General features: G+C 40.2%; 16 protein-coding genes and 2 pseudogenes across 21 annotated transcripts; 9 read left to right on the top strand and 9 right to left on the bottom strand.

The window, feature by feature from the left end:
* Positions 1-42,769: 42,769 nt before the first annotated feature.
* On the top strand, positions 42,770-48,265 carry LOC143552073 (pyrophosphate-energized membrane proton pump 3-like). The gene is made up of 14 exons (XM_077042377.1): positions 42,770-42,951; positions 43,037-43,164; positions 43,295-43,498; positions 43,593-43,735; positions 43,826-43,973; positions 44,043-44,175; positions 45,013-45,185; positions 45,888-46,020; positions 46,432-46,619; positions 46,696-47,298; positions 47,359-47,514; positions 47,598-47,709; positions 47,796-47,991; positions 48,064-48,265. The coding sequence occupies exons 2-14, from the start codon at positions 43,069-43,071 to the stop codon at positions 48,161-48,163; spliced, it is 2,385 nt and encodes a 794-aa protein (XP_076898492.1). The 5' UTR covers positions 42,770-42,951; positions 43,037-43,068; the 3' UTR covers positions 48,164-48,265.
* A 13,101-nt stretch (positions 48,266-61,366) lies between these two features.
* LOC143552071 (uncharacterized protein At3g52155, chloroplastic-like) lies at positions 61,367-63,203 on the top strand. The gene is made up of 4 exons (XM_077042375.1): positions 61,367-61,574; positions 61,654-61,936; positions 62,263-62,380; positions 62,455-63,203. Exons 1-4 carry the CDS (start codon positions 61,370-61,372, stop codon positions 62,518-62,520), a joined length of 672 nt encoding a protein of 223 aa, XP_076898490.1. The 5' UTR covers positions 61,367-61,369; the 3' UTR covers positions 62,521-63,203.
* A 67-nt stretch (positions 63,204-63,270) lies between these two features.
* LOC143552039 (uncharacterized) lies at positions 63,271-64,314 on the bottom strand. 2 transcript variants are annotated; one of them, XM_077042344.1, is made up of 3 exons: positions 64,182-64,314; positions 63,996-64,092; positions 63,271-63,903 (listed from the first exon to the last, which is right to left on the bottom strand). In XM_077042344.1, exons 1-3 carry the CDS (start codon positions 64,194-64,196, stop codon positions 63,275-63,277), a joined length of 741 nt encoding a protein of 246 aa, XP_076898459.1. In that variant the 5' UTR covers positions 64,197-64,314; the 3' UTR covers positions 63,271-63,274. The 2 variants fall into 2 exon arrangements, with proteins under 2 accessions (XP_076898459.1, XP_076898460.1); XM_077042345.1 differs by having other exon boundaries at positions 63,996-64,089.
* Positions 64,315-65,567: 1,253 nt separating this feature from the next.
* On the top strand, positions 65,568-71,906 carry LOC143552070 (uncharacterized). 2 transcript variants are annotated; one of them, XM_077042374.1, is made up of 6 exons: positions 65,568-65,586; positions 70,257-70,315; positions 70,399-70,506; positions 70,583-71,143; positions 71,228-71,444; positions 71,529-71,905. In XM_077042374.1, the coding sequence occupies exons 2-6, from the start codon at positions 70,313-70,315 to the stop codon at positions 71,663-71,665; spliced, it is 1,026 nt and encodes a 341-aa protein (XP_076898489.1). In that variant the 5' UTR covers positions 65,568-65,586; positions 70,257-70,312; the 3' UTR covers positions 71,666-71,905. The 2 variants fall into 2 exon arrangements, with proteins under 2 accessions (XP_076898489.1, XP_076898488.1); XM_077042373.1 differs by lacking the exon at positions 65,568-65,586 and having other exon boundaries at positions 68,835-70,315; positions 71,529-71,906.
* A 128-nt stretch (positions 71,907-72,034) lies between these two features.
* LOC143552072 (CASP-like protein 2B1) lies at positions 72,035-73,008 on the bottom strand. Its single transcript, XM_077042376.1, has 3 exons — positions 72,548-73,008; positions 72,347-72,473; positions 72,035-72,282 (listed from the first exon to the last, which is right to left on the bottom strand). Exons 1-3 carry the CDS (start codon positions 72,709-72,711, stop codon positions 72,055-72,057), a joined length of 519 nt encoding a protein of 172 aa, XP_076898491.1. The 5' UTR covers positions 72,712-73,008; the 3' UTR covers positions 72,035-72,054.
* Positions 73,009-73,161: 153 nt separating this feature from the next.
* LOC143552069 (putative MO25-like protein At5g47540) lies at positions 73,162-76,122 on the bottom strand. 2 transcript variants are annotated; one of them, XM_077042371.1, is made up of 12 exons: positions 76,104-76,122; positions 75,878-76,066; positions 75,541-75,702; positions 75,328-75,446; positions 74,886-74,960; positions 74,544-74,637; positions 74,221-74,280; positions 73,956-74,024; positions 73,752-73,850; positions 73,633-73,677; positions 73,461-73,563; positions 73,162-73,393 (listed from the first exon to the last, which is right to left on the bottom strand). In XM_077042371.1, the coding sequence occupies exons 2-12, from the start codon at positions 75,998-76,000 to the stop codon at positions 73,320-73,322; spliced, it is 1,023 nt and encodes a 340-aa protein (XP_076898486.1). In that variant the 5' UTR covers positions 76,001-76,066; positions 76,104-76,122; the 3' UTR covers positions 73,162-73,319. The 2 variants fall into 2 exon arrangements, with proteins under 2 accessions (XP_076898486.1, XP_076898487.1); XM_077042372.1 differs by lacking the exon at positions 76,104-76,122 and having other exon boundaries at positions 75,878-76,073.
* A 1,858-nt stretch (positions 76,123-77,980) lies between these two features.
* LOC143552068 (tonoplast dicarboxylate transporter-like) lies at positions 77,981-79,466 on the bottom strand. Its single transcript, XM_077042369.1, has 3 exons — positions 78,943-79,466; positions 78,235-78,844; positions 77,981-78,143 (listed from the first exon to the last, which is right to left on the bottom strand). The coding sequence occupies exons 1-3, from the start codon at positions 79,369-79,371 to the stop codon at positions 78,103-78,105; spliced, it is 1,080 nt and encodes a 359-aa protein (XP_076898484.1). The 5' UTR covers positions 79,372-79,466; the 3' UTR covers positions 77,981-78,102.
* Positions 79,467-86,204: 6,738 nt separating this feature from the next.
* On the top strand, positions 86,205-91,797 carry LOC143552067 (pyrophosphate-energized membrane proton pump 3-like). Its single transcript, XM_077042368.1, has 15 exons — positions 86,205-86,324; positions 86,471-86,522; positions 86,608-86,735; positions 86,851-87,054; positions 87,149-87,291; positions 87,382-87,529; positions 87,599-87,731; positions 88,545-88,717; positions 89,420-89,552; positions 89,964-90,151; positions 90,228-90,830; positions 90,891-91,046; positions 91,130-91,241; positions 91,328-91,523; positions 91,596-91,797. Exons 3-15 carry the CDS (start codon positions 86,640-86,642, stop codon positions 91,693-91,695), a joined length of 2,385 nt encoding a protein of 794 aa, XP_076898483.1. The 5' UTR covers positions 86,205-86,324; positions 86,471-86,522; positions 86,608-86,639; the 3' UTR covers positions 91,696-91,797.
* A 3,951-nt stretch (positions 91,798-95,748) lies between these two features.
* LOC143552064 (uncharacterized protein At3g52155, chloroplastic-like) lies at positions 95,749-97,154 on the top strand. The gene is made up of 4 exons (XM_077042366.1): positions 95,749-95,988; positions 96,068-96,350; positions 96,680-96,797; positions 96,874-97,154. Exons 1-4 carry the CDS (start codon positions 95,778-95,780, stop codon positions 96,937-96,939), a joined length of 678 nt encoding a protein of 225 aa, XP_076898481.1. The 5' UTR covers positions 95,749-95,777; the 3' UTR covers positions 96,940-97,154.
* Positions 97,155-97,279: 125 nt separating this feature from the next.
* Positions 97,280-99,709, top strand: LOC143552063 (uncharacterized). Its single transcript, XM_077042365.1, has 5 exons — positions 97,280-98,119; positions 98,203-98,310; positions 98,387-98,947; positions 99,032-99,248; positions 99,333-99,709. The coding sequence occupies exons 1-5, from the start codon at positions 97,985-97,987 to the stop codon at positions 99,467-99,469; spliced, it is 1,158 nt and encodes a 385-aa protein (XP_076898480.1). The 5' UTR covers positions 97,280-97,984; the 3' UTR covers positions 99,470-99,709.
* A 129-nt stretch (positions 99,710-99,838) lies between these two features.
* On the bottom strand, positions 99,839-100,812 carry LOC143552066 (CASP-like protein 2B1). Its single transcript, XM_077042367.1, has 3 exons — positions 100,352-100,812; positions 100,151-100,277; positions 99,839-100,086 (listed from the first exon to the last, which is right to left on the bottom strand). The coding sequence occupies exons 1-3, from the start codon at positions 100,513-100,515 to the stop codon at positions 99,859-99,861; spliced, it is 519 nt and encodes a 172-aa protein (XP_076898482.1). The 5' UTR covers positions 100,516-100,812; the 3' UTR covers positions 99,839-99,858.
* Positions 100,813-100,965: 153 nt separating this feature from the next.
* LOC143552062 (putative MO25-like protein At5g47540) lies at positions 100,966-103,917 on the bottom strand. The gene is made up of 12 exons (XM_077042364.1): positions 103,899-103,917; positions 103,673-103,861; positions 103,336-103,497; positions 103,123-103,241; positions 102,681-102,755; positions 102,339-102,432; positions 102,016-102,075; positions 101,751-101,819; positions 101,556-101,654; positions 101,437-101,481; positions 101,265-101,367; positions 100,966-101,197 (listed from the first exon to the last, which is right to left on the bottom strand). The coding sequence occupies exons 2-12, from the start codon at positions 103,793-103,795 to the stop codon at positions 101,124-101,126; spliced, it is 1,023 nt and encodes a 340-aa protein (XP_076898479.1). The 5' UTR covers positions 103,796-103,861; positions 103,899-103,917; the 3' UTR covers positions 100,966-101,123.
* A 1,858-nt stretch (positions 103,918-105,775) lies between these two features.
* Positions 105,776-108,635, bottom strand: LOC143552061 (tonoplast dicarboxylate transporter-like). Its single transcript, XM_077042363.1, has 4 exons — positions 108,184-108,635; positions 106,738-107,247; positions 106,030-106,639; positions 105,776-105,938 (listed from the first exon to the last, which is right to left on the bottom strand). Exons 1-4 carry the CDS (start codon positions 108,589-108,591, stop codon positions 105,898-105,900), a joined length of 1,569 nt encoding a protein of 522 aa, XP_076898478.1. The 5' UTR covers positions 108,592-108,635; the 3' UTR covers positions 105,776-105,897.
* A 4,128-nt stretch (positions 108,636-112,763) lies between these two features.
* Positions 112,764-115,555, top strand: LOC143552038 (phosphatidate cytidylyltransferase 1-like). Of its 2 annotated transcripts, none has more exons than XM_077042343.1 (11): positions 112,764-112,864; positions 113,442-113,526; positions 113,605-113,849; positions 113,922-114,073; positions 114,156-114,454; positions 114,538-114,585; positions 114,669-114,743; positions 114,815-114,943; positions 115,036-115,092; positions 115,220-115,303; positions 115,380-115,555. In XM_077042343.1, exons 1-11 carry the CDS (start codon positions 112,800-112,802, stop codon positions 115,464-115,466), a joined length of 1,326 nt encoding a protein of 441 aa, XP_076898458.1. In that variant the 5' UTR covers positions 112,764-112,799; the 3' UTR covers positions 115,467-115,555. The 2 variants fall into 2 exon arrangements, with proteins under 2 accessions (XP_076898458.1, XP_076898457.1); XM_077042342.1 differs by having other exon boundaries at positions 113,602-113,849.
* A 5,674-nt stretch (positions 115,556-121,229) lies between these two features.
* Positions 121,230-121,898, top strand: LOC143552037 (mediator of RNA polymerase II transcription subunit 11-like; annotated as a pseudogene). Its single transcript, XR_013138581.1, has 2 exons — positions 121,230-121,456; positions 121,704-121,898. The product of XR_013138581.1 is annotated as a mediator of RNA polymerase II transcription subunit 11-like (transcript).
* A 1,183-nt stretch (positions 121,899-123,081) lies between these two features.
* LOC143552036 (serine/threonine/tyrosine-protein kinase HT1-like) lies at positions 123,082-125,288 on the top strand. Its single transcript, XM_077042341.1, has 3 exons — positions 123,082-123,940; positions 124,091-124,546; positions 125,037-125,288. The coding sequence occupies exons 1-3, from the start codon at positions 123,512-123,514 to the stop codon at positions 125,286-125,288; spliced, it is 1,137 nt and encodes a 378-aa protein (XP_076898456.1). The 5' UTR covers positions 123,082-123,511.
* Positions 125,289-126,450: 1,162 nt separating this feature from the next.
* On the bottom strand, positions 126,451-129,167 carry LOC143552035 (ubiquinol oxidase 4, chloroplastic/chromoplastic-like). Its single transcript, XM_077042339.1, has 8 exons — positions 129,086-129,167; positions 128,842-128,935; positions 128,361-128,476; positions 127,792-127,900; positions 127,650-127,718; positions 127,052-127,123; positions 126,935-126,982; positions 126,451-126,854 (listed from the first exon to the last, which is right to left on the bottom strand). The coding sequence occupies exons 3-8, from the start codon at positions 128,454-128,456 to the stop codon at positions 126,640-126,642; spliced, it is 609 nt and encodes a 202-aa protein (XP_076898454.1). The 5' UTR covers positions 128,457-128,476; positions 128,842-128,935; positions 129,086-129,167; the 3' UTR covers positions 126,451-126,639.
* A 2,328-nt stretch (positions 129,168-131,495) lies between these two features.
* LOC143552049 (inositol diphosphatase DSP4 pseudogene) lies at positions 131,496-133,543 on the bottom strand (annotated as a pseudogene).
* Between the last annotated feature and the right edge of the window lie 4,673 nt (positions 133,544-138,216).

Below are 138,216 nucleotides of genomic sequence, written 5' to 3'. Positions count from 1 at the left end.
TTGTTTAACTCTTTATGAAACTTTCAAATGTTAATTGCAAAATGTTCAAACTTAAAGGGTTGATTTTGAAATTATAGGCGAAGTTGTTGAATCAGGCGAACTTGTGCTTAAGTTCGCCTAGGCGAAGTTATCCGTAACTTCGCCTGAACTACACTGACCCTATATAAGGCTTTTCAAACAGTAAATATCATTATTTTCAAAATTCTCAGCGAACTTGAGCTCCGATTTTCCGGCGAACTTGATTTCTTTTCGATTTCGATATTTGCTTCTAGTTTCTATTATCATTGAGGGTATGTGTTGTCGATATCTCTCACAAACTTGTTCGTTCTTGATCGTTTTTACCCGGTTCGAGACCTCGGGTAGTCGGACCTTCAAAACCGAAATCATCAAAACTTGTGTTAACGTGTGCATGGACATGCTTCTCATCTAAACATCCTTAATATCATGTGTTTTGATGTCCTTGATTGTCGATCTTAGTCGAAAACACCGGATTTCCGGTGTTGGAATCCTAACAGTCGCCGACTAAGTTCAGGCGAAGTTAGGGTTTAGGCGAAGTTATCTACAACTTCGCCTGGGGCTTAATTTCGCCTAAGGCGAAGTTATCCACAACTTCGCCTGAAGCTTAATTTCGCCTAACACTTATCTTCGCCTGAGGCGATGTTGTGATAAGGCGAAGTTATCTTCAACTTCGCCTAAACCAATTTGTTTAACAGTTATTTAGACGAACTTACAGATGAAGCGAAGTTGTTCCCAACTTCGCCTCACCTTTAAGTTCGCCTATACAGTTTTAATCACAACTTCGCTCATGGTATAACGCGAACTTGTGAGTTGCTTAACAGTTATCTAACTTGGTTCGTTTAGTGCAGATATGGCTGCTGTTGGCGGTGCTGGTGGTGATGACGGTAATGATCAAAGACAGTTCTTTCCAGCGCATAACCAGTACATCATGTTAGACCCAGACGCAAGTGGCGTGGAGGACTACAGGGAAATAATCACATTTCTCCTGCGCTCAAGGATCTTCCATGCGATCACGAATACCCTGCCTATTTCACTACCTAACATTGAAGACTTTTGGCAGTCGGTAGAGTATGATTGCCGGGTTGATCCCCCGGTGATGCGAGCAACCGTAAATGGTCATGTTGTGCAGTTCTCTTCAGAAGATATACGGTTGGCTTTGCAATTTGGAGAAGAAACGAGGGATGACCCAACGGAGTTCGTCGCTCCTTTTCGTGATGGGGCATATCTCAGGATGGGTTATTCAGGTCCGTTGGGGGACACGCAGAGGAGAAAAGGATTTTTGTTAGATCAGTGGCGCTTCCTAATGCACGTCTTGATCGTGTGCATGTCTGGGAGGAAGGCAGGAACTGATGGAATGGGCGCGACGATGCAGTCTGCCATGACTGCCCTGACTTACAACAGAAGATATTCATTTAGTCAGCTGATATTTTACGAGATTGATCGTCAGAGGAGGGCTGTGGCGCGTGAGCGATTTATTATGTATCCTCGATTCTTACAAATGATTCTCAATCATGTGGCTCCATTGCTACCTCAGAGACGCCCTATTAGATACGTTGAATGTGTGACGAAGCGTACCTTTGCTCAGTGTCGCACTTCTAGCGCACGAAGCAAGCCTGAGCTGCGTCCCAGGCATACTCCACTGTTCGGGTATCTTGTCAACCCGGAGTATGTTCCTGCTGGTGGGGACGAGTTCAGAGACCCAAGACCACAACAGGCGGCAGCACCTCATGCTGTATCAGCTGCGCCTGCTGTGCCTACTGCTGAAGACGTCGACCTTGATGCTGCTTTTAGCGGCCAAGGATTGTTTGATATGGATGTCTCGGGTTCTCAGGCCATGGATGTTACTAGAGCAGTTACTTCGGTAGCTGACTCCGATCTTGATGAGACATTTGCTGAAGCTAGACGATTGATGGTGTCTAGGGAGAGAACGATTGGGAAGAGGATGAGAACGGTTGACGACGATGACGAGGAAGATGATGAAGAAGAAGCAGTTCAGCTAGTGCTCAGACGTTCAAGAAGAGAACGGACAGGTATGGGTTCGGGAGCTGGAGAAACTTCAAGGCTGGTACGTTTTGCTCCACCTGCCTTGTCTGGTATGTCTCTTATTCCTTCTACAGCACAGGTTACTGCCGTCCAGACGTCGACTCCAACAATTGTGTCTCAACCACCTCAATCGCTTACTCCATCGGTGGTAGTAGCACGATTTGTTGAGTCTACAGTCAATACTACTGCAGGGTTACCAAGTGTACCACCTGCGGTCACTTCTGCTGCTGATGTCCCGCCAACTCCAACGCCTACTTCAGACTCCGAAAGGATAGCTTCACTAGAGCGGATCGTAGCTGAGCAGTCCAAGACTATTCAAAGCCTAGTGGAAGCAAACCATCTACAGGCCTCCCTCCTGGTCGAGCATGGGAAGATCATAGACGCTATGAAAGCGTTCTTGGCATCTCAGGGGGAGATGAGCTGTAGGGGAGATGAGTTGAGGACAAAACGGAGAGAAGATCATGACGATGATCCCAATGCACCGGAAGGTGCAGGTGGTGAGCTGCCAAGAACTTCTATAGCTCTTGGTACTTCCACAGCTGAGGGGGAGTCTACAAGCGCAGCTGGTGATGATGTGGTAGATATTGGTGATGATGATGATGTTGATGATGTAATCGACGCGTTGAAAGAGCTAGATGATGATGATGATTTTATGCTTGAAGAAGATGTGCTGCCGAGTGATGAGATTGAGAAGATCGGTGAGCAAATTATTGTTGAAAATGTGATAGAGGAAGGGGAGATAGTAGATGAAGATATTGAACACGAGATTCCAGAGGTTGAGATGCCCGATATGGGTGATGAGACAGTGGTGGAAGATACTGAATGGGAAGAGCAGCCGAATTGGAAGGAAGGTTGTGCTCAATGGTTCGTAAAGACGAAGAAACCGGCGGTCCCTAAAATGTTCAAAAAGAGTTACAATATTAAGGGATACGCTGAAGCAAAGAAAGGTATTATCTGCTGGATATATGATGAGCAGCTGCGGCTCTTCGTGATCAAAAGATATGACGGGATTCAGTACTTCAGGAGAACTTTGAGATCATTAAACACACTGCCTGAATGTGAGGTTAAAGACTTAGCCAGATTGGGGTTGATAAATCGAAGTGACAATAACATGGCTAGAGTCATCGGAAAGATCGTATGGAAAGAGAGCATTAAGGAGAAGAAGTTTGAGCTGCTGAAACCACAAAAGGGGAAACTTGTCGAAGACAAGGATAGAGGTTTGAGAGCTGATGGAAAGCCTTGGATGGTTATGAAGTATAAACCGATCCGGTGCCTTAAAGAAGTACCGATGAAGCTTATGCCCAAGGACGTGCTCAAAGACCTAAAATGGTGGTTCGTGGATTGTGAAACAGCGGAGGCGGTAATGGAAGATGAGGATGAACAAGAAGTGCTTAGGGTTTACGACCCGATGCATCTTGTTAATCTATCGCAAGCTGATCTGAAGATGCTCAACGAAAAAGAAGATCTTCTACATTCCAGCTTGGAAGGATCAAGCAAGGAAATATCAAAGGGTGGTGTCGGTATGTGTTAGAGAAGGAGCGCACGCGTAAAGATACAAGATTACAAGACTCAAGCTTTGAAGATCAAGATATGAAGCTACTGCCAAGGTGGAGTCTGTTGGTACATGTATGTCAGTAGTTCATAGTCTAACGTTTGTAATCGAGTCTGTAATGTAATTATGTTTTTGATTATGTTTATGTTTATGTAACGAGCGAAGTTGTCAACAAGTTCGCTTAGGCGAACTTGTTGAACAAGCGAAGTTGTTAACAAGTTCGCTCAGGCGAACTTGTTGAACAAGCGAAGTTATGGACAACTTCGCCTGAGGCGAAGTTGTCGTGTTTATATATACTGTTCACCGTAACAGTTGAAGGTGTTCGCGAGTTTGGTTAGGTTTCGTTTCAGTGAGAGTTACGTGTTTACAAGTCAGAGTCTGTAATAGTGACCTTGTGTCACGTGTTCGGGTTATCAATATAACGTGTTTCGGTTATTGCTCGTGTGTTTGTTTTATAAGTGTTCTACGCTCGTATCTACCTACGCAGGGATTCCGCACCTGCGCAGATAGCGACATCCCGTGTACGATCCGTCCAGGAACCTACAGTTCTACGCTCGTAACAACCTACGCAGGGATTCCGCACCTGTGTAGATCGAGATATCCCGTGCAGATCCATCCTGGGAACCTACAATTGGTATCAGAGCATTTGCTCAATTGTGTGGTTCGGGATATTCACGCGGGTGTAGAAATCGTCCCGTTTCGACTATTCGCGGGACGTGTTTTCTGTGTTTTTGTGTCATTCTTACCTCCTACCATCGTATTCAACCCTTTACACCATCAAAAACCTCGAAAAACCCAGAAATCAGATCTGTAGAAACTTCGTGTTAATCAGGCGAAGTTGCCGTCACTGTTCGTAGGGTTTCGGCGAAGATTTAAGGTTAAGCGAAGTTATCCACAACTTCGCCTACCTTCTCAAGTTCGCCTAACTCAAGCGAAGTTCTCTACAACTCCGCCTACCTCCTAAGTTCGCTTACCTCAAGCGAAGTTAAGAATCAACGAAGTTCTTCAGCGAAGTTAAGACTTAAGCGAAGTTATCCGTAACTTCGCCTACAGTACTTTTCAGAAGAAATTTTTTTTGTTTTTCGGGTTTCTTAGTTTTTGAGAAAGATGTCGTCAATTAACATCTCAGAGTTAGTTAAGATGGAAGTAGAAGCAGGGTCAGCTACTAAGGCCCCAAAGTTGCTTAAAGGAACCGACTTCGTTGCTTGGAAGGATCGGTTCGAACAATATGTCAAGTACCAGGATGCGAAAATGTGGGTATGCATCCAGGATGGTTATATTCCACCAACTATGGAGTACGAAGGTCGTGATCAGATCAAAACGTACAGCAAAATGGAAGAAGAAGAGAAAAAGATGTATGAGGCCGAGAGCAAGGCTCATGCTGCTATCACTATGGCTCTTCCACAAGAGATCCTTCATACTTTTAGAAAGTACAAGACAGCAAGAGAGCTTTGGGAAGCTCTTGAGAACCGGTTTGAAGGAAATGTGGGAATCCTTGCTTCGAAGATCAAATTGCTCAAAACTCAATTCTCGGTCTTCAAGTATCTGAAAAACGAATCACTTGATGATATCATCACCAGATATTATCATCTGATGACTGAACTCAGCAACTATTCAATTGCATACAAAGAAGATGAGATTGTTGAGAAGCTTCTTGATGCTCTCCCACCAAAATGGGAGATGTATACTGTGTTGATGAGAGAAGATAAAGACTTTGCTGACTATGACCTTGAGACAGCAGTTAACAAGCTCCGAACCTTTGAGCTTAACATGGTTAGAAAGGAGACACCTACGGATCAGGTTCAAGATCCAGGTATGTATGGTGCTAAAGTCAACTCTAGTTCAGGTTCGAAGACTGAATCAGCTGCCTACTACTCGAAGGGAGAGTCGGGCGCCAAGTCATCACATGAGGGGCATGTGTCAGTCAACACGAATGGTGATGTTTGCTTTGTAGCAGGTGGATCTAGTGCATTTAAACCGCAAGCAAGCAAGAGTAGTTGCTCTCCAAGTATTCCTAGCAACAACTACTCTAAGATGCCTATGAGTGTCAAATCTGCTGAAGAGCAGTTTTCTCTCTATGCTTCTTTTATTGCTTCCTATGAGAACTACATTCAGGGGAAGATTGTTGATCCAGCTATGTTGGATGAAGACTATGACCAGATTGATGCTGATGATCTGGAAGAAATGGATCTGCAATGGCAGATGGCTATTATCGTGAGAAGAGTGAAACGGTTTATGAAAAAGACCGGAAGAAAGTTTGTCGGTGGAAGGCCAGGGTTTGACAAGACGAAGGTAAGATGCTACAACTGTCAGCAAAACGGCCACTTTGCTAAGGAGTGCAGAAATGAGCGTGTAGAACGTGGTCAAGGCAAGTCTACACAGCATAATGGGGGTAGTAAAGATTATAGTGCCATGATTTCCAGAGAAGATGGTGAATATAACTGGAACCTGCATTCTGAAGAAATCTTTGAACAGGCAAATTTGGCGAATGTGGAAAATGAAGAAGGTAAGAAAGCTACTGGAGAAGAAAAAGCTTTCATGGCTGATGCTAAAGACCAGCTCTCCGAGGTATGTTCTAAACCTACTTGTTCTAAATGTGAAAACTTGTCTGAGCAATTAGCAACTATAACTGATCAGTATGTTAGTTTGGATGCTGAGTTTAAAACTCTAAAAGAAGATCATCATTTTACAAAAGCAAGAGAAAATAGCTATAAAGTTAAAATAAAAGCTTGTGAAAAAGATATTAAAAGTCTAAAAGCAAAACTTGCTGAAAAAATTCAAGTGATTGATCTAAGCTATGAAGTTTTGGAAGAAAAAACCAAACTAATAGCTGAAAGAGAAAAACAGATTGCTGATCACCAGGTGAAAGTGGTGGAACTGAATAGAAAACTTGAGCAGTTCAGAAATTCCTCTACTATTCTTGATCACCTTGTTAGTGATCAAGGTTCCTCAGTTAAGAGGGGAGGAATTGGTTATCTTGAGGTTCCACCACCTTATAATCACAATTACACTTTTAATCCTAGTAATCAGAAATCTGTTGACTTTGAGGTTGTGCAGACAGTTCCAATTAAGGTAACTAGTAAAGAACCAAATGTTAGTAGAGGCGAAACAAGTCCGCCTGTGTCAAGTGTTAAAATTTCTGTTCCGAGTCCAGTCTCATCAGATTCGGATAAGTCATTCGAGTCGGGTAAGACAAAGGAGGAGGTTGTATTAGCAAATAGTGGAGAGAAAGATAAAACAACTAAAAAGAGTTCTCCGCTAAACCCTTATGTCCCACCATATGTGAGACGAACGGGCGGTAGTACAGCCTCGACATCCAAAACAACTATTGAAAAGAAAGTTGAGCATAGGTGTTGTTTTAGGTGTAATCAATTAGGGCACCTAGTTGCAGATTGCCCTCTGAAGCAGCGATTCAGAGGTGCGAGGCATACCAAAACTGAGACTAAGCCTAATGGTAATTATAATACTGGTAAAAGTGAAAACCATTCAAAATTCAGAAATCAGACTAATTCAGGTTTTCAAAGAAACCAATCTCAGTTTCACACTGCTGATAACCAAACAGTAAGTTATAACTCTTTCAATTCACAAAGGTTTGGAAGGCCTCACAATCAATCTACAAGGAGGTATACTAATAGGACTTACAGGAATTATACAGAGACTAACTTTGGAAAGCCAAAGTTCGGAATGTATAGATCCAAGACCAATTGGTCTTGGGTCCCTAGATTCTAATCTTTTGCTTTAATCGTGTAGGAACAGTTGAACAGGGCTGCCAATAATCTTTGGGTTGTGGATAGCGGCTGTTCCTGGCACATGACGGGTAACAAAATCTTGTTACACGATTTGAAACCTGTTCAAGGAGGGAGAGTGAGCTTTGCTGGAGAAAGTGGAGGCAAGATTACAGGAATGGGAAAGGTGTCAAATGGAAAGATGACTCTAGAGAAAGTAAACTTTGTCGAAGAATTGAAGCACAATCTGCTGAGTGTGTCGCAGATCTGTGATAAGGAGTACACCGTACATTTTACAAAGAATGAGGCGATTGTGTTGCATCCTGGTTTTCAAATACCAGAGGAGTGGATTGTGATGAAGGCTCCACGTGAGAGGAATACATATATTATGGATATGAGGTCGACTGAAATGGCCACGGAAGAATCATGCCTTATGACAAAAGCGAGCGAATCGGAGTCCGAATTGTGGCATAGGAGAATGGGGCACATTCATCTTCGGAAAATGAACCACATTGTCAAGAATGGACTTGTGCTGGGCGTTCCCTTGAAAAGTTTCAACTTTGAAGACAAATGTCTAGCGTGCAAGAAGGGAAAGCAGCACAAGAAATCCCATCACACCAAGAAGGTCAATTCTATTGTCAGTACTCTAGAATTGCTTCACATGGATCTCTTCGGTCCCGCGAATGCAAAAAGTCTAGGAGGTACTTCTTATTGCTTGGTGATCACTGATGATTACTCACGATATTCGTGGGTATATTTTCTGAAATCAAAAGATGAAACGGCTCAGATGGTGAAGAATTTGATTACCAAAGTTGAGAACGTTATGGATAAAAGGGTTAAGTTCATCAGGAGTGACAATGGAACGGAGTTTAAGAATTATGAAATGGAGATCTTCTGCCTTCAGAAAGGGATTGAGCACCAGTACAGCGCTCCGTATACTCCGCAACAGAATGGAGTGGCTGAGAGGAAGAATAGAACGTTAATTGAAGGAGCCAGAACTATGCTAGCTGATTCGAAGCTTCCTGTGGTGTTCTGGGCTGAAGCTGTTGCTACAGCCTGTTATATCCTGAATAGAGTCTTGACTGTTAAAAGACTTAATAAAACGTGTTATGAGCTTATGCATGAGAGGAAGCCCAACTTGAGTGGTCTTGAACCATTCGGGTCCCCTTGTTCGATTTTAAAGACAAATTCTAAATTTGGTGAAGTAGCCGATGAAGGAATCTTAGTCGGTTATGTTGTTGGGACTCCCAACAGACGTGTCTTTAATACATCGACCGGCAAGGTTGAGGTGGTGTGTAACACCGATATCACAAATTACAAACCGCCAAAACCAAGCAACGGACCTGCTGAGTTTTTCGACTATGATAGACTTTTTAAGTCTTTTAACATACCTTATTTGGATAGTGCAGAAGTAGAAGAAAGAGTTGCTACGAAGATGATCCTTGATGAGGAAGAAAATCTAGTGCAAAGACAGCTGTTTGATAAATGTCAACCTTCCTCATCAAATGCTATCGATACCCCTGCTGCCTCTCCTGAAGAAGAATTTTTCAATCCGTTTCACTCTCAGCAAGGAACAACCATTGACGAGCTCTCTTCTAACTTGGAAGACAATTTGCATGTCGGTTCGGTTCCGACCACGAGAATTCATAAAGATCACCCTTTGGAGAATGTGATTGGTGATGTGTCCTCCGGTGTACAAACAAGACGTAGCTTGAATGAGCACACCTGTGTTTACACAATGTCACACCCAGCCCTGAACGGCGGAAACAGCCGGGCGCGCGCGAGTGGGGATTGATAATTAAGCACGGGCCATTGCAAAACATTCAAAGATAGATTTTCATTGCGCATGAAATGTTTAATACAAATACATTACATTGTTTAAAGATTACATAAAAACATCCAAGTATAAAAACTGTTGAAGATTTCCACGCCATATCCCCTTACGCGGCGGGAACAACCACGCGCATCAAAGGGATAGAACCAAAATCTTCCAAAAAGCTAGTTTTAGATGTTCAGCGTGAGGTGCTCTAAGTGTGACTCCATGCGCTACCTAGTTATCTCCTGAAAGACACGTAAAACAGTTGAATCAGTATAAACTGAGTGAGTTCACAAGTTTTAGTAACTTGATAAATCGTATTGCATCATAGTCTTGATAAAAATCATTCTGTAACATAATTCTGTTAGCATCATTGAAACACATGCTTAGTAAAACATAGTTCTGAACATATTCTGATAAAATCGTTCCGCGGGTTACACGCGAACATTTCTGGGAACTGTGCTCGTCTGTGTAAGTGGCGCAGCCACTACGAGCGAAATAAGTAATATCGTCCCGCGGGTTACGCGCGGACATTTCTGAAAAACCGTGCTCGTCTGTGTAAGTGGCGCAGCCACTACGAGCGAATAATACCGTCCCGCGGGTTACGCGCGGACGTTGTGCCGGAAAACAAGGCGCTCGTCTGCGTAAGGGGAGCGACCTCTACGAGCGGGCTCAATCCCATAGTACTGCCCCGTGACATGCTAGGCACTCGTCTGTGTAAGAGGAGCGACCCCTACGAGTGGGCGGATCAAACCAGCAGTCCCTACCCTTAGAGTTCCAATGGTAAAGTGATCACTTACTCGAATCGCACTCTTATTGAAAACCATAGATAACCGTTTGCATTGCTCGTAAATATACCATAATAAAACATAATTTAAGTACGTGTCCCTCGCCCCGAAAACAGTTTAAAAGTAGTGAAAACAGTGAAAATAGGGGCTGTGAAACTCACCTGTGGTTCTTGTCAAGGGATTAATCGAGATTCGGGTTTTCTTGGTGTTGGCCTCGGATTTGAAGGTCTAGAATACGATTAAATAACAAGGAGTATATATATTAAGATCAAGAAAATAGGAGAATATAAGGGTTGGAAAGTAGATCTCAAGGTTAAAATCTCGGCTTACCTAGTAACAGGATCGGAAATGAGAACAACGGATGCTTGGGAGATGATTAGTGCAAGTTTGCAGTTCTTAAGAGAGAAGTTTGAAGTGTGTTTGGGTGATAATTTTAGGTCACATTTTTATAGGCAACTCAAAGGAACACAATCCCTTGCTTTAGGGGATTGTAATCTTTTCATATCTAAGTGTAATGATGATAAAGTATGGAAATTATTATTATTTATTTAAAAGTGGAGGAGTGGGTAAGAGATTCTGATTCGATTTGGACAGGACATGCAGGTCTGTGGTTGGTGAGGGTAGGGTGGCTGATAGTTGACTTTTCATGCTACAGTATGCTTTTTCAGGTGCTTTTGTCAGTTGTACAGTAAAAAGTAGAAATCTCTGAAACACGCTACTGTTTCCTTTTGGGCGGGAATAATCTCCTTACAACTGGAGAATAGACTAAGTGTTCTGCGCGTATAACTTTGTGCGCATAGCTTTCTGCGTATAGGACATTTCTTTGCTGCGGGTAGGTACGTAACCTTCTCGCAGTTTGGGACATTTGAGTTTCATTTGTAGATTCTCCAGGTGGTCTTGGTATTTCAACATAGTGATCAGTCATGTTGAAGTCAATTCCATCTTGGAGCTTCAGACAAACTAGCTCTCAATGTTCCCGCCATGCGGGTAGGTTAGTTCCCCTTCCGCACGCGCATAATTGATTTGGGATGCACCCGCCTTAGCATCATGCGTGACGGTCAACCCATTAGACAACATAAAGTTAAGTTACATGAAAACATAAGGCCAAAACGTTCGCGCATGGCGCATATAACATATGCCCACGCTGGTTCTTAACATGGCGCGCTCGCGCAGGGCGCACATAACAAATGCACGCGCTGATTCTAATTTAGCGCGCATAATATTCACAATCACCTAATTATTAGGTTGATTACTTAGTTTATAGGGTTGGGAAATTACCAGGTGTCACATTTTCCCCCTGTTAAGAGAATTTCGTCCCGAAATTTAGGAGACGTCGCTGGCAAAAGCCATGTTCTGAAAGAGGTGTGGGTATTTCTTGCGTATTTGATCTTCTCTTTCCCAAGTGAACTCAGGCCCACGCCTTGAGTTCCATTGAACTTTTACTAACTTGATTCTGCTTCTGCGTAACTTTTGTTCTTTCCAATCGGTTACTGCCATAGGTTCTTCTACGAAGTGCAGTTGTTTGTCGATGTGAATCTCGTCCAACGGTAAAATCAACGTTTCGTCAGATCAGCACTTTTTGAGGTTGGACACATGAAACGTATCATGAACTCTACTGAGTTCGGCGGGTAAACGGAGTTTATAAGCAACCGGACCGATCCTTTCCAGGATCTCAAATGGTCCAATGTAGCGCGGATTCAACTTTCCTCGCTTGCCGAAACGGGGGACTCCTTTCCATGGAGAGACTTTCAAAAGTACTCTATCCCCTACTTGAAACTCCAACGGTTTCCTTCGCACATCTGCGTAGCTCTTCTGTCTGTCGCGCGCTGTCTTAAGGCGATCTCGTATCTGAAAAATCTTGTCCGTTGTTTCTTGGATCAATTCTGGACCAGTCATTTGCTTGTCACCCACTTCAGCCCAACACAGTGGGGATCTACACTTGCGCCCATACAAAGCTTCAAACGGCGCAGCCTTGAGGCTTGTGTGATAACTGTTGTTGTAAGAAAATTCAACCAATGGGAGATGAGTATCCCAGCTACCTTCAAAATAGATTGCGCATGCGCGTAGCATATCTTCCAATGTCTGGATTGTTCGCTCGCTTTGTCCATCCGTTTGAGGATGATATGCCGTACTCATGTCAAGACGAGTACCTAAAGCCCCTTGTAACGATCTCCAAAACCTTGATGTGAACCGACTATCTCTATCAGAAATGATGGACACTGGGACTCCATGTTTTGAAACTACTTCTCGAATATACAATCGGGCTAACTTTTCCATCTTATCGGTTTCCTTGATCGGCAGGAAGTGTGCTGACTTAGTTAGCCGATCTACAATAACCCAAATCGTGTCATAACCCCCAGGTGTCCTTGGCAGTTTGGTGATGAAGTCCATAGAGATTTGTTCCCACTTCCACATGGGAATTTCTGGCTGTTGAAGTAACCCCGACGGCTTCTGGTATTCAGCCTTCACCTTCGAACACGTCAGGCATTTACTGACATACGTCGCGATGGCGCCTTTCAGATTGGGCCACCAGTACAGCGCTTTAACATCTTGGTACATCTTGTCTGCGCCAGGATGTACGGAATATCGCGTCTTGTGAGCTTCGTTTAATACTTGCTCGCGCAATCCTCCCTTGAGAGGGACCCATATGCGGTTGGCAAAATACCGAGTGTCGTTTTCCTTGATCTCCAAATTCTTAATCATACCCCCAAGGGATTCGTTTTTAACAAACTCTGGTTTCAAGGCTTCTTGCTGAGCGTCTCGGATGCGGGTAGAGAGATCTGCGTGAATGGTCAACCTTAGAGCCTTGACTCGTAGCGTTTTTATTCGCTCCTTCCTACTTAGCGCGTCTGCTACCACATTCGCCTTTCCAGGGTGGTACTTAATTTCACAATCATAATCATTCAACAACTCCACCCATCTTCGTTGCCTCATGTTTAAATCCTTTTGATCAAATATATGTTGAAGGCTCTTGTGATCCGTAAAGATTATACACTTTGTACCATAGAGGTAATGGCGCCAAATCTTTAGCGCGAAGATAACCGCCCCAAGTTCCAGATCATGCGTTGTGTAGTTCTTTTCGTTGGTCTTGAGTTGGCGCGAGGTATACGCTATGACTTTGTCTCGCTGCATAAGGACACATCCGAGTCCCTGATGTGAAGCGTCGCAGTAAACGACGATGTCATCCGTCCCCTCGGGCAGAGACAAAATTGGCGCACTACATAACTTCTGTTTCAACAATTGAAATGCCGCTTCCTGATTTTCGCCCCAAACAAACTTCTTGTCTTTCTGAGTTAGCGCGGTCAGAGGTAGAGCTATCTTGGAGAAGTTCTCAATGAAGCGTCGATAGTAGCCAGCTAGCCCTAGGAATTGCCTCACCTCAGTTGGGGTTTTTGGCGCTTCCCAGTTTTCGATGGCCTTGACTTTGGAAGGATCAACGTGTATTCCTTTCTCGTTTACAACGTGACCGAGAAAGTGAACTTCTCTAAGCCAAAACTCACACTTGGAAAACTTCGCATACAACTTTTCTTTCCTCAACAATTCCAAAATCAATCTCAGGTGTTGCCCATGCTCGGCCTTGGTCCGAGAGTAAATCAGAATATCATCTATAAATACAATCACAAACTTGTCCAAGTATGGTTTGCACACGCGGTTCATCAGATCCATGAATACAGCCGGCACATTAGTTAGCCCGAAAGGCATTACTAAGAACTCATAATGGCCATATCTAGTTCGGAAGGCTGTTTTCGGCACATCTTCCTCATGGACCCTAAGTTGGTGGTATCCTGACCGTAGATCTATCTTCGAATAATAACTGGATCCCTGTAACTGGTCAAATAAGTCGTCAATCCTCGGTAAGGGGTACCGATTCTTGACTGTCAGCTTGTTCAGCTCCCTGTAGTCAATACACATTCTGAACGAACCATCCTTCTTCTTAACAAACAGTACTGGAGCTCCCCAAGGTGAAAAGCTTGGGCGTATGAAACCCTTATCCAACAGTTCCTGTAACTGATTGGATAGCTCTTGCATCTCAGATGGAGCTAGTCGATAAGGCGCTCGAGCCACTGGCGCAGCTCCTGGGACTAAATCAATACGAAACTCGACTTGTCGCGGCGGCGGTAATCCGGGCAAATCTTCAGGAAAAACTTCTGGAAATTCGCGCACTACTGGTAAGTCTTCAATTCTTCGCTCATCTCCTTTCTCGACTACATGCGCCAGGAAGGCGTAGCACCCTTTCCTTAGGCACTTACGCGCTTTTAGGCACGAAATCAGTTTCGTCACAACTCCCCTTCTTTCCCCTTGAATCACCAAGGTTTCTTCGTTCAACAGTGGGACCCGAACCTGCTTCTCATGGCAAATAACTTCCGCGTGGTTCTCGACCAGCCAATCCATACCTATTACAATGTCAAAACTTCCCAAGTCTATTGACAACAAGTTAATATTGAACCCATGACTTTCCATGACTATTACACATTGTTCAGTTCTTTCGTTCGCGCATAACTGCCTACCATTGGCTAGTTCTATAGTATAAGGTGTGTCTAGCTTACTGGTTGCTAGGCCTAGGGAGTCTTTAAACTCAGCGGATATAAAACTTAGGTCAGCGCCAGTATCAAACAAGACAGATGCAAAATGGCCGTTAAGCAAAAACGTACCGGTTACCACATTCGGCTCTTCTTTAGCTTCGCCTGCGCCGATCACAAAAGCTCTCCCGCGAGCTTGGTTTCCCTTTTGCGGGCAATCCCGACTGAAATGTCCTGGCTTCCCGCATGCGTAGCAGTTGTCACTGGCTCCAGTTCCCTTAGCACGGCAATTCACCGTCTTGTGCCCTGGCCTGTTACATTTGGCGCATATGACGCTCGCGCATTCACCCTCGTGGTGAAACCTGCATTTGTTGCACCATGGGTAAGGCCCACTGTATCCTTTTCTTGTTGGCTCCGCGGCTTGGATCGCGTAAACCCTTGCACTTTCCTGCTTCTTGAACGGTGGCTGCTTGGAGTCGGACCCTCGGTGGTGAGAGTTCCACTTCCTCTTGGGATCAAAGGTTCGCTGCTCGTTTCCGCGCGTCGTCAACATACCCGCACGGACCGTATCCCTTGTAAGGGTGATGGCCCGCGCTACCGCCTCATCAAAGGTTGGAGGTGCTGCGGCGTTGAGCGGAACCCTAACAACAGGAGGTAACCCAAAGATATACCTCTCGATCTTCTTTTCCTCGGTGTTTGCCATGTCTGGCACCAACTGGCAAAGCTCGTTGAACCGGTTGTTGTAGGCGTCGATATCCGTTCCTACCATGGTGTGGTTCCAGAATTCCTGTTGTAGACTCTGAATTTCTGCGCGAGAGCAGAACTTTCTCAACAACATTTCCTTTAGTTCCTCCCAGGTCTTGTGAAGAGCAACTTCTCGCCCTAAAGTCTTCACTTGAAGCTTCCACCAAGACGAAGCTGCTTCTTGGAACATGCAGGTCGCGTAAAGGACCTTTTGGTTCTCACTACATCCGCTAATGGAGAGGACTGTCTCCATCTTGTCAATCCAGTTGTAGAGCCCAATGGCCCCTTCGGTACCCTTGAATGGCCAAGGCTTACAGGCCATAAATGTCTTGTAGGAGCATCCTTTGTCCAAGGCTCCTGATTCGGGTTCTGGGGTCTCATTCTGACGACCCTGACTAGATTCGGCCTTGCTGGCCTCGTGTGTCGCGATCGCCTGCGCGATTATTTCTGCGAGTTCCTCGGGTGTCATGGTAATTCCCTTGGCTCTGGTTGGAGGCATTCTCGTTCTTAAAAAGAGAAAATATAACAAACTTAGCGCATGTACCAAGAGCACATAATGTTCTTATCTTTAATGTTCACTAGACATTGTGTGACCCGTGTTCCTAAGTGTGTGTATAGTTTCTTTTGAAAATATTTTCTTTGAAAAATACTTCATGCGATTCCCCGACGGTTATAGTCTAGGTTAAAACTTCTTTTCCTAGTTCGCTATAACCAGTGCTCTGATACCAATCTGTCACACCCGGCCCTGAACGGCGGAAACAGCCGGGCGCGCGCGAGTGGGGATTGATAATTAAGCACGGGCCATTGCAAAACATTCAAAGATAGATTTTCATTGCGCATGAAATGTTTAATACAAATACATTACATTGTTTAAAGATTACATAAAAACATCCAAGTATAAAAACTGTTGAAGATTTCCACGCCATATCCCCTTACGCGGCGGGAACAACCACGCGCATCAAAGGGATAGAACCAAAATCTTCCAAAAAGCTAGTTTTAGATGTTCAGCGTGAGGTGCTCTAAGTGTGACTCCATGCGCTACCTAGTTATCTCCTGAAAGACACGTAAAACAGTTGAATCAGTATAAACTGAGTGAGTTCACAAGTTTTAGTAACTTGATAAATCGTATTGCATCATAGTCTTGATAAAAATCATTCTGTAACATAATTCTGTTAGCATCATTGAAACACATGCTTAGTAAAACATAGTTCTGAACATATTCTGATAAAATCGTTCCGCGGGTTACGCGCGAACATTTCTGGGAACTGTGCTCGTCTGTGTAAGTGGCGCAGCCACTACGAGCGAAATAAGTAATATCGTCCCGCGGGTTACGCGCTGACATTTCTGAAAAACCGTGCTCGTCTGTGTAAGTGGCGCAGCCACTACGAGCGAATAATACCGTCCCGCGGGTTACGCGCGGACGTTGTGCCGGAAAACAAGGCGCTCGTCTGCGTAAGGGGAGCGACCTCTACGAGCGGGCTCAATCCCATAGTACTGCCCCGTGACATGCTAGGCACTCGTCTGTGTAAGAGGAGCGACCCCTACGAGTGGGCGGATCAAACCAGCAGTCCCTACCCTTAGAGTTCCAATGGTAAAGTGATCACTTACTCGAATCGCACTCTTATTGAAAACCATAGATAACCGTTTGCATTGCTCGTAAATATACCATAATAAAACATAATTTAAGTACGTGTCCCTCGCCCCGAAAACAGTTTAAAAGTAGTGAAAACAGTGAAAATAGGGGCTGTGAAACTCACCTGTGGTTCTTGTCAAGGGATTAATCGAGATTCGGGTTTTCTTGGTGTTGGCCTCGGATTTGAAGGTCTAGAATACGATTAAATAACAAGGAGTATATATATTAAGATCAAGAAAATAGGAGAATATAAGGGTTGGAAAGTAGATCTCAAGGTTAAAATCTCGGCTTACCTAGTAACAGGATCGGAAATGAAAACAACGGATGCTTGGGAGATGATTAGTGCAAGTTTGCAGTTCTTAAGAGAGAAGTTTAAAGTGTGTTTGGGTGATAATTTTAGGTCACATTTTTATAGGCAACTCAAAGGAACACAATCCCTTGCTTTAGGGGATTGTAATCTTTTCATATCTAAGTGTAATGATGATAAAGTATGGAAATTATTATTATTTATTTAAAAGTGGAGGAGTGGGTAAGAGATTCTGATTCGATTTGGACAGGACATGCAGGTCTGTGGTTGGTGAGGGTAGGGTGGCTGATAGTTGACTTTTCATGCTACAGTATGCTTTTTCAGGTGCTTTTGTCAGTTGTACAGTAAAAAGTAGAAATCTCTGAAACACGCTACTGTTTCCTTTTGGGCGGGAATAATCTCCTTACAACTGGAGAATAGACTAAGTGTTCTGCGCGTATAACTTTGTGCGCATAGCTTTCTGCGTATAGGACATTTCTTTGCTGCGGGTAGGTACGTAACCTTCTCGCAGTTTGGGACATTTGAGTTTCATTTGTAGATTCTCCAGGTGGTCTTGGTATTTCAACATAGTGATCAGTCATGTTGAAGTCAATTCCATCTTGGAGCTTCAGACAAACTAGCTCTCAATGTTCCCGCCATGCGGGTAGGTTAGTTCCCCTTCCGCACGCGCATAATTGATTTGGGATGCACCCGCCTTAGCATCATGCGTGACGGTCAACCCATTAGACAACATAAAGTTAAGTTACATGAAAACATAAAGCCAAAACGTTCGCGCATGGCGCATATAACATATGCCCACGCTGGTTCTTAACATGGCGCGCTCGTGCAGGGCGCACATAACAAATGCACGCGCTGATTCTAATTTAGCGCGCATAATATTCACAATCACCTAATTATTAGGTTGATTACTTAGTTTATAGGGTTGGGAAATTACCAGGTGTCACACACAAGCATTAAGGAGACAGGCATAATCAACGAATGCTTGTACACCTGCTTTATCAGCCAGATTGAACCAAAGAATTATCAAATGGCTCTAAAGGACAGCTCGTGGGTCGAAGCCATGCAAGAAGAGTTGGCTCAATTCAAGAAAATGGAAGTTTGGACTTTGGTTGAAAAACCAAAGAATGTGCATGCGATAGGCACAAAATGGGTCTTTAAGTGCAAGAGAGATGAGAAAGGGATTATTATAAGAAACAAGGCGAGGCTAGTCGTTAAAGGTTTTAATCAACAAGAGGGGATTGATTATAATGAAGTGTTCGCTCCTGTGGCAAGATTGGAAGCCATTAGATTGTTTTTGGCATTTGCTGCTTATAAGAAGATGAAGGTATTTCAGTTAGACATGAAAAGTGCGTTCCTAAATGGGAAAGTTGATGAGGTTGTGTATGTTGAGCAACCTCCGGGTTTTCCTGACCCAGACTTTCCAGACCACGTGTACAAGTTAAGCAAGGCGTTGTATGGACTACATCAGGCACCTCGTGCCTGGTACTCAACCTTATCAGATTACTTGCTTGAAAATGGGTTTGAAAGAGGGAAGATAGATAGCACGTTTTTCTTCAAGAGAGAAGGAAGCGACTTCCTGCTGGTGCAAGTCTACGTGGATGACATTATCTTTGTTGCATCAAAAGTCTCCATGTGTCAGGAGTTTGAGGCCGTCATGAAGAAAAGGTTTGAAATGAGTGCTATGGGTGAACTAACTTTCTTTTTAGGATTGCAGGTTGATCAGAAGAAGGATGGGATGTTCATTCATCAGACCAAGTATGTCCATGATGTGCTCAAACGCTTCAAGATGGAGGACAGCACTCCATTCGATACTCCAATCTGCGTCAACCATAAATTGGGTGCTGAGACAGACAATGACGCAGATGTGGACCCAACTCAGTATCGGGCTATTATAGGTTCTTTAATGTACTTAACTGCTTCTAGGCCAGATATTATGTTTGCAGTTTGTCTTTGTGCTCGTTTTCAGGCAAACCCAAAGGAATCTCACATGAAGGGTGTGAAGAGGATCTTGCGATATCTCAAAGGCAAACCTAAGCTGGGGTTGTGGTACGCGAAGGGAGGAGACTTGGAGTTGGTAGCTTACACAGATTCTGATTATGGAGGGTGCAATCAGAGTCGGAAGTCAACTACTGGAGGATGTCAGTTTCTAGGAGGCAGATTAGTGTCCTGGCAATGCAAGAAGCAGACATCAGTCGCCATTTCAACATGTGAGGCAGAATACATGGCAGCATCCAACTGCTGCTCCCAGGTTCTGTGGATTCAACAACAGTTACGCGACTATGGTCTGAATTTCTCACTTACTCCAATTTGTATTGATAACACTGCTGCGATCTCAGTAACTAATAATCCCGTAAAGCACAGTAAAACTAAACATATTGACATACGTCATCATTTTATACGGGATTGTGCTGAGAAGAAACTGATTGTGCTTGAAAAGGTGGATACGCTTGATAATTTCGCTGATTTATATACTAAAGCGTTTGACAAATCAAGATTTCAAAACCTTGTTGAGTTGAATGGGATGATCAATCCCGAGTAACCATGCTTTTTGTGCATATATATATAAAAAAAATGTCACTATCGCTGAAAATTATATCGGTTACCTCAGTTTGAAGGACATATCCTCGGATATGTTTGGTCCTCATTTTCTACTTTTAGAGTTTGAGGGTTGCCATTAACCAGATGACTGAATGTGACCGGGGCGGTTTATGATGTGTTTTTATTCTTTCGCTGAAAATTAGTCGTTCATACTTAGTTAGAAGGACACATACTTGTATGTGGTCGGTCCAGCGGATCCATTGGATCCTCAGGATAACCGTTTACCTGAAGACTTTGAACTGATCGGGGCGATTGAAGTCAAAAAAATTTTTTAGGGAAATGAAATTATTTTTCAAGTCTACTACTTCGTAAGAAGTTCTGTTACTATGTTTTAACAGAAAATTGATCCAACCTTGGAAAATGATAGATTTACTGATTCTGTGTGCTTAACTAGTGAAGTTATTAGGCTTAAAAGGCTTTAGAACAGTCATTGTATGTCATGGTAGCTTTTTATGGTGCGTAAAAGTAGAAGTGATACTAACTAAATCTACTCGATTTTATGTGGAAACTTCTTAAGAGTTCTGCATGTCTTCATATATATCTTTCCGAATGATAGGCAGAAAAGCGATTACCCAGTCATACACGAGCCTGTTAGTGTTCTGATTCCCGTGAAGAAAGCGTGTCAAGAGACTGCAGTGATCCAGATTCGGGACTTGCAGTTATTTTCTACTTGAAGTTGTGTATAGCTATGTTAGATTAAAAAAAAAATTGTGTATTCTAGAGTTCATAAGGTTAATGATTCTCAATCAAGACGCAAGAAGGTGAACGGGAAACAGAGTCTAAGATCGAAGTGTAATCACTAATTAATCAGACACTACGGGTCAAGGTCAATTCGGGGTGACTTGGGGAAAGCCAAATACGCTTTGAGAATAGATAGGAGGCATCATAATCTCTGAATTGTTGCCCACTTAAGTTTTGAGCTTAATTGAACCTAACTCGTATCACAGAAATGATGAAAACCATTTTAAGTAAATTACCTGCTTACAACCTGTTTCTTTATGTCATAATACAGCTGAACACGGATCTGTGTGACAGTCACGAAATTAGTATGATTCATGTTCGGATCTTTTCTAAAACATGGTAGTCCCTGTCGAGACTGAAATTTGATCCCGTGTACCTTTATTTTAAAAGTTTTTTTTTATTTTTGGAGTTGTATGATTTTATACCTGGTTACTTGGTCTTGATCGTTTCATTTAACGCTTTAAAGGATGTTTTCTAACTTAGTTGCAAATTGTTCAAATTATGGGGTTTGTTTTGAAAAATTTTTAATTTCAGCGAAGTTCTGCATAACTTCGCCTGATAGGCGAAGTTATCCACAACTTCGCCGATACATCTGTGACCCTATATAAAGGACTTTAAAGGTCAAACTCTTCATTTATTTCAAAACCCAGCGAACTTATACTCACAGAAACCTCGGCGAACTTATCGATTCTATTATCATCAATCATTCTGTGTTTCTTTCTCGATTTCATTGTCGATTAAAGGTGTGTAGGGTTCCATATTCGTATAATCATTTTCGTTAATGATTATCAAAGGTCGTGGCAGAGCAGTCAAAGATTAATCTTATCCAGACCCAGGCTATTCAACGCCTAGTTGCAGAGAATCAGATGCAGTCGTCCCTGCTGGTAGAACATGGAAAGATCATAGATGCTCTGAAGAAGTTCTTGGCATCTCAGGGGGAGACGAGCTGTAAAGGCGACGAGTTGAGGACCAAGAGAAGGAATGATAGAGACGATGATCCCAATGCGTCGAAAGATGCAGATGGTGAGCTACCAAGAACTACTCAAGCTCTTGGAACTTCCACAACTCAGGGGGAGTCGACATCTGCAGCTGGTGGTGATAATGTGGTGGTGGTGGACGTAGAGGAGATGGATGATGTTTTGGTTGGTGATGATGATGTACTACCAAGTGAAGTGATAGAGAAGATTGGAGAAGATATTGTGATTGATACAGAGATAGAAAATTGATCCAACCTTGGAAAATGATAGATTTACTGATTCTGTGTGCTTAACTAGTGAGGTTATTAGGCTTAAAAGGCTTTAGAACAGTCATTGTATGTCATGGTAGCTTTTTATGGTGCGTAAAAGTAGAAGTGATACTAACTAAATCTACTCGATTTTATGTGGAAACTTCTTAAGAGTTCTGCATGTCTTCATATATATCTTTCCGAATGATAGGCAGAAAAGCGATTACCCAGTCATACACGAGCCTGTTAGTGTTCTGATTCCCGTGAAGAAAGCGTGTCAAGAGACTGCAGTGATCCAGATTCGGGACTTGCAGTTGTTCTCTATGTGTTTGATAAAAAAAAAAATTAAGTCATTGAGACATTCTTTAACTTGAAATGTCAATCATGATGTAAGAAAGAGAACGGGAAGCAGAGTCTAAAGATCGAAGAATACTTACAACTTAATCAGACACTACGGGTCGAAGTCAATTCGAGGTGACTTGGGGAAAGCCAAATACGCTTTGAGAATAGATAGGAGGCATCATAATCTCTGAGTTGTTGCCCACTTAATTTTTGAGCTTAATTGAACTTATCTCGTATCACAGAAACGATGAAAACCATCTTAAGTTATTTACCTGCCTACAACCTGTTTCTTTATGTCATAATACAGCTAAACACGGATCTATGTGACAGTCACGTAATTAGTATGATTTCTGTTCAGATCTTTTCTAAAACGTAGTAGTCCCTGTCAAGACTGAAATTTGATCCCTTGTACTTTAATTTTTAAAAGTTTTTCCTATTTATGTAGTTGTTGATTTTATGCTTGGTTACTTAGTCTTGATTGTGTCATGTAACTCTTTAAGGAAGTTTTAAAACTTAATTGCAAATTGTTCAAATTATAGGGGTTGATTTTGTAAAATTTGATATATCGGCGAACTTGTGAATAACTTCCCCCTAGGCGAAGTTATCCACAACTTCGCCTGTATATCTCCGCTCCTATATAAAGGAATTTTTAAGGTCAAACAGTTTATTATTTTCTGATTTCAGCGAACTTATCCTCACGATTAACCTCGGCGAACTTATCGATAAAATTTTCGAATCCTTCTTCTTTTTTTTTCTTTCTCAGTTTCGATTATCGATTCACGGTATGTGGTGTCGGTACTTCGTGTTATCTGTTCATTCTTGTTTATCGACGGTCGTTTCGATCTCTGTCGTGACCTCGGTCGGTCGGACCTTAAAACCGATTTCAAACATTGTTTTTACGTGGTCATGAACAAACTAATCGTCCAGAGGTTCTTAAAATCTTGCGTTTTTGAGTCCTCGATCTCCAAAATCGCCAACTGCACGTCGTTCGAATCGCCTTACTGTCGCCGATTCAGATTCAGGCGAACTTACAGTTTGGGCGAAGTTATCCGTAACTTCGCCTGAAGTTTAACTTCGCCTGAGGCGATGTTGTGGTGAAGCGAAGTTATCATTAACTTCGCCTGGACCTTTTTACTTATTAGTTATTAGACGAACTTAAAGATGAAGCGAAGTTGTTCCCAACTTCGCCCCACCTTTAACTTCGCCTATACAGAATTGATCACAACTTCGCTCATGGTAACAGGCGAACTTGTGATTCGCTTTTATGTTTATCTAACTTAACCTGTTTGTTGCAGATATGGCTGCTGTTGCTGGAGCAGGTGGTGCAAGCGTTGATGACGGAGGTGATCAACAAAGACAGTTCTTCCCGGGTCACAACATGTATATCACCTTAGACCCGGAAGCGAGTGGAGTTGATGATTTCCGTGAAATCATCACCTTCCTTTTACGCTCGAGGATATTCCACGCCATTACGACAACTCTGCCGATTTCCTTGCCCAACATTGAGGATTTCTGGCAGACGGTGGAATATGACTGCCGCGTCGACCCCCCGGTGATTCGTGCAACGGTAAATGGTCAGGATGTTCAGTTCTCGTCTGAACAAATCCGGGTGGCTTTGCAATTCGGAGAGGAGACGAGGGACGACCCGACAGAGTTTGTTGCTCCGTTCCGTGATGGAGCATTTCTACGAATGGGATATTCTGGTCCCTTGGGGGATACACAAAGAAGGAAAGGTTTCTTGCTCGATCAGTGGCGCTTCCTCATGCACGTAATGATTGTCTGCATGTCAGGGAGGAAGGCGGGCACTGACGGGATGGGTGCGACCTCGCAGTCGGCGATGACTGCTCTGACTTATAACAAGCGTTACAGCTTGAGTCAGATGGTCTTCTATGAGATTGATCGACAGCGAAGGGCGATGGGGCGTGAGAGATTCATCATGTATCCAAGATTTCTCCAAATGATCTTGAATCATGTTGCTCCCACGTTGCCTCAACGTCGCCCTATCAGATACGTGGAGAGTGTGAACAAGCGTATCTTTGCTCAATGTAGAACTTCGAGTGCTAGAAGCAAGCCTGAACTGCGTCCTAGGCATACTCCACTGTTTGGGTATTTAATCAACCCGGAGTATGTTCCTGCTAATGGGGACGAGTTTAGAGATCCTCAAACACAACAGGCGGGAGCACCTCAAGATGTACCTGCTGCGCCTGTTGTGTCAGCTGAAGAAGAGGTAGACCTTGACGCTGCTTTTGGCGGCCAAGGATTTTTTGACATGGACCGAGTTGATCTTCAAGAAAATATACAGGTCTCGGTTCCACAGAGTACGGGATTAAATGTTACTACAGCAGCTACGACGGTGGATGACTCAGATTTTGATGATGTAATGGATGAGGCAAGACGTATGATGGTGACTCAAGAGAGGGCGTATGGGAAGAGAAAGAGGACAGATGACGACAGTGAGTCAGAAGAAGAAGAAGACATTCATAAGTTGATCAGACGTTCAAGAAGGGACAGGACAGGTGCAGGTAGGGGAACTGGTGAGAGCTCTAGAGTCATACGTTTCGCCCCGCCCGCACTGTCCGATATGTCAATTGTCCCTACACCATTACAGGTCACAAGGCCAAGCGCCACGGACGTTCCCATGGTGGCTACTTCATCATCTGTTGGCCTCCCATCCATCACACTCCAGCTGACGACTCCAGATATTGTATCGTTGCCGCCTCCAACGCTTACTCCGTCGGAGGTTGTTGCACAGGTTATTGAGTCGACAGTGGTTCACACTGCAGGGTTGTCGGTCACGATACCACCTGCGGTTACGTCCACAGCTACTTCTGATGTCCCGGTTTCATTCGAAATCCCTCCTCAGTATACTCAAGCCATATCTCACATGAGGTTCGATTTCGATGCAACCCTATCAGACTCGGAAAGAATAGCTGCACTAGAGCGGGTCGTGGCAGAGCAATCTAGGATATATCTTATCCAGACCCAGGCTATTCAGCGCCTAGTAGCAGAAAATCAACTACAGTCGTCCCTCCTGGTTGAACATGGAAAAATTATAGATGCTATGAAGGAGTTCTTGGCATCTCAGGGGGAGACGAGCTGTAAAGGCGACGAGCTCAGGACTAAGAAGAAGAATGACAGAGATGATGATCCCAATGCATCGAAAGGTGCAGGTGGTGAGTTGCCAAGAACTACTCAAGCTCTTGGGACAACCAAAGCTCAGGGAGAGTCTGCAGGTGCAGCTGGCGGTTCTGGTGGTGATGAGGTGGTGATGGTAGATGACGAGGAGATGGGAGATGAAGTGATCGATGCCTTGAAGGAGTTGGATGATGATATGTTAGATGTTGATGATGTGTGTGATGATGATGTGCTGCCATTAGAAGAAATTGAGAAGATTGGTGCACAGATAGTGATAGAAGATGATGTTGAAGAAGGTGAAATTGTAGAGGAGAATGTTGAACACGAGCTTCCAACCGTTGAGAAGTCGAATGTATGTGAAGATACAGTAGTTGATGATACAGAATGGGAGGAACAGCCTAGATGGAAGGAAGGCTATGCTCATTGGTTTATCAAAACGAAGAAGCCAGTGGTACCTACAATGTTCAAGAAAAGTTATAATATTAAAGGGTACGCTGAGTCAAAGAAAGGCATTATCTGTTGGTTATATGATGAACAACTAAAAGTGTTCGTGGTGAAAAGATATGATGGGATCCAATACTTTAAGAGGACGTTGAGATCTCTAAATACCTTACCTGAGTGTGAGGTAAAGGATTTGGCCAGATTGGGGTTGATTAATAGAAGTGATGATAATATGGCCAGAGTTATTGGGAAGATAGTATGGAAAGAAAGTATTAAAGAGAAAAAGTTTGAGTTGTTAAAACCACAGAAAGGGAAATTAGTTGAAGATACTGAAAGAGGAATGAGAGCAGATGGCAAACCTTGGATGTTGATGAAATATAAGCCGATTCGGTGTTTGAAAGAGGTTCCAATGAAGACTATGCCTCAAGATGTGCTGAAAGATCTGAAATGGTGGTATGTGGATTGCCAAACTGCTGAAGCCGTGATGGAAGACGAAGACGAACAAGAAGTGCTAAGAGTGTATGATCCGATGCATCTTGTTAATTTATCTAAAGCTGATCTGCAGGTGTTAAACGAGAAGAAGATATTCTATATTCCTGCTTGGAAAGGCGAAGCGAGGAAATATCAGCGAGTAGTCACGGTCTGTGTAAGAGAGGGAGTGCATGCATGAAGATTACAAGACAAGTGCTTAAAGATAAAGATATGAAGCTACTGCCAAGGGGGAGTCTGTTGGTGCATAATGTCAGTAGTTCATAGTCTAGTGTCTGTAATCCAGTCTGTAATGTTAATTGTGTTTTGTTTATGTTTAAGCGAAGTTACTGACAAGTTCGCTTATCAGGCGAACTTGTTAGTCAAGCGAAGTTAGCAACAACTTCGCCTGAACATATCAGGCGAAGTTGTCGTGTATTTATACGCTAGGTCACGGCTTGTTTGGTGTAGTTGAGGTAATCGTATACAGACGTGTGTGAGTCGAGAGACGTGAGAACCAGAGAGTATTGAGTCTGTATTCAGTGATTATATCACGTGTTTCGGTTATAATATAACGTGTGTTCGTTTATTCGTATCGTGTGTTTGTTTGATTCGTGTTCTACGCTCGTAACAGCCTACGCAGGGATTCCGCACCTGTGTAGATCGAGATATCCCGTGCAGATCCATCCAGGGAACCTACATTTTTTGACACTACGAAAGAATCGTATCGATTTGATGTTCCTAGAGCTTTCCCGTGGCCCGGCCGAAATTTGGCTACTACGGCCAATGGAGTATGTTCACCGTCAACCAGAAAAAACTGAGTATGGGGCTATTCACCCAGAATGACCAGATTTTCCGTCCTGGGGACCTGCATCGAATATGTTATGACCCTACGAAAGAATCAGATCGATTTGATATCCCTAGACCTCCTCCGTGGCCCGTTCAAAATTTTGCTACTACGGCCAAAGGGGTGTGTTCACCGTCAGCCCGAAAAAACTGAGTATGGGGCTATTCACCGAAAATGACCAGATTTTCCGTTCTGGAGACCTGCATCGAATATTTTATGACACTACAAAAGAATCGTATCGATTTGATGTTCCTAGAGCTTTCCCGTGGCCCGGTCGAAATTTGGCTACAACGGCCAACGGAGTGTGTTCACCGTCAACCAGAAAAAACTGAGTATGGGGCTATTCACCCAAAATGACCAGATTTTCCGTCCTGGAGACCTGCTTCGAATATTTTATAACCCTACGAAACATGTTTAATCACAACTTCGCTCGTGGTACAAAGCGAACTTGTGAGTTGCTTAAACGTTGTTTAACTTGTTTCGTTTTGTGCAGATATGGCTGCTGTTGGCGGTGCTGGTGGTGACGACGGTGATGATCAACGACAGTTCTTTCCGGCCCATAACCAGTACATCACGCTAGATCCAGATGCAAGGGGCGTGGAAGACTACAGGGAGATAATCACTTTTCTCCAGCGCTCAAGAATCTTTCATGCGATCACAAATACCCTGCCCATTTCACTGCCTAACATAGAAGACTTTTGGCAGTCGGTATATTATGATTGCAGGCCTGAGCCCCCGGTGATGCGAGCAACCGTAAATGGTCATGCTATACAGTTTTCTTCTGAAGATATACGGTTGGCTTTGCAGTTTGGAGAAGAGACAAGGGATGACCCAACGGAGTTCGTAGCTCCTTTTCGTGATGGAGCGTACCTGAGGATGGGTTATTCAGGTCCGTTGGGGGACACACAGAGGAGGAAAGGTTTTTTACTAGATCAGTGGCGCTTCCTAATGCATGTCTTGATCGTATGCATGTCTGGGAGGAAGGCAGGAACTGATGGGATGGGCGCGACGATGCAGTCTGCCATGATCGCCCTGACTTACAACCGACGATATTCATTTAGTCAGCTGATATTTTACGAGATTGATCGTCAGAGGAGGGCTGTGGCGCGCGAGCGATTTACTATGTATCCTCGGTTCTTACAGATGATCCTCAATCATGTCGCTCCGTCGCTACCGCAGAGACGCCATATAAGATACGTCGAATGTGTGACGAAACGTATCTTCGCTCAGTGTCGGACTTCGAGCACACGTAGCAAGCCTGAGCTGCATCCCAGGCATACTCCACTGTTCGGGTATCTCATCAACCCGGGGTATGTTCCTGCAGGAGGGGACGAGTTCAGAGACCCACAGCCACATCAGGCGGCAGCACCCCATGCTGTACCAGCTGCGCCTGTTGTATCTACGTTTATTTCTGCTGCTGTGCCAGCTTCTGCATCTCCTGCTGTGCCTACTAATGAAGATGTCGATCTTGATGCTGCTTTTAGCGGCCATGGATTGTTTGATATGGATGTCTCAGGTTCTCAGGTCATGGAGGTTACTAGAGCAGTTACTTCGGTAGCTGACTCCGATCTTGACGAAACATTTGCTGAAGCGAGACGACTGATGGTGTCTCGGGAGAGAACGACTGGAAAGAGGCCGAGAACTGTTGACGAGGATAATGAGGAAGTTGATGAAGAAGAAGCAGTTCAACTTGTGCTCAGGCGTTCGAGAAGAGAACGGACAGGTATGGGTTCGGGAGCTGGAGAATCTTCAAGGCTGGTACGTTTTGCTCCACCTGCCTTGTCTGGTATGTCTCTTATTCCTTCTACAGCACAGGTTACTGCCGTCGAGATGTCGGCCCCAGCAGTTGTGTCTCTACCACCCCAATCGCTTACTCCACCGGTGGTAGTTGCACGATTTGTTGAGTCGACCGTCACTACTACTGCAGGGTTACCAAGTGTACCACCTGCGGTCACTTCTGCTGCTGATGTCCCGCCAACTCCAACGCCTACTTCTGACTCCGAAAGGATTGCATCGCTAGAGCGGATTGTTACTGAACAGACAAAGACCATTCAAAGCCTAGTGGAATCCAATCAACTGCAAGCCTCCCTTCTGGTTGAACACGGGAAAGTAATAGATGCCTTCAAGGCATTCTTGGCATCTCAGGGGGAGAAGACTTGTAGGGGAGATGAGTTGAGGACAAAACGGAGAGAAGATCAAGACGATGATCCCAATGCACCGGAAGGTGCAGGTGGTGAGCTGCCAAGAACCTCTCAGGCTCTTGGGGCTTCCACAGCTGAGGGGGAGTCTACAAGCGCAGCTGGTGACGACGTGGTGGATGTTGATGATGATGCTGATGTTGAAGACGTAATCGACGCATTGAAAGAGTTGGATGAGGATGATGATGATTTTATGCTGGAAGAAGATGTGCTGCCGGTTGATGAGATTGAGAAGATCGATGAGCAAATTACTGTTGAGAATTTGATAGAGGAGGGGGAGATTGTAGATGACTTCGTGGAACACGAGATTCCGGAGGTTGAGATGCCAGAGATGGGTGATAAAACTGTTGAGGAAGATACTGAATGGGAGGAACAACCGAATTGGAAGGAGGGTTGTGCTCACTGGTTCATAAAGACGAAGAAGCCGGCGATCCCTAAAATGTTCAAAACAAGTTACAATATTAAGGGATACGCAGAAGCAAAGAAAGGTATTATCTGCTGGATATATGATGAGCAGCTGCGGCTCTTCGTGATCAAAAGATACGATGGAATTCAGTACTTCAGGAGAACGTTGAGATCTTTAAACACACTGCCTGAATGTGAGGTAAAAGATTTAGCCAGATTGGGATTGATAAACCGAAGTGAAGACAACATGGCTAGAATCATCGGGAAGATCGTGTGGAAGGAGTGTATTAAGGAGAAGAAGTTTGAGCTGATGAGACCACAAAAGGGGAAACTTGTCGAAGACAAGGATAGAGGTCTGAGAGCTGATGGAAAGCCTTGGATGATAATGAAGTATAAACCGATCCGGTGCCTTAAAGAAGTACCGATGAAGCTCATGCCCAAGGACGTGCTCAAAGATCTAAAATGGTGGTTCGTGGATTGTGAGACAGCGGAGGCGGTAATGGAAGATGAGGATGAACAAGAAGTGCTTAGGGTTTACGACCCGATGCATCTTGTTAATCTATCGCAGGCTGATCTGAAGGTGCTCAACGAGAAGAAGATCTTCTACATTCCTGCTTGGAAGGATCAAGCTAGGAAATATCAACGGGTGGTGTCGGTGTGTGTTAGAGAGGGAGCGCACGCGTAGAGATGCAAGATTACAAGACTCAAGATTTAAAGATCAAGATATGAAGCTACTGCCAAGGGGGAGTCTGTTGGTACATGTGTGTCAGTAGTTCATAGTCTACCATTTGTAATCGAGTCTGTAATGTAATTATGTTTATGATTATGTTTATGTTTTTGTAACAAGCGAAGTTGTCAACAAGTTCGCTCAGGCGAACTTGTTGAACAAGCGAAGTTGTGGACAACTTCACCTGAGGCGAAGTTGTCGTGTCTATTTAAACTGTTCACTGTAACAGTTTGTAGGTGTTCAACAGGTCGATAGTTCGTGAGTTCGAGGGTTAGCGAGTTACGTGTTTGCAAGTCAGTCTGTAATAGTGACCTCGAGTCACGGGTTCGGTTATCAATATAACGTGTTCGTTCATTGCTCGTGTGTTTGATTTATACATATTCTGCACTTGTATCTACCTACGCAGGGATTCCGCACCTGCGCAGATAGCGACATCCCGTGTACGATCCGTCCAGGAGCCTACACGGATCGATTTGATATCCCTAAAGTTTTCCCGTGGCCCGTTCGAAATTTTGCTACTACGGCCAAAGGGGTGTGTTCACCGTCAGCCCGAAAAAACTGAGTATGGGGCTATTCACCCAAAATGACCAGATTTTCCGTCCAAGAGACCTACTTCGAATATTTTATGACCCTATGAAAGAATCGGATCGATTTTATATCCCTAGAGCTTTCCCGTGGCCCGTTCGAAATTTAGCAACTACGGCCAAAGGGGTATGTTCACCGTCAGCCCGAAAAAACTGAGTATGGGGCTATTAACCCAAAATGACCAGATTTTCAGTCCTGGAGACCTGCTTCGAATATTTTATGACCCTACGAAAGAATCGGATCGATTTGATATCCCTAGAGCTTTCCCGTGGCCCGTTCGAAATTTTGCTACTACGGCCAAAGGGGTGTGTTCACCGTCAGCCCGAAAAAACTGATTATGGGACTATTCACCCAAAATGACCAGAATTTCCGTTCTGGAGACCTGCATCGAATATTTTATGACCCTACGAAAGAATCGTATCGATTTGATGTTCCTAGAGCTTTCCCGTGGCCCGGTCAAAATTTGGCTACTACGGCCAACGGAGTATGTTCACCGTCAGCCCGAAAAAACTGAGTATGGGGCTATTCACCCAAAATGACCAGATTTTCCGTCCTGGTGACCTGCTTCGAATATTTTATGACCAGATGAAAGAATCGGATCGATTTGATATCCCTAGAGCTTTCCCGTGGCCCGTTCGAAATTTTGCTACTACGGCCAAAGGGGTGTGTTCACCGTCAGCCCGAAAAAACTGAGTATGGGGCTATTCACCCAAAATGACCAGATTTTCCGTCCTGGAGACCTGCTTCGAATATTTTATGACCCTACGAAAGAATCGGATCGATTTGATATCCCTAGAGCTTTCCCGTGGCCCGTTCGAAATTTTGTTGGTGCATGTTTTGTAACAGATGATCTTTTGTGTTTGTTAGAATTGAGAGCAACGGTCAAAGGGGAGACTGTTGGTGCATTTTGTGACCGTCGCTATGCAATTCAGACCAGCGGAACGCCACAGGCGAAGTTAGCACAACTTCGCCTTAGGCGAAGTTGTAACAACTTCTGCCTTAGGCGAAGTTATCACAACTTCTGCCTTAGGCGAAGTTATCACAACTTCGCCATAGACGAAGTTATGAACAACTTCTCCTACTGGCCCAAGCCCAGTTTCAGACACGGCTGGTTATGAACAACTTCGCCATAGGCAAAGACCTCAATCGTTATAGTCGGAGAATCTTACACTGAAGGGGAGATCTGATATGGAAGACGCTGGGTGACTGGTAGATTTGTGAAGCTATAGGACAGTTTCAGACACGGCTGGTTGATGAGCAAACAGAAGATCATCAGTTAAGAGGGAGTCTGTTGGTGCATGTTTTGTAACAGATGATCTTTTGGGTTTGTTAGAATTGAGAGCAACGGTCAAAGGGGAGACTGGTTATGAACAACTTCGCCTACTGGCCCAAGCCCAAGCCCGAGAAGATGTTTTGTCTATATATATGTGTGTCTTGTTTAGGTTTTGTATCCAGAAATTAGAGTATTGTGTGTTACAGTTTATTTGTCTAAAGAGAGACCGAGAGTGAGAGTCGTGTGGGACGACCCGAGGTAGAGCTCACCTCGGGTCGGCCGTCATTTGTTTACGAGTTTGGTATGTAATTCGTTTTGATTATTATATAAGAATCTGCAGATTTGTTTATCCCGTTCTTGTATTTGTTCGTGTATTTGTTCGTGTACGTGTTTGTGTTCTTTATCTTTACACCAATAAACGAGTCTAGGAGGATTCCGCACTCCTAGACCTCGTGCGGATCTCGTTTCGATCGGCGACGTCCCCGGGGGGACCTACAACCACTGAATCGGATCAAAAATTCGGTCATTGTGACTTCCATACAATATTTTGTGACCCTATGAAAGAATCAGATCAATAATTATGCCCTAAAGCCACCCCGTGGCCCGTTCGAAATTTTGCCAGTATTGCCAAAGGGGGTCGTACACGAGCCAGAGGAAAACTGAGTATGGTTCGAACCACTGAATCGGATCAAAAATTCGGTAATTGTGACTTCCATACAATATTTTTAGACCCTAAGTAAGAATCAGATCAATAATTATGCCTCGACGCCACCCCGTGGCCCTTTCGAAATTTTACCAGTATTGCCAAAGGGGGTCGTACACGAGCAGGAGGAAAAACTGAGTATGGTTTCGAACCACTGAATCGGATCAAAAATTCGGTCACGGTGACTTCCATACAATATTTTGGGACACTAAGAAAGAATCGGATCAATAATTATATGCCCTAAAGCCACCCCGTGGCCCGTTCGAAATTTTTCCAGTATTGCCAAAGGGGGTAGTACACGAGCCGGAGGAAAAACTGAGTATGGTTCGAACCACTGAATCGGATCAAAAATTCGGTCATGGTGACTTCCATACAATATTTTGTGACCTTAAGAAAGAATCGGATCAATAATTATGCCCTGACGCCACCCCGTGGCCCGTTCGAAATTTTGCCAGTATTGCCAAAGAGGGTAGTACACGAGCCGGAGGAAAAACTGTGTATGGTTTGAACCACTGAATCGGATCAAAAATTCTATCATTGTGACTTCCATTCAATATTTTGTGACCCTAAGAAAGAATCAGATTAATAATTATGCCCAGACGCCACCCCGTGGTCCGTTCGAAATTTTGCCAGAATTGCCAAATGGGGTAGTACACGAGCCGGAGGAAAACTAAGTATGGTTCGAACCACTGAATCGGATCAAAAATTCGGTCATTGTGACTTCCATACAATATTTTGTGACCCTATGAAAGAATCAGATCAATAATTATGCCCTAAAACCACCCCGTGGCCCGTTCGAAATTTTGCCAGTATTGCCAAAGGGGGTCGTACACGAGCCGGAGGAAAACTGAGTATGGTTCGAACCACTGAATCGGATCATAAATTCGGTAATGGAGACTGCCATACAATATTTATTGGCCATAAGAAAGAATCGGATCAATAAATATGCCCTCACGCCACCCCGTGGCCCGTTTGAAATTTTGCCAGTATCGCGAAAGGGGGTAGTACACGAGCCGGAGGAAAAACTGAGTATGGTTTCAAACCACTGAATCGGATCAAAAATTCGGTCATGGTGACTTCCATACAATATTTTGTGACCTTAAGAAAGAATCGGATCAATAATTATGCCCTGACGCCACCCCGTGGCCCGTTCGAAATTTTGTCAGTATTGCCAAAGGGAGTAGTACACGAGCCGGAGGATAAACTGTGTATGGTTTGAACCACTGAATCGGATCAAAAATTCGGTCATTGTGACTTCCATACAATATTTTGTGACCCTAAGAATTAATCAGATTAATAATTATGCCCAGACGCCACCCCGTGGCCCGTTCGAAATTTTGCCAGAATTGCCAAAGGGGGTAGTACACGAGCCGGAGGAAAACTAAGTATGGTTCGAACCACTGAATCGGATCAAAAATTCGGTCATTGTGACTTCCATACAATATTTTGTGACCTTAAGTAAGAATCAGATCAATAATTATGCCTCGACGCCACCCCGTGACCCGTTCGAAATTTTACCAGTATTGCCAAAGGGGGTCGTACACGAGCCGGAGGAAAAACTGAGTATGGTTTCGAACCACTGAATCGGATCAAAAATTCGGTCATGGTGACTTCCATACAATATTTTGTGACCTTAAGAAAGAATCGGATCAAAAATTATGCCCTGACGCCACCCCGTGGCCCGTTCGAAATTTTGCCATTATTGCCAAAGGGGGTAGTACACGAGCCGAAGGAAAAACTGAGTATGGTTCGAACCACTGAATCGGATCATAAATTCGGTCATTGTGACTTCCATACAATATTTTGTGACCCTAAGTAAGAATCAGATCAATAATTATGCCCTAACGCCACCCAGTGGCCCGTTCGAAATTTCGCCAATATTGCCAAAGGGGGTCGTACACGAGCCGGAGGAAACACTGAGTATGGTACGAACCACTGAATCGGATCAAAAATTCGGTCATGGAAACTGTCATTCAATATTTAATGGCGATAAGAAAGAATCGGATCAGTAATTATGCCCTGACTCCACCCCGTTGCCCGTTCGAAATTTTTCCAGTATTGCCAAAATGGGTAGTAGACGAGCCGGAGGAAAAACGGAGTATGGGTGAAACACCTGAATCAGATCATAAATTCGGTCATGGTGACTTCCATACAATATTTTGTGACCCTAAGTAAGAATCAGATCAATAATTATGCCCTAACGCCACCCCGTGGCCCGTTCGAAATTTTGCCAGTATTGCCAAAGGGGGTCGTACACGAGCCGGAGGAAAAACTGAGTATGGTTTTGAACCACTGAATCGGATCAAAAATTCGGTCATGGTGACTTCCATACAATATTTTGTGACCCTAAGAAAGAATCGGATCAATAATTATGCTCTGACGCCACCCCGTGGCCCGTTCGAAATTTTGCCAGTATTGCCAAAGGGGGTAGTACACGAGCCGGAGGAAAAACTGAGTATGGTTCGAACCACTGAATCGGATCAAAAATTCGGTCATTGTGACTTCCATACAATATTTTGTGACCCTAAGAAAGAATCAGATCAATAATTATGCCCTAACGCCACCCCGTGGCCCGTTCAAAATTTTGCCAGTATTGCCAAAGGGGATCGTACACGAGCCGGAGGAAAAACTGAGTATGGTTCGAACCACTGAATCGGATCAAAAATTCGGTCATTGTGACTTCCATACAATATTTTGTGACCCTAAGAAAGAATCAGATCAATAATTATGCCCTAACGCCACCCCGTGGCCCGTTCAAAATTTTGCCAGTATTGCCAAAGGGGTCGTTCACGAGCCGGAAGAAAAACTGAGTATGGTTCGAACCACTGAATCGGATCAAAAATTCGGTCATTGTGACTTCCATACAATATTTTGTGACCCAAAGTAAGAATCAGATGAATAATTATGCCCTAACGACACCCCGTGGCCCGTTCGAAATTTTGCCAGTATTGCCAAAGGGGGTAGTACACGAGCCGGAGGAAAAACTGGGTATGGTTCGAACCACTGAATCGGATCAAAAATTCGGTCATTGTGACTTCCATACAATATTTTGTGACCCTAAGAAAGAATCAGATCAATAATTATGCCCTGACGCCACCCCGTGGCCCATTCGAAATTTTGCCAGAATTGCCAAAGGGGGTAGTACACGAGACGGGGGAAAACTGAGTATGGTTCGAACCACTGAATCGGATCAAAAATTCGGTCATTGTGACTTCCATACAGTATTTTGTTACCCTAATTAAGAATCAGATCAATAATTATGCCCTAAAGCCACCCCGTGGCCCGGTCGAAATTTTGCCAGTATTGCCAAAGGGGGTAGTACACGAGCCGGAGGAAAAACTGAGTATGGTTCAAACCACTGAATCGGATTAAAAATTCGGTCATTGTGACTTCCATACAATATTTTGTGACCCTAAGAAAGAATTAGATCAATAATTATGCCCTGACGCCACCCCGTGGCCCATTCGAAATTTTGCCAGAATTGCCAAAAGGGGTAGTACACGAGCAGGAGGAAAAACTGAGTATGGTTCGAACCACTGAATCGGATCATAAATTCGGTAATGGAGACTGCTATACAATATTTATTTTCCATAAGAAAGAATCGGATCAATAAATATGTCCTCACGATACCCCGTGACCAGTTTGAAATTTTTCCAGTATTGCGATAGGGGGTAGTACACGAGCCGGAGGAAAAACTGAGTATGGTTCGAACCACTGAATCGGATCAAAAATTCGGTCATTGTGACTTCCATACAATATTTTGTGACCCTAAGAAAGAATCAGATCAATAATTATGCCCTAACGCCACCCCGTGGCCCGTTCGAAATTTTGCCAATATTGCCAAAGGGGGGTCGTACACGAGCCGGAGGAAAACTGAGTATGGTTCGAACCCCTGAATCGGATCAAAAATTCGGTAATGGAGACTGCTATACAATATTTGTTGGCCATAAGAAAGAATCGGATCAATAAATATGTCCTCACGACACCCCGTGACCAGTTTGAAATTTTTCCAGTATTGCGAAAGGGGGTAGTACACGAGCCGGAGGAAAAACTGAGTATGGTTCGAACCACTGAATCGGATCAAAAATTCGGTCATTGTGACTTCCATACAATATTTTGTGACCCTAAGAAAGAATCAGATCAATAATTATGCCCTAACGCCACCCCGTGGCCCGTTCGAAATTTTGCCAGTATTGCCAAAGGGGGTCGTACACGAGCCGGAGGAAAACTGAGTATGGTTCGAACCACTGAATCGGACCATAAATTGGGTAATGGAGACTGCCATACAATATTTATTGGCCATAAGAAAGAATCGGATCAATAAATATGCCCTCACGCCACCCCGTGGCCCGTTTGAAATTTTGCCAGTATTGCGAAAGGGGGTAGTACACGAGCCGGAGGAAAAACTGAGTATGGTTCGAACCACTGAATCGGATAAATAATTCGGTCATTGTGACTTCCATACAATATTTTGTGACCCTAAGAAAGAATCAGATCAATAATTATGCCCTAACGCCACCCCGTGGCCCGTTCAAAATTTTGCCAGTATTGCCAAAGGGGTCGTACACGAGCCGGAGGAAAAACTGAGTATGGTTCGAACCACTGAATCGGATCAAAAATTCGGTCATTGTGACTTCCATAAATATATTTTGTGACCCAAAGTAAGAATCAGATGAATAATTATGCCCTAACGCCACCCCGTGGCCCGTTCGAAATTTTTCCAGTATTGCCAAAGGTGTAGTACACGAGCCGGAGGAAAAACTGAGTATGGTTCGAACCACTGAATCGGATCAAAAATTCGGTCATTGTGACTTCCATACAATATTTTGTGACCCTAAGAAAGAATCAGATCAATAATTATGCCCTGACGCCACCCCGTGGCCCATTCGAAATTTTGCCAGAATTGCCAAAGGGGGTAGTACACGAGCCGGAGGAAAAACTGAGTATGGTTCGAACCACTGAATCGGATCATAAATTCGGTAATGGAGACTGCTATACAATATTTATTGGCCATAAGAAAGAATCGGATCAATAAATATGTCCTCACGACACCCCGTGACCAGTTTGAAATTTTTCCAGTATTGCGAAAGGGGGTAGTACACGAGCCGGAGGAAAAACTGAGTATGGTTCGAACCACTGAATCGGATCAAAAATTCGGTCATTGTGACTTCCATACAATATTTTGTGACCCTAAGAAAGAATCAGATGAATAATTATGCCCTAACGCCACCCCGTGGCCCGTTCGAAATTTTGCCAGTATTGCCAAAGGGGGTAGTACACGAGCCGGAGGAAAAACTGAGTATGGTTCGAACCACTGAATCGGATCAAAAATTCGGTCATTGTGACTTCCATACAATATTTTGTGACCCTAAGAAAGAATCAGATCAATAATTATGCCCTGACGCCACCCCGTGGCCCATTCGAAATTTTGCCAAAATTGCCAAAGGGGGTAGTACACGAGCCGGAGGAAAAACTGAGTATGGTTCGAACCACTGAATCGGATCATAAATTCGGTAATGGAGACTGCTATACAATATTTATTGGCCATAAGAAAGAATCGGATCAATAAATATGTCCTCACGACACCCCGTGACCAGTTTGAAATTTTTCCAGTATTGCGAAAGGGGGTGGTACACGAGCCGGAGGAAAAACTGAGTATGGTTCGAACCACTTAATCGGATCAAAAATTCGGTCATTGTGACTTCCATACAATATTTTGTGACCCAAAGTAAGAATCAGATGAATAATTATGCCCTAACGCCACCCCGTGGCCCGTTCGAAATTTTGCCAGTATTGCCAAAGGGGGTAGTACACGAGCCGGAGGAAAAACTGAGTATGGTTCGAACCACTGAATCGGATCAAAAATTCGGTCATTGTGACCTCCATACAATATTTTGTGACCCTAAGAAAGAATCAGATCAATAATTATGCCCTGACGCCACCCCGTGGCCCATTCGAAATTTTGCCAGAATTGCCAAAGTGGGTAGTACACGAGCCGGATGAAAAACTGAGTATGGTTCGAACCACTGAATCGGATCATAAATTCGGTAATGGAGACTACTATACAATATTTATTGGCCATAAGAAAGAATCGGATAAATAAATATGTTCTCACGACACCCCGTGACCAGTTTGAAATTTTTCCAGTATTGCGAAAGGGGGAAGTACACGAGCCGGAGGAAAAACTGAGTATGGTTCGAACCACTGAATCGGATCAAAAATTCGGTCATTGTGACTTCCATACAATATTTTGTGACCCTAAGAAAGAATCAGATGAATAATTATGCCCTAACGCCACCCCGTGGCCCGTTCGAAATTTTGCCAGTATTGCCAAAGGGGGTAGTACACGAGCCGGAGTAAAAACTGAGTATGGTTCGAACCACTGAATCGGATCAAAAATTCGGTCATTGTGACTTCCATACAATATTTTGTGACCCTAAGAAAGAATCAGATCAATAATTATGCCCTGACGCCACCCCGTGGCCCATTCGAAATTTTGCCAAAATTGCCAAAGGGGGTAGTACACGAGCCGGAGGAAAAACTGAGTATGGTTCGAACCACTGAATCGGATCATAAATTCGGTAATGGAGACTGCTATACAATATTTATTGGCCATAAGAAAGAATCGGATCAATAAATATGTCCTCACGACACCCCGTGACCAGTTTGAAATTTTTCCAGTATTGCGAAAGGGGGTAGTACACGAGCCGGAGGAAAAACTGAGTATGGTTCGAACCACTTAATCGGATCAAAAATTCGGTCATTGTGACTTCCATACAATATTTTGTGACCCAAAGTAAGAATCAGATGAATAATTATGCCCTAACGCCACCCCGTGGCCCGTTCGAAATTTTGCCAGTATTGCCAAAGGGGGTAGTACACGAGCCGGAGGAAAAACTGAGTATGGTTCGAACCACTGAATCGGATCAAAAATTCGGTCATTGTGACCTCCATACAATATTTTGTGACCCTAAGAAAGAATCAGATCAATAATTATGCCCTGACGCCACCCCGTGGCCCATTCGAAATTTTGCCAGAATTGCCAAAGTGGGTAGTACACGAGCCGGAGGAAAAACTGAGTATGGTTCGAACCACTGAATCGGATCATAAATTCGGTAATGGAGACTGCTATACAATATTTATTGGCCATAAGAAAGAATCGGATCAATAAATATGTCCTCACGACACCCCGTGACCAGTTTGAAATTTTTCCAGTATTGCGAAAGTGGGCAGTACACGAGCCGGAGGAAAAACTGAGTATGGTTCGAACCACTGAATCGGATCAAAAATTCGGTCATTGTGACTTCCATACAATATTTTGTGACCCTAAGAAAGAATCAGATGAATAATTATGCCCTAACGCCACCCCGTGGCCCGTTCGAAATTTTGCCAGTATTGCCAAAGGGGGTAGTACACGAGCCGGAGGAAAAACTGAGTATGGTTCGAACCACTGAATCGGATCAAAAATTCGGTCATTGTGACTTCCATACAATATTTTGTGACCCTAAGAAAGAATCAGATCAATAATTATGCCCTGACGCCACCCCGTGGCCCATTCGAAATTTTGCCAAAATTGCCAAAGGGGGTAGTACACGAGCCGGAGGAAAAACTGAGTATGGTTCGAACCACTGAATCGGATCATAAATTCGGTAATGGAGACTGCTATACAATATTTATTGGCCATAAGAAAGAATCGGATCAATAAATATGTCCTCACGACACCCCGTGACCAGTTTGAAATTTTTCCAGTATTGCGAAAGGGGGTAGTACACGAGCCGGAGGAAAAACTGAGTATGGTTCGAACCACTTAATCGGATCAAAAATTCGGTCATTGTGACTTCCATACAATATTTTGTGACCCAAAGTAAGAATCAGATGAATAATTATGCCCTAACGCCACCCCGTGGCCCGTTCGAAATTTTGCCAGTATTGCCAAAGGGGGTAGTACACGAGCCGGAGGAAAAACTGAGTATGGTTCGAACCACTGAATCGGATCAAAAATTCGGTCATTGTGACCTCCATACAATATTTTGTGACCCTAAGAAAGAATCAGATCAATAATTATGCCCTGACGCCACCCCGTGGCCCATTCGAAATTTTGCCAGAATTGCCAAAGGGGGTAGTACACGAGCCGGAGGAAAAACTGAGTATGGTTCGAACCACTGAATCGGATCATACATTCGGTAATGGAGACTGCTATACAATATTTATTGGCCATAAGAAAGAATCGAATCAATAAATATGTCCTCACGACACCCCGTGACCAGTTTGAAATTTTTCCAGTATTGCGAAAGGGGGTAGTACACGAGCCGGAGGAAAAACTGAGTATGGTTCGAACCACTGAATCGGATCAAAAATTCGGTCATTGTGACTTCCATACAATATTTTGTGACCCTAAGAAAGAATCAGATGAATAATTATGCCCTAACGCCACCCCGTGGCCCGTTCGAAATTTTGCCAGTATTGCCAAAGGGGGTAGTACACGAGCCGGAGGAAAAACTGAGTATGGTTCGAACCACTGAATCGGATCAAAAATTCGGTCATTGTGACTTCCATACAATATTTTGTGACCCTAAGAAAGAATCAGATCAATAATTATGCCCTTACACCACCCCGTGGCCCGTTTGAAATTTTGCCAGTATTCCGAAAGGGGATAGTACACGAGCCGGAGGAAAAACTGAGTATGGTTCGAACCACTGAATCGGATCAAAAATTCGGTCATTGTGACTTCCATACAATATTTTGTGACCCAAAGTAAGAATCAGATGAATAATTATGCCCTAACGCCACCCCGTGGCCAGTTCGAAAAATGAATCGGATCAGAAATTCGGTCTTGGTGAGCTTCATATAATATATTTTGACCCTACGAAAGAATCCGATCAATAATTGTACCATTATATCATGACCCATGACCCGTTTATCTATCATAACCGATGACCCGTAAGACTTTATAAAATTTTGAAAAATGAATTATTGTGTGATACGGGTTTCGAACCCGAAAAATCATGTTTCAAACCAAATATGCTTATCAACTCCACTAAACTGGTAATCGTGTTAAAATTTTTACTTAAGTTATATAAAAGTAATTGTTTTTAAGTATAAAACCAAAATTATATTTAATTATAAATATTTTCATAATTTATAATATCATATTGTATTCTCATATCTCTTTAATGCAACAATTTAAGATTGTTCATAATTTCTTATTATATTTTAAAATATAATATATATTTTTATATATTTTATTTAATAACAAAACCTTAGTTTTTTTAAATTTAGTTTTTAAATTTGTGACAACATTTTGTTATAAAATAATTTTTATAATGCATAAATGTTTTATTTTTTTAAATAAATCAAACACCAACATTTGATTTTAAACTTAAAATTATAATGTATAATATATCAAAAACTTATTAAAAAGTCATAAATAAACATTATTATATGAAATAGCTGAATTTAAGTATTAAATATAATAATTTTTTTATTTTTAATTTGTTTTTCAATTGTGTAAAAAACAGACTCAAACTTAGTGTATCATATGTAAAGAGAACCAAAAATTATAATGGACATGATAACTGATAACTCAAACCATAAGAAAATGAATCATGGACACCGTCTTCGATATCTCAGAGAAAAAATACCTTGTGATAATATATTCACTTTAAAAGTATGATAGCGTGTGGTAAAACTAGACTAATAACAAAATAATATGTAGATAGAAAATTAGAAATAAAGAGATTTTATTAATATAATTAATTAATTTTTGATATGATTTAAAAAAGCAAAGCGAAAGTCAAAGTCGAATAATAATAATATTAACAAGTCGTTGTTGTTGTTCACCTTGTTCTGAGCCCTATTTATTTATTTGTTGATCAAATACTGACTGCTTCCGATTGCCGATCATCATCATCATCATCATCATCATCAGGTAATCTAATCTAATCGATCTCTGTATTTGTTGATCAACTGAAGAAGCATAAGCATTATTATTATTATTATTGTATACGTTTTCCCCGATCTAGCGACTTGACTGACTGACTGTTTTATGTATAAAACGCAACGCAAGGTTAGGTTAGGTCAGGTCTGCTGCTAAACAGAATTCATGCTAAAACCCTAGGTAGGCTGCCTGGTACTAGTTGCTCTTATTTTGTAATTTTAAGTAATTTGGTCATCATCATTATTCATTTGCTTGTTGGATTTAGTTTAGAGATAGAGTGAGAAGTTACTTGTTGCAATGGATGATTCCATGGAAACTGGCAGTTTGCCTCTTTACCAAGACCGACCCAGAACCACCTTTCCCGACATGCGAACCAAACCTACCATGCCTCTGGTATTATTATTATTATTCCTCTTTATTATACATACATACATACATACATACATACATACGTAATCATTATCATCATCTTTATTATATTATAATAAATAAAATAGTCATCATAAACCTGATGCTGCTGCAGATGTTCCGATTTCTCATGAGAATGAATGTGCGCCTTCTTTTTGTGCTTCTCTTTTTGGGCTTTGGAGCTATTTTTTACGTTGGTGCTAGCACCTCACCCATCATTGTCTTTGTCTTCTCAATTTGCATCATCAGCTTCCTCCTATCTATATATCTCACTAATTGGGTACTTGCCAAGGATGAAGGACCTCCTGAGATGCTTCAGGTACTCCTCTATGCTCAATTATTTAATTTAACATGGATGAATGGATGGATGTTTAGGTACCATAGCCTCCTAAGATGGCATTTTTGTATGTCAGATATCAGATGCAATACATGATGGAGCTGAGGGTTTCTTTAAGACCCAGTATGGATCTATCTCTAAGATGGCTTTTTTGCTAGCATTAGTGATCTTTGGCATATATATGTTTCGTCCTCAACAAGAATCATCAGGCTTAGGGAGGTGATGAGAATGTCAATGCCGATTCTCCTTTATCATGCATGCTTTGTATCTTTCATGTTGAAGTTGTTGACTAGGGCAATGCTGATGCAGGTTAACTTCTGCATCTATCACCGTCTTCTCTTTTCTTTTAGGAGCTGTATGTTCTGGTATGGCTGGCTATGTTGGCATGTGGGTCTCTGTACGTGCTAATGTCCGTGTTTCAAGTGCAGCAAGACGGTCTGCAAGAGAGGCTCTGCAGGTTTCTCTTGTTCCATTTCTGTATAATCCTTTTCTGGTAGTTATTCCACTGACACTTTTTTTTGCTCAGATAGCTGTTCGTGCTGGTGGATTCTCAGCCTTGGTGGTTGTTGGGATGGCTGTAATTGGTGTTGCCATCCTTTATGCTACATTCTATGTTTGGTTGGGAGTGGACTCGCCAGGCTCAATGAAGGTTACTGACTGTGAGTGTCAACTTATTCTAATGGATTAGTATTAGTTGATGCATCTGTGCATTTTATTATGGAGTCCGTGTCTCAAAGTGTTCATTGACTTTTTAACTCATGTAGATGACATGGCATCCCATTGCTATGTTGCACAAATAGGTCTATATCTAAAATAGGTGTGTCATGTGTGAAGTGTTAAGTTTTATAAAGGACATTGTTTATTGCTTAGGGTCAGCCTTTGCATCCCAAGGCTCTCAAATGAAAAAAAGAGTTATTTACACAATAAGTCTTTGTGGTTTGGCTCTAGTCATGGGCCTAAGTTCTTCAAAGAGTTGCATGTTTGAGTTATTTGGTTTTCATTTTGTAACATGTTTGGGTTCTAGCCCTAACTTCCATTAAAGTTTGTGTTAAGTTTGGGAAAAATAACAGGAATATTCTTTTGAGAGACTATTTGTGTAATCACATAACTCAAATATGCAACTTTTTTAAACTTATACCCCAAAGGTGTGACAAGGGCCAACCACAGGGATTGTGATTCTAAAAAATAACTATAAATAGTAAAGATTTTGGCTTAGCTGAGTCTGGTGTCAAGTTTTGCAAGGTGATATATATATATATATATATATATATATATATATATATATATATATATATATATATATATATATATATATATATTTGGTGAGGTGGACTTGGCAGAATCTTGCTGTCAAAAAGTATTCATGCTAAACTTTGCTGCAGTCACTGGTTTTTGTGCATAATTATCAGTTCTTACTAGGAAACCTGTTATTCTTGTCATCTGATCTAAGACTAAATCCTTTAACAATATCACATTTGTAACATATGTGTCTTCAGTGCCTCTTCTTCTTGTGGTATATGGTTTTGGAGCTTCATTCGTAGCCCTTTTTGCTCAGTTGGGTGGTGGAATATACACGAAAGCTGCTGATGTTGGTGCTGATCTTGTTGGAAAAGTAGAGCAGGGAATACCCGAAGATGATCCTCGAAACCCTGCTGTCATTGCTGATCTGGTATACATTTCTTTCTTAGTTTTTTGCTTATTGAATAGTAATACATGTGAATGAAATACCAAACAGATTGAGCTTCAGTTTGCCATATTGATTCTGGTGCAAATTATAATATGGAATCACAAAAATAAGATGGAGTGTTAAAACAAACAAAAAGAAAGAGGCCACCAACACAAACCACTTGACTGCCTCTCACCCCCTTTCTCTACATGTTTATATTTCCACATTGACTGTAAGGTTTTGTCAATGATTTGTGACTAGTAAAGTGTTGCTTAAGTTGCCCTAGAAAGTTATTGAGGAAGGAGACTTCTAGTTTACAGTGTATCTGCTAGTTTGCCAATTGGTTAGATTGCCCTTTATTGTGATGTTCTTTGTTTTATTTATTACCACTTCTTTTGATAGTAAGGGGAGGTTTGGCAGTTTCATTAGGGAGCTCCAAACGCATCCTGGTATGAATCTAAGTTGACCTCATAGTTTGTCTTGAATCAACAAATCTGCGAACGGTGTCTTTTATGCAAGTATTTTTCTGAATTCAATTGCTTGGATCTTAACTGCAGCAATTAGTACCCACTTTCGGTTTCTCATATATTTGATTATCATTATTCGTGTCTGATGTATTAGTCTAGCTTGTGAAAATGCATATTATTTTTCTTATCGTGATGATTATTTTTATCTAACTGATTTATGTTATTTTTGATCATACAGGTTGGAGATAATGTTGGTGATTGTGCAGCTAGAGGAGCTGATCTGTTTGAGAGCATAGCTGCAGAGATAATCAGTGCTATGATACTTGGTGGAACCATGGCTCAGCGCTGCAAAATTGAAGATAAATCATTTGGTTCTCTATAATTGTAGTTGATTCCTAAGTCTCTGAAATTATGCGTTTATAATCAGTTAAAGAGTGTTGTTCATCGTATCTTCTAGACTTGTTCTTTGTCAGCAGCATATTTTCATTAACTCTGTGCAGTTGTTTGTTTGTTAACTAGATTTGTGTTCTACCTCTTATCTCTATGATATTGGAAAACATTTCATATGAGGCAAATTGAGAGTTGAGACACATTAACTTTTCTGATCTGCTACTGCTGATAATTTTTAATGTTATAGCTCATGACAGGGAGCTAAAGTTAGTTGCTTAGTTTGTAGTTATATGATGAATAACTTTAGTATTGTGGTTCTATATTCCAACATATGTATGTTTTTCTTACATTATGTTATGTGGTCAGTCAATCATCTATCTATGAACATGCAGATCCATCCGGCTTCATCTTGTTTCCTCTAGTCATCCATTCGTTTGATCTCATAATATCATCAGTGGGAATGTTTTCAATACGTGGCACACGTGATCCTGGAGTGATTGGTATTATGGAGGATCCTATGACGATACTTCAGAAAGGATATTCTGTTACAATTGTTTTAGCGGTTGTGACTTTCGGTTTGGTAAGTGACTTGAAGCATGCTGCTATTTCTGTTGTTTGCTACAGCTTATAAAATTGTTTGTTGCGTATGCATGCAGTCTACACGGTGGATGCTGTACACAGAACAAGCTCCTTCTGCTTGGTTGAATTTTGCCTTGTGTGGTTTGGTTGGAATCATGACAGCTTACATTTTCGTATGGATTACTCAGTATTACACTGACTATAAACACGAGCCTGTACGCAAGTTAGCTCTTTCCAGCTCAACAGGCCATGGGACTAACGTAATTGCGGGCATTAGCTTGGGTCTAGAGTCTACCGCTCTTCCTGTCCTTGTGATAAGCGTGTCTATTGTTTTGGCTTTCTGGTTGGGGCAAACCTCGGGGTTGGTTGATGATGTTGGGAATCCGACAGGTGGGCTGTTTGGGACGGCAGTTGCAACAATGGGCATGCTTAGCACTGCAGCCTATGTTCTCACTATGGATATGTTTGGCCCAATAGCTGATAATGCTGGTGGAATCGTTGAGATGAGTCAGCAGCCTGAAAGCGTTCGGGAGATCACTGATGTTTTGGATGCAGCTGGGAACACAACGAAAGCAACCACAAAAGGGTTTGCCATTGGATCTGCTGCACTTGCATCTTTTCTTTTATTCAGTGCGTATATGGATGAAGTAGCATCATTTGCTCACTCCTCATTTACACAGGTAGGTAATTTCTGATTGGATTGTTGTGGTGTGGATCAAGTGCTTAATCATCATTTGCAGGTTGACATCGCCATTCCAGAAGTATTTGTTGGTGGATTGTTGGGGTCCATGCTTATATTTCTTTTCAGTGCGTGGGCATGTGCTGCAGTTGGCCGCACCGCCCAAGAGGTTGTTAACGAAGTAAGAAGACAGTTTATTGAGAGGCCAGGCATCATGGTACGTAAACAAATTTTTTTAACGCAGCCAGCTATTACCTTATTATTCTTTTATGAAATTCTCCATGCTTATGTTTATTATAGGACTTCAAAGAGAAACCAGATTATGGGAGATGTGTTGCAATTGTCGCCTCTGCTTCTCTGAGGGAGATGATAAAGCCTGGAGCCTTGGCCATTATATCACCTATATTTGTTGGTATAGTAAATCACATTATTTCAATGACAAGAGATATATATGTTGTTGTTCACGAGGAACATTTTATTTGTTTGTTTTCCAAACAGGCATTCTGTTTCGCATTCTGTTTGTTTTCCAAGTGGTGGCCGCCATGTTGATGTTTGCTACGGTTTCTGGTATTCTGATGGCTCTTTTCCTCAACACTGCTGGTGGTGCCTGGGATAATGCTAAGAAATATATTGAGACGGGGGCTCTTGGAGGCAAAGGAAGTGAGAGCCACAAAGCAGCAGTTACTGGTGATACGTAAGTCTCCATCCAATCGTAAATTATTTCTTGGTTTTTCTTCATTTCTAACCCTTTGTTTACAACAAACAGTGTAGGTGACCCCTTCAAAGACACAGCTGGGCCTTCCCTGCATGTTCTTATCAAGATGCTTGCAACGATAACGCTGGTGATGGCGCCCGTCTTTTTGTGATCAACAGTAATGAGAGTTTATTTATTTATTATTAATACCGACCGATTTTATCTTAACTTGGGAGCAAAATGCATGTGAAAGATGGCTCTTATTTTTCATTTCCTTTTTGTTGTTTACTTACATCTTCTTCTCCTAGTGTCATTTGATTGCTTGTTGTCTATTGATATTAGTTGTGATTTGAATGATAGAAAAAAAATTAATATAATTTTGGATAGAGTGTGAAATGGCAAATAATGAAGGTCGTCGTCTTCCATTCATTTTTATTATGTTATTCACTTGACATGTTTAATTAATTAATGAAAGATAGTGTAAATCATGTATGTATGTATGTATGTATCTCTCGGAGGCGCACCTTCAGGGATCATATAAACCAACACTAGGTTCATAAACTGAAAACAAGTTTAGAATATTGGTGGGTTGGTGGGTAAATTGACGTCATTATTATTATTATTATTATTCTTATTATTATTAAAAAACAAAAGGAGGAGGAGGTGGTCTAGAGAATAAATAAATAAAAATAAATAAATTTGAATGATTAGAAATAAAACAAAGACAAAGGAAGGAAGGAAGGAAGGAATAAAGCCTAATCTAAACCCCTTCCTTCCTTTACAATAGTAATTGAAGAGGTATGTACCCGCCTCAACAACGAACGAGGCGGGTCAACCCACAAGATATAGACAAGAGGCTTGAAATCAAGACATTATGAAGGCACAAAGCCAAAACCTACGCGCATGGCGCATATCACACATGCTCAGGCATCATATGCCCAGGCACCACACATGCTCAGGCACCATATGCCCAGGCACCACACATGCTCAGGCATCATATGCCCAGGCACCACAGATGCCCAGGCATCACATATGCTCACGCATATCACATATGCGCGTGGCGCATCAGCGCGCGGCGCATATCACATGCTCGTGCATATCACATCTGCGCATGAAACATCTGCGCGTGAGAATAAAGAGAATAAAGAGAAGACCTCGCGCATCCTCAGGATTGGCGCATATCACACATGCACATAATCAACCTCGTCCTTATCCAAATCAGGATTAGGGCAACCTTGATTGTGCACGTCAGACAACCTTCCAGAAGGTATCTTTTTAAGGAATAAGAATATGCTGATGTTGACAGCTGCCAAATGAAAGGTGGACAACTCAGCATAACCCATGTGCTACCACGTGATTATAACCAATGAAAAAGCACCAGGTGTCCCCAAGGACACGTGGCGCAAATCAATTGGAGGAGGCCAACAAGGCTGAGCCAAATCAGTGGAAACCCTAGCACTATAAATACAGCATCAACTCCACAAGGAGAGACATCAAATCATATTCAATTACATTTAATCAGACAGTTACAGCCAGTAACACATAATCACATCCAATTACAGAGTATTCAGCTATTAAGCAATACTCTCCAGATTTCCTTACTCTGATATTGTTATCTTCTCCCACAAATACTTATTCTCACACCGGAGGGTTACCCCAAAGAGGACCCCTCTGTCCCTTTCTGAGGGGTAAGTTGACGGTGCTGTTCATTTTGTAGGTTGAAGAACCCAGATCCAAGAAAACCATCGGTGAAATAGTATAATCAAACCCGAGGAAGTAGATCGTCTACCAGTGAGTCGATCCACGCTTCTTCATTGGCGCCATCCACTGTTACAACGGCAATCAGATCTCATCAGATCTATATATAAAAACAAATTTTCACCATGGTTTCTGGTGCTCGTAACGTCGATCAAGTTCTGGAGGATATTGAACGTGAGGATGTTAATGAGGGACAGCAGTTTCTGAGGGGGCCGCATGATTCTACGCGCACCACCAGTAACCGTCCCTTCATCACAACTCCTCACGGCCAGACTGAAACTCCTCCAGACGATCTCACGTTACAAAATCTTGCCGGCGCGAAACAAAAAGGACCAATGGGTCCAGAAGATGAAACAAATGATCCTAAAGAATGGCTCATAAACGAGCAGCGGCGTCTAATGGACAAGTACAATGAGATGGTCAAACAGAAAAAGCTAGCCGACTTAACACAAAGGCAAACGTTTGATAAGCAAACTGTTCATGGAACAAAAAGGCCGCGCTCGCCGGAAGAAGGACATTCTGTTCACACTGCACACACTGAGTTCAGTGATGAAGAAGTGCACAGCATGAGGAAGACGCGAGATACTCATGCAGGAGGCTCACAGCTCCGCGCGCCTGTGAACATGGCGCCTGGAGCCAGAGCCGATCTGGATCTGCACATACCGTACAGCCCACCAGTTAGAGGGCAAGTGGACATAACTACACCGTACAGACCAGCCATCTTGGTGAAACATTCAAAGTTCACTGAGCGCATCGCGAAGGCTCCCATCCAGCACAAAACCAAGATGCCAAGTGGTTTGGGCAAATATGACGGCACAACAGATCCAGACGATTTCTTGCAAGGTTTTTACAACACGGGAAACCTAGAGAGCTGGACGATGCCAACATGGTGTCACATGTTTGCTCGCTGCCTCACGGGCGCGGCGCGTGTCTGGTTCGAGAGCTTGCCGACTGGGCAAATTGATGGGTTCGAGGAACTATTGGAAAAGTTCCAAGCCCACTTCGTACAGCAGCGCAGACACACGCGCGACCCTGATGACATCATGCACTGCGTGCGCAGGAATGATGAAACGATTGAAGACTACATCACTCGTTTCAATCAGGAGTCTCTGGCAATCGGAGGTATCACTGAGAAACTATTGCGCGTGGCCTTTATACAAGGCGCGCGCAGTGATCAACTCCGCCGAGCTCTCATAAGCAGAGATGGCATGCCCACCACGTGGGCCAAGTTAATGGAAGCATCGCGAGTTTTCGCGAGAAATGAAAAACAAATTGCCCAAGATAGGGCAAGAGAAAGAGCGCATCAAGCTGAGTCACCGCGCAGCAAAGAAAAAAGGGGCAAACAGAACTCTGTATGGTCCAGGTTGCAACCAACCAGTTTTTCTTCCGCAGAAAAGCAGGCGCAACCAAGCTCACCCCAGCCCCAAAAAGATGTTCGTAATCGCGGGGAGGGTGACAAGAGGGAGGGCGGCAGAGATCCTAGCAGACCTCTGCCAAGAATATGGACTCCCCTCACTAAAACGCCTTCACAGGTGTTAAGCACTGAGAATGTCCAATTCAAAAGCCCCAAGCCACTACACTACAAGGGACCATCAGACAGTGGCAAGTACTGTGAGTTTCACAAGTCCACAGGACACAACACTGATGCATGCCACCACTTGAAGGATGCAATTGAAAAGGATGTGAAATCAGGCAAGCTGGCTCACCTGGTAAAAAACTCAAGACCAGAAAATGAACAACCAGAAGGAGCCTCTGCCAGCAAAAAGTACAAAAGAATCTGTGTAGCCGAGGGAGGAAGGCAAGGGCAAACATCAAGAAAAAGAAGCGCGCAAATCCAAGGAGATTGGCGCGAGCAACAAGTAATCTTCCCAAGAATCAGGGGAGGCCCTTCAATTAGCAGTCCTCTGGTCATCACTACACACATTGCTCATTACGAAGTGTCAAAAGTCCTGGTGGACACTGGCAGCGAGTCAGACATCATGTATGAGCAATGTTTCAGGAAGCAGGATCCGGCAGACCAAGCAAGGCTTGAAATTGTGAATGCACCAATCTCTGGTGTTTCAAATGAAATCATTCATCCCCTAGGTCAAATACAATTTGAGCTAACTATGGGGGATGAGAAACACAAGCGAGCCGAAGTTGTTAACTTCTTGGTCTTGCCCACCACTTCATGCCACAATATGATCCTGGGTAGGGAAACGATTGCCCAATTCAACGCCATACCGTCGCCAGCGCACGGAGCGTTGGGGTTCCCAACACCAACAGGTGTAACTTTTGTATACCGGGATCATTTGTGTGCAGTGACAAGTACTCCGCGGGAGGGGAGAATGAAACTTCCAATGGCAGACAACGCGCCAGAGGAATGGATTCTCAACCCAAAATTCCCAGAGCAGAAGATCACAATTGGCGCAACGATATCAGACGACACGAGGGTGAGAATGAAAAGATTGCTCACAGCATATATGTCGGTCTTCGCGTGGCAACACTCTGATATGACTGGGGTTCCGCGAGACCTGGCACAACATTCTCTCAACACGTTCAAGTCTGTAGAGCCAATTGCTCAAAAGAAGAGAGTCATAGGGGATGAGAAAGCGAGGGCCATGAATGAGTAGGTTGAGGATTTACTGCGCGCAAACATCATCCGCCCGATACGATACCAGACGTGGGTAGCCAATCCTGTGATGGTAAAGAAAAGTAACGGGTCGTGGAGGATGTGCATTGACTTCAAAGACCTCAACAAAGCGTGCCCAAAAGATTGTTACCCCCTCCCAAACATCGACGCAAAGGTGGACTCCGTGGCGCCATTCAAGCTCAAATGTTTCCTGGATGCCTACAAAGGCTATCACCAGATTCAAATGGCACCACAAGATGAGGACAAGACCGCATTTAGAACCGACAAGGGTGTTTTTTGCTACACAAAAATGCCCTTTGGTTTGAAGAATGCGGGCGCCACCTACCAAAGACTTATGGATGCCGTTTTCAACGAGCAAATTGGAAGAAACCTAGAAGTCTATGTAGATGATTTGGTGATCAAAAACAGAGAGGAAAAACAGATGCTCAAAGACATCGAGGAAACCCTCGAGCGCCTAAAGGAAGTTAACATGAAGCTCAATCCGAGCAAATGCACTTTCGGCGTGCAAGAGGGAAAATTTCTGGGTGTAATGGTCACCAAGGATGGTTTCAAGGTGAACCCTAAGAAGGTGGAGGCCATCCTTGACATGCCCTCGCCATCCACCATGAAAGAAGTTCAGAAGCTGAATGGTAGATTGGTCTCAATCAACAGGTTCCTAGCGAACCATGCAAGCAAATCTACCCCATTTGTCAACACATTGAGGAATTGCTTAAAGAAAAGCCAATTCAAATGGACTCCCGAGGCCGAGCAAGCTTTCAGGGAGATAAAAGAATGTTTGATAAATCTGCCCGCGCTCACAGCTCCACTTCCTGGTGAAACTCTAACATTATACCTATCAGCAGGAGAGCGCGCCATCGGCGCAGTATTATTGGTGGATCGCAAGGGAATCCAAACGCCAATATACTATGTGAGTCGGGTGCTGACAGATCCTGAAACGCGCTACTCCATCATGGAAAAGTTAGTTTTATCACTAACACACGCGTCGCGCAAGCTTCATAGATATTTCAATGGTCATCCCATTGAAGTTCTGACTGGTTACAACATCCAGCAAGTTTTGCGGCGCCCCGCGCTCTCGGGAAGGTTGACAAAGTGGGCGCTGGAATTAGGAGAACACACGATCTCCTATAAGCCTCGTCCAGCAATAAAGGGACAAGTTTTAGCTGATTTCATTGCAGAAGTCCCCGAAGGAAAAATTGAAGAGGCTCAGCGCGAGGTAGACCCTCCGCGAGCCAATGATGAAGAAAATGTTTGGAGATTGTTCACTGACGGAGCTTCAAACAATGAAGGGTCCGGCGCAGGCCTAAAACTGGTGGATCCAGAGAATCATGAATATACTTACGCCATCAGGTTGGACTTCAAAAGCACCAACAATGAGGCCGAGTATGAAGCCCTGCTGGCTGGCCTGCGCATCGCGCAAAAATTCGGAGTTAAAAACCTGGAGGCCCATGTTGATTCATACTTGGTAGCAGCACAGGTCAATGGCCTTTATGATGCCAAGGAGAACACCATGCCTCTATACCTAGAGCAGGCGAAAAAGCTCATCGAGCAATTTGACAGCTTCAGAATCATTCACATTCCGCGCAGTGAAAACAAATCTGCTGACGCGCTGAGCAAGATGGCATCAACCAGCTTCGATCACTTTGGCAAAGATGTCAGAGTAGAAGTAATGAGCAACCCGTCGGTGGGAGCGAAGTCTGTCCTTGTAACTCACACAACCCCTTCATCATGGATAACTCCAATAATGGAATTCTTGAAGGAGGGAAGAGTACCAGACGATCGCGCACAGGCGAGGAAGATAAGACACAAGTCGCAGAACTATGAACTGCTTGATGGTACACTTTATCGACGCTCTTATCTTGGGCCGCTCATGAAATGCCTAGATGCTGAGGAAGCAAGTTATGTGATAAGAGAAATACACGAAGGAATCTGTGGAATACATGCTGGACCACGCATGGTGGTTGCCAAGGCAATGAGCGCAGGTTACTATTGGCCAGGCATGTACTTGGACGCTCTAAAGGAGATCCAAAAATGCAAAGCATGTCAGAGCTATGCGCCAAACACCATGCGGCCAAAGAACAACTTGATTCCAGTGACCTCTGCATGGCCTTTCCACAAATGGGCAATTGACATTGTGGGTCCCCTTCCGCAAGCGCAAGGGCGAGTAAAATTCTTGGTAGTGGCAGTAGACTATTTCACAAAATGGGTTGAAGCCAAGCCACTAGCAAAAATCACAGCCGAAGCGATGAAGCAGTTTATATGGAGCCACATCATATGCCGTTTTGGCTTGCCCATGGAAATTGTGAGCGATAATGGCAAGCAATTCACTGACAAAAAGATATCCAGCTGGCTCAAGGAATTGCGCATCAACCAAATTTTCACTTCAGTTTATCACCCTCAGGGGAATGGCCAAGTGGAACGCGCTAACCAAAGCTTGCTGAATGGGCTGAAGAAAAGGTTAGAGGGAGAATCCCATTCTTGGGTCGAAGAGCTACCTAATGTCCTGTGGGCACACAGGACATTAAGCAAAACCAGCAATGGCGAATCTCCGTTCAGCCTAACCTATGGAACAGAGGCAATGATTCCAGCGGAAATTGGATGCCCATCCCATAGAGTACTCATGATGAGCAAGATTGATAACGAGCGCGAACGAAGGTTGGATCTCAACTTACTTGAAGGGCGCAGAGAGGCGGCTATCATCAGTGAAGCCAAGTACAAGAAAAAACTGGAAAAATATTACAACCAGCGTGTGAAAGAATGCCACTTCAAGAAAAATGATTTTGTCCTTCGAAACAATGAAGCTAGCCGCGCGATACCCCTAGGAAAAATGTCACCCAATTGGGAGGGACCGTATCAAATCTCAGAAGAATTGGGCAAAGGCGCATATGCTTTAAAAGATTTGAATGGAAAGAAGATCCCGCGCGCATGGAACGCGGCACAGCTTAGAAAATGTTTCATGTAAAAAATATCAAGTTTGTAATCAAGGCCTTTTAAGCCATTATGAATAATGATACGCGCTATCTTCTCTTAATGTGGATTCTATTACCTTTTGCATACATGTTTCACACTTCCCTTTATTAATTTTGAGCAATATGACAACATTGTATTGACATCAAAACAAAATAAAACGAAGTAAAACATACATGCGCGAGCAACAAGCTCAAACGCGTTAACGAGTCTTAACTCTAAAACGTCAGGGCCTTAGCCCAATTCTATTACCTTTTGCATACATGTTTCACACTTCCCTTTATTAATTTTGAGCAATATGACAACATCGTATTGACATCAAAACAAAATAAAACGAAGTAAAACATACATGCGCGAGCAACAAGCTCAAACGCGTTAACGAGTCTTAACTCTAAAACGTCAGGGCCTTAGCCCAATAATGTGAGCCTTAGCTCAAATCACTCACAACATCCATCCTACATGCTGCGCAGACTGACCATAAAAATACCTAAGCACAACTAAGGCAAAGCGAATGCCAAAACATAGTTGTTAAGGTCTCAGGTCGAGGTCGCGCATGAAATTGTAATGGATATCTGAGTAACACATATTGACACGTAAAGGCTAAAAAACTCATAATTCCATGCGCGATAACGTCGCGCAAAAGAGGAATAATGAAAACGCCAAGACACGTGTCAACATAATCAAGATATGGCAAAATCACTTACAATACGACAAGGGTTAAGAATAATAAATTCCTTACAACCTTGTTCTTATTCCAACGTGCAAGCATATCTTATATTCAACAAGCAAACATTCAATATAAAGAGATGAATGGGGAATGCGCAAGATGCGAAGAAGGGAAAAACATAATTTCATTCAAAAGCATTGAAATTTACAAGTTTACAAGATGATGAGATACAAATTACAAATAAAAATAAAAAACATGAAGGGCTTCTCAAGTCTCCACGTCGACGTCAGCCTCTTCATAATCCTCATCATCGCCCTCAGCATCTGGCGCAGCCTGCTCCTCATCATCTCCAAACTGACCGTAGTCAAGTTGTTCATCTTGAATGGAGTCTTCTAGCACAACAGTGTCAGGAGCGGATCCTTTGGCCACGCCAGAGCCGCTAGCAACGCCAGCATTCCCCGCGCCATCATCGCCGCCACCAGCCCCTTCGCACTCGTCAAGTAATTTCTTTAGCGCGGCGAGATCGGGCTGGTCAGCAAGCGCGGATATCTGCAAATCATATGGAAAAATATGAGTACAAAAGACTTGGAAAATAAGTTAAGATAATCTCATTAAGGATAAAATACCTGCGCAAGGATGGGAATGGGAGTATTCATATACTTCTCCCCCATCGCGGCCATGTCCGCGCAGGCAACGTCGCTCTGATAAGGGTACTCGGATGGGTTCTTCTTCAACATGCCATATTCATAACCATCCGTGAACCCTTCAGCTCGGCCCACCAAGCGCGCGGCAGCGTTGCAATCCATCACCAGGGCCTGAAACTCGTCTGAGTATTTCATCGCGTAAGCGCAACGAGTCATGCCCTGTGAGATCAGCCATTGGCGATCCTGCGCGAGGCCAGCAACAGACGTCTCGAGGGCAGGAACCTGAGAGTTTAATAACTCAACAGTTTCCTTAGTCTTTTTTAGCTCCTCTTTGTCAGACGCTGCTGCCGGCAAAGCTTCTTCATTTTCAGACCGCGCAGAATCAAGTGCTTCCTGGCTAGACGCTGCCATCGCCAAGGCTTCATCCTTCTCGGCCTGCGCGGACGCCAGTTCCTTCTTCAGGCGCGCAACCTCACTCTCCAGTGATGATTTTTCAGTGATAGACTGGACAAGAGCTTGGTCACGCGCCTCCGCCTCGAGCTCCAACTCGCGCGCTCTACGCGAGTACTTGGCCGCGTCCGCCTCCGCCGCCTGCAGCTTCTCCCGCGCAGCCTGAAGCTCATGACCGCGCTTCACGAAGGCGCTGTTGGCACTGGCTCTGTTCTCACTGAGCTCTGCTTGGAGCTTCTCAGCTCTCTCGCGAGCATCAGAAAGATGCCAAGCAGACACCTTAGCCTCTTGCTTGGCTTCCGCAAGAGCATCACGTACTTTTACGTAATCAGAGCGAAGCTCTTGGGAGGCAGCAAAGAAGGCCGACCCAGCAAACATATGGTCGTTGAGCAAGTCGTCGCGAGCGCGGTCCTCCTGGAACCTCCTTTCAGATGGAGGCACAGCATGAGCCCAGAATTCCGCACACACACCCATGGACTGAAAGGTGCTGTCTTCAGTAATATTCCATCTCGGGCGGTAAATGTGATCGGATTCCTGCAAAAGCAAAGTAATTATCTAAGTTATCAAAACACTAAGATGGAAGTCCGCGCAGCGGAACAAAAATTAACCTATACCTGCGGGGATGAAGCAGAAAAGTCAGCGCCAGCCCCACGAGAAGGCTCCGTCGCGAAACCTCGTGGCGCTGCAGGGCTGGCGCGGGCGCCAGCGGAGTCTTCAACTTCAAACTCCTCACCCTCCTCTGAAATAGGCCTCTTCTCCTGCGACCTAGAATCAAAATCGGTCTCGCAAGGAGGGCTGTGCGCAGGTGGAGGTGAAGGAGGTCTCGACGCCGCCACGTTGGCGCGCAAAACGGCCTCCTGCTCCTTAGTAATCCCGATGAGGGGAGATTCATCGCCTGCAGGAGCAGGAGCAGGAGCAGAGCCAACGGCGCTGGCACCGGCGCCAGGAGTGCCGCCAGAAGCTTGTACGCCAGCTACGGCTTCTATGAAAAAATCAACAAAAAGAAATGGTTCATGACTTGATCTAAAAGAAAGTCAGAAAATAAGAGCGCAATACGTACCTTGGCGCAACTCCGTTCGCGAAGCAAACATCGCCATGAAGTCCATTCTACCCTTCTTTGAGGGTAAAACAGGGGACTTCGAAGCGACCTCCGCGCAGCCTCGGCATCTTGTTGCGCTGTCGCCGGCCCTACAAACATTTGAGTGAGCAAAGATTCATTAGTAATTCTATCAGAATCGCGCTCATAGAGACATAAAGGATAAGCAAAGTATACCTGTCGAAGGCGCAACACCGCTTCCCTTTTCCGCCGCGCGAAGGGAGGAGCTAGTGGCACCATGCCTCAGGTGGACAGGAGGTCTGCCCACTTTTTGAGGCAGGGAAGACAAGGAAACCTTGGTGGTAAACTCCTGGGTTTTCCCAAATCCCCCCGCCTGAGTAGGAGGATCCTGAACAACAGGGGCAACATCTTTCTTCTGTTTCTTACTGGCCCCTGCGCCAGTTTTCCCCTTAGCTTTACGCTTTAGTTGGGGTGCCTCCTCTTCCTCCTTCTCTTCCGCGAGCTCCAGCTCGTAGTTTTCGAGCGCATCTACAATACACGCAACAGAAGTGTTAGCAAAATTTGGTATTATAAAGGAAAATGCATAAGTACAAAGGCTTACCAGGCGCATCGCTGTCGAAGACAAACCCCAGATCATCAGGGATGAACATGTCATCGAAGCGATCGGGGAAAGCAACCTCCCCAGCGCCGACCGCGACGGAGCCACCCTCCATATGCTCATCATATGCGGCGTGGATATACTCCTTGGTGACTGCACAAAACAAGTCGAATGATATCAGCAAAAGGAATTATAATCGCGCAGAAGTAAAGCAATGAGATTAACTTACATAACCCGTCGACTTGGATAACGGGCTCAAGCGCGCTGTCCGCCCACCTCCTGCTCATACCAACCCCGACCAGCGCCTCCTCACAAATGTTCTTGGCGGGGGATGGTTCAGCGGTCAACTTATTAACCCAGGCGCCAGTTGGGTTCTCCGCAGGCGCAGAAGAAATCACGCGCATAGTCATGCGGATGGGGATCACACCAGCCCTTATATAGAAAAACCTCTCAGACCAGTCATGAAGGCTCTTGAATGAAACAGTGGAGCACTTCACCTTCTGACTGCGAGGAATAAAAGAGAACCAAGAGTCTTGGATCTTGGGCTTGTAAAAAAACTGAAAGCGCCGAGGGGTGGGCTCCTCGCGCTGGGATTTGCACATGAACTCAAAGTGAGTCATGCGCACAAGTCCAAACGGATGGACTTGGGATATATGAATCCCATAAAACTGAAGCAGTGCACCCACAAACCTTGTCATCGGGAGACGAAGGTTGCAGTGGGTGAAAAAATGGCTATAAAGGGATATATAGCCGGTAGGCGGGTCCGCCGCCGTTTGCCCGGCCCCAGGCAACATGCAGCCAAACAGAGGGGGAAAACCCTGAGAGGCGATAAGGCTGTCAAGATCAGCCTGCCTCAATTTGCAGGGGATTTCATTCCACCTCTTCACGGCCTTGGTCCTCCCTACCTCCTCCGATGAGACCTCAGCAGCCTTCTTCCCCTTGCCGGTCTTCTTCAATGTAGACATTACTAACGATTTTCTACGACAATGGATGGGGGAGATTGTGTTGTCTGAGCTATCAGACATACAACTGTGACAAAGAACAAAGGATGATCTGAAGAACAGAGACCTGGAAGCAGAACAAAGGTAATCAGAAGACAAGGAAAGAAAGAAAAGCTCAGAATAAACAAGAAGATGAAGGATAAAAAAACTCTAAGGGCTGGCTTTTATAGGCTCAGGAAAGAGAAAAAATGGTGCTGATCGGACTTCACGCGCCCCCACTCGCAGGTGTAAGCCAACGGAAGCGCGACACGTGTCAATCACACTGTGTGAGGGGACACGAAAAGAAATAATACAGCTGTTGCCAGAGTTCACGCGCCACCACTCGCAGGAACGGACCAATGCAAGTGCGACACGTGTTCCTGACACTCTGTGAGGGGACACGAAAGGCAACTGTAGCACCTCGAGCACACGAAAGGTCTGACACGTCTCCATCACGTACATAGACGATTCGTTTTCAACCAAAAGGATAGAATTTCGCGCAATGACGAGTAATAAGAAGAAAAAGACAAACCCCTACTTAAAGAGCAAACTGTTAAGTCTAATATCTATCTTGCCTCGCTCGCGCGAGACAAGACACACATTAGACTGGGGGGGCTTGAAGAGGTATGTACCCGCCTCAACAACGAACGAGGCGGGTCAACCCACAAGATATAGACAAGAGGCTTGAAATCAAGACATTATGAAGGCACAAAGCCAAAACCTACGCGCATGGCGCATATCACACATGCTCAGGCATCATATGCCCAGGCACCACACATGCTCAGGCACCATATGCCCAGGCACCACACATGCTCAGGCATCATATGCCCAGGCACCACAGATGCCCAGGCATCACATATGCTCACGCATATCACATATGCGCGCGGCGCATATCACATGCTCGTGCATATCACATCTGCGCATGAAACATCTGCGCGTGAGAATAAAGAGAATAAAGAGAAGACCTCGCGCATCCTCAGGATTGGCGCATATCACACATGCACATAATCAACCTCGTCCTTATCCAAATCAGGATTAGGGCAACCTTGATTGTGCACGTCAGACAACCTTCCAAAAGGTATCTTTTTAAGGAATAAGAATATGCTGATGTTGACAGCTGCCAAATGAAAGGTGGACAACTCAGCATAACCCATGTGCTACCACGTGATTATAACCAATGAAAAAGCACCAGGTGTCCCCAAGGACACGTGGCGCAAATCAATTGGAGGAGGCCAACAAGGCTGAGCCAAATCAGTGGAAACCCTAGCACTATAAATACAGCATCAACTCCACAAGGAGAGACATCAAATCATATTCAATTACATTCAATCAGACAGTTACAGCCAGTAACACATAATCACATCCAATTACAGAGTATTCAGCTATTAAGCAATACTCTCCAGATTTCCTTACTCTGATATTGTTATCTTCTCCCACAAATACTTATTCTCACACCGGAGGGTTACCCCAAAGAGGACCCCTCTGTCCCTTTCTGAGGGGTAAGTTGACGGTGCTGTTCATTTTGTAGGTGGAAGAACCCAGATCCAAGAAAACCATCGGTGAAATAGTATAATCATACCCGAGGAAGTAGATCGTCTACCAGTGAGTCGATCCACGCTTCTTCAGTAATGGTAATGGTAACTAGCAGCTCCCGGCAGCTGTGGATGGCAGAAGGTTGTTGGTTTAAGAAGCGCAGACCACCACCACCAACGGTGGTGAAGAATAGTAATAGCAATAGTAATAGTGTTTCACTTTCACTTCCACCTCGACGCTTGATTTTACTTCGTCACGCTAAGACTTGTTGGGAGGATTATCGATCTCGATCTATCAAAGGTATCTATATGTATATGTATATGTATATGTATGTTTTAATTAATTAGCCCTACCTAGACTTATTTACTTTGCTGCTTAGACCATGATCGTCCTTTGAGTAAAGATGGAGAAGCTGATGTTATACAACTTACTTACAACCTCCAACGCCTCGGTTGGATTCCTCAACTTATATTATCCAGTGATGCCACACGAACACGCCAGACTCTTCAAATCATGCAGCACCACCTGCGCCCCTTGTTGGATGCTGCTGAGATACACTTTCTCTCTAGCTTTTACTCTGTCGCGGCAATGGATGGCCAGACGGCTCATCACCTCCAACAGGCCATCTGCAAATATGCTACAGACGACATACTTACAGTTATGTGAGTGACTTCTATTTATTTATTAAGTGATGATGATGAATTACAAGTGCCTAGACATCTAGATATAATTCCAGCCTCCAGCAATGATAACTGTTGACATTTATGGATTGGCCAATGGAGCTTGTCAAATTAAAGGGTGGATATAAATGAATTGGACAAAATCCTTCAAACCAAACTTAAGAACAACTATTGTAATGTGTAAAAGTAGGTAGAAAGGTCAAGAAGCCACTACTCTCATATCTCTTAAGGGAATTAAACCACCAAGATCAAAGAAAACGAAGATTTTAAGATGTCGGTTGTTATATTGCGACTTCTTTCTTTCCCAGGTGTATGGGACATAATCGAGGATGGGAAGAGGCAGCCTCAACCTTTTCTGGTGTCTCTGTAGAACTGAAGACTTGCAATGCTGCCTTGCTTGAAGCTGCTGGCAAATCATGGGAAGAGGTTAGCAGTTTCACCTTTATTATGATTGTGCAATGGCTGTGTGTTACTCAACTATTGGTAACATTATATTGTAGGCGTTTCTTTTGGCTGGAGATGGTGGCTGGAAGCTTCACCAAGTAGTCAAGCCAAATGTTACTTAGCCCCTAGCTAGGCTAGGATTAATCTGTAAAGTTAACATACATACATACATACATACATACATACATACGCACTTTTTGAAAGACTGTACCATTAAGGATAAAATCATGAGTTTATTATCATTAAACTCTTTTACATTTGTCCATCCTAAATTTGTATAAAGCTTGTCTGAGTTAAGCAAACACAAAATTGAAGGCCTGGCGGTTGGCTAACCGAATCATAATAACACTGTTCTGTGTAACTGGTAACCAAAAACTGAAAGTTTTCAATAACCAAATCTTCCACCGAGATTAAAACAAATACATATTTTAACGATGCATTAAAATTTACATATGATTTGAATGTGGCCAAGTCTATACATTTGGAAATATGATGTTAGTGGATTGATTGTTTAAATGTTTTGATAATGTTAATAATTTATCAGTGATAGATAGCGATGTGAGTTTTGTGTATATGCAGATGAGACCGATAAAGGCCGGCCTACATTATTATATGCATAATTTATTTGGACATGATAAAGATGAACCAGCTGAAAGAAAGCATACACATACACAAAAAGAAAGCAAGATCATGTATTCATATAGAAGAAACCTTACTCCATAAACAATACATTTTGGAGATGTTTATTATTATTATTATATATCAAACAAACAAAAGAAAGGGCTGTCTCCTCTTTTAGCATGAAAAAGGAGACCAAGTTTTTTTTTATTTATTCTAATATCTTTAATCAATCAGGACTTAAAATATATAATTAATTCACATGATTGAGCATCCTTGTGGGTTTTCTTCACTGAAGTAATCACATCTAGTGACGTAGCAGGGGGGTCTGTAATCATAGCCATAACCAAAACCGTAGTAGCATGGACCTGGCGGTGGTGGTACAGGCCTTCCATACCCATAGTGGCACGGGCCGCCGCCTCGACCTTCATAGCACTCTTGGCAGCACACTGAAACGGGTGGCCACAAAGGATCCATTGGCATGAGTACAGGCTCGGGCTGTGGTTGGGGTATCGGTGGTACAGGCACTGGCACTGGTTCGGGCTTCTTGACAGGCTCGGGTTGGGGTATTGGTTCGGGCTTCTTGACAGGCACGGGTTGGGGTATTGGGTCGGGCTTATTGATCGGCTGGGGTTGTGGAATTGGATCAGGCTTCTTGACAGATGGTGGTGGTTGGGGTTGTGGAACTGGAACTGGGTCAGGGTTTTTGGGTTTGGGTGGTTGTGGTTTAGGGTTGGGTTTGGGTGGTTGTGGTTCAATGATCTCAATGCTCTGAATGGCCTTGCCACCCTTGCAGCAAAGCTTGTCTCTGAGCTTCTCAGGATCACAGCAAACAACTGTGATGATCACCTTGTTTTTGTCCTCATCAAACACCTGATCTCTTATCTCTGCAAATCAAATCATCAATTAATAATGAAAGAAAGAAGAGGAATGGAATATTATTATTATTATTATTTAAGGTGAGAAGAAAGGAGCTCACGAGGGAACTTGCAGAGTAGTTTCCTGACCTTCTTGTAGCAGCAAGAACATTTAAGGTCAACGTAGAGTATCATTACCGTAACCTTTTGCTCATCCTGCTGCACTAGTTATATATATAATCATGATTCAATTCATGTATTATTAATTAAAGGAAGAGGATGAGGATGAGGATGATGATGATGCATACCTTTTCAGGAGACATGGCTGCTGCTGCTGGTATGAATATGAATATGAATATGAATGAGAGAGAAAAAGAAAAAGAAGAAGAAAATTAGAAAGAAAGATGACTTTTTGATGCTTGCAAAATAAAGAAAGAAAGAAAGAAAGAAAGAAAGAGTGAGTCCATGTGAAATCAAATCATCATTTGTCGGTTATAGGTTGATTGCTCAACCTTCCTTCACTCTAAAACAACCATTTGATTCAACTAACCCACCTATAACTTTTATTTAACCACTATTCTATTTTATTTCAATCATTTCTTCTCAACTATAATAAACCTAGTCATTTTAAGTACCACCTCACCCTCTTTATAACTTTTTGGTTTTTAATTGTTGGTTGGAGGGTGTGGGTTTATGGCTAGTTTAACTAAAAACAATTAATTCATATGAAAAATCATCAATTTAAAACCTTATAATTTTCCACACTTTACACTCCAAATTATTCATACTTGAAACTTTTTCCTTGTTAAAAAATGGAAGAAGAGATTTTCATTTCATCATGTCAAATAATAATAATCTTGGCATAAAATGGGAACATTAGGATGCTAAGGGACTTTGGTTGATGAAAAAAATTCATAATTCTAAATGGAGCATGACAAGTAGTAACTATTTTATTTATTTAAGTTTTTTATAAGGTAAAGGGCTTCAAGTAGATAATATAAACCTAAATAATAAACTTTTGATAAAAAGAAAAAAAGAAGTAAAAAGCAAATAGTAAAAAATGTATTGTTTGGCCCCATGAATCAATCAACAAGCAAGGAAGCAGTTTGAGATGAGATGAGAGTTGTTGTTGGCTGGCTTGCTTCCTTCCTTTATTTTATTTTAGGATAGGATTGATTGAGCAAGGAAGGATGGATTTATTTATTTATTTATTTATTTATTTATTTATTTATTGTTGTTGTTCATTCCTCCTAGTAAGAAACAAGAATGCCTGAAATAATAATAATAATAATAATAATAATAATGCTGCGTCTTAGATGGAAGGAAGATGGATAGATCGGATGTAAGTTTATTTATTTATTTTTATTTAGGGTTAAAAGAAATGATAGGGCGTTTACTCATCATCGCCTCAACAAAATGAAATGAAATTGATTTATTCCTCAGATTGCTGCCTGCTTCAGTTGTTTGTACTTGTTTGTTTGGAATACACTCAGTCAGTCAGTCAGTCAGTTTAATTTTATTTGATTTTAGCTTCAAAATGGATGGCTGGCTGGCTGGAGAATCCCCAAAAGCAAAGCAAAGCAAAGGTAGCCTCTTCCCCAAATTAATATGGCCGGGTGGGTTTCATTATAAGCTGCTGCTGCTGCTGCTTCTTTTCCGACAGACGGATGATGATGATGATGATGATGATGAACAAACACAAGCAAGCATAAGGTAGGTATTTCATTTCTAATCAAACTCTGTCTATATTATCTTCTTATTTATTATTTATTTATTTTTGTTACTTCCTTCCTTCTAGTGCACCTAGCTATGACTATTAATTTGATCCGTTTTAGCTTTTCCTTTTAGGAACCAACTGTTGGGTTATGAAGGCCTTTGGGCCGGTTTTATTAGGAGGCCCAGTTTTGGTTCCTAATTATGTTTAACCCTAATATTGTTTATTATATATATCCCATCATGTAATTGTAATCTTTGTTCTGAGCTAATAAGAAAACCTAGTTGCAGCCCGTGGACGTAGGTCCCCTCGCGGGGACCGAACCACGTTAAATTCTTGTGTCGTTTATATTTTCGTTTATGCGTGTTTATCGTTGTGCATGTGTGTGCTGTTTCGCTTCCGCGCGCCGCTTTGTTCCTAACAAGTGGTATCAGAGCCTTGGCTCGTTGAACACACAGGTTGTTGCACTGGTTACGATTTCACATATTAGTTTTGGATTCCGTACGATTTCAGTTTTGTCGAAATAGAGTTTCGGTTTTGGTTTTGGCTGTCGTGTTCGAATCTGAGAAAGTCGTGGGTATCCCTTGATTTCGACTGTGATTTTCTGGTTCATGAAATAAAGGTTGCAGGTGTGACTGTTGCGAGGTGGCCGGCTCATCAGTTTTCCGACGATTCGGCGAAGGAGGAGCAACCGGAGTTGACCAGGTTATGTTAGCCGGATAATGCTTTAAGGTCGCTGAACAGAATCGTGTTAACGATCGCCGGTGACGGAGGCTGTTGGGCAGTTTGCCGAATGCCGAGCCACCGTGGTTCGACGGCAAGTGTGTTAACCAGATATGTGTAACAGAAGTTGCAAGTGCAGGTATCAATATTTTAAACCCTAGGTGGGCCATAGATTATTTTGTTCTTTTCTGGACCATGTTTGAAAAACAAAAAGGAGCTAGTGGAGTTTTTTTTTTGAAACTAGGCCTTTCTTGTTTCACTGTTTGTGCCAAAAAGAACATCAGGACATACAACTTTTAGTTTGTGTTCTTTTTATGGTTTTTGGGTTTTGGTAGTATTTTAAGTTCGTGTTTTGGCGTTATTATCAACCATTATTATTTTAACCCGGTTTTGTGAAGACCATTTAGGTTCGGGTTCAGATTTGTTTGCAAGAGATTAGTCTGAGGTAACTTTATATAGTTTATTTACAGTTAGTTGATTTATCGGTTATTGCAAGAGCAAATCGGTTTATTTGGCAGTGTTCTGTTGAACAATCGTCAAGTTTAGGCCCGTGCCCTTGTTGTGTCTGTTCACTGTTTTCGATTTGTTCTCGTTTGTTATTGTTATAACTGAAGACGAGGTGGTTATGATCGGAATGTTGACGGTTATGGATTTTGGTTGATTGGTTTGTCATGTGAACTTGGATATAGTACTGGTGATGGATAAACTTGGAGAAAATGGAACCAGCGGGTGTGCTGGTGACGGCATAAATGAAAAAAAAAATGAGGTTAGTGGCAAGTCATGTAAACTATTGCTCGTTTGGATGATCTTTCGGTTAGGGTTTGAGTTAACTGATCGTGTGTACGGTCATAGAACCCTTGGTACCGCTTGATTTCATGAAAGTTCTATTGTTGTTATAGCTGTTTGCCTGTTAGCTGGTTCGAAACTGTGATTATTACTTCTTGTTCGTTTGGAATTGTAAAGTTATATCTTGTTTGGTGGTGATCAGTGGTACACCATTTGAGAGGTTCATAATCTCGTGTTGGGTAAAGTTATTTGCCGGGATAGTACGAGTGGGGTTCATCTCATGGAGTGTTGGTGTGGCATGGGTTGGGATAACAGAAACAGTGGGAGCTGGGCATAGTCGACTTGGTAGGTTGCGTAGAGGTGAGACATTTTAAGGGTCGATGTCGAAAGGTTTGGAATTCTGCTTTTGAGAATGTATCTGGGGTTGATGCCTTGGGACTCAGTGAAGGCGGTGACGACTCTTGGGTTCAAGATTATGGTATGCTTTATTTGTTACTCACTTCAATAAAGCATTGTTGAATCTTTTAATTAAAGACTTTTGGAAGATACGAGTTTTTTTTTGTATCGTCGGAAGAAGTGAACCAACTTCCGAGTTATAAGGTCTTGGCTCGCTGAATCGGGTAGAGCTAAGGGGTTTCAGTTTGCAGACATGAAGCCTGGAGCCACAGTGATGTTAGTTTGAGCGTATTCGGAGGAGGTCTGAACATGTTCGGGGTTTTGGTAACAGTGGGAGCACGCAGGTGTGTTCTAGGTTTGTTTCCAAAGGGACGTTGGGTTCGGAGGACCAGGAATCCGAATGTGAAAATCTCTCCTGGTATAGTCTGCTGATTTGGAGAGTGTTTATCCTCTGGAAGTCTTTGAAGCCGGTTGTGTGAGTAAGTGAGGGTCGGTTAAGATTGAGGATGAGTCATTGGCGAGTTTTGTCATGGCTGGGTCTGGGATGACCGGATTGGAGTTCTCGGGAGCTTCAATAGGCCTTTCAGGTAACTGATGAGAAGGGCGGATGCAACCAGGGTGTGGATTGGTAGAAATCTTAGTTTGTTCCTAGAGAACTGGAGGCTTGGAGAACTTCTTTTGTTGAAGTTTTAGCCTGTTCTTGGAACTGGAGGCTTGGTAGATTTCTATTACTGAAGATTACTAGAGTTACTGGATGAATGAGATTGTTATATTTACTTGGATGGCAGGCTGGAATTTATCGCAAAGCCTTCAAGTGGGAGATTGTTGGGTTATGAAGGCCTTTGGGCCGGTTTTATTAGGAGGCCCAGTTTTGGTTCCTAATTATGTTTAACCCTAATATTGTTTATTATATATATCCCATCATGTAATTGTAATCTTTGTTCTGAGCTAATAAGAAAACCTAGTTGCAGCCCGTGGACGTAGGTCCCCTCGCGGGGACCGAACCACGTTAAATTCTTGTGTCGTTTATATTTTCGTTTATGCGTGTTTATCGTTGTGCATGTGTGTGCTGTTTCGCTTCCGCGCGCCGCTTTGTTCCTAACACCAACCTCTCTATTTTGACCACAGTTCATTCTTTCAATTCCACCAACAATTTTCCCAATTACAAACCATCAGCCACTCTTTTTTGGATTCAAAAACAAACAACAATTGGATTTTATCCGTTATCAAATCTATTTTATAACTTTTGACCTAGGCATGAATGACTCTTGGAAACTAATTACGTTTAAGTAGGCCTGCCAATTGGGCACCTGTTTAAGACACGATTAAACATGTTAATCAAACTATGTGATCTTTATTTTTTTAAATAATTGCATCATTTCTCCTTATATAAACATGAGAGATAAAGTAACTAAGCGAGTCATGTTCATGTTTAATACTTGTGTTAAGTGTGTCGTCTATAACCTAGTTAACACGATAAGACCCGTTTTGCCAGTCCTATTTTTAACTGAATAAATTGGAAGGAAATAGTAAAATAATTGTGTCCCTGAGGTTTCACGTAACACCCTAGGCGAATCCCACATCAGCCGTGGAGATGAGAGATTCTTGGTTCATAAGTAAATGTCCCGCCTCTTAAATCACCAATGCGTTTTGAGCTTAGTGCTAGTGGACGAGAGGAGAGCTCCACAGTAAGTGTGCCTAGGTGGAAGTAGTACTAGGATGGGTGACTTCCTAGGAAGTCTTCACCGGGGCAACCAAAAAATATCCGTGGGCTCTTCGTGGACAAAGCGGACGATATTCGTTCATTAAACTTGGGAACACATCGTTAGAGTTTTGCATGTGCCATACTCGCCCGTGATTGCCACTTGGACTTGGTTACTTGTTGGGAACGCAATCGATAAATTGGGGAAAATTTTTCACATTATAAATGCCACCTACTTGTTCTTCTTCTACTCATTTGACTTAATCGGTCGAATTGAAAAACATAAAACCCTAGCTTAATGATGAGCCATTCAGGTGTGTCCCCTTCTCTTTTATACTTTTTAGTTCATCAATTCAATACAAATGAAATTACTTGTTTGCAATGCAACAACGGAAATGGAATTAGGTGTGTAGAAAGGAAACTCGCGAGATCTAACTTTAAGTGATTTCATCAGACATCAAGGCAGGGATATAATTTCTTTGCTAGACCTAATTAATGCCCCATTTGGTTCATAATTGTATCTATTCATCGTGTTTTCACGAGCCCTCTCTAGCAAGAGAATTATGAATTTCCTATTTCTCGTTATCTTAGCGTTAACCTTCACTTTGACGGTCTTCCCCCCTTTTGAAATGTGAACCTCATATGTCATTTAATCAGTTAGCTTATTGTGTTTTAAGAGCATCTGTTTGATTGAAATTAATTCTGGTATTGTTGGATCTTTTGTCATGAAAAGTTTAAGGCTATTACACTTGAGGCTAAGTTTTGCTTCATCAAGACATTTCGTTGGATTTTGTGTGTGAAATTCCAAATTTATGCATATATATTTTTTTGCCAAACACCACTAGATTTTGCTTGCATTTGATTGTTAAATGTTACTTTTTTTGAAATACTGTACACTTTTCCCATTTAGTAAGTTTTATTGAGTTGTAGTTTTTGGAAGAAGGCAGATCTGTTATGTATATGCAGTTGCAGTGTTGAAAGCAAAAATGTTGTTATTTATGATACAAAGTTTACTTTTGGTTTTGCTGGGGATCTTACAATGCCATATGTTTTTACTAACAGGCGCGCAGCAGGACAAATCTTTTGAATTGGAGTTGAATAACAACATTCAGAGCCAGATGGTAGGCTATCTTGGATTTGAATGTTAAATGCTTGTATATATATGTGATTTAAAATCACCCATGTTGATGTCTTTTTGTTTCAGATCCATGGCCAAAATAGTGAGAGGATTTTATGGTTAGGTGATTTTTCCGTTTGCAGTAAGGGGCTGAAGCATTATCCAGCTTTTATCAGGGACGAAACCACAGTAACTGTAAGCATTCTTGTGTTTGTATTTTTTGATAAAATAAATAGAAAATAAACGAATAAAAGGTTTCTGGTGTGTTTAGGTTCATTCGTTTGCATTGATCAAGGGCGAAGATGAAAATGAGCACATTGGTTATGTGGAAGACCTGTACGAGGATTACAGTGGACACAAAATGGTAAAAGTGCGGTGGTTTAACTGCAGTGAAGAACCCCATGAGGTTATGATCACACCTGATGTTGAGGTTGTGAGTGCAGAGTGTATTCCTGGGCTTGCAACCGTTTTGACTCCCAAGCATTATGACCAGAGCTTGGCTGTTGTTTCTGAAGATTTCTCAGATGGGGTTTACATGTGCTCCAGGCAGATCAGAAACAACAGGGTCACATCATTCCCGTTGTCTAAACTGCGTGGTTATGCAAACCAAACAATCTTCTCGATTTTAAATCCACCAGTCATCCCCCAGTCATCCCCACCAGTCATCCCATCACCAGCACTTTCTGATGTTGGTGAGGAGATTGAAGTGCTTCACGATGACAGTGGGTTGCGAGGCAGCTGGTTTAGATGTAGAATCTTGAAGGCCAAAGGGAAGCGTTTGAAAGTTGTGTACGTGGATCTGGAGGAGGCAGAGGGTCATGGAAATACAGAGGCAAGTCTTCTTTGTTGTTATTATTATATTGGAGCAAACATGCAAACTTTGTCTTGTTTTGATTTGATTTGATCTGATATTTAGGAATGGATTGCTGGTGACAGAGTTGCGGAGCCTGATAAGTTGGGGATGAGACACTTGGGACGCGATAGCATCCGCCCATGGCCTCGTGGTTCAACTTCAAATGCATGTTATAGCGTTGGGGATGCAGTAGACGCGTGGTGGTGCGATGCCTGGTGGGAAGGTGTTGTAATAAGCAGCGTCCCTCCTGCAAATGATACTTACCGCGTTTACTTTCCTGGTATATCTGTGTGTGCTATTATTGTTACTTTGATTGACTCTATAACCAAATGATTGAAAGAAAATGATCGGCTTGCTTTTGTAGGTGAGCACAGATTCCTAAACTGTGAAAAGAAGAACCTCAGAAGCTCCAAAGATTGGGTTGGCAACAGGTGGATACAAATTAAGCCAAAGCCTGATATATTGAATGTCCTGGCTTCTTCTCAAAAGGAGAAAAAATGAACTCTTTTTTCTTGCTCTTACAAGTAAGAATGTGTGGATGTTATATAGTGTTTTGGATTTTGTCTTTGTCGTAATATGATGGGGATCTGATACCATGTGTGCGTGTGTGTCCTTTATGGTGATATAAGAGACGTGGTTTATCAATTTAGTGGAAATCAGTGTTTGTGTGAGTCCATTAGTGTGCCTTATTCTGTATTATTACTTGCTATATTATCACCTAATGGTCAATTTCACCAATTTTATTGCCAGCCTAAATCTAACTGTTCCTTTTCTATTAGACTTTAGTTTTGACCATATTAAAGCACCCAAAGACGAATTTAGACCATTTGGATACACAAACAACAATAGCGAGATGCATAACCTTCATTGTTATTTCTCCTAAAAGCGTATTACCAAGGTGTATACAAACGAAAAAGGCTAAATGCAGATATAGCAGAGACAGTGAGCATGCTTCCGCAAACTAACACTGAAGTTGCCATCCCTTGTCCAACTTGATTGCAGAATTTACCATACATATCACATATCGCCATCCATTCAACTTCTGCTTCTCCAACTTTTGCGAACACTGCAGATTGTCCCGCAGCTGCTATTGCCGCCACCATCACATAGCCCATAACCTGCAAATTAACAAATATAAATGAATATGTTACATAACAGAGTCAGATGTCCGGCCTGACCTACCTGATCAGCAGAAAAGATAAGCCATGCCAAGGGTTTGTTTAACACAACACTTCCTCCTGTAACCACACACCTCAATATCTGTACCAGTGAACAGGCTGCAGCTATCCCATTGGCTACCGCCAAAAACCTGTATTATTACTTTTACTATTAATAAAGTTGCGGTTAAAAAGTAACTAAAGAGTTGCCTGGGATGAGACATACACTAGGGATTTCATGTCTGTGAATTTGGCTCTTTTCTGAATGCTAAGGATTTGTTTAACCTGAGTATCGGTCGCTACAAGAAGAGCAGCAGCAAGGCCCAAACCACAAATCACAGTCCTCAATATCAGCTCTGTCACCCTCATCCTCAGATCCACATAACTCATTATTATCTTAAATTACACAAAACAAAACAATGCAGTATCGTATATACATACATCTTTGCCAAAACTCACTTAAATAGGCAACTCACCTTTTTCTAATACACATACACATAACTTTAATTATTGTGACAGAAAAATAATTTTGAAAAAAAGTTAGTTAATATCATCATCATCGTCGTCATCTTTGTTTCAATTCATGTAACGAGTCCTACTAAAAATAGAAACGGATCTTGATATGATATGATGTGAATTCGCAGTTCCCAATTCCTATACCTAGCCAATTGGATTTTTATTTTAAGTTTAATATAACATTAAAAACACTTTATCAATAGTTAAATATACTGGTAACTGAGCTGAGACTCTCATAGGCCAACTTAGCGACGCATATTTAAGTGCAATATAACTTTAATTTATAACTCAAATGTAATTCTATGATTATAAATTATAGGTTGATTTGTTCAAAACATAGTTTTTCACTACAAATTCAAACATAAAATGTCAGTTACTTTACACCCATCTGCAAATTGCCATATTTATTTCACATGCTACTACTTAAGACAAAAGAAGAGCAGTAATAATAAAAACAGTAATGTCATAATTTGCGGCAATTCTCAATTCTCTCTTGGTTCAAGCCCCGCAATTTCTCTAACCACTTGTGCTTTGTCAGCCTCAAATTGTTCATCCTCTGCAATAAAAAACCTCATTAACCACAGTTCATTCATACTTTACTTTTTCTTAATAACTTTGCTCACCTTTGTCCGGCTTAAAATCAGCAAACAGTCGCAGAAGCTTGCTCCTGTTTGCAACAAGTATGCCAATGATGTCAGCTGGCTTATTCTGGTTTGCTGCAAATAACTGCCAACAGGAACACATCTCTTAAAATTTTCCCAACAATAATAATAAAGTTAACTGCAAATAACCTACCTTAAAAACATGAAATGCTTCTATCTGAATGCTCTTGCTTGACTCCTGCACAAAATTTTACAACCTATGAGATATGATGTTTAGCACAGTGTCTTGTAATAAGTAAGAAATGTACGCACTCTCAGAAGGTTCATCAAGATCCTCAGGTTGTCCCTGGAACTTGCATACCGTGTCATCACAGCAGAGTTGGAACGATCTAACAAGATATCTCCCAAAAGCTGCAACGCAAGTAAATAATAAGCTATCAGATCAGCCAGCAATTCCATATGCATATTAATTATTATTATTATTATTATTATTATTATTATTATTATTATTATCACCTTGATAGCTTGTCTTCTGGTTATGTAATTGGGTGACTCCAGAAGCTTTGAGTTGTATTCAGCAAAAAACTGGCAAGAGAAACAAACAAATGCTCAAGAAGTTAAAAATAATAAATCCAGCTTATTGAAAAACCTAGACCAAGCATCATATCACAATATGTTTCTCTTTTCATGTAATCCTCTTCATTCTAATATGAATGTCATTTTGAACACTTGTATCCTTTTTACAAAATATTAAAAATGCGAAAGGATGAGTGTTACCCACCCAGTCATAGTTTTTGGAAAGAAACTCAGCAACTGTTGACTTGTGTCGTGTCAAGAGTTCCTGCAACAAAAATGATAACATTTAAGATTCAAACTTGTGGTGCTGCTTCAGCTAATAATATTGAATTCAAACAACGATCATAGAATAGGAACTCTTATGAATAAGAAGAGTGTTAATCAAAAGTAAAAATCAGCAATGGCAATTTTAATTAGCAGTATTTGTTGATATTCATTTGAAGAATATTGTTTCCATCAATAGACGGATCAAAGGCTAACTTCTAAAAGTAAAGTTTATCCAGAATATAAGTGCTTAGTAGTCTAAACCTTGAATGTTGCTGCTGCGTCAGCGGCAATATCAAAATTCGGAAGTTGAATGTAATCAAAGAACTTCTTCATATGCTCTGACTCCAATACATACCTAAAAACTCAAAGAATGAAGCAAATAAGTGTCACATGCCACAAGAAATGTTGTATCGAAGGAGGATTTGAACCGATGACTTCCAATGCACCCAAAAATAAAAACAAAAATAAAAGAATCACCACTAAAAAAACACATTATGTATATTCTAATGAATTTTGTTATTGACACTTAAACCTTTTTCAAATTTCTGGAAAGATATATGAAGTTTCATTACTCCAAGTATGAGCAAAAATTATGGAACTCACCTAGCAACACTTTGATGGCGTATGCATTCCCTCAGCATTGCACCATAATGTAACGCCATGTCTGGATCCTCGTAACTAGAAAAACAAAATAAATTAAACTTCAAGCATGGGATTTAGGAGCGGGGAGAAGTGGAAACAAGCCTTTCTGCTTCCTTAAAAATCTCCGTCTAGATAAACATGACCCCGATTGCCTATCACTACACAAGACTTTATATAGAAATCGTATGATTGATCACTATTGTTCGGATGAGGGTGGGTGTTTTCCCAATAAATGTGTTCACACGGTACCTTATTAAAATATACGCGCATTTGTGGTAACGGAAAAGCATTCACATAGATATCGTGGTTAATCATATCACATGTTTCCAAATATGAAATCCAAACGAGTATGCACCCACCCTTTAAGTATGTAATTAGTAATTAAAAGAGAAAGTAGTGTTACCCTGATACCAAGATATCCATAAGATCGATATTAGCCTCCAAATAATCGCAGGCGATCAACCTAGATTGAACCTGCTGGCGTTGGAGGTTAGCGACAATTTGAGTAGCATCCTTGCGAGCCTAGCGTAGAAGAAGTTGTTATTGTTATTTTAGCAGTATAGTATAATAAGAATAAGAATGAATAATAATATAGAAGGAAGGAAGGGTTGGTTACTTCTAAGTTGAGTTTGGGGAGACAGACAATGAGCAAGCGGAAAGTGTTGTCTTTGAAGAACTCTTGAGTGAGCTGAGCACAAGCTTCAGAGACGGGCTCGGCTTCACTGTTTCCATAGAGAATTTGCTTGAGCTCACGGAGAAGCTTACTCAAAGTAGCAAACTAAACATCACAATCAGATATATATATATCAGATCAAATGCCCCTCCTAAGTCCTAACTAATAAGATTGAATTGAATAATAATATAACCTAACCTAATTAATTAATTGAATAGAATGAATCACAATAGAATACGATCTATCTATCTATGAATGATAATAATAATAATAATAATACCTTTTCTTCGCGTTTGGTTTTTTCACGAGTATCCGGATTGGAGTCTGCAAAAATGAGAAGATCCCTAGTCTGACGGACGATGTCAACCGGCGTCTTGGGTTTTGACTTGAAAAGTCCTTTCATGCCCGATTGATTAATTGATTGATTGGAGCCTCTATCTTTCTTTCTGTCTGTCTGTGGATAATAATAATAATAATAATAATAATAATAATAATAGATTAGATTAGATTAGATTAGAGACATAGAGTTTGCTCGCTCTCTATCTCTTTCGCTGCTGGATCTTGGGAACTAGATGGATGGATGGATGGATGGATGTTTGTTTTTACCTCTTATTATTATTTTCTCTTTTTTTTGATATATTCTCTCTCTCTCTCTCTCTCTTTTCCGAACGGTATACTTTTATAAACAATCAAAAATGTCAAATTTCACAACCTCTACGAACCGGAGAGAAGCCCCGCCAAAAATAAGATAGAAACTACAAGAATGGAAATTTACGCCACTTCGACTAATCTATGTGTCTATTTTCCAATCTATTCTTGTACCACGGAAACTCATACGGCTTTATATCCCCAATTCTATCTTCAATCTTCAGTTCTTTTACCTTCAAAAATCTTTTCATTTATCGCGTTCCAAATATTTTAACAAGGAATAATTACAATCTCGTGAAAACCACCCTTCTCGGTTTTACCCATTTTACTAGTCTTATGGAGATCTAACATATCTCTCTAATCAAAGATATTTGTTGCAAGTGGTTGTGAGTAAAGAAGAAAAAAATGTATAAAAAATTAATTGAAGAAGAGAGAAAAATGTAGTGATTTCCATTGTATGAGTGAGGGTAAATTAGTAATTTTATGTTCAAAAAGCTAAAAAAAATAAAAAGTCAACTTCTTAGACATAGTTAGTTCAGACACAACCATGGATTTTCACACGTCAACTTTCGTCTATAAGGGCCGTTTAGGGTTATACGGGCCACACATGACATGACTTGTTGAAGATTTATATGTCGTATAGGACTATACAGGTCGTATAGGACCTGAAAAAGCTGCTTTATGTGTCTCCTCCGTACACTTGTCAGTCACGTGTGGCCTATATGACCCGTATAGTTCTATACGGCCCGTACATGCCTACACAATCTCCTTGAGAGTGGTGTATAATAATCACACCCTGTTTTATTATGACTTCTGAAAAATAACTTTTTTTGCCATTTTTAAAAGACCAAATTAAGAAACACTTTATTAATGTCAAACGCTTTTTAACTTTGTTTTTTTTTTATAAATCCAATAAGTCAATAAACTCATTCCCAAACACCCTTCTAAAGTATCACAAAGGAAATTGCAAATTCAAGTAGCAATAATATGCTCTCTCTCTCAAATTTATTTCTTTGGATGATTCTTGTATTGTATGGTCAACGGGTTCTGACATAAAGCCAACATCTATACTACTCGTATAACCTATACGAGTAATATAGGCAGGGCAGGGTGTCTGAATAGAAACTGGGTGTCTGGATAGAGAATGCCTGATTATATTGCCTTCCGTGATATGTGTGAAGACTCACATTGTTTTTAAGCATCGGGTTGTTTTGAAAGAAAAAAAAAATGTTTCATGATATGGCACCATGGTTCTTATATTTTTTTTTCCCGAATTTCAACCATTTTAACCAGTTTGGGATATGGATTTCTCTATACATAGTAACTAAGTTTTAAAATTTTTCTAAGTCGTTCATAAAATATATTGTTCCAATCATGTCATTAAAGTTTCTTTTTGTTTCACGATATTTTAGCGTAAGTTATCTAGGTTTTTTTTTTAATTTTTAAATAAAGTGACATTGCAAAATTATCTTTTTAAAATCTGAAAAACTTACAATCCATGTTCCTGCTTTAACTTTCGTTCACATTCAATCAATTTGTCTGGTGCTACTTTTCTTTTCTTTTTTTGGTCCACATTGTTCTCAATCAATACTAAACAATTCCTATGTGCACCTAATCCAAATGATTAATTTCTAACAGCGAACGCTTAACTTCAATTCCCATTCTTTCAGGTTTGTTGGGACTATAAGAACTGAAAATATATACCAGATAGTATATTACAGAAGTCACCTTGCTATATATATATATATATATATATATAAGGATGATGGATAAAAGAAAAGGTATAAAAATACATAGAAAAAAAGAAAATTAATCTTTTGGACATATATAATTAAGAAAAATGGACGTTGGCTTCATTCAGTGTTGTCCAGTCTCGAGGCTTACAAAGACAAGGGCTCCTGCATATATGCCAATTATATATTATAGTTAATTAAAATGATGCATGAACGAGTGGATTAATTAATTAGATGGATAGCTTTAAGTACGTACCAAGAGTGGGCATCAACATTGACAACACAAGAGTTCCAGCAATTTTAAGAGGGAATCCGGTCTTGAGCATATCGACGACATCGATATGACCAGTGGTGAATCCTATGACATTTGAAGGCGTTGCGGTGGGAAGCAAGAAGGCAAACTGCGCTCCAATGGCTCCAGGAACCATAAGGAGGAGCGGGTGGACATTAATATTCTTAGCGATTTGGATGAGCAGCGGAACCATGATGGTCGTGGTGGCGTTGTTTGATGTAATCAACTCCGTCAGCATCCCGCTTATCACACACACCGCTGGTGCGACCGCCAGGTACGGCGTCTTCCCCAGAAAGTCGAGTGACCTGGATAGCACGTCTGCCACGCCACTTGTTCTCACTCCCTCTGCGATGGCAAGACCTGCACCGAGTAACAAGACGATGTTCCATGGTAACTTCTTGCATTTGTTCCAGTCCATCAGCTTCTCTCCTTGTTGTTTCTTGTTAGGGATTATGAAGAGCAGAGTCGCCATCATTACGCTAACTGTTCCATCCCCAACCCGATCGTTAAATAAGCTTCCCCATCCAGGTATATCGTCGGTTATGCTTCGAGTCATCCATAAAACAATTAACACCTGCATATATATATATATATATTTGCACAAACTTAATCAATCATACATACATACATACAACTAATGTAATGTATTAATTAATATTAATACATACGTACCGAGAAGACAGTCAAGACCATTTTTTCAGCAAAAGCCATTGGACCTAACACATCAAGCTCCCTCCTTATATGAGCCTTATCCAGATATGCCGAAAGAGTGTGACCCGAGCCTTTCGGGCAATAGACAAGACAAAGAATGAGCCACAGAGCAATGAAGAGCAAGAGGGCCATGGGGAAGCCGAAGAAGAACCAAGTGCTGAAGCTCAAGGGCTGGGCTTCTGGGAAATAGCTCTTCCACATGCCGACCAGTATGAGGTTCACACCTGTGCCGGTCAGCGTACTCATTCCGCCGATCGCTGACGTGTATATGACACCAAGGACCACCGCTTTGCAGAACTTGCTTGCCTCGCCACTCGACGGAAGCCGCTGGAGGATCCCAGTGGCCACCGGCATCATCATGACGGTGGTGGGCGTGTTGTGCATCCACATGCTAACAAATGCTGTCGTCGCGCAGATGCCCAAAAGAAGGAGCTGTGGGTTTAGAGGATCTCCACAAAACACTAGTGTTATCTGCAACCCAAAATTTATTTTATTATTATAATAACAAATTGAAAATAATATTTAAACTTTTTTTTAACGGTAAACAAATATAGAATTGAGTACAAGCGACCCAATGGCACAATGCCACGGCAAGCTTGGCCAGCTGTACGGAGCCCACCGGTGGTAAAGTCTAGACACCCTCAGGATTGAATTAGAGATCACAGTCTTTCTGCATTGAACTATTCGTATCCCCTCCGGCCAAAATATTGTTTTTGGGGATTAAACATGGGTCTTAATTGAGAAACTTAGACTTCCTATCACTATAAAGGATAAATAATATTTAAACAAACTAAATAAAAACATTATAAATTAAGACAAACAAATAATCTATGATATATATGTAATTATTTGATTGGCCATAAATCAGTAGCTGAATGAGAAAGATGGTAGTAGACAACGTGTCGAGTCACGCTAGCCAAGTAGCTATCAACTAAAGGGTGTAATCTATTAAAGTGCTTAGGTGTCACTAAGCTAATTGGAATTGGACAAAAGAAACAAAATAATACTATATAATTAATTATATAATACCACACAGAGAAGGAATATTTTTGACGTTAGTAAGTAAACTGATTCAGATATTGATAGACTATGATCGACCGCTTACAAATTAATACGTGGAAAAATTACATGATTTGTTTAGCACAATTATTTGACATGACTTATCCGAAAAAAAGAACGATAATTATGCCCTGACGTCACCCCGTGGCCAGTTTAAAATTTTGCCAGTATTGCCAAAGGGGGTAGTACACGATCCGGAGGAAAAACTGAGTATGGTTCGAACCACTGAATCGGATCATAAATCGGTCAGACTTCCATACAATATTTTGTGACACTAAGAAAGAATCGGATCAATAGATAAGCTCTGACGCCACTCCGTGTCCCGTTTGAAATTTTGCCAGTGTTGCCAAAGGGGGTAGTACATGAGCCGGAGGAAAAACGGAGTATGGGTTGAACCACTTAATCAGATTATAAATTTGGTCATAGTGACTTCCATACAATATTTGGTGACCCTAAGAAATAATCGGATCAATAATTATCTGACGCCACCATGCGGTCCGTTCGAAATATTGCCAGTATTGCTAAAGGGGTATGTTCACTGATCCGGAGAAAAAACTGAGTATAGGTGGAACCGCTGAATCGAATCAGAAATTCGGTATTGATGACCTTCATAGAATATTTTTAACCCTACGACATAACCGAATCAATAATTATGCCCTAACGCCGCCCCGCGGCCCGTTCGAAATTTTGCCAGTATTGCCAAAGGGGTATGTTCCCTTATCCGGAGAAAAACAGAGTATGAGTCGAACCGCTGAATCAGATCAGAAATTCTGTCTTGGTGACCTCCATACAGTATTTGTTGACCCTATGAAAGAATCAGATCACTAATTATGCCCTGACGTCAACCCGCGGCCCGTTCGAAATTTTGCCACTATTGCCAAAGTGATATGTTCACTGAGCCGGAGAAAAAATTAAGTATGGGTCGAACCCCTGAATCGGATCAGAAATTCGGTATTGGTGACCTCCTTACAATATTTTATAACCCTACGAAATAACTGGATCAATAATTATGCCCTGACGCCACCCCGCGGCCCGTTCGAAATATTGTCAGTATTGCCAAAGGGGTATGTTCACTGATCCGGAGAAAAAACTGAGTATGGTTCGAACCACTTAATCGGATCAGAATTTCGGTCCTGGTGACCTCCATACAATATTTTATGACCTTACGAAATAATCGGATCAATAATTATGCCCTGACGCCACCCCGCGGCCCGTTCGAAATATTGCCAGTATTGCCAAAAGGATATGTTCACTGATCCGGAGAAAAAACTGAGCATGGGTCGAACCACTGAATCGGATCAGAAATTCCGTCTTTGTGACCCCCATACAATATTTTATGATCCTACGAAAGAATCGGATCAATAATTATGCCCTATAGCCACCCTACGACCCGTTCAAAATTTTGCCAGTATTGCCAAAGGGGTATGTTCACTGATCTGGAGAAAAAATTGAGTATGAGTCGTACCGCTTAATTGGATCAGAAATTCGGTCTTGGTGACCTCCGTACAATTCTTTATGACCCTATGAAAGAATCAGATCAGTAATTATGCCCTGACGCCACCATGCGGCCCGTTCGAAATTTTCCCAGTATTGCCAAAGGGGTATGTTCACTTATCCAGAGAAAAAACTGAGTATGTGTTGAACCACTTAATCGGATCAGAAATTCGGTCTTGGTGACCTATATACAATATTTTATGATCCTACGAATGAATCGGATCACTAATTATGCCCTATAGTCACCCTGCAGCCCGTTCAAAATTTGCTAGTATTGCCAAAGGGGTATGTTCACTGATCCGGAGAAAAAACTGAGTATGGGTCGAACCACTGAATCGGATCAGAAATTCGCTCTTGGTGACCTCCATACAATATATTTTAACCTTACCAAAGGATCGGATCAATAATTATGTCCTGACGCAACCATGCGGCCCGTTCGAAATTTTGTTAGTATTGCCAAGGGGTACGTTCACTAATCCGGAGAGAAAACTGAGTGTGCGTGGATGATGTGTTAATAACACACTTATATTTCCTTTCAATTTTATGATGTTTTAATGATTTAATATCAAATTTATGTAAGTTTAGGGGGTTAAGTGCAAAGTTTTACAAAGTTGAAATGTTTTGTGTAGGTTATGGAAAGATGTGGGAAAAAGGCAAGAAAAAGAGAACTTGAAGGGTTTAAGTGTCAAAGTTTCAAAGTTTAATCAAGGCCCGGTCCAAGCCCACAAGTTAGGAGCCTAATATAATATTATATTAAGTTAAAATAATCATTAATCAGCCATTCATCTCATCCTAATCCTGAAATACAAAGAAAAAAAAACCTAAAACCCTAACATCTACAAGCTGCGATCGCAGCTACAGTAACCGCCGGGAAAAAGAAGAAAAAAAGAAGAAGGAAGCGGCGGCTGTGGTCTTTGTCGGCTGGGAAAGAAAGAAGGAGTCTTGGGGCAGCAGCTAGGGGCTTCAAAACATCACAAATCTCAGCCATAAACTTTGAGTATACATCCTTAAACTTTATTTATCTTTCAAGAACCCTAACTTTGATTGATTTGGTCTTTTGTTTTACATTGTTTTGCAATTGATTGATAGATTGACTTATAATTGATTGTGTTTGGATCTTGAATGAGTTTTATCATGTTTATATTGATGTTTATGATGTTTACTTTGATTGTTTGTGGCTGTCCAAAAGTGATGAGTAGCTAAACTTGCTTGTTCTACCTAAGATAGATGATTGTTGAATAGTTTTGACTTGTTTAATGGATTGTTAATGTTCAAGACTTAAATTATTGATGTAAAGTTTAACTAAACCATAAATTAGATTGTGTGTGATGGCTGTGTTTTATTTGTTATTACTTATAATCCTCTTGCATTTGTTAATTGAATCGGTTTTGATTAATTGATTGCTTGTTAAGCTCTTTACTTGGTGTTTTGGGTTTATTTGCGGGAAGTACAACCGTAGGGATAAGTGGGTAATATATTATCTAAAATCAGTTAAAATACACCTTCTTTGAGACCGAGAGGTGATAAGAAGTAATATTGTCTCATTGCTTTTACTTGTTAGAATTAAGACCGCGCGAGAGCGGGTTTTTGTCTTGTCAAGTTTGAGTGTTTATGTGCAATTAGTTGGTTTAATTTGGGTTAAGTTAAATTGTTCCTCTATCCTTGGTTGCGTAGTATTCGTCTCCATTAGGATAGTGTGTCGAGGAGACCGAGAGGAGAGTCGACATTTGAACACGTTAATGATTGTTTTTTCGGTTTATTCTTTAAAATCAACTAAAATAAGTTAAAGTTTGTTAGAGAGACTGAGAGGTAATTTGAATTTCTTAAACAAGTTTTAGTTGTGTCATCTTTTATAATCGGTGTCTTGAATATTTTCAATCCGTTGTCTTGTTATTTCTTTCAACATGATTCATTCCTAGGTAGACGTTTTTATTCATTGAATTCAAATCAAAGTTTTCTTAAAGAGTTTTGTTAACAGTTTTCTTTTAAATTAATTTAAGTAGTTAAATAAAATATTAAAAATTAAATAAATATTATTTTGGTAAGTCTTGGTTAGAGTTTTCTTAATCATAAACGTTTTCACGTGTCTTTGAGTTCGACATCCGGACTTCCTTGATGCTATACTATTTATGATCGGTACACTTGCCGGTTTTGTGTGGTTTCTATAGGATTTTCGTTTTTATAAATTTAAAGCTTAATTGTGATTCGTTCGTTATTTATATTATACATTTTCACACATCAGTGGAACCGCTGAATCGGATCAGAAATTTGGTCTTGATGACCTCCATACAATATTTTTTGACCCTATGAAAGAACCAGATCAATAATTATGCCCTAACTCCGCCCCGCGACCCGTTTGAAGTTTTGCCAGTATTGCCAAATGGGCACGTTCACTGATACGGAGAAAAAACTGAGTATGGGTCGAACCGCTGAATCGGATCAGAAATTCTGTCTTGGTGACCTCCATACAATATTTTTTTACCCTACAAAAGAATCAGATAAAAATTATGCCCTGACGCCACCCTGCGGCCCGTTCGAAATTTTGTCAGTATTGCCAAAGGGATATGTTCACTAAGCCGAAGAAAAAACTACGTATGGGTCGAACCCCTGAATCGGATCAGAAATTCTGTTTTGGTGACCTCCATACAATATTTTATAACCATACGAAATAATCGGATCAATAATTATGCCCTGATGCACCCCGCGGCTCGTTCGAAATATTGCCAGTATTGCCAAAGGGGTATGTTCACTGATCCAGAGAAAAAACTGAGTATGGGTCGAGCCACTGAATCGGATCAGAATTTCGGTCTTGGTGAACTCCATACAATATTTTATGACCTTACGAAAGAATCGGATAAATAATTATGCTCTGACGCCACCCCGCGGCCCGTTAGAAATATTGCCAGTATTGCACAAAGGGGTATGTTCACTGATCCGGAGAAAAAACTGAGTTTGGGTCGAACCACTGAATCGGATCAGAATTTCGGTCTTGGTGACCTCCATACAATATTTTATGACCTTACGAAAGAATTGGATCAATAATTATGCCTTGACGCCACCCCATGGCCTGTTCGAAATATTGCCAGTATTGCACAAAGGGGTATGTTCACTGATTCAGAGAAAAAACTGAGTTTGGGTCGAACCACTGAATTGGATCAGAAATTCGGTCTTGGTGACCTCCATATAATATTTTATAATCCTACGAAAGAATCAGATCATTAATTATGCCCTTTAGCAACCCTGCGGTCGGTTCAAAATTTTGCCAGTATTGCCAAAGGGGTATGTTCACTGATCCAGAGAAAAAACTGAGTATGAGTCGTACAGCTGAATCGGATCAAAAATTCGGTCTTGGTGACCTCCGTACAATATTTTATGACCCTACGAAAGAATCGGATCAGTAATTATGACCTGACGCCACCCCGCGGCCCATTCGAAATTTTGCCTGTATTGCCAAAGGGGTATGTTCACTTATCCGGAGAAAAAACTGAGTATGGGTCGAACCATTTAATCGGATCAGAAATTCGGTCTTGGTGACCTCCACACAATATTTTATGATCGTATGAAAGAACTGGATCAATAATAATGCCCTATAGCCACCCCGCGGTTCGTTCGAAATTTTTTCAGTATTACCAAAGGGGTATGTTCACTGATCCGGAGAAAAAACTGAGTATGGGTCGAACCACTGAATCGGATCAGAAATTCGGTCTTGGTAAGCTTCATATAATATATTTTGACCCTACGAAAGAATCCGATCAATAATTGTACCATTATATCATGACCCATGACCCGTTTATCCATCATAACCGATGACCCGTAAGACTTTATAAAATTTTGAAAAATGAATTATTGTGTGATACGGGTTTCGAACCCGAAAAATCATGTTTCAAACCAAATATGCTTATCAACTCCACTAAACTGGTAATCGTGTTAAAATTTTTACTTAAGTTATATAAAAGTAATTGTTTTTAAGTATAAAACCAAAATTATATTTAATTATAAATATTTTCATAATTTATAATATCATATTGTATTCTCATATCTCTTTAATGCAACAATTTAAGATTGTTCATAATTTCTTATTATATTTTAAAATATAATATATATTTTTATATATTTTATTTAATAACAAAACCATAGTTTTTTTAAATTTAGTTTTTAAATTTGTGACAACATTTTGTTATAAAATAATTTTTATAATGCATAAATGTTTTATTTTTTTAAATAAATCAAACACCAACATTTGATTTTAAACTTAAAATTATAATGTATAATATATCAAAAACTTATTAAAAGGTCATAAATAAACATTATTATATGAAATAGCTGAATTTAAGTATTAAATATAATAATTTTTTTATTTTTAATTTGTTTTTCAATTGTGTAAAAAACAGACTCAAACTTAGTGTATCATATGTAAAGAGAACCAAAAATTATAATGGACATGATAACTGATAACTCAAACCATAAGAAAATGAATCATGGACACCGTCTTCGATATCTCATAGAGAAAAAATACCTTGTGATAATATATTCACTTTAAAAGTATGATAGCGTGTGGTAAAACTAGACTAATAACAAAATAATGTGTAGATAGAAAATTAGAAATAAAGAGATTTTATTAATATAATTAATTAATTTTTTATATGTTTTAAAAAAGCAAAGCGAAAGTCAAAGTCGAATAATAATAATAATAACAAGTCGTTGTTGTTCATCTTGTTCTGAGCCCTATTTATTTATTTGTTGATCAAATACTGACTGCTTCCGATTGCCGATCATCATCATCATCATCATCATCAGGTAATCTAATCTAATCTAATCGATCTCTGTATATGTTGATCAACTGAAGAAGCATAAGCATTATTATTATTATTGTATACGTTTTCCCCGATATAGCGACTTGACTGACTGACTGTTTTATGTATAAAACGCAACGCAAGGTTAGGTTAGGTCAGGTCTGCTGCTAAACAGAATTCATGCTAAAACCCTAGGTAGGCTGCCTGGTACTAGTTGCTCTTATTTTGTAATTTTAAGTAATTTGGTCATCATCATTATTCATTTGCTTGCTGGATTTAGTTTAGAGATAGAGTGAGAAGTTACTTGTTGCAATGGATGATGCCATGGAAACTGGCAGTTTGCCTCTTTACCAAGACCGACCCAGAACCACCTTTCCCGACATGCGAACCAAACCTACCATGCCTCTGGTATTATTATTATTATTCCTCTTTATTATACATACATACATACATACGTAATCATTATCATCATCTTTATTATATTATAAATAAAATAGTCATCATAAACCTGATGCTGCTGCAGATGTTCCGATTTCTCATGAGAATGAATGTGCGCCTTCTTTTTGTGCTTCTCTTTTTGGGCTTTGGAGCTATTTTTTACGTTGGTGCTAGCACCTCACCCATCATTGTCTTTGTCTTCTCAATTTGCATCATCAGCTTCCTCCTATCTATATATCTCACTAATTGGGTACTTGCCAAGGATGAAGGACCTCTTGAGATGCTTCAGGTACTCCTCTATGCTCAATTATTTAATTTAACATGGATGAATGGATGGATGTTTAGGTACCATAGCCTCCTAAGATGGCATTTTTGTATGTCAGATATCAGATGCAATACGTGATGGAGCTGAGGGTTTCTTTAAGACCCAGTATGGATCTATCTCTAAGATGGCTTTTTTGCTAGCATTGGTGATCTTTGGCATATATATGTTTCGTCCTCAACAAGAATCATCAGGCTTAGGGAGGTGATGAGAATGTCAATGCCGATTCTCCTTTATCATGCATGCTTTGTATCTTTCATGTTGAAGTTGTTGACTAGGGCAATGCTGATGCAGGTTAACTTCTGCATCTATCACCGTCTTCTCTTTTCTTTTAGGAGCTGTATGTTCTGGTATGGCTGGCTATGTTGGCATGTGGGTCTCTGTACGTGCTAATGTCCGTGTTTCAAGTGCAGCAAGACGGTCTGCAAGAGAGGCTCTGCAGGTTTCTCTTGTTCCATTTCTGTATAATCCTTTTCTGGTAGTTATTCCACTGACACTTTTTTTTGCTCAGATAGCTGTTCGTGCTGGTGGATTCTCAGCCTTGGTGGTTGTTGGGATGGCTGTAATTGGTGTTGCCATCCTTTATGCTACATTCTATGTTTGGTTGGGAGTGGACTCGCCAGGCTCAATGAAGGTTACTGACTGTGAGTGTCAACTTATTCTAATGGATTAGTATTAGTTGATGCATCTGTGCATTTTATTATGGAGTCCGTGTCTCAAAGTGTTCATTGACTTTTTAACTCATGTAGATGACATGGCATCCCATTGCTATGTTGCACAAATAGGTCTATATCTAAAATAGGTGTGTCATGTGTGAAGTGTTAAGTTTTATAAAGGACATTGTTTATTGCTTAGGGTCAGCCTTTGCATCCCAAGGCTCTCAAATGAAAAAAAGAGTTATTTACACAATAAGTCTTTGTGGTTTGGCTCTAGTCATGGGCCTAAGTTCTTCAAAGAGTTGCATGTTTGAGTTATTTGGTTTTCATTTTGTAACATGTTTGGGTTCTAGCCCTAACTTCCATTAAAGTTTGTGTTAAGTTTGGGAAAAATAACAGGAATATTCTTTTGAGAGACTATTTGTGTAATCACATAACTCAAATATGCAACTTTTTTAAACTTATACCCCAAAGGTGTGACAAGGGCCAACCACAGGGATTGTGATTCTAAAAAATAACTATAAATAGTAAAGATTTTGGCTTAGCTGAGTCTGGTGTCAAGTTTTGCAAGGTGATATATATATATATATATATATATATATATATATATATATATATATATATTTGGTGAGGTGGACTTGGCAGAATCTTGCTGTCAAAAAGTATTCATGCTAAACTTTGCTGCAGTCACTGGTTTTTGTGCATAATTATCAGTTCTTACTAGGAAACCTGTTATTCTTGTCATCTGATCTAAGACTAAATCCTTTAACAATATCACATTTGTAACATATGTGTCTTCAGTGCCTCTTCTTCTTGTGGTATATGGTTTTGGAGCTTCATTCGTAGCCCTTTTTGCTCAGTTGGGTGGTGGAATATACACGAAAGCTGCTGATGTTGGTGCTGATCTTGTTGGAAAAGTAGAGCAGGGAATACCCGAAGATGATCCTCGAAACCCTGCTGTCATTGCTGATCTGGTATACATTTCTTTCTTAGTTTTTTGCTTATTGAATAGTAATACATGTGAATGAAATACCAAACAGATTGAGCTTCAGTTTGCCATATTGATTCTGGTGCAAATTATAATATGGAATCACAAAAATAAGATGGAGTGTTAAAACAAACAAAAAGAAAGAGGCCACCAACACAAACCACTTGACTGCCTCTCACCCCCTTTCTCTACATGTTTATATTTCCACATTGACTGTAAGGTTTTGTCAATGATTTGTGACTAGTAAAGTGTTGCTTAAGTTGCCCTAGAAAGTTATTGAGGAAGGAGACTTCTAGTTTACAGTGTATCTGCTAGTTTGCCAATTGGTTAGATTGCCCTTTATTGTGATGTTCTTTGTTTTATTTATTACCACTTCTTTTGATAGTAAGGGGAGGTTTGGCAGTTTCATTAGGGAGCTCCAAACGCATCCTGGTATGAATCTAAGTTGACCTCATAGTTTGTCTTGAATCAACAAATCTGCGAACGGTGTCTTTTATGCAAGTATTTTTCTGAATTCAATTGCTTGGATCTTAACTGCAGCAATTAGTACCCACTTTCGGTTTCTCATATATTTGATTATCATTATTCGTGTCTGATGTATTAGTCTAGCTTGTGAAAATGCATATTATTTTTCTTATCGTGATGATTATTTTTATCTAACTGATTTATGTTATTTTTGATCATACAGGTTGGAGATAATGTTGGTGATTGTGCAGCTAGAGGAGCTGATCTGTTTGAGAGCATAGCTGCAGAGATAATCAGTGCTATGATACTTGGTGGAACCATGGCTCAGCGCTGCAAAATTGAAGATAAATCATTTGGTTCTCTATAATTGTAGTTGATTCCTAAGTCTCTGAAATTATGCGTTTATAATCAGTTAAAGAGTGTTGTTCATCGTATCTTCTAGACTTGTTCTTTGTCAGCAGCATATTTTCATTAACTCTGTGCAGTTGTTTGTTTGTTAACTAGATTTGTGTTCTACCTCTTATCTCTATGATATTGGAAAACATTTCATATGAGGCAAATTGAGAGTTGAGACACATTAACTTTTCTGATCTGCTACTGCTGATAATTTTTAATGTTATAGCTCATGACAGGGAGCTAAAGTTAGTTGCTTAGTTTGTAGTTATATGATGAATAACTTTAGTATTGTGGTTCTATATTCCAACATATGTATGTTTTTCTTACATTATGTTATGTGGTCAGTCAATCATCTATCTATGAACATGCAGATCCATCCGGCTTCATCTTGTTTCCTCTAGTCATCCATTCGTTTGATCTCATAATATCATCAGTGGGAATGTTTTCAATACGTGGCACACGTGATCCTGGAGTGATTGGTATTATGGAGGATCCTATGACGATACTTCAGAAAGGATATTCTGTTACAATTGTTTTAGCGGTTGTGACTTTCGGTTTGGTAAGTGACTTGAAGCATGCTGCTATTTCTGTTGTTTGCTACAGCTTATAAAATTGTTTGTTGCGTATGCATGCAGTCTACACGGTGGATGCTGTACACAGAACAAGCTCCTTCTGCTTGGTTGAATTTTGCCTTGTGTGGTTTGGTTGGAATCATGACAGCTTACATTTTCGTATGGATTACTCAGTATTACACTGACTATAAACACGAGCCTGTACGCAAGTTAGCTCTTTCCAGCTCAACAGGCCATGGGACTAACGTAATTGCGGGCATTAGCTTGGGTCTAGAGTCTACCGCTCTTCCTGTCCTTGTGATAAGCGTGTCTATTGTTTTGGCTTTCTGGTTGGGGCAAACCTCGGGGTTGGTTGATGATGCTGGGAATCCGACAGGTGGGCTGTTTGGGACGGCAGTTGCAACAATGGGCATGCTTAGCACTGCAGCCTATGTTCTCACTATGGATATGTTTGGCCCAATAGCTGATAATGCTGGTGGAATCGTTGAGATGAGTCAGCAGCCTGAAAGCGTTCGGGAGATCACTGATGTTTTGGATGCAGCTGGGAACACAACGAAAGCAACCACAAAAGGGTTTGCCATTGGATCTGCTGCACTTGCATCTTTTCTTTTATTCAGTGCGTATATGGATGAAGTAGCATCATTTGCTCACTCCTCATTTACACAGGTAGGTAATTTCTGATTGGATTGTTGTGGTGTGGATCAAGTGCTTAATCATCATTTGCAGGTTGACATCGCCATTCCAGAAGTATTTGTTGGTGGATTGTTGGGGTCCATGCTTATATTTCTTTTCAGTGCGTGGGCCTGTGCTGCAGTTGGCCGCACCGCCCAAGAGGTTGTTAACGAAGTAAGAAGACAGTTTATTGAGAGGCCAGGCATCATGGTACGTAAACAAATTTTTTTAACGCAGCCAGCTATTACCTTATTATTCTTTTATGAAATTCTCCATGCTTATGTTTATTATAGGACTTTAAAGAGAAACCAGATTATGGGAGATGTGTTGCAATTGTCGCCTCTGCTTCTCTGAGGGAGATGATAAAGCCTGGAGCCTTGGCCATTATATCACCTATATTTGTTGGTATAGTAAATCACATTATTTCAATGACAAGAGATATATATGTTGTTGTTCACGAGGAACATTTTATTTGTTTGTTTTCCAAACAGGCATTCTGTTTCGCATTCTGTTTGTTTTCCAAGTGGTGGCCGCCATGTTGATGTTTGCTACGGTTTCTGGTATTCTGATGGCTCTTTTCCTCAACACTGCTGGTGGTGCCTGGGATAATGCTAAGAAATATATTGAGACGGGGGCTCTTGGAGGCAAAGGAAGTGAGAGCCACAAAGCAGCAGTTACTGGTGATACGTAAGTCTCCATCCAATCGTAAATTATTTCTTGGTTTTTCTTCATTTCTAACCCTTTGTTTACAACAAACAGTGTAGGTGACCCCTTCAAAGACACAGCTGGGCCTTCCCTGCATGTTCTTATCAAGATGCTTGCAACGATAACGCTGGTGATGGCGCCCGTCTTTTTGTGATCAACAGTAATGAGAGTTTATTTATTTATTATTAATACCGACCGATTTTATCTTAACTTGGGAGCAAAATGCATGTGAAAGATGGCTCTTATTTTTCATTTCCTTTTTGTTGTTTACTTACATCTTCTTCTCCTAGTGTCATTTGATTGCTTGTTGTCTATTGATATTAGTTGTGATTTGAATGATAGAAAAAAAATTAATATAATTTTGGATAGAGTGTGAAATGGCAAATAATGAAGGTCGTCGTCTTCCATTCATTTTTATTATGTTATTCACTTGACATGTTTAATTAATTAATGAAAGATAGTGTAAATCATGTATGTATGTATGTATCTCTCGGAGGCGCACCTTCAGGGATCATATAAACCAACACTAGGTTCATAAACTGAAAACAAGTTTAGAATATTGGTGGGTTGGTGGGTAAATTGACGTCATTATTATTATTATTATTATTCTTATTATTATTAAAAAACAAAAGGAGGAGGAGGTGGTCTAGAGAATAAATAAATAAAAATAAATAAATTTGAATGATTAGAAATAAAACAAAGACAAAGGAAGGAAGGAAGGAAGGAATAAAGCCTAATCTAAACCCCTTCCTTCCTTTACAATAGTAATTGAAGAGGTATGTACCCGCCTCAACAACGAACGAGGCGGGTCAACCCACAAGATATAGACAAGAGGCTTGAAATCAAGACATTATGAAGGCACAAAGCCAAAACCTACGCGCATGGCGCATATCACACATGCTCAGGCATCATATGCCCAGGCACCACACATGCTCAGGCACCATATGCCCAGGCACCACACATGCTCAGGCATCATATGCCCAGGCACCACAGATGCCCAGGCATCACATATGCTCACGCATATCACATATGCGCGTGGCGCATCAGCGCGCGGCGCATATCACATGCTCGTGCATATCACATCTGCGCATGAAACATCTGCGCGTGAGAATAAAGAGAATAAAGAGAAGACCTCGCGCATCCTCAGGATTGGCGCATATCACACATGCACATAATCAACCTCGTCCTTATCCAAATCAGGATTAGGGCAACCTTGATTGTGCACGTCAGACAACCTTCCAGAAGGTATCTTTTTAAGGAATAAGAATATGCTGATGTTGACAGCTGCCAAATGAAAGGTGGACAACTCAGCATAACCCATGTGCTACCACGTGATTATAACCAATGAAAAAGCACCAGGTGTCCCCAAGGACACGTGGCGCAAATCAATTGGAGGAGGCCAACAAGGCTGAGCCAAATCAGTGGAAACCCTAGCACTATAAATACAGCATCAACTCCACAAGGAGAGACATCAAATCATATTCAATTACATTTAATCAGACAGTTACAGCCAGTAACACATAATCACATCCAATTACAGAGTATTCAGCTATTAAGCAATACTCTCCAGATTTCCTTACTCTGATATTGTTATCTTCTCCCACAAATACTTATTCTCACACCGGAGGGTTACCCCAAAGAGGACCCCTCTGTCCCTTTCTGAGGGGTAAGTTGACGGTGCTGTTCATTTTGTAGGTTGAAGAACCCAGATCCAAGAAAACCATCGGTGAAATAGTATAATCAAACCCGAGGAAGTAGATCGTCTACCAGTGAGTCGATCCACGCTTCTTCATTGGCGCCATCCACTGTTACAACGGCAATCAGATCTCATCAGATCTATATATAAAAACAAATTTTCACCATGGTTTCTGGTGCTCGTAACGTCGATCAAGTTCTGGAGGATATTGAACGTGAGGATGTTAATGAGGGACAGCAGTTTCTGAGGGGGCCGCATGATTCTACGCGCACCACCAGTAACCGTCCCTTCATCACAACTCCTCACGGCCAGACTGAAACTCCTCCAGACGATCTCACGTTACAAAATCTTGCCGGCGCGAAACAAAAAGGACCAATGGGTCCAGAAGATGAAACAAATGATCCTAAAGAATGGCTCATAAACGAGCAGCGGCGTCTAATGGACAAGTACAATGAGATGGTCAAACAGAAAAAGCTAGCCGACTTAACACAAAGGCAAACGTTTAATAAGCAAACTGTTCATGGAACAAAAAGGCCGCGCGCGCCGGAAGAAGGACATTCTGTTCACACTGCACACACTGAGTTCAGTGATGAAGAAGTGCACAGCATGAGGAAGACGCGAGATACTCATGCAGGAGGCTCACAGCTCCGCGCGCCTGTGAACATGGCGCCTGGAGCCAGAGCCGATCTGGATCTGCACATACCGTACAGCCCACCAGTTAGAGGGCAAGTGGACATAACCACACCGTACAGACCAGCCATCTTGGTGAAACATTCAAAGTTCACTGAGCGCATCGCGAAGGCTCCCATCCAGCACAAAACCAAGATGCCAAGTGGTTTGGGCAAATATGACGGCACAACAGATCCAGACGATTTCTTGCAAGGTTTTTACAACACGGGAAACCTAGAGAGCTGGACGATGCCAACATGGTGTCACATGTTTGCTCGCTGCCTCACGGGCGCGGCGCGTGTCTGGTTCGAGAGCTTGCCGACTGGGCAAATTGATGGGTTCGAGGAACTATTGGAAAAGTTCCAAGCCCACTTCGTACAGCAGCGCAGACACACGCGCGACCCTGATGACATCATGCACTGCGTGCGCAGGAATGATGAAACGATTGAAGACTACATCACTCGTTTCAATCAGGAGTCTCTGGCAATCGGAGGTATCACTGAGAAACTATTGCGCGTGGCCTTTATACAAGGCGCGCGCAGTGATCAACTCCGCCGAGCTCTCATAAGCAGAGATGGCATGCCCACCACGTGGGCCAAGTTAATGGAAGCATCGCGAGTTTTCGCGAGAAATGAAAAACAAATTGCCCAAGATAGGGCAAGAGAAAGAGCGCATCAAGCTGAGTCACCGCGCAGCAAAGAAAAAAGGGGCAAACAGAACTCTGTATGGTCCAGGTTGCAACCAACCAGTTTTTCTTCCGCAGAAAAGCAGGCGCAACCAAGCTCACCCCAGCCCCAAAAAGATGTTCGTAATCGCGGGGAGGGTGACAAGAGGGAGGGCGGCAGAGATCCTAGCAGACCTCTGCCAAGAATATGGACTCCCCTCACTAGGAACATTTTATTTGTTTGTTTTCCAAACAGGCATTCTGTTTCGCATTCTGTTTGTTTTCCAAGTGGTGGCCGCCATGTTGATGTTTGCTACGGTTTCTGGTATTCTGATGGCTCTTTTCCTCAACACTGCTGGTGGTGCCTGGGATAATGCTAAGAAATATATTGAGACGGGGGCTCTTGGAGGCAAAGGAAGTGAGAGCCACAAAGCAGCAGTTACTGGTGATACGTAAGTCTCCATCCAATCGTAAATTATTTCTTGGTTTTTCTTCATTTCTAACCCTTTGTTTACAACAAACAGTGTAGGTGACCCCTTCAAAGACACAGCTGGGCCTTCCTTGCATGTTCTTATCAAGATGCTTGCAATGATAACGCTGGTGATGGCGCCCGTCTTTTTGTGATCAACAGTAATGAGAGTTTATTTATTTATTATTAATACCGACCGATTTTGTCTTAACTTGGGAGCAAAATGCATGTGAAAGATGGCTCTTATTTTTCATTTCCTTTTTGTTGTTTACTTACATCTTCTTCTCCTAGTGTCATTTGATTGCTTGTTGTCTATTGATATTAGTTGTGATTTGAATGATAGAAAAAAAATTAATATAATTTTGGATAGAGTGTGAAATGGCAAATAATGAAGGTCGTCGTCTTCCATTCATTTTTATTATGTTATTCACATGACATGTTTAATTAATTAATGAAAGATAGTGTAAATCATGTATGTATGTATGTATCTCTCGGAGGCGCACCTTCAGGGATCATATAAACCAACACTAGGTTCATAAACTGAAAACAAGTTTAGAATATTGGTGGGTAAATTGACGTCATTATTATTATTATTATTAAAAAACAAAAGGAGGAGGAGGTGGTCTAGAGAATAAATAAATAAAAAAAATAAATTTGAATGATTAGAAATAAAACAAAGACAAAGGAAGGATGGAAGGAAGGAATAAAGCCTAATCTAAACCCCTTCCTTCCTTTACAATGGTAATGGTAATGGTAACTAGCAGCTCCCGGCAGCTGTGGATGGCAGAAGGTTGTTGGTTTAAGAAGCGCAGACCACCACCACCAACGGTGGTGAAGAATAGTAATAGCAATAGTAATAGTGTTTCACTTTCACTTCCACCTCGACGCTTGATTTTACTTCGTCACGCTAAGACTTGTTGGGAGGATTATCGATCTCGATCTATCAAAGGTATCTATATGTATATGTATATGTATATGTATGTTTTAATTAATTAGCCCTACCTAGACTTATTTACTTTGCTGCTTAGACCATGATCGTCCTTTGAGTAAAGATGGAGAAGCTGATGTTATACAACTTACTTACAACCTCCAACGCCTCGGTTGGATTCCTCAACTTATATTATCCAGTGATGCCACACGAACACGCCAGACTCTTCAAATCATGCAGCACCACCTGCGCCCCTTGTTGGATGCTGCTGAGATACACTTTCTCTCTAGCTTTTACTCTGTCGCGGCAATGGATGGCCAGACGGCTCATCACCTCCAACAGGCCATCTGCAAATATGCTACAGACGACATACTTACAGTTATGTGAGTGACTTCTATTTATTTATTAAGTGATGATGATGATGAATTACAAGTGCCTAGACATCTAGATATAATTCCAGCCTCCAGCAATGATAACTGTTGACATTTATGGATTGGCCAATGGAGCTTGTCAAATTAAAGGGTGGATATAAATGAATTGGACAAAATCCTTCAAACCAAACTTAAGAACAACTATTGTAATGTGTAAAAGTAGGTAGAAAGGTCAAGAAGCCACTACTCTCATATCTCTTAAGGGAATTAAACCACCAAGATCAAAGAAAACGAAGATTTTAAGATGTCGGTTGTTATATTGCGACTTCTTTCTTTCCCAGGTGTATGGGACATAATCGAGGATGGGAAGAGGCAGCCTCAACCTTTTCTGGTGTCTCTGTAGAACTGAAGACTTGCAATGCTGCCTTGCTTGAAGCTGCTGGCAAATCATGGGAAGAGGTTAGCAGTTTCACCTTTATTATGATTGTGCAATGGCTGTGTGTGTTACTCAACTATTGGTAACATTATATTGTAGGCGTTTCTTTTGGCTGGAGATGGTGGCTGGAAGCTTCACCAAGTAGTCAAGCCAAATGTTACTTAGCCCCTAGCTAGGCTAGGATTAATCTGTAAAGTTAACATACATACATACATACGCACTTTTTGAAAGACTGTACCATTAAGGATAAAATCATGAGTTTATTATCATTAAACTCTTTTACATTTGTCCATCCTAAATTTGTATAAAGCTTGTCTGAGTTAAGCAAACACAAAACTGAAGGCCTGGCGGTTGGCTAACCGAATCATAATAACACTGTTCTGTGTAACTGGTAACCAAAAACTGAAAGTTTTCAATTACCAAATCTTCCACCGAGATTAAAACAAATACATATTTTAACGACGCATTAAAATTTACATATGATTTGAATGTGTAAATTGAAAAACATAAAACCCTAGCTTAATGATGAGCCATTCAGGTGTGTCCCCTTCTCTTTTATACTTTTTAGTTCATCAATTCAATACAAATGAAATTACTTGTTTGCAATGCAACAACGGAAATGGAATTAGGTGTGTAGAAAGGAAACTCGCGAGATCAAACTTTAAGTGATTTCATCGGACATCAAGGCAGGGATATAATTTCTTTGCTAGACCTAATTAATGCCCCATTTGGTTCATAATTGTATCTATTCATCGTGTTTTCACGAGCCCTCTCTAGCAAGAGAATTATGAATTTCCTATTTCTCGTTATCTTAGCGTTAACCTTCACTTTGACGGTCTTCCCCCCTTTTGAAATGTGAACCTCATATGTCATTTAATCAGTTAGCTTATTGTGTTTTAAGAGCATCTGTTTGATTGAAATTAATTCTGGTATTGTTGGATCTTTTGTCATGAAAAGTTTAAGGCTATTACACTTGAGGCTAAGTTTTGCTTCATCAAGACATTTCGTTGGATTTTGTGTGTGAAATTCCAAATTTATGCATATATATTTTTTTGCCAAACACCACTAGATTTTGCTTGCATTTGATTGTTAAATGTTACTTTTTTTGAAATACTGTACACTTTTCCCATTTAGTAAGTTTTATTGAGTTGTAGTTTTTGGAAGAAGGCAGATCTGTTATGTATATGCAGTTGCAGTGTTGAAAGCAAAAATGTTGTTATTTATGATACAAAGTTTACTTTTGGTTTTGCTGGGGATCTTACAATGCCATATGTTTTTACTAACAGGCGCGCAGCAGGACAAATCTTTTGAATTGGAGTTGAATAACAACATTCAGAGCCAGATGGTAGGCTATCTTGGATTTGAATGTTAAATGCTTGTATATATATGTGATTTAAAATCACCCATGTTGATGTCTTTTTGTTTCAGATCCATGGCCAAAATAGTGAGAGGATTTTATGGTTAGGTGATTTTTCCGTTTGCAGTAAGGGGCTGAAGCATTATCCAGCTTTTATCAGGGACGAAACCACAGTAACTGTAAGCATTCTTGTGTTTGTATTTTTTGATAAAATAAATAGAAAATAAACGAATAAAAGGTTTCTGGTGTGTTTAGGTTCATTCGTTTGCATTGATCAAGGGCGAAGATGAAAATGAGCACATTGGTTATGTGGAAGACCTGTACGAGGATTACAGTGGACACAAAATGGTAAAAGTGCGGTGGTTTAACTGCAGTGAAGAACCCCATGAGGTTATGATCACACCTGATGTTGAGGTTGTGAGTGCAGAGTGTATTCCTGGGCTTGCAACCGTTTTGACTCCCAAGCATTATGACCAGAGCTTGGCTGTTGTTTCTGAAGATTTCTCAGATGGGGTTTACATGTGCTCCAGGCAGATCAGAAACAACAGGGTCACATCATTCCCGTTGTCTAAACTGCGTGGTTATGCAAACCAAACAATCTTCTCGATTTTAAATCCACCAGTCATCCCCCAGTCATCCCCACCAGTCATCCCATCACCAGCACTTTCTGATGTTGGTGAGGAGATTGAAGTGCTTCACGATGACAGTGGGTTGCGAGGCAGCTGGTTTAGATGTAGAATCTTGAAGGCCAAAGGGAAGCGTTTGAAAGTTGTGTACGTGGATCTGGAGGAGGCAGAGGGTCATGGAAATACAGAGGCAAGTCTTCTTTGTTGTTATTATTATATTGGAGCAAACATGCAAACTTTGTCTTGTTTTGATTTGATTTGATCTGATATTTAGGAATGGATTGCTGGTGACAGAGTTGCGGAGCCTGATAAGTTGGGGATGAGACACTTGGGACGCGATAGCATCCGCCCATGGCCTCGTGGTTCAACTTCAAATGCATGTTATAGCGTTGGGGATGCAGTAGACGCGTGGTGGTGCGATGCCTGGTGGGAAGGTGTTGTAATAAGCAGCGTCCCTCCTGCAAATGATACTTACCGCGTTTACTTTCCTGGTATATCTGTGTGTGCTATTATTGTTACTTTGATTGACTCTATAACCAAATGATTGAAAGAAAATGATCTGCTTGCTTTTGTAGGTGAGCACAGATTCCTAAACTGTGAAAAGAAGAACCTCAGAAGCTCCAAAGATTGGGTTGGCAACAGGTGGATACAAATTAAGCCAAAGCCTGATATATTGAATGTCCTGGCTTCTTCTCAAAAGGAGAAAAAATGAACTCTTTTTTCTTGCTCTTACAAGTAAGAATGTGTGGATGTTATATAGTGTTTTGGATTTTGTCTTTGTCGTAATATGATGGGGATCTGATACCATGTGTGCGTGTGTGTCCTTTATGGTGATATAAGAGACGTGGTTTATCAATTTAGTGGAAATCAGTGTTTGTGTGAGTCCATTAGTGTGCCTTATTCTGTATTATTACTTGCTATATTATCACCTAATGGTCAATTTCACCAATTTTATTGCCAGCCTAAATCTAACTGTTCCTTTTCTATTAGACTTTAGTTTTGACCATATTAAAGCACCCAAAGACGAATTTAGACCATTTGGATACACAAACAACAATAGCGAGATGCATAACCTTCATTGTTATTTCTCCTAAAAGCGTATTACCAAGGTGTATACAAACGAAAAAGGCTAAATGCAGATATAGCAGAGACAGTGAGCATGCTTCCGCAAACTAACACTGAAGTTGCCATCCCTTGTCCAACTTGATTGCAGAATTTACCATACATATCACATATCGCCATCCATTCAACTTCTGCTTCTCCAACTTTTGCGAACACTGCAGATTGTCCCGCAGCTGCTATTGCCGCCACCATCACATAGCCCATAACCTGCAAATTAACAAATATAAATGAATATGTTACATAACAGAGTCAGATGTCCGGCCTGACCTACCTGATCAGCAGAAAAGATAAGCCATGCCAAGGGTTTGTTTAACACAACACTTCCTCCTGTAACCACACACCTCAATATCTGTACCAGTGAACAGGCTGCAGCTATCCCATTGGCTACCGCCAAAAACCTGTATTATTACTTTTACTATTAATAAAGTTGCGGTTAAAAAGTAACTAAAGAGTTGCCTGGGATGAGACATACACTAGGGATTTCATGTCTGTGAATTTGGCTCTTTTCTGAATGCTAAGGATTTGTTTAACCTGAGTATCGGTCGCTACAAGAAGAGCAGCAGCAAGGCCCAAACCACAAATCACAGTCCTCAATATCAGCTCTGTCACCCTCATCCTCAGATCCACATAACTCATTATTATCTTAAATTACACAAAACAAAACAATGCAGTATCGTATATACATACATCTTTGCCAAAACTCACTTAAATAGGCAACTCACCTTTTTCTAATACACATACACATAACTTTAATTATTGTGACAGAAAAATAATTTTGAAAAAAAGTTAGTTAATATCATCATCATCGTCGTCATCTTTGTTTCAATTCATGTAACGAGTCCTACTAAAAATAGAAACGGATCTTGATATGATATGATGTGAATTCGCAGTTCCCAATTCCTATACCTAGCCAATTGGATTTTTATTTTAAGTTTAATATAACATTAAAAACACTTTATCAATAGTTAAATATACTGGTAACTGAGCTGAGACTCTCATAGGCCAACTTAGCGACGCATATTTAAGTGCAATATAACTTTAATTTATAACTCAAATGTAATTCTATGATTATAAATTATAGGTTGATTTGTTCAAAACATAGTTTTTCACTACAAATTCAAACATAAAATGTCAGTTACTTTACACCCATCTGCAAATTGCCATATTTATTTCACATGCTACTACTTAAGACAAAAGAAGAGCAGTAATAATAAAAACAGTAATGTCATAATTTGCGGCAATTCTCAATTCTCTCTTGGTTCAAGCCCCGCAATTTCTCTAACCACTTGTGCTTTGTCAGCCTCAAATTGTTCATCCTCTGCAATAAAAAACCTCATTAACCACAGTTCATTCATACTTTACTTTTTCTTAATAACTTTGCTCACCTTTGTCCGGCTTAAAATCAGCAAACAGTCGCAGAAGCTTGCTCCTGTTTGCAACAAGTATGCCAATGATGTCAGCTGGCTTATTCTGGTTTGCTGCAAATAACTGCCAACAGGAACACATCTCTTAAAATTTTCCCAACAATAATAATAAAGTTAACTGCAAATAACCTACCTTAAAAACATGAAATGCTTCTATCTGAATGCTCTTGCTTGACTCCTGCACAAAATTTTACAACCTATGAGATATGATGTTTAGCACAGTGTCTTGTAATAAGTAAGAAATGTACGCACTCTCAGAAGGTTCATCAAGATCCTCAGGTTGTCCCTGGAACTTGCATACCGTGTCATCACAGCAGAGTTGGAACGATCTAACAAGATATCTCCCAAAAGCTGCAACGCAAGTAAATAATAAGCTATCAGATCAGCCAGCAATTCCATATGCATATTAATTATTATTATTATTATTATTATTATTATTATTATCACCTTGATAGCTTGTCTTCTGGTTATGTAATTGGGTGACTCCAGAAGCTTTGAGTTGTATTCAGCAAAAAACTGGCAAGAGAAACAAACAAATGCTCAAGAAGTTAAAAATAATAAATCCAGCTTATTGAAAAACCTAGACCAAGCATCATATCACAATATGTTTCTCTTTTCATGTAATCCTCTTCATTCTAATATGAATGTCATTTTGAACACTTGTATCCTTTTTACAAAATATTAAAAATGCGAAAGGATGAGTGTTACCCACCCAGTCATAGTTTTTGGAAAGAAACTCAGCAACTGTTGACTTGTGTCGTGTCAAGAGTTCCTGCAACAAAAATGATAACATTTAAGATTCAAACTTGTGGTGCTGCTTCAGCTAATAATATTGAATTCAAACAACGATCATAGAATAGGAACTCTTATGAATAAGAAGAGTGTTAATCAAAAGTAAAAATCAGCAATGGCAATTTTAATTAGCAGTATTTGTTGATATTCATTTGAAGAATATTGTTTCCATCAATAGACGGATCAAAGGCTAACTTCTAAAAGTAAAGTTTATCCAGAATATAAGTGCTTAGTAGTCTAAACCTTGAATGTTGCTGCTGCGTCAGCGGCAATATCAAAATTCGGAAGTTGAATGTAATCAAAGAACTTCTTCATATGCTCTGACTCCAATACATACCTAAAAACTCAAAGAATGAAGCAAATAAGTGTCACATGCCACAAGAAATGTTGTATCGAAGGAGGATTTGAACCGATGACTTCCAATGCACCCAAAAATAAAAACAAAAATAAAAGAATCACCACTAAAAAAACACATTATGTATATTCTAATGAATTTTGTTATTGACACTTAAACCTTTTTCAAATTTCTGGAAAGATATATGAAGTTTCATTACTCCAAGTATGAGCAAAAATTATGGAACTCACCTAGCAACACTTTGATGGCGTATGCATTCCCTCAGCATTGCACCATAATGTAACGCCATGTCTGGATCCTCGTAACTAGAAAAACAAAATAAATTAAACTTCAAGCATGGGATTTAGGAGCGGGGAGAAGTGGAAACAAGCCTTTCTGCTTCCTTAAAAATCTCCGTCTAGATAAACATGACCCCGATTGCCTATCACTACACAAGACTTTATATAGAAATCGTATGATTGATCACTATTGTTCGGATGAGGGTGGGTGTTTTCCCAATAAATGTGTTCACACGGTACCTTATTAAAATATACGCGCATTTGTGGTAACGGAAAAGCATTCACATAGATATCGTGGTTAATCATATCACATGTTTCCAAATATGAAATCCAAACGAGTATGCACCCACCCTTTAAGTATGTAATTAGTAATTAAAAGAGAAAGTAGTGTTACCCTGATACCAAGATATCCATAAGATCGATATTAGCCTCCAAATAATCGCAGGCGATCAACCTAGATTGAACCTGCTGGCGTTGGAGGTTAGCGACAATTTGAGTAGCATCCTTGCGAGCCTAGCGTAGAAGAAGTTGTTATTGTTATTTTAGCAGTATAGTATAATAAGAATAAGAATGAATAATAATATAGAAGGAAGGAAGGGTTGGTTACTTCTAAGTTGAGTTTGGGGAGACAGACAATGAGCAAGCGGAAAGTGTTGTCTTTGAAGAACTCTTGAGTGAGCTGAGCACAAGCTTCAGAGACGGGCTCGGCTTCACTGTTTCCATAGAGAATTTGCTTGAGCTCACGGAGAAGCTTACTCAAAGTAGCAAACTAAACATCACAATCAGATATATATATATCAGATCAAATGCCCCTCCTAAGTCCTAACTAATAAGATTGAATTGAATAATAATATAACCTAACCTAATTAATTAATTGAATAGAATGAATCACAATAGAATACGATCTATCTATCTATGAATGATAATAATAATAATAATAATACCTTTTCTTCGCGTTTGGTTTTTTCACGAGTATCCGGATTGGAGTCTGCAAAAATGAGAAGATCCCTAGTCTGACGGACGATGTCAACCGGCGTCTTGGGTTTTGACTTGAAAAGTCCTTTCATGCCCGATTGATTAATTGATTGATTGGAGCCTCTATCTTTCTTTCTGTCTGTCTGTGGATAATAATAATAATAATAATAATAATAATAATAATAGATTAGATTAGATTAGATTAGAGACATAGAGTTTGCTCGCTCTCTATCTCTTTCGCTGCTGGATCTTGGGAACTAGATGGATGGATGGATGGATGGATGTTTGTTTTTACCTCTTATTATTATTTTCTCTTTTTTTTGATATATTCTCTCTCTCTCTCTCTCTCTTTTCCGAACGGTATACTTTTATAAACAATCAAAAATGTCAAATTTCACAACCTCTACGAACCGGAGAGAAGCCCCGCCAAAAATAAGATAGAAACTACAAGAATGGAAATTTACGCCACTTCGACTAATCTATGTGTCTATTTTCCAATCTATTCTTGTACCACGGAAACTCATACGGCTTTATATCCCCAATTCTATCTTCAATCTTCAGTTCTTTTACCTTCAAAAATCTTTTCATTTATCGCGTTCCAAATATTTTAACAAGGAATAATTACAATCTCGTGAAAACCACCCTTCTCGGTTTTACCCATTTTACTAGTCTTATGGAGATCTAACATATCTCTCTAATCAAAGATATTTGTTGCAAGTGGTTGTGAGTAAAGAAGAAAAAAATGTATAAAAAATTAATTGAAGAAGAGAGAAAAATGTAGTGATTTCCATTGTATGAGTGAGGGTAAATTAGTAATTTTATGTTCAAAAAGCTAAAAAAAATAAAAAGTCAACTTCTTAGACATAGTTAGTTCAGACACAACCATGGATTTTCACACGTCAACTTTCGTCTATAAGGGCCGTTTAGGGTTATACGGGCCACACATGACATGACTTGTTGAAGATTTATATGTCGTATAGGACTATACAGGTCGTATAGGACCTGAAAAAGCTGCTTTATGTGTCTCCTCCGTACACTTGTCAGTCACGTGTGGCCTATATGACCCGTATAGTTCTATACGGCCCGTACATGCCTACACAATCTCCTTGAGAGTGGTGTATAATAATCACACCCTGTTTTATTATGACTTCTGAAAAATAACTTTTTTTGCCATTTTTAAAAGACCAAATTAAGAAACACTTTATTAATGTCAAACGCTTTTTAACTTTGTTTTTTTTTTATAAATCCAATAAGTCAATAAACTCATTCCCAAACACCCTTCTAAAGTATCACAAAGGAAATTGCAAATTCAAGTAGCAATAATATGCTCTCTCTCTCAAATTTATTTCTTTGGATGATTCTTGTATTGTATGGTCAACGGGTTCTGACATAAAGCCAACATCTATACTACTCGTATAACCTATACGAGTAATATAGGCAGGGCAGGGTGTCTGAATAGAAACTGGGTGTCTGGATAGAGAATGCCTGATTATATTGCCTTCCGTGATATGTGTGAAGACTCACATTGTTTTTAAGCATCGGGTTGTTTTGAAAGAAAAAAAAAATGTTTCATGATATGGCACCATGGTTCTTATATTTTTTTTTCCCGAATTTCAACCATTTTAACCAGTTTGGGATATGGATTTCTCTATACATAGTAACTAAGTTTTAAAATTTTTCTAAGTCGTTCATAAAATATATTGTTCCAATCATGTCATTAAAGTTTCTTTTTGTTTCACGATATTTTAGCGTAAGTTATCTAGGTTTTTTTTTTAATTTTTAAATAAAGTGACATTGCAAAATTATCTTTTTAAAATCTGAAAAACTTACAATCCATGTTCCTGCTTTAACTTTCGTTCACATTCAATCAATTTGTCTGGTGCTACTTTTCTTTTCTTTTTTTGGTCCACATTGTTCTCAATCAATACTAAACAATTCCTATGTGCACCTAATCCAAATGATTAATTTCTAACAGCGAACGCTTAACTTCAATTCCCATTCTTTCAGGTTTGTTGGGACTATAAGAACTGAAAATATATACCAGATAGTATATTACAGAAGTCACCTTGCTATATATATATATATATATATATATAAGGATGATGGATAAAAGAAAAGGTATAAAAATACATAGAAAAAAAGAAAATTAATCTTTTGGACATATATAATTAAGAAAAATGGACGTTGGCTTCATTCAGTGTTGTCCAGTCTCGAGGCTTACAAAGACAAGGGCTCCTGCATATATGCCAATTATATATTATAGTTAATTAAAATGATGCATGAACGAGTGGATTAATTAATTAGATGGATAGCTTTAAGTACGTACCAAGAGTGGGCATCAACATTGACAACACAAGAGTTCCAGCAATTTTAAGAGGGAATCCGGTCTTGAGCATATCGACGACATCGATATGACCAGTGGTGAATCCTATGACATTTGAAGGCGTTGCGGTGGGAAGCAAGAAGGCAAACTGCGCTCCAATGGCTCCAGGAACCATAAGGAGGAGCGGGTGGACATTAATATTCTTAGCGATTTGGATGAGCAGCGGAACCATGATGGTCGTGGTGGCGTTGTTTGATGTAATCAACTCCGTCAGCATCCCGCTTATCACACACACCGCTGGTGCGACCGCCAGGTACGGCGTCTTCCCCAGAAAGTCGAGTGACCTGGATAGCACGTCTGCCACGCCACTTGTTCTCACTCCCTCTGCGATGGCAAGACCTGCACCGAGTAACAAGACGATGTTCCATGGTAACTTCTTGCATTTGTTCCAGTCCATCAGCTTCTCTCCTTGTTGTTTCTTGTTAGGGATTATGAAGAGCAGAGTCGCCATCATTACGCTAACTGTTCCATCCCCAACCCGATCGTTAAATAAGCTTCCCCATCCAGGTATATCGTCGGTTATGCTTCGAGTCATCCATAAAACAATTAACACCTGCATATATATATATATATATTTGCACAAACTTAATCAATCATACATACATACATACAACTAATGTAATGTATTAATTAATATTAATACATACGTACCGAGAAGACAGTCAAGACCATTTTTTCAGCAAAAGCCATTGGACCTAACACATCAAGCTCCCTCCTTATATGAGCCTTATCCAGATATGCCGAAAGAGTGTGACCCGAGCCTTTCGGGCAATAGACAAGACAAAGAATGAGCCACAGAGCAATGAAGAGCAAGAGGGCCATGGGGAAGCCGAAGAAGAACCAAGTGCTGAAGCTCAAGGGCTGGGCTTCTGGGAAATAGCTCTTCCACATGCCGACCAGTATGAGGTTCACACCTGTGCCGGTCAGCGTACTCATTCCGCCGATCGCTGACGTGTATATGACACCAAGGACCACCGCTTTGCAGAACTTGCTTGCCTCGCCACTCGACGGAAGCCGCTGGAGGATCCCAGTGGCCACCGGCATCATCATGACGGTGGTGGGCGTGTTGTGCATCCACATGCTAACAAATGCTGTCGTCGCGCAGATGCCCAAAAGAAGGAGCTGTGGGTTTAGAGGATCTCCACAAAACACTAGTGTTATCTGCAACCCAAAATTTATTTTATTATTATAATAACAAATTGAAAATAATATTTAAACTTTTTTTTAACGGTAAACAAATATAGAATTGAGTACAAGCGACCCAATGGCACAATGCCACGGCAAGCTTGGCCAGCTGTACGGAGCCCACCGGTGGTAAAGTCTAGACACCCTCAGGATTGAATTAGAGATCACAGTCTTTCTGCATTGAACTATTCGTATCCCCTCCGGCCAAAATATTGTTTTTGGGGATTAAACATGGGTCTTAATTGAGAAACTTAGACTTCCTATCACTACAAAGGATAAATAATATTTAAACAAACTAAATAAAAACATTATAAATTAAGACAAACAAATAATCTATGATATATATGTAATTATTTGATTGGCTATAAATCAGTAGCTGAATGAGAAAGATGGTAGTAGACAACGTGTCGAGTCACGCTAGCCAAGTAGCTATCAACAAAAGGGTGTAATCTATTAAAATGCTTAGGTGTCACTAAGCTAATTGGAATTGGACAAAAGAAACAAAATAATACTATATAATTAATTATATAATACCATACAGAGAAGGAATATTTTTGACGTTAGTAAGTAAACTTATTCAGATAATGATAGACTATGATCGACCGCTTACAAATTAATACGTGGAAAAATTACATGATTTGTTTAGCACAATTATTTGACATGACTTATCCGAAAAAAAGAACGACAAATTACTGGATAAGATGGACATCCCAACAACAACAAATTAGTCATTATATTATATAGATAAAAGAAATTATATATCTATAAGTCTATACAAAAATGATTTAGTGTCCTTATTAATAGAATTCGATCCATATGTATGAAACTTTTGATATGAAGTTATATTTTAAAAACGAAGTAGCTAAAATGATGAATTAAATTATATATAAATATAGGTGCTTGCATGTTTACATTCAAGGCTAATCTTCTATGAATGTTGTAATGCTCGACAGCAAGAGCAAGAATAAAGCTTCCAAGAACAAGGGAGATGACATCATCCATGTAAGCCCTTGCCACGTCATCTGCGGCAGCTATCCCGAAAAGAGGGAAGAGGAAGAGCGGGGACATGGAGGTTATGGGCATGGGGACGGCCTCGGTGAGCCACCAGGCGAACACCCAGGCCAGGACGCCCAGCATGTTCCGGCTGGTGGTGGGAGAGGGCCCATCCATCTTGACGAAGAGACAGATAAGGGTGCATAACAAGGGACCCAACAAGACGAACAATGTTTTTAGTGTGAAAATGGATTTGATTGAGGTTTCGGAGGCGTGTAAGGGGAGGAGGGGGGTGGTCGTGGTGTTTGTGTGTGTGTGTTGGTCCATCGAATGAATGAATTGTATTATATTTAAGGATGATGATGATATATTATTAGATGGATGAGAGACGTTTAAGCTAGCTAAGGTTTATATAGAAACAAATTAACCTAGGCGCTTCGCTTCGGTTGGTGTCATCAACTGTTGTAGTGAATGATAATATGACATATATGCATATGGCTATGGTACGTGGACTCGGCGGATCGACAATATAGCCCTTTCAATTTATTTATTATATTAAAGAATGAATCGGAACTTGTGGTGGTGATAAGTGGATGAAAGAAATTATTTAGAAAACTAGGGCCAGGGGTACTAATAATAATCGATTACATCATGACCCCTATATCATTAAATTGTAGCCATAATAAATCATGTGATCAAGACGTGTTTCTTTCATATTTATGTATATTATATATATATTATTATAGCCATGTAAATGGTATCTAGTAGGTGTGTGCATATAATGGGTTTGACCCGTGAAACCGGCCCACGAAGCCTATGAACCCTACCCGTGAATTTTAAATCAAACGAGTCATGGTTCCTAAATTTCTTTTCAAACAGTTCCGGATATACCAAACGGAATCCTTCAAAAACCCGTGTACCCGTGAGTGTCTAGGAGATGATAAGCATTGGCCTTGTTATTTCTATATGATTTATTTATTTATTTATTTTGGTTTGAATTTTGTATTTGAATTAGGTAGAAATAGTGCTCCTGATTTGTAGCATTCGATCCTAGTTTATAGGATTTTCCTGGTATATTTATTCCTTCCTTGTTCAATGAGAAAATAAGGTTTGTTGACCAATTTCATTTGGCAATTGATCATTAAGGATCAATTACTTCATCACATATAATATGTACTTGCTAGGGTAGGGGTATAACTTATTAAGTTACACAGTGATGAAATTATAAACTGGCTGTGTCCACCAAATCCTTGTACCTGCCCTGTCAACCCGGTATAGACCCGGAACCGACCCTTTTATAAACAGTCCGGTTCCGGGTATGAGTTTAGCTCTTTCACGGTTCCGGTCTGGTTTAACTCGTTGCACACTCCTAGTATCTAGTTTCTTCAACACAAGCACAACAATGTTCGTGTTGCGCAGGTCAGCACATGGGCCAGTGAAATGAAGATGGAGCTAAAAGCCCAAATTTAATTAACGCCTTCAAAATTTTATTTTTTTAAGAAAGAAACATATGTAGATATATATTTAATTGGCTTGTAGGTCACAAGTTTGAAATTGGTTATTTGTATTTTTTTTAACACAATTGTCTTAAAAGGGCCATAAAATCTCATTTTGATTTAGGCCTCCAATATTATTGAGTCGGCCTTGGTGTTGTGGGTGCGGTTTGTGTGACATGGCGCACAAACAAATGAGAGGGAGGAGCAATGTGAAGAAAAATCCGTAGAACAAGGTTTAACCGGCTGTACTTAACAGACGGAAGGTGGGCCGCCACCCCCACTCTCAACGACTACAAGGTTTAAAAATAAAATTGTTGGCCACCACCACAACGGCTCCTTTTAACAAAATTTAAAACCCACATAAATTCTATAAACAAAGACACATACACCAAAACATCAATTTTTCTTCTCTATAATCTCGTACGTTCTACCTAAAAAAACACACATTCAACCAAACATGGAAGATAACACTCCGTTTACAACTTCTACGCGATGCCACAACTCAAAACCCGAGTCAACCCATCCCGAGTCAAAACCCGATCCAATATATTCCCTAATCAACACACGAGATTTGGGAAATTTCGAACAACCCGTTTATCCATCATACCCACACCTCAGCCAATTCCTGAATCAACCAATGGGATTTTGTCAATTTCAACAACCCGTTTTTCATCCCGGTTTTAATTCGTATTTAATGAATTCATCACTTTTGTCTACTCAATCATCTGGAACCTCATCCCCATCCCAGGCAACTCATTTGAGCATGTAGAAGAATGATAAATCCACTTCTAGGCCATCCTCTAAGCCAAGAGTCACGGTACATAGATAGAGTGTTGCCGAGAAACACTTCTTGCATATGCTTACATTAAAATCTCTGTTGACTCGAACAGGGGTAACAACCAAAAAAGCCATGATTTATGGGCTCGGTGCATAAGTATTTTTGTAACGAAATCGGTCACACCCTCAATCCGTTGAATATTTAAAGTCGCATTGGCACGTGCTGGCATGTCCGGTTAATAAGTTTTGTGAGTTATTCAGCTACAACCAATAAGCAAAGAGAACGATCAAGTCATGAGCCACACAAAAAAGAGTTATAGGAAGACATGGCTCATGCTTTTAGGTATGAGCATGCCTTCAATGTTGTTAGATGTGAGCCAAAATGGGCCTAACCGGTTCACCCTAAAAGGATGAAACTTCAACTTCGGAGAACTACACCACATCAACTTCTGGCGAGCATGCAAGCATCCACATCAATCTTGATGACTCGTATGATGAAGTGCCTAGTAATCCAATGGATGAAATTAAAGAGTTGACGTGGCCAACTGGTCAAAAGAAGGCGAAGGCAAAGGCGAGAGGCAAAATGAAAGAAGAACCGGTTGTAGACAAGGTCAACGAGGGAATGTGAGAATTTTTGACGAAAAAGTCATCTATTGAAAAATTTAAAGAGCGAATAGATGAAATTTTGTTTAACTAAGAGATAAGCATTCTAATAACGGATCACTCTAGCATTTACCTTGACACATTGAATACCCTCATTAATTTATTATTATTTTAGGCTTTTTATTCAAGTACCCACAATGTTGTTAATATCAAATTAATCAATTACAATTTGATTTAAAAAAAAAAGCATTCACTAAATCATCATATATCCTTTCTTTTTACAAAATAATAATGTAGTTTTGAATTAAAAAGAAACTTTTGTACGTAAAAAAGTTTTTTAAAAAATAAAATAAAACTCTTCTAATTGAAAATTATTAAATAAAATAATTTTAATAGTTCAATATTTGATGTTAAACCCGTGAGTATAAATTAAGGGGAAAGAACATTACCTTACCTTTTCGTTCGTTGTAAAAGAATATATTATTGAGCACATGTTCTATGACTAGAAACATTGATATAGTTTACAACTACCATTACTACTAATTTAGGACATCTTTCCCATGAAATCCATATATCATTTATGATATATTCATATAACTATGTTTATAATGTATATTGATTTATGATATAACTATATTAAATGAAATCACAATATTACACAGGCTCACCTTTTAATGATTTAAGAACCCCCCCCCCCCCCCACCACCACCCAACCCACCCATCCAAAATAAATAAATAAATTTCGTCGTGGAATTTGCTTATAAACTTTTTAAAAGTGTGGGCATAGGTTGTAAGTTGTAAGAAAGATAAAGGGTGAAATTGGTAGAAAGAAAACCAAACTAAACTTCGACTTCGCCCACACTTTGTTTTGTTTTGTTTTCTTTTTGTCGCCCGCATCCTTTGACCATACTCTTTCTTCTTATTCCTAACTAACATTTTATTGTCCAAAACATAATTTATTTGCCATATAAAAACCGTGACCAATCATCACCATTCCTTGATTTCATCATATAACTATACTTGATATTTAAATTAACCGGTTTTCAGTTAATGGTTCAGTTTAAAATAATAAACTCGTATTCATTCTATATACTTATTTGTCAAATCATATAGCCCGAAAGGGATTATGGTTAATTAGGTGATTTGTAATGATTTTATAAATGATCCGTTAAGTCATAAACAAGTAGTAATAAAGTTGTAAAGAAATTACATAATTGGTAAATTGATTGACAAGTTGACTATGGCATGTTTTTTAAAACGTATGTATATCCATTATCCATTAAGTAAATGGTAGTTGGTCGTGTAATTTTGCTGGTAGCTCTAGCATCTTGTTAGCTAGCCGTGTTTTAAGAAAGTTGTCGTTCGAAAAGAAAAATAAAAAAATTATAAATTTTGTAGCCGAATCAAATAACATGTAATTGTTTTTGTAAGCTTGAAGCATTAGACAAATCCTTACAAGTAAAAACGTACCTACAAAGATATGCAAGTGCAGCTATCAAAACTTGAAGGTTCGAAATGTAATACTTTTAAAACTTTTGGACTAATGATGAATCATTCTCTCGTTACTTTTAAAGTTTTTAGCAGCACATATTATTATTAACATTGTTTTTGTGATTATGCACACGATGCATATATATAATAACAGAAGACAGGCAAGGCATGTGTGCATTAAGTAAGTCTGCAAGTGTTGAACACAGACAGAGTGATTCAGATTTGACTGCTAGGTTGGTTTGCTTTGCTTCTATCGCTCGCTCATTAATTTAATATAACTGACTGAATCTTTCTTTTGTTCATGTTAATTCAGTCTTCTTATGTTTATGGTTATGTAATTCAACTATTTGGGAGTTTCTGGCGAGTTGTGATCGATTGTGTAAAAAAGAGACTTTTTTTTATTTTAACTGTTTAGGGAAATAATTTATGATTTTGTATTGAAATTTTTAAACACTCTGTGCCTGTTATCTGTGATTCTTTCTTACATTTAACATGCATGCTTGTATGTCCATTGCTTATTGAAACATGGTCACTTGATTAACATATATATGTGCCAAACAAATAAAACACTTTTCTTTTGGTAATATTTGATCCATAAATCTAACACAAGTGAACCAGAAACCCATGCAACACATGTTAATGGGTGGCAGTTGGCACCTACCAATAAAAAATGATTGGCTGTGGACAGACATAAGCAGGTTTAGAGAATTGAGTGAAATGGTAGCTTGTGGTAATTAATATGTGATTTTGATGCCTATATTGTTGAGAACCACTTAATACTACAATGACATGTATTGTTTTTTTCATTAGAAGTGGGACCATGATAAAGGAGAATGGTAGTACTGTTCAACTTACACATGCTGGACGGACTCGACGGCATAAGGGTTCAAATGAGGTAACTGCAGTTGACATAGGCGTTTAATTTGTTCTTGATTGCCGAGGTCTTTATGTCCGTCTGTCTGTTAAATAGCAGGTTCCAGTAGAGGCCAATGGAAAGAAGTTGCTGGTAAATGATCAAAATAAGTACAGGTCAATGATGATTCGGGCGTATTCAAGTGTTTGGATGATTGGTGGTTTTGTATTTGTTGTCTGCATGGGGCATCTTTATATATGGGCCATGGTTGTCATCATCCAAATTTTCATGGCAAAAGAGCTATTTAGTCTACTCAAAAAATCAAATGAAGACAAAAAACTCCCCGGATTTAGGAATTTAAATTGGTAAGAAACAATGTTTATTTTTAAAAACATATGTTTTTCTTGATGCAATTGTTGTTGATTTGATTTCTGCAGGCATTTCTTCTTCACAGCAATGCTATTTGTGTATGGTCGCATTCTTAGTCAGCGGCTTGTGAATACGGTGGCATCAGACAAGTTTATGTACAAAATTGTGGCCAACCTTATCAGATATCATATGGCTACCTGTTATTTCTTTTATATAGCTGGTGGGTTGGTATTATCCGTCCTTTCATGTTATCCTAGTAAAACTTGACAAGCAGATGTGCATAATCATTTGAAATGGTTCAGGTTTCGTGTGGTTCATTCTGTCATTGAAGCAGAAGATGTACAAGTATCAGTTTGGGCAGTATGCATGGACACACATGATCCTTATTGTGGTGTTCACACAGTCCTCTTTCACAGTAGCAAATATTTTTGAAGGGATGTTCTGGTTTCTTCTTCCTGCATCACTAATCGTGATCAATGATATTACTGCCTACATTTTTGGCTTCTTCTTTGGGAAAACACCGTTGATCAAGTTATCCCCAAAGAAGACCTGGGAAGGCTTTATTGGAGCATCGGTTACTACCATTATATCCGCCTTCCTGGTCAGTACAATTCATCATATCTTTTTTTTTTATAAAAAAGGAATTGCTATTATGATATGACAACGTCTTGCGGTCATCTGCAGCTTGCTAATTATTTTGGTCGCTTTCAATGGTTAACGTGTCCTAGAAAGGTTCATCATCTTCATTATCGTATTTGTATCAACTACTATTATTGTTTGAGACATTAAGTTGAAGAATAAGAATTGTTGTGCAGGACCTATCAACTGGTTGGCTTCAGTGCGACCCTGGCCCACTGTTCACCCCCGAGAACATCACTTTACCTGAATGGGTGGGTAACTTTAATATGATATATGCCTGCACATGTATTTTAAGTTGAAACTCATTGGCTTTGGTTTGCAGTTTCCATGGAAAGAATTGGAAGTTTTGCCTGTGCAGTGGCACGCGTTGGCTCTTGGACTTTTTGCTTCACTTATCGCACCTTTCGGAGGCTTCTTTGCTAGTGGTTTTAAAAGAGCATTCAAGATCAAGGTGCAACATCTATTCTTACTTTATCTTTTAAGCTTCGTCATTCATGCCAATTTTTACGAGCTCTTACTTTAAATTATTATATTTTGCTGTAGGATTTTGGGGATAGTATTCCTGGACATGGCGGGTTGACAGACAGAATGGATTGTCAGGTATGTTTTTGACGCTTATTTCAAACAAGTTACTTATTTGTCAATTTGCCATCTTCGGAAAATGACCCATGGAACAGAGTGTTTGTTTAAGTGGTATGAATAATCATTTGACTACTGCATGGTGCAGATGGTGATGGCCGTGTTTGCATACATTTACCATCAGTCGTTTATCTTGGCACAAAGTGTATCAGTTGGGATGATTTTCGACCAGGTATGTATGTGTGTAGGTTACTTGAAAGTAAACATGCGTTGCAAAATCCTGATTGTTATTAATTAAAATGTTTCAGATCATAACGAATCTGACATACGAGGAACAAAGATCATTGTACACAAACCTTGGAGAAATCATTCAAGTTAGGCAGTCAGTTTGGTGAAACAGCAAGAGTTTTTGTGTAACATATATAATATAATATAATATATGATATAGGTATATAGACTCTAGTAGATAGGATTACTCCTTTAACCCCCTCCTCCCATCTCTTTTAAAATTAAGATGCATTTGTATCGAAATGTCATTCCCATAATTAAACACTCATCTTCAAGATTGTATTGCGAATATACACCATGGAGTTACACATCATCTTTCTACTTTCACAAGACAATCATTTATTTCTAGAAGACAGAAAAATGCCAAGTTAATTATTTGGAAAACTAAATTTGGCATACAATCTGAAAGACAACATATATCAGAAAGTTCATAGCAATTTTAACAAATAAGATTACGTTACTTAATACGAAAGTATAAGTAAATTACTAGATATACTAATAAGAACAGACCATGATTTAGTTCTAAATCCTAGCAGATAATGATATTGGTTGTGCCATAATTTATGGTTTAAAAAAGTTGTCAATATTCTAATTGTATATTGCATACCAAGGAAGTGATAAACTCATTATCCTTTCCTATGATATATAAACCTTTTCTTGCAAGTTTACATCAAAATTGAAGGTAGAAGGACAACAGACTGCTCTTTTAGTTTCAATAAGTTGACAGTGAACACAGGTCTCATCTAGCTTGGACTTACTCCTACTCATGCATCCTTAATAGCAAAGTTCCCCTTTCATCCAAAACCAATGCGATATAAATAATATTTGTGATGAGACATTTTTTATGTTAGGTGGAGTAGAAAAGCTGAATAATAAAACGGAAAAAAATTAAAATTACAATGAGTTGAAATAACCTAACCAACTTAGAAACTATTATGATTTTCTTGACAATCGATTTTATAATTCAGTCTCTCAAACAAACCAAAACCAATCCAATATTCAAATCTACCTTTATATATATATATATATATATATATATAAGGGATGGTTCAGAAGAGAAATGAAATTACTGTAAGAAATGTGAGAAGTGAATCTAAACCATTGATTATGTGTAATTAATGGTACACACTAACAATGACATTCTTGTAATAAACTAGAAAATACATGTTTACTAATTTAGAGAAAAAGGATACATTGGTCTTTCAATAATAACTTCTTATATGGTAAGAGAATATATATTTAATAATCCTATTCAATTTCCTTAAGGATCTTCTATATATTACAAATTAATTATTAAATCACATTCTTCCATTTAGAAAAACTTATTACTAGTATTAAAAACTTCAATCACGTTCAATCATCTTGCCACATACTTGTATTCTAAACCTACATTAGTTGAGGTAAATCATTTGCATTGACAGTGTAGGTTATCCAACAATTTTATATGTCAAGTATGATGGCTTGTGTAGGTAATATATACATGTGTGTAGAAATATGTTCGACTATGTAGAGTATGTTCTTTATTATGTGTAGGATATCCTATAATTCTATTTGTCAAGTATGATAACGTGTGTAGGTATTATATATGTGTGTAGGAGTTTGTTCAATTGTGTAGGATATCCTACAACTCTATATTTCATGTATGATGGCGTGTGTACGAATATGTTAACGTTGGAAATTTGTTGATCCAAATTGTTGAATATAAGAACAAAAATGTTCCGAGCAATAAAATAAAAATAAGAATATTTTAAAAAGTTGATATTTAAATAAATATATAAACTAAAAAAATCATTAAACCGGAAAAAAAAAAGAATTTAAACCATCGTTGGCAAAAAAAATTATAATAAAAATAAATAAATGAAACAATTATTGTCTAACTTTCTTTAAATATTAACTAGTTACCAAAAATTAACAAAAACTCATTTTTACTAAAACACCCTTGTGTAGAGGTGCACAAATCGGTTTTTTTGAAAAAACCGGTTCGGTTATTAACCGGACCGGTTTTTTTTATCCAGAAAAAAACCGGTTCGGTTAATAACCGGACCGGTTATTAACCGGTTTTTGTCAATGAAAACTCAAACCGGCCAAACCGGTTTGGACCGGTTTAGAAACCGGTTAGAACCGGTTATTAAACCGGTTTTTTTACAACCGGTTTTTAATAACCGGTCTAACCGGTTAACCGGTTTTTTTTTTTTTTTTTTTTTTTTTTTTTGCTTTAGGGTTTAGGGTTTAGGGTTTCGTTGTTAGCATTCTTTGCTTGGAAGATTAAAAACACATAACTTTCATTTATAGCTTTTACATTAAAAATACAAACATTAAATCGTTATCGCATATTCGTAACTCAAAAATACAAACATTAAAGAATGCTTAGACACGATTACATTAACAAGTTGATGTTTGTTACTCATTTTCTTCGCTACCCGATCCCGAGCTATTCCTTAGGTAATCGTCGTACGCGGCTTCTTCATCGGTCATTGGTTGAGTGTGTCCTTGATTGACCTCGTCTTCATACAAGGCCGCCTCATACTCCATTTCCCCCTCGAGTGAGCGTTGATGTTGTGCCCTATCTAAAGAGTCCAAGTAATCCTTGTAGCAAATCGACATCTCTACAGCTGGTGGAGTGAGTCGAGTCCTCCTAATCGATATAACCCTGCCAGAAACAGAAAAAGCAGACTCCGAAGCTACCGTGGAAGCTTGGACCGTTAGTAAATCTTTGGCCATGGCGGCGAGGATCGGAAACTCATCCTCCTTACCTCTCCACCAAGCCAGCATATCAAGACTTCTAAATTCATCCGGAGTCATGTGTTTCACAAAGTTGGTACCACCATACCTTCCAAGTTCACTGCTTGGGGTGTTTACCCTTTGACGTTTACCGGCGTCTTCCCAAATCATGTAGTACATCCCCATTTCAAGGTCGGTTTGGGATTGGGATTGGGCAACAGCTCTTAACGAGTCATGAATTTGGGAAGACGACCCGTGTTTTGTAAGGTAAACATCATACATGTTTGCCAAGGTGGTGTTGAAAGCATTCTTTAAAGTTTGGTTATAATGGGGGTTTTGATCGTCGTTTAACTCTAGCTCATCACAAATTTTTTCTATTAAAGCTTCAACACCACCAACATTGATGCAAGGGTTTAACGCAGCCGCACAGGTCAAAACAGCGGGTAGTTGTTGAAAATATTTTCTAAATTTTTCTTTCATTTTTGCACCCATATCAAAATAAGGTGCACCCCTACAATGAATTTCAGTCAACTTTGTGCACATGACAGCAATTTTTGGTAAAGCAATGGGGCTTGTTGGATAGTAAACCCCGGATAAACTAGTTGTGCAAGATTTAAAAATTTGAAGAACCTCCGTAACGATCTCAATCAATAACCAGTTTCTAGGATCGTACGGTGCACATTTACCCCTATTTGACAAAATTTGATGAAACGCAATTAACGATTGTTTTTGTTGGATGGCTTTCTCAAACATTTCACAAGTCGAGTTCCATCTTGTTGGACAATCCCAATTAGGCCCCAACCATTGACAGTTAGCTTCTTCACAAAATTTTTTGTATCTTGAAAATGTTGAATTGTTGCTAAAAACATCTCGTAACATTCTTTTAAAATTGTTTCTTTGCGTTTCGATCACGTTTAACCCATCTTGCACGGCCAAGTTGATAATATGTGCAATGCATCGGCTATGAAAAAACGCTCCATCACAGATAGGTTTATACTTTAATTTTAAATGGCCAACCGCGGCCGTATTGTTGGACGCGTTATCAAACGATATTGAAAAGATTTTATCTTCAATCTTGTATTGTCGAATGACTTTATCCAAGAGTTTAAAAATATTTCTACCCGTGTGCGGGTAATCAAACAATTGAAACGCAACGGTTCGTTTCATCATTTGCCACGACCGGGGGTCAACCCAATGAGCCGTCACACAAATGTATGAGTCGGGCGAACCATTAGGTACCGACCACACATCCGTTGTTAAGTTCACACCAGTTTGTAAGTTTGAAAAGTATGAAATTAGTTCGGATTTAGCGTTTTTCCATGCTTTAAGACAATCTCTTCTAAGGGTCGAACGACTTACGTGTTGGTAGCGTGGTTGAACATACTTTTGCATCATCTCCGTGAATTGAGGGTTGTCGAAGTGGTTGAAAGGAAGTGATTGTTGAATCACAAAGTTGCCAAACTGTTGACGTACCGCTTCAAGGTCGTACGTAAACACCGTTCCTTGATTCGTCATCTCCGGCTGCGAACTACTTCCGGATTCGTCCTTCAAGACCTTGCAAGAGGGCTTTTCTACATGAGCTCTTAAACTGGAGTTTGCTTCTTTGTTATAAAACTTCAAACAATGTTTGCATCTAGCTTTTTGGGTTCCGTTAGACATTTCGCATAGGTCGAAATGTTGCCAAATATCTTGGTTTCGTTTCGTGGGGATGACCCGAACGACGGTTTCTCCCGTGTTCGAGGCACCCATGTTGACCGATGAAGCAGCACTTTGGGAGGCCATGATAATCGACTACGAATTAAGAGTGGTATACTCGAGTATGAAATAAACGACTACGAAAGAAGAGCGTTTGGAGTTGTATAATCGCGTATGAATTAAACGTTTAGAGCGTTTGGAGTTGTATAATCAAGTGTGATCTAACCAATACCCAACCTAAACTATATATAGATGTTTGTGGGGGTAAAATGGTAAAAAAACAAAAAAAAAACGGCTAAAAAACGGTCAAAAAAAAAAAAAAACGGCTATAAAGCCGTTTGGTAACGTTCGAAAACCGGTTTAACCGGTTAACCGGTTATTAAAAAACCGGTTAACCGGTTTTTTTTATAACGGTAATAAACCGGTTATTTTAAAAACCGGTTAACCGGTTTTTTAATAACCGGTTATTAAAAAAAACCGGTTATAAAAAAAACCGGTTATAAAACCGGTTTTGGCTCCAAAACGTATAACCGATACGTAAACCGGTTACGTAAACCGGTCAAACCGGTTTTTAAAAAAACCGGTTTTTAAAAAACCGGTTTCCGGTTGAACCGGCCAAACCGGTTCCGTAACCGGTTTTTTTGAACACCTCTACCCTTGTGAATAAAGTAAATCATAAAATAAAAGAAAATTTCTGATTGGTTGGATTGATTTCTCACACTTCTTGCAATAACTTGATTTCTCTCTTGAACTTAAACCTATATATATATATATATTTATTTATTCGCTTCGTAAATAATACTTGGAAAGTTTTGGTATAAAGTTATATGTATTAACTATTTATATAAAAGTTTATAACAAAACTTTCCAACATATATTAACAGTTTAAATCAATTAAACTTTATATTAAGGCCATGTGTAGTGAAGAGACTACATTTGGGGGCGATTTTTGACATGTGACGCCACGTTAGCAAGATAGACGATTTTCATTTTATGGTGTAGTCGTTTGTAGCCCAATATTGCCTCATCACAACATATGATATTATTATTTTGTAAACACAAGCCGACGACAAAGGCATGTTGGGGCGATATGCCTAACATTTTTTAACAAAATATTTCCCAACATGTATTAATATAATTTAGGCCTTAGATTTATATTAATGCATTTTATTTATTGTTATAAAAAAAGGTTGTTGAATTGGATCAGTTGGAATCAACCCAACAAGTAGAGGTGTAAAGGAGATGAGTATCAGGCTCATTTGTTATTTATTATGTGGGTTTATATTTATTAATTTTATATATTTAGAGCAAACCTTAAGTTGGTCTAGTAGGTTAAAGAAGAAAAACATGGGGTCTGGTGGTTTGGGGGTTTAAAAAGTATGCATGGCAACCTAGATCCGACCTCAGTCTCCATTCAGCTTCAGTTTGTGTTTTTGTATCATTCTTCTAGAGAGATGGATTCACACACCCAAAATGCCTCTTTGCTACGTCTCCAAACGGTTGAAAAGGTAAATTAATAATTAATGAATTCAAGCTAATAATATATATGGATTGTAACACTATTATTATGTCAGTAGAGAATTGTTCGGCTGGTGGAGTGATGGAAGAGTTCTCTAACCCTAACGGACCCCGGAAGGAATTCGTCAACAATCACTGCAGCGAGTTCATGCAATTAATCAAGGTTTCATCTTCATTTTCATTAATTAATTAATTATTACTAGTAACTCTTAATTATACACACAGAATCTTAGAAAACAACTTACTATTACCACTTGCAGACTCTGACTAATAAAATCCACTCCAACATTAATCAATCTGATATCCACTGAAAACATACTTTCAATCATCTCTTCCAATTGCACCCTTAGTTTTAATCAATCATAGGTTGGTTGGTTGGTTGGTTTCATGGGATTCTTAACTGAATGCAGGATATACAAGTCACCCTCAGGGAAGAAATCAAGAGCGCCTGTGAATACCGTCCATTTGAGAAATGTGATTACATTGCAAGAATATCAAATGAAATCTCCTGCAAGAAACTGGAATATGCTATTGACAAACTGGACGGGATGAAAGAAACAATCGACCAATACCATCAAGCAACTTGACTTGAATCTTTTTAATTATCTTTTGATTGTATGATTAACTCTTTGCTTGCTATAAATAACATTTCTCTTACTTTTGGAATCTGCTATAATTTTATATAAACTACCAAATCATGTGTTTGCGCCTTGTAATGTATATTATTTAACTTTTCTCCAAATTATATTGGCTATTCAAATGGTCCATCGTTTCAAGTCCACTCCAGAAATCTTGCTCTCGGTTCTATGGAACATGTGATGTGACGCTAATGTTGTGGTGACAAGTTGCAGGATGGGTGAGATAGATTGGATGCACTTGTGCCACCCTTATAATCAAACATTGTATCAATTAAGTACCACTAACATAGTAGTTGACTTGCAGAAACAAATCTCCTTTGAAAACCTGTAACATAGTATGGTCTTCAAAGATTTGAACTAGAGTGATAACATATTTGTATTGTTTCCAACTTTTGATGAGATTATTGTGTTAATCATCTTGTCTATGTATTGTAGGCTTACTAAAAGGTGCATAATGTCCCGCCATGTTATTACCGCGTAGACAAAGTGTATTAACTACCTCATCCTTTAACCATCACTTTGTAGGCTAACTAGAGATTAAAGTAAAAAAAAAAAAAAAACTTTAATTGGTGCATTTGAGGACGGACCCCATTCGATTTTGCATTCAAGGCGTTAATGTGTTGACAAACCCATCCTTTAACACCTCCCCTTTGTTTGGTGGGGGGTGCTGTTTCAGGCGTTAACATAGCATGAAAACGTCTTGGGGCGTCTTTCCATAACAAGCAGCATAATCATGCCTACACTTATAAGCATTACATGATTATGTCAAGATTTAAAAAAAAACATTGTTAACTAGAAAATTAACATTGCAAATTGAAAATCATTTGTTTGTTTAATTAATTATAAAAATTACAATTAATTATTTTATTGAGTTGATTGTTGATTGGAGCACCAATGTAAATAAGTCCTGATATGCATTGTATGGTATGGGTGTGTGTGCCATAATTAAAAGCCAAGGGAAAAAGGCATTGAATCTCTTTTTAGTTTCTTCTTAGCTTTAATTAATTTTTGTATGAACCGAGAATTCACGAGACTCTCACTCCATCCTCTTCAAAATATTATTCAAACTTTTTTTCTTGATCATAAAGTTGCATTACATGGGCATCCCACAAACAAAAAGCCATTTCCTTTTTTTTTTTTGATGAAATTAAAATAATAAATCTTAATTAATTAATCTTATATAAGATGGATGGATGGATGCATATTTTCTTTTCTTTCTGGACTAACTCGTGCTTACCTATATTTATCATGGGTTCTTCTCCTTTTCCTTTATTGCATGCAACTACTTGCTTGCTGTGTTCCTTTGGTTGGAGGTAAATTAGTTATAATAATTTTTCTCTCTAGCTAGCTTAGTTTTGATGCATGCATGATCATGCTTATTATCCAATATTGTTTTGGTTGTTCATCCATGATCATATCCACGCTTTGCTATTCTGAATTAATTCATCACCATCATGTCCTCCTCCCTCAAAATCCAATCCACACACCCTCTTGATCTTGATCTTGATCATCACATTAAAGTAGTACTTACCTCTACCTCTGTTGTTATAATAATTATATTAATATAGCTAGCTAGCAAAATGGGTATATCTTGTTTCAAACTACCAGCTTTTAGATTCAAGAGAAAGGAGAAGCCCATTCCATACCCTTCAGCTTCTTCTTCATCAAAAGCCCCATGGAAAACCGAGATGGAAAACATGGAGAGAAAAAGATTTGACAGTCTTGAATCGTGGTCGATGATTTTGGACTCTGAAAATGTCGAGACATGGGAGGTTGCCAAGGAAGATCAAGAAGAGTGGACTGCTGATCTTTCACAACTTTTCATAGGGAACAAGTTTGCTTCGGGCGCTCACAGTCGGATCTATAGAGGGATTTACAAGCAGAGGGCTGTGGCTGTCAAGATGGTCAGGATCCCTACCCATAAAGAAGAGACAAGGGCCATGCTTGAACAACAGTTCAAATCAGAAGTTGCTTTGCTTTCTAGGCTCTATCATCCCAACATAGTGCAGGTAATTAACTACAACTTTTATATACATGCATGCATGCATGAGTTTGATGGTAATTAAAGTGATGAGTAATATCTAATCATATCAAGGCCGGATATATAGACAATATTTACATAATATACTATCTCTGACATTTGTCTGATATGTATGTAGTTCATAGCAGCATGTAAAAAGCCACCTGTTTATTGTATCATAACGGAGTATATGTCACAAGGAACCCTGAGAATGTACTTAAACAAGAAAGAACCATACTCTCTCTCAACAGAGACCGTTTTGAGGCTTGCTCTAGACATATCGCGGGGAATGGAATACCTTCATTCGCAAGGGGTGGTTCATAGAGACCTAAAGTCAAATAACTTGCTCCTAAATGACGAAATGAGAGTGAAGGTGGCCGATTTTGGGACATCATGTCTTGAGACACAGACACAGGAATCCAAAGGAAATATGGGGACTTATCGTTGGATGGCTCCTGAGATGGTGAAGGAGAAACCTTATACTCGTAAAGTGGACGTCTATAGTTTTGGGATTGTGCTTTGGGAGCTTACCACTTCTTTGCTCCCTTTTCAAGGGATGACTCCGGTACAAGCTGCATTTGCCGTAGCAGAAAAGGTACGTCTTAAACTACAACTATATTGTATAATAAATAAAATATCACTTGTGTCACTTGTCACTTCCATAATACCTCTCTTTTCTTTAATAATGATTTATTTTTAAAGAAAATATTAATTTTTATTAGAACGGCAAGAAAATATCAACTATACTAATAAAATACATTTATTTTAAATTATATATTATACTAATAAACTTTGAAATTTTATTATGTAACTTTTGATTTCAATCAAATAGTAAATGAAAGACAAATTAAATTCAATAATTAATGTTATATTAATTTCACATTCTATCTAAAAAAATTTAAGAACCATTAGTATATGTAATACATTTAATTTTTCGCCTATAAGATGTAATAAAGATTTAGAAACTTGTATGTAGTGACATTTTCCACCGCATATAACGCATGGGTTCTAAGCTAGTTACATATATATTCATCATCTATTTGTCATATGTACATCGTTGATTATATATACATATATGCATGCAGAATGAGCGACCTCCGGTCCCTGCAAGTTGCCAACCTGCCCTTGCGCACCTTATCAAGCAATGTTGGGCAGCGGAACCATCAAAGCGTCCAGATTTCACGGAGATCGTGCAGGCTTTGGAAAAGTATGATGAATGTGTAAGGGAAGGCCTCCCACTCACACTTCACTCGGGACTTATCAACAAAAACGTAATACTTGATCGTTTGAAATGTTGTGTGGCTACCAACTCTAATTCAGTACCTGTACATGCCTAGCCTAATTAATTCCTACGTTATAGTGTTGTTATTTTTTCTTTTTCGTTCCATTCTATTTTATTTTATTTCACAGCTATACTAATTAATTTAATTAAGTAGTCGGGCGGTAACATTATTTTCTATTTTATTGATGAGTTGTACGTATATAGTCTCTTTCATGTTTGACTGGTAACTTCAGCTTCTAGTCCGCCTGCCAACGATTAATTAAGTTGTATGGAATGATACTAAATGTTCCATGATTGGACCCCATGTATACATACCTCCAAAGACGGTATGTATAACTAGGTGATAAAACCATGTATTGCATGCACTACGACCATTCAAACCTAGTTTTATATCATGTTCCAGACTTTCAAAATAATGAAATTAAAACTCATATGTTCACCCCAACCAAATCTATGATATGTACATACCACGAGGACCTTCCGAGTTAAATTTTCTTGGTGTTTAATGCTAAGATATAATAACATAAATATAAATTGAATCTAAACATCCCAATTTCTTTCTTATGTCTTCTCAATTCCCGACACCCATAGACAACCGTTTAATGAGAATGGACTATATGTGACAGTCCATTTTAGCCTAGGGCTTGGATATAGACTTACTAATCTCGCCTACCTTTTGTGACGGTCCGTCAATGAAGATTTGGCAACACGGCTCTAGTTAACGTGTCAAGTACCTACCGATCCTTATGATAATCAGATTATTTTAAAAATTAAAAATCATATAGTATAAAACTAAATATATTTTTTTAATTTTAATCACAGATTTTCTATACACTTGACCCAAACACTAATTTTTAAACCTCCTCAGTTTCTATCCTTTATTTTTTTTCCTTCTTAAGTTGTCCATTTCAACGGTTGATCTTTTTCGTTTACAGCCTAACAATCATTGAAACTGAGGTCGCAGGCCGAGTGACGAAGGAAGAAAAGTACTGATTATGGAACTGTGGATCTGAAGTCGAATCCGATGACTGCGCATTCAGCCCCTTCTTTTGATTAGAAATGCAACACGGCCCAACCTTAACAGCATGTTGAGTTTACAAGCATTTAAAAATCCTTAGAAAAACTCATATACAATGCTAAGTACCTCACATTGCCATTCTAAATATATCTTTTGCAAAATCTTAAAACTAATTTTATATTGAAAAATAAACACAGAATTTAAGCTGGTCAAAGGAGCACCAATTGAGGTTGGAGATATTAAATAGTAACTTTAACCATTTTACATGACATAAAACACTCTTTTACATACTAAGAAAGATTACAACTTGTATTGGATCTATATGTTAACCGAATACTTCTTCAGTTATATATATGGAGTGTATGTATATATGTATGTGTGTGTGTGTTCATGACTTTTGACTCACGGGTGGATTTGTAATAGATTTCTTTATACAATCTACAATACCTTCACATCCTGCATCGGGAAGGATACAACCTGCATCCTCATCTTCAGATGTTGCATGAGGAGAACGAAGGTTCCCGTGAGTCTGGCATGCCTTCATTGTCTTGCAGTGTTCTGCTTCATCGTCTCTAATGTTCATAAACACATCATACATATTTTCTGAACACAACAAAAAATCAGAAATAATACGTAATAGTATGTATAAGTTAAAATTAAAAAACAATTGGGGCGTTACTCACGTATTACTGGCCTTCGAGTATTGGGAGGTCTTGAGGTTTGAAATTCATCTGAACAGAGATGGTTATAAACAAATAAACTAATAAAAACACACAGGATGTAGCTAAAGTAGGACTTACCAAACAAGTACAAATCTTCTTCAGTGTAGTATTTCACAGCAACTTTAGATGGAGGAAGTTTTTTCAATTCATCTGCTCAATAAACACCAAGGTACACATCATAAACTGTATGTTGTTACTTATTAGGCTAATTTTCAAAACAGCTGTCCAGTTATACACACATCTAGTGGAACGGAAACTTGTAGAAAATCCAATTTTGAAGATGTTGCTCCCTTTATTGACATCTGATTATTAAAATTGCCTTTGAGGTTACAAATCATTAATTTTATTGATTTTAGTCAGAAAGATTCAACTAGTGCGTCTTTATTAGTTTAGTGTATTTTAAACATTTTACAAATAGCTGCACGGTTACACCTTTTTTGTTGAACTAGAAGCGATGATGTGGTGCATAAAATCCAAGAAGTTGGCCTTTTCTGGCAAAACTTGAAACTAAAATGACTTATGGTGATCATTACAGATTATTGACACATCTGTTGGTAGACATTATAAGCCTATTTTGTACTATTGATGGAAGTATGAACATGCAACTAATAGTATTGAACTAGGCATAATTAAGGTAACATTGTGATTTTAATCATCTATTAAGAAAGAAGCATACCTCCCTTTTCCTTAATAAATTTGTCATAGGTTTCAAATGCATGGCTCTCCACACATTCAGAAAGATGATCTGTATAAGAACACATGAAATCAGACAAAACTAACTTGCTACTGTTATACAGACTTGAGCAAGCAATACTCACATGCCATTCTCGGGCTCAAAGCGTACATAAACACTGTCATGAAATAATAGAAGATTGCAATATGTTGAGCAAGGAACCGGTCAAACCACCAAGCATTTCCCCCCAACTCCTACAATAAGAAATTGTAAATGACATAAAAAATCACTAAATTATATGATACAATGCCCTGTACACACACATAATATATGTATATATCATAAACATGAAGTTGAGTCCCCTGTGTCCTGTACTTGCATGTGCTTGAGACCTCAAACGCAAACGCTACAGAAGTTACATGTATACCTAACCTTGAAATAGTATAGATGAGCTACAAATAAAACAGTACTAATTTCAGCAGTAATACATTTAGGAAATAACAAAAGGAACGAGTACAGAAGTATCTTGATGCTTTCCCAATAACACTATCACTTGACTATAACTATAAACTACCAGAAAGAAAAATCTTAAAAGACAACAATAACGATGGAGTAACTAATGATTGGAATTTTATTTCACTGATGGAAGAGATTTTATTTTACTATGCATATGTAAAAGAATACAGAAGCCAAATATGGGGAGGAATAACACACCTCCATAATAAGCAGATGATGCATCTCATTCCAGCTCTCAGCAAAGTGGACTTTCAGATACTCTGACTTTCTCCACCAACCAAAGCTCTCATACATGTGAAGAACAGATAAAAAAGCTGCAGTGTAAGAAAATTTAACACTGCTGTCATATGCCTCAAAATAACATAAGTTTTACAGTGGAGCATAGATTCACACACGTCACTCATCACTGACATGAATATGCAGCTAACTAACAATTTCTATATGTATCACATATTAAACATTCATTTTCCTATAAACATACATGTACATATGCTTCTTGGTCCACTACAATAAATACTATAAACATAAAAGACAAACTAAACAAAACATTATAAAAAGAAGTTGTTTTTGGAGTCCCACGTAGCACGCGATTTTGACACTCCTCTCATATTTAATAGCAAAATGTGAAATCTTTTGGGGGTAAAAGGGGGTCCTGTTGAGAGCTGAAAAGAACACTTACCAAAGTAAGGGACTCTTGCTATAGTTTCGAGAACAAAAAACCTTGGATAGTCTCTGTCGTGATACAATGTGTCGAGTACTTTGATTACTGAGTCCTGAAAAGACAGAGACAAATACCAATTTTCTTTCTTAGAACAGATGAGTTTTCCGGAATCCAAAGACAAAAAAAATCCATGAGTAAAATTGGAAACTAAGGAGTAAAATAAATAGAGTTAATGATAAATATAATATAGGTAGGTACGGACCGTAAGAAGAATGTTAATAGATTGTTCAAGCTTTATGAGCCATTTATCGAGAGAAGTTGGAGGTTGATGATTTGGTGGCTTGTTGTTGTTATTCTGATGATCATTATGAGGATAAGTGTTGGGTTGAAATGTTTTATCTTCCACAGTCAGTTTCTCATCTTCTTGTTGCAAAATGGTTGCTCGGACCTTACACAGCCTACTCCTAGAAGAAAGAAAAATGAAATTTGCAGAAGTAAATCCAATCCAATCCAACAATTAGAAAATAAGAATCTATTGAAGTAAAGTAAGTAAAAAATGATTATTCTAAGAAATATGAGGATGAGAGTAAGAATTGAAGGCTATGTTGTCAGTAATGAATTAATGAGTGAGTAATTGACGTTATCAGCAAGGATGATTAACTAACCCTAACCTAAGCAGGAAATAAAAGTGAAAATGAAATATACCTGGAATTGAGAAGACGGATTGAGGTAGTAGTACGAGTGCGATGTAAACAAGATGATGGAAATTGAATACTACTACTACTATTACTAGTTGTTGTTAATAACTTGGTAGCAGCAGATGAAGAACAAGGTGAAGGAAGAAGACGAAGAAGAAGAAAACACACCACCGCCATCTCTCCCAACCTAAAACTCCTTTCTTACTTTTTATTATTATTATTATTAATATATAATGGCCCAAACTCTAACTTACTTACTTTTAATAATAATAATTAAATATCTATTATTATTATTATTATTATTCAATTGCTTGGCCGGCCCAACCCCATTTGGCATCCATCATTCATAATTTTATTATTATTAGCTACACTACACCAAACTCAAAAATCTAACTAAACTAACCAACATCACTCAATCAAACTATCAGACTACAACAAACCATTATGATTATTTGAAATCAAGTCTTCAAGTTATATGGACTTTAAATTTGTGAGACCAACATGTTAAGTTGGGCTTAAACGAACAATCATTTTCTGCTTCTTGGGCTCATAATTAAAATGTGGGCTGAATTGATGGGCTTGGTCGTTGGACGTCAAGACAAATAGGAGGAAAATGGCAAGTAATCAACTATACAACTCTTGTCTCTCGGTAATTTTTTAGATATATAATTTTTATTTTTAATATGATAGAACGAAAACATAATTGCTTTTTTTTTTCTTTTTTAAAGACGAATCTCTTTCAAGTTTTCTTCTCCATGAGACCGTATCCAAGGCCTATCAACCGAAAAAAAAATACATACCGGAACTCGAAAGTTGTTCGCTCGGAATTGGTACAAAAACACTAGGTACTCGGTAAAAAATGCCAATTTCTAGTTTACGATTTAAAAAATACTTAATTTTGAATATAATTTCGTTTCCAATAAAATTTATATCAGAATGTTGACAAAAGAAAATAAATAAATAATATAGCTGTGTATTTTAAAACCATTATATAGAAACATAGATATTACATCAACATAGCAGGTAGGCGGGCAACAAGCTGCGCCGTCACCCCTTTCTGAATTGCAAACCCTAACCTGCTAAAGACATACCCCTGCCCCTTTGGAGTCGACGCATTGCTATGCACAACCCGTTGGACCCTGGTTAGGAAACGGATAGCTTCCGGTGCCAAGGAGTCAAAGGTATCAAAAGCCAGAGGGACAAAAACATGTTGGTTCTCTTCGCAGGCTTTAGCATGTTTCTCCACCTTCTTCGTTTCAGCTATTTTCATTGCTTGCCCAGCTACAAACCCATTATCCCTCAAACCAGCTAAGAGAGATACCCCTGTGAGGTCAACATAAGCGTGTTTTTCCCCGGCCCAACCAAAGACGAGCAAATCTGCCGGTCGTAGAGTGGATCTCCCTTCCGTGGGGTCTGTAAGGAAGTTTACGGGGGCTTCCTTTTTAGCTGATATCCCAGCTCGCCTTAAGATGTCCCAAAGAACGTCCCGCACCCAATCATGTCGGTATTTGAACCCAGACATCTCCTTGCAATGAACCGCATGCTCTCCGAATTTATCCAGGCAAGCCTTACGGCAGATCGGACATGTTTCGTCTTCTGGGTACATTGGGACCATCAAACGGTACTTAAGATTAAAAAAAACGGTACTTAAAATTAAAAAAAAAAGTAATGAAGAAAGATTGTTAAGAAAAATACGTTAAATCATAGGTTTCGGTATTATGATATGTATATATACTTTATTTGATATGTGTTGTTGATATATATGTTCAAATCAACAACATGTCTGCTGAGACTTATGGTAAAAAGGTAAACTAGGAGTTTGCATTTCCTTGTCCAAATTGAGGTACTACAAGGGAAAAACACACAAAACAAACATCTCATTTTTGTTGTTGATGAAACTAATTCATATCCAAAAAGAAACAACTTTCAAAACATCATTCTACTTTTTACATATGAAAGCAACATGGACAAAAGCTATTTCTTGATTAAGAACGACGACGAGAAGCCAGAAACGTCAAAGGTCTCCACAAAGTTCTGATCAGTAATCCTAGACTTGTTACCAGCAAACTGCTTGTACTCTTCACAGATTGTGCTCATGCACCAATTTTGCAACTTCCTGAAGCATCCAACAAGACAACCAGTTCGATGCTGAAGGCAAATCAGAATTAACTAATTAATGTATTAGTCCATATAAATTTAAAAAGTTTAAACCATTGGCCAGAATGTACGTAGCTTAAAATGAAACCTTTCCATGCTTGCAGTGGATGAGCACAGGATGCTTTTCTTTATCTGATATAAACAAGGTTTCAGTTAAGTAACTTTTTTTACATAACCAATATAATTAAATAATACTCAAATTTTCGTACCGATGAGAACATTTAGAGCTCTACGAATACTTTCCTCTTGGATCTCCATGCAAGGCATCTGGTCATATAAATTACCGATAAAAAGAAATTAGGTAATTAATATCATCGTATCATATTCTATGTTATTATTAATTATATGTTACAGTCTCTATGTAAATTATATCCAGCTTAAACATTGTAAGAAGTTGCGACATGAGACAACTATAATGGGTTTAATTAATTAATGAGGCATGGTTCAAATCCAACTAATTATACAAATATTAAGCCTTTCAAAAAAAATTTATACAAATATTAAACAATATTAGACCAATTATATATTCTACATTTTTTTCGGTTGAAAATGGTTCCTTGTTATACTTTTATAATTAGTACTTGGTACTTAGTGAAGGTGTTTTAAAGTGGTATTACCGTATTACAAAATCCTAGATTCAAGTAATATTTCTCCTACCTCTAATTGAAAAGTATTAAGAGTTTCCCTTTCTATTCATTGATGATTATAATTCTCTCTTTTTCTATATTAGTTGCATTAATTCATGAGCGTTGTTAGTCGGTTGGGTTAGGTGTTGACTGATATCATTAGCACAAAGCCAAAGACCACCGACATTGCGTCATTGTTTGTTACACAGGCCTTTATTAAAAAAAAAATACATATCCAGTAAAATTTCACTCATAGCAGGCTATTACTAGTAGGGTCTACGGAGAGTGGGATGAAGACAACCCTTACCCCTATCACGAAGGGTAAAAGATTGCTCTCTCGCTGAAACCATCAATTCTAAAGACCTTTTGATGTGTATCTATGGTATATCAGATAACACAAGATGTGGCTACGAAAATCAAATCAACAACCTTACAAGAGTAAGGATAATGATAATGGAAAACTACAACTTGCATATAGGGTGAGTAGAGCATAGTAATGTTATGTAGACAATGAGACATGTAGTTCATGTACTTGCTATTATTAGTTTGTTGGCAGGTCTTCTTTAATACATAGCCAAATTTATTCAAAGTTATCAATTTAGAACATCTCCTAGATGTGGAAAAATAATCAAAAGTATTTTGAAATTGGTTAAGGAAGCGAACATAAATTTTATACGGATTTCAAATGATGCACTTAAGCTAATTAATTAAACTCATTAATCCTTGAAGAGATACATTTGGCTGCAAATTTAATAAATCAAACGAATTGAACATATACACACACAAGAGATTACAGAGATTATTACACTTGTGTGATCATCACTGACCTTAGATTTCTGAATTCCGAAGTGATGGAGTTGAATTGAATTAGTAGTAAGAAACTCAAAATTTTCCTCCGGGTAAGGTTCTGGGCACAAATATCTTCGTAATTGCAAATCCCCAAAAATATTTATTAGCAAGAAATCATATTCATCGAAATAAAAAATCTAGAAGATTGTTAACTCACATAATTGAGCGAAGTCTAAGAGCTTTTAGAAATGATAAGCTATTTGTATCCGGGAATCCAGACCTGAAGATTCCATCGTCAACCACAGCAAAATTGATAGGAGGAATGTGCATGTCATCAGACCTCCTTTCCTTCCACTCAACAGTCAAATCGTTGGACACCTTCCTCTTTTCGCTTGAAGATTCTCCATCAGCTTCAACAACACGGAACATAGGTGTGCTTTCAGCTCTCATGGTGTTTCGCGCCAAAAGAGACGCAGTTGTTTACACTTGTATGTTTGATTATGTGTTTTAGGAGGTGATATGTATAGATGATATATGCATATAAACACACACACGTGTGTGTATATATATATATGTATATATAGAGAGAGAGAAAAAGAGAGAGATTTATTTTTAGAAAATGAAAGAAAAAGAAGGCATTCATTTTCTTTTTCAATTTTAAAGTATATTAAAATCGTTGAAATTCAATGTTTATTCACCCCAACTAAATTCTAAAATTAAATAAACAATATTCATTTATTTATAAAATGTACACGTGTGTAGGGATGTGTAAATCATGTGTAAATGTATTTTCTACCCATAACCTACAATTGCTAATTATATATATATTTTTAAAATGAAAATGAAAATACACGAAAACAAACTAGTTTAATGGTTTTTATGTATACGCATAGACATTTTTAAATAAAAAGTAGAAGTTAAAAAAGTTGAACTATTAAATGAAAAATATAAACGATTTAGGTTTGTTATTATATTCTCGCATTAAGTTGGTCTTTCGTAAATTCGTAAACATTCAAACACAACAAATTAACATATGTATTTTAAAATAAATAAAAATTACACATGTTTTTGTGGCTAACTAACACGAATTCCGCTGGTATCAGATTTCGACACAGATTCTAAACAAAAAAAAACAATTTTGTCAACGCCCAATTACAACTAAACAAAAAACTCACACGTTGCAACAACGAACCGTCACGAATTCGTTTGATATTAAGGACATCAACACTAAATCTTAAACATAAATTAGTAAGCCTAAAAGAATAACATAAAAAGATTTTAAACCAAAAAAAAAAGTAAATGTTGACTTGTTATAACTCATAACCATATGTCGCCACTTGTAACAATAAGGATCTTTTAGCCACATGCCTGATGTACAATACATGGCAATTAACGAATCTACCAAATAAAAAGGCGGTTGGAGTCAAATCGGTATACAAGTTGAAGGTTTGAAGAAACACTAAGTGACCCGGTACAGATTATAGATAATCTGGGGGTTAAGTAATGTTTCCCACGAATGAGGTCTAGCTGAGAAGGCTGTTCTTCAGGAGACCTGCAAAACAAACACCGTAAGCTCGTCACTGAGAAGGGGGGGGGGGGTTCCTCCTTGTGACCACCCTCCGGCGTGAGAATCAGACTAGGTTGCTCTGAATATAAGTGTATATTAAGAGATTGCTAGATAACTGGATAGCAGATGATCTTACCATTCCAAGATGTTGGAGTATTTATAGCCGAAGGTAGGTTTTCTAGAAGGTACAGCCGGCTGAATAGTATTCCTGTTCAACCAACAGTGGATTACGCACAGGCCATACTGGTTGGTGGGTAGGTTACGGCCAACAGTAACAAAGTCGGCTGCACTATTCCACCAACTGTAGACTATGCACGTCCCACTTACTGTGGATTGTACGCAGGCCATGCTGGTTGGTGAATAGGTTACGGCCAACAGTAACACTATTCCACCAACTGTAGGCTGCGCATGCTCCACAGTAAGGGTTGGTGAGTAGGCAGCGGCTAATAGTGACAAACAGTACTAGAGGGTGCTCCTCCTCGCACTGTTGTCGGTGAGCTGTCACCCTGTGATTGGCTCATGGGCTGTTCTGGTCAGATCGTCTGTCCTATCCATACCTTGGTAGGTATGGTACAAAAGATCTTTCAGAATCAGACTGGCTCATTTGGGCGGGATTGCTCCCGCCTTGCTCATTCCTTCACGTGACTGCTGAAGTAGCTAGTGTCTTGTGCGTGTAGCCCTGCTGTCTGCGGGTAGCCTTCCCTGATGGCTTGTATCCGCAACTGCGGGAACAGGCGGGGTACTTCGCCATTGGGAGGCTTTCCCTGTGTGTACAGCTTGCGTACTGCGCGTAAGATTCTATGAGCATGGTGTGTCCTGTGGGAGCAGATGGCCTTTGCGCAGACGTCCCTGTTCAAGGTGAGTCTTGCGGGACCAACTGGTCTCTGCTGGGACCTACCTCTTCAAGTCCCCCCAGTCCAATGTTCTTCTCACGAATGTTTAATAAAGTGAGGTGAACTTTTGGACTTTAAGCAAGGGGTTTTGAAAAGGGTTTAGTTTTAAGGTTCTCCGTGGGGATTCTTCCCGCGGGTTTCCTAATGTCACTTGCAAAAATTCCCGATTTTTTTTTTTTTTTTGCTTGATCTGTGGGTATGATGCGGGTAGGTATGTAACCTTCTCGCAAGTCAGGAGCGTTGAGTCTCACTTGTGTGGATTCTCCTTGAGGTTTTAGTGGTTTTGAACATAGTGATCAATTATGTTTAAACCACCAATTCCATCCTGGAGCCTCAAACAATGTAGTTCTCGACGTTCCCGCTATGCGGGGATGTTATTTCCGTTTCCGCAAGCATTGCCCAGAAGATCCTTCTTGGTTTCAATTCCCTGCGGAGCGCTAGGTACGTGAAGGGTTTTGCCTGAACACTGTACCCGCGCTCGTCTTACGGTTACTTTACTTTCAAGGTGCCCCTGGCATCAATTCCCTGCGGGTGCTAGGTATGTGAAGGGTTTTGCCTTAACACTGCACCCGCACCCGTCTTATAGTTACTTTGTTGCCGGGGTATTCTTGGCTTCAATTCCCTGCGGGTGCAAGGTATGTGAAGGGTTTTGCCTTAACACTGTACCCGCGTCCGTCTTATGGTTACTTGGTTGCCAAGGTAAGGGGTGTTTTCCCGCTTACTTTTGAATCTTTTTGAATTTTGAAATTCAAAAGGTTGGTAAGGATAAGAACAATCCAAACATCTGAAACGTCGTGCGACAGTTTCTTCTGACTGTGTCAGGACGTGCAGGAAGTTATGGTGACGTGACAGAACATGGTCATTCCAGTCGCTTTTTCAGGCGCGTGGGCGTGTTTTTTCGGGCGCGTGGCCGCGAAGTTACTGGCACGTCCTTTCAACAGCTGTTGCCAGCTTGCTTTTTGCCACGTGTCATAGTTTCATTGCACTGTCGATTTCTCTCTCCTCCGCATTAAATTCACCACATTAATTGCGATTACTATATAAAGGGGAAGAGGGTTATTTGCAATTCACACTTTCACCTCTCTTTTTCTTCTTCTTAGTGATTTCCGGCAAATACTCCCCTTTTTCAGGCAAGCATTTTCCCGAAATCACTCTTCTTTCTGCAAAAACGTCTTCTCATGATGCTGAAGTTGTAGCCGATGATAGGAGTACTGCTGGCGAGTGCCAGTGTGCTCTACCTGTCGATCAGTATCAGTACATCGTCAGGAAGTTCATGCTCGAGTCTCTCGAGCCTGAGTTTCCTGAATCTCACCAGACTGTGTACGATGCCCCCAGTGGCAAGATCGGGGTATATGCTGCATTCTTTGTTTATGGAAACCTTAGGTTCCCATTGACAAAGTTTATGTACCGTGTCCTGGAGAGGCACGGGGTGCACCTGACCGAGGTGCATCCGATGGCGATTGCCAAGGTCCGGCACTTCGAGTGGGTGTGCCGGATTCTGGGTATTGAGCCCTACGTGGACCGCCTGATGACCTTCTATACTTGGAGGTGCGTCCAAGGGTGGTACACCCTGACAACCCGTATTAAGGGTTTAAAGATCTGCGTGACCGAGCGCAGTCTCCGATCGTGGAAGCGGGAGTTCTTCTACATCTCTGCCCGCGCCATCCCCATTGCTATGAAGTTCAAGAAGGGTCAAGCGCTTCCGAGCCTTCACGCTTCCAGCTACCAGGAGGCGGAATGGTTCGCGAAGATATCCCGGGTCCAATCTCCGGTTTACCGGTTTGCGGAGTCCGGGATGGTGCTGCTGGGGATGAGCCGGGTATGGAAGGATGCGTCTCGGTTTCCTATCCTTCTCGAATACGGTTTGAACTCTATTCCTTATGGTATGTCTTGTCTTTCTTGCTGATATTAGTTTATTTTCTAACTGTTTCTTCTTTCAGAGGGGAATAATTTGGAGTCGCTCCTGTTCCCGCGGGAAGCTGACAGTCCCGTGCGGGTGGGCACTCGTGCTCTGGACGACAATGAGTTGCCCATCCTGGAGCAAACGGCGGATAGGTTTGTGGAGGTCTATCCGCCGGGCCAAGAGATCCTGAGCCACCGGCGGCCAGGTAAGGAGATATTTTATCCCGAACCCCTCAATGCTGTACCCGCTGTTGGAAATCCTTACATCCTATCTTCTTCCGAGGAATCCGCAGATGGTCCTCCCCTTGTGCGGAAGAAGAAGACTGCTGCCGGCGTGAAGGGGAAGGAGAAGGCCTCCACAGCTGATCCAGTGGTTCTATCTGACACGGAGTCAGATAGTGAAGAGGTGGCGGGGAAGCCCGGTGGTGAGAAGACCACTGCTCCGGAGGCTACGACCGTTACCTCCGGAGAACCAACGAAGACGACGGTGACCGGTACCAAGAGGCCGGCTCCATCGGGTTCCTCCCCGCCCGTCCGTACGTTCAGGGTCAAGAAAACCCGTAAGTATAATCATAATGCCTTTGTAGATTTGTCACTTCATAATTTTCTTTTAACACTTTCTTCTTTGTGCAGGCGTGGATGTTGACGCAATCCGGGGTGAAACGCAGGGGAGTACCTCCTCGCCAATGACGGTAGGCTCGGTCAGCCTTCCTGAGGCGTCGACCCAGTCGCCTGCGCCTGCATCCGCTGGTCCAGTTGCT

Source organism: Bidens hawaiensis, unplaced genomic scaffold (assembly GCF_021521415.1).
Source record: "Bidens hawaiensis isolate Kalapana, Puna unplaced genomic scaffold, B.hawaiensis_p1.1 tig00016758_1, whole genome shotgun sequence".
Taxonomy (NCBI): domain Eukaryota; kingdom Viridiplantae; phylum Streptophyta; class Magnoliopsida; order Asterales; family Asteraceae; genus Bidens; species Bidens hawaiensis.
The sequence above is the reverse complement of the archived record's forward strand: the minus strand, read 5'-3'. Positions and strand labels throughout refer to the sequence as shown.

What these genes read in the sequence shown, in the direction of transcription:
- LOC143552073 (XM_077042377.1), top strand. Translation starts at nt 43,069, where the DNA reads ATGGATGATTCCATGGAAACTGGCAGTTTGCCTCTTTACCAAGACCGA. An exon ending in CTCAATGAAGGTTACTGACT is followed by an intron (nt 44,176 to 45,012) that starts GTGAGTGTCAAC and finishes ATGTGTCTTCAG; the next exon opens with TGCCTCTTCTTCTTGTGGTA. An exon ending in AATTGAAGATAAATCATTTG is followed by an intron (nt 46,021 to 46,431) that starts GTTCTCTATAAT and finishes ATGAACATGCAG; the next exon opens with ATCCATCCGGCTTCATCTTG.
- LOC143552071 (XM_077042375.1), top strand. Translation starts at nt 61,370, where the DNA reads ATGGTAATGGTAACTAGCAGCTCCCGGCAGCTGTGGATGGCAGAAGGT. An exon ending in TCGATCTCGATCTATCAAAG is followed by an intron (nt 61,575 to 61,653) that starts GTATCTATATGT and finishes TTTGCTGCTTAG; the next exon opens with ACCATGATCGTCCTTTGAGT. An exon ending in GACGACATACTTACAGTTAT is followed by an intron (nt 61,937 to 62,262) that starts GTGAGTGACTTC and finishes TTTCTTTCCCAG; the next exon opens with GTGTATGGGACATAATCGAG.
- LOC143552039 (XM_077042344.1), bottom strand. An exon ending in ACTACTCTGCAAGTTCCCTC is followed by an intron (nt 63,904 to 63,995) that starts GTGAGCTCCTTT and finishes TTTGATTTGCAG; the next exon opens with AGATAAGAGATCAGGTGTTT.
- LOC143552070 (XM_077042373.1), top strand. Translation starts at nt 70,181, where the DNA reads ATGTTGTTATTTATGATACAAAGTTTACTTTTGGTTTTGCTGGGGATC. An exon ending in ACAACATTCAGAGCCAGATG is followed by an intron (nt 70,316 to 70,398) that starts GTAGGCTATCTT and finishes TTTTTGTTTCAG; the next exon opens with ATCCATGGCCAAAATAGTGA. An exon ending in GGGACGAAACCACAGTAACT is followed by an intron (nt 70,507 to 70,582) that starts GTAAGCATTCTT and finishes TGGTGTGTTTAG; the next exon opens with GTTCATTCGTTTGCATTGAT.
- LOC143552072 (XM_077042376.1), bottom strand. Translation starts at nt 72,711, where the DNA reads ATGAGTTATGTGGATCTGAGGATGAGGGTGACAGAGCTGATATTGAGG. An exon ending in ACAGACATGAAATCCCTAGT is followed by an intron (nt 72,474 to 72,547) that starts GTATGTCTCATC and finishes GTAATAATACAG; the next exon opens with GTTTTTGGCGGTAGCCAATG. An exon ending in TTATCTTTTCTGCTGATCAG is followed by an intron (nt 72,283 to 72,346) that starts GTAGGTCAGGCC and finishes GTTAATTTGCAG; the next exon opens with GTTATGGGCTATGTGATGGT.
- LOC143552069 (XM_077042371.1), bottom strand. Translation starts at nt 76,000, where the DNA reads ATGAAAGGACTTTTCAAGTCAAAACCCAAGACGCCGGTTGACATCGTC. An exon ending in ATGGATATCTTGGTATCAGG is followed by an intron (nt 74,961 to 75,327) that starts GTAACACTACTT and finishes TTGTTTTTCTAG; the next exon opens with TTACGAGGATCCAGACATGG. An exon ending in TCTTGATGAACCTTCTGAGA is followed by an intron (nt 73,678 to 73,751) that starts GTGCGTACATTT and finishes AATTTTGTGCAG; the next exon opens with GAGTCAAGCAAGAGCATTCA.
- LOC143552068 (XM_077042369.1), bottom strand. Translation starts at nt 79,371, where the DNA reads ATGTGGATGCACAACACGCCCACCACCGTCATGATGATGCCGGTGGCC. An exon ending in TGGTCTTGACTGTCTTCTCG is followed by an intron (nt 78,845 to 78,942) that starts GTACGTATGTAT and finishes ATATATATGCAG; the next exon opens with GTGTTAATTGTTTTATGGAT. An exon ending in AATGTTGATGCCCACTCTTG is followed by an intron (nt 78,144 to 78,234) that starts GTACGTACTTAA and finishes GCATATATGCAG; the next exon opens with GAGCCCTTGTCTTTGTAAGC.
- LOC143552067 (XM_077042368.1), top strand. Translation starts at nt 86,640, where the DNA reads ATGGATGATGCCATGGAAACTGGCAGTTTGCCTCTTTACCAAGACCGA. An exon ending in CCAAACCTACCATGCCTCTG is followed by an intron (nt 86,736 to 86,850) that starts GTATTATTATTA and finishes ATGCTGCTGCAG; the next exon opens with ATGTTCCGATTTCTCATGAG. An exon ending in TATATCACCTATATTTGTTG is followed by an intron (nt 91,242 to 91,327) that starts GTATAGTAAATC and finishes TTTTCCAAACAG; the next exon opens with GCATTCTGTTTCGCATTCTG.
- LOC143552064 (XM_077042366.1), top strand. Translation starts at nt 95,778, where the DNA reads ATGGTAATGGTAATGGTAACTAGCAGCTCCCGGCAGCTGTGGATGGCA. An exon ending in TCGATCTCGATCTATCAAAG is followed by an intron (nt 95,989 to 96,067) that starts GTATCTATATGT and finishes TTTGCTGCTTAG; the next exon opens with ACCATGATCGTCCTTTGAGT. An exon ending in CTGGCAAATCATGGGAAGAG is followed by an intron (nt 96,798 to 96,873) that starts GTTAGCAGTTTC and finishes ATTATATTGTAG; the next exon opens with GCGTTTCTTTTGGCTGGAGA.
- LOC143552063 (XM_077042365.1), top strand. Translation starts at nt 97,985, where the DNA reads ATGTTGTTATTTATGATACAAAGTTTACTTTTGGTTTTGCTGGGGATC. An exon ending in ACAACATTCAGAGCCAGATG is followed by an intron (nt 98,120 to 98,202) that starts GTAGGCTATCTT and finishes TTTTTGTTTCAG; the next exon opens with ATCCATGGCCAAAATAGTGA. An exon ending in TTACCGCGTTTACTTTCCTG is followed by an intron (nt 99,249 to 99,332) that starts GTATATCTGTGT and finishes TTGCTTTTGTAG; the next exon opens with GTGAGCACAGATTCCTAAAC.
- LOC143552066 (XM_077042367.1), bottom strand. Translation starts at nt 100,515, where the DNA reads ATGAGTTATGTGGATCTGAGGATGAGGGTGACAGAGCTGATATTGAGG. An exon ending in ACAGACATGAAATCCCTAGT is followed by an intron (nt 100,278 to 100,351) that starts GTATGTCTCATC and finishes GTAATAATACAG; the next exon opens with GTTTTTGGCGGTAGCCAATG. An exon ending in TTATCTTTTCTGCTGATCAG is followed by an intron (nt 100,087 to 100,150) that starts GTAGGTCAGGCC and finishes GTTAATTTGCAG; the next exon opens with GTTATGGGCTATGTGATGGT.
- LOC143552062 (XM_077042364.1), bottom strand. Translation starts at nt 103,795, where the DNA reads ATGAAAGGACTTTTCAAGTCAAAACCCAAGACGCCGGTTGACATCGTC. An exon ending in ATGGATATCTTGGTATCAGG is followed by an intron (nt 102,756 to 103,122) that starts GTAACACTACTT and finishes TTGTTTTTCTAG; the next exon opens with TTACGAGGATCCAGACATGG. An exon ending in TGATTTTAAGCCGGACAAAG is followed by an intron (nt 101,198 to 101,264) that starts GTGAGCAAAGTT and finishes TTTTTATTGCAG; the next exon opens with AGGATGAACAATTTGAGGCT.
- LOC143552061 (XM_077042363.1), bottom strand. Translation starts at nt 108,591, where the DNA reads ATGGACCAACACACACACACAAACACCACGACCACCCCCCTCCTCCCC. An exon ending in ATAGAAGATTAGCCTTGAAT is followed by an intron (nt 107,248 to 108,183) that starts GTAAACATGCAA and finishes TTTGGGTTGCAG; the next exon opens with ATAACACTAGTGTTTTGTGG. An exon ending in AATGTTGATGCCCACTCTTG is followed by an intron (nt 105,939 to 106,029) that starts GTACGTACTTAA and finishes GCATATATGCAG; the next exon opens with GAGCCCTTGTCTTTGTAAGC.
- LOC143552038 (XM_077042342.1), top strand. Translation starts at nt 112,800, where the DNA reads ATGTGTGCATTAAGTAAGTCTGCAAGTGTTGAACACAGACAGAGTGAT. An exon ending in GATTCAGATTTGACTGCTAG is followed by an intron (nt 112,865 to 113,441) that starts GTTGGTTTGCTT and finishes TTTTTTCATTAG; the next exon opens with AAGTGGGACCATGATAAAGG. An exon ending in GGTTAACGTGTCCTAGAAAG is followed by an intron (nt 114,586 to 114,668) that starts GTTCATCATCTT and finishes ATTGTTGTGCAG; the next exon opens with GACCTATCAACTGGTTGGCT.
- LOC143552036 (XM_077042341.1), top strand. Translation starts at nt 123,512, where the DNA reads ATGGGTATATCTTGTTTCAAACTACCAGCTTTTAGATTCAAGAGAAAG. An exon ending in ATCATCCCAACATAGTGCAG is followed by an intron (nt 123,941 to 124,090) that starts GTAATTAACTAC and finishes ATATGTATGTAG; the next exon opens with TTCATAGCAGCATGTAAAAA. An exon ending in CATTTGCCGTAGCAGAAAAG is followed by an intron (nt 124,547 to 125,036) that starts GTACGTCTTAAA and finishes ATATGCATGCAG; the next exon opens with AATGAGCGACCTCCGGTCCC.
- LOC143552035 (XM_077042339.1), bottom strand. Translation starts at nt 128,456, where the DNA reads ATGTATGAGAGCTTTGGTTGGTGGAGAAAGTCAGAGTATCTGAAAGTC. An exon ending in ATTTATTAAGGAAAAGGGAG is followed by an intron (nt 127,124 to 127,649) that starts GTATGCTTCTTT and finishes TTTATTGAGCAG; the next exon opens with ATGAATTGAAAAAACTTCCT. An exon ending in TACTCGAAGGCCAGTAATAC is followed by an intron (nt 126,855 to 126,934) that starts GTGAGTAACGCC and finishes TGTTGTGTTCAG; the next exon opens with AAAATATGTATGATGTGTTT.